The sequence below is a fragment of the Catharus ustulatus genome, chromosome 6 (genome assembly GCF_009819885.2).
Source record: "Catharus ustulatus isolate bCatUst1 chromosome 6, bCatUst1.pri.v2, whole genome shotgun sequence".
Taxonomy (NCBI): domain Eukaryota; kingdom Metazoa; phylum Chordata; class Aves; order Passeriformes; family Turdidae; genus Catharus; species Catharus ustulatus.
In genome coordinates, this window is record NC_046226.1 from 38073867 (window position 1) to 38213332 (window position 139466).

Genomic DNA, 139466 nt, shown 5'->3' on the forward strand with positions numbered 1-139466 from the left:
CAGGGTTCCCGGGGACCGGGGTGTTTGTCGAGCGCCCGCGGAACTGCACTCGCACCAGTCCCCGAGTTACCTGGAAGCTGCCTGGAGCTGTGTGAGCCGAAAGAGTTAAATAAAAGCCCCTCACTAATACTAGTGTATTCACTAATACCTCTGGATAGAACTGGCCTGTGTGGTTTAGGCAGAAGGTGTTTCTGGAGATTCTTATCCAGAAAGTCTATATTTGATGTTAAGTGAAATGATGGAACACATCTTGAAGAAAAAAAAATACCTAAAGAAACCCCGCTGAGCTCTGGACAACATGGGCGTGTGCAGGTTGGCTGAATAGTGTGGCAATGAGGAAGGCTGGGCCTCCCCTGCAGTCTAGAAAAATAATGTCAGGTTGACCAGGGTAAAGGCAGATCACATGTAATGGAAATTAATTTAAAATTTAAACAAAGGCTGGTGGTAAACAGCACCATAATGTAGCCCTGGGCTGAAATTTCTGTGTTGGAGGCCTTGGCCTCAAAAGGTGCTCAGTCATCGCAGCAATCTGCATTCCCCAGGCATTGTGGCATGGCTGAGAACGTGTGGCAGTATGGCTGGGGAGTCCATGAGGGATGTAGAAAGGGAAGTGTCTAATTAGACACAGATTTATACTTCTGCAAAATTGAACTTCATGTTGAATTGATACCCAATTGAGTGGTTCTCAGATCATTAAGAAGCTCAAAGATGCCTTTCCTTACACCTTAGATAAATATATTTGAGGAATCTGTATACAAAGGTTACAGATGTATTAGCTGGTACATAAGCTGAACTTTTGTTGGGCTTTTGCAATCTTAAAGCCAAGTTCAGAAGGGTTTGCGTGTCAATGGAGAAAGCACTGGTGGGTTTAGGACCTGTCTTTTTGGAATTTCTGGGCTGATTGAGGGATAGCTTCTTTGAAATTCCAGATGTAGGATCTGTTTTAGTTAATAGGCCAAACAGAGGAAACGTCACCCAAATAAAATTTAGTATTTGACATTAACTGCAATGATGTTGCAAACATATGAAAGGATAAAGAAGTAATGCCAAGGCAGTCAAAGATATTGGAGTTTTGGAATAATAAAAGATAACACATGGAGGGGAAGTAAGTCTTTGGTAATGTCTCTGGGGAAAAGACATTAGTCTTTTAGAAAACAGAGTAGTTTTGAAGGAAACCTGATGGTGTTTGTGAATATCACAGAAATGAGCCAACTGCATGTTACAGCTAAAAATAAATAAATTATTAAAAAAAAAAAGTGTTATTTTGGTCTCTAAGTGCCAAACATATCATTTATTGGAAAGAGGTAGATCTTATGACTGCTGTGGTGAAGAAGCTCCTATGCAAGTTAGATTGGGAAATCTTAACTTTAAAAATGTACATGTCATTTGAAGCAGACATGCCCAAATACACAAGAGAGGTTTTACAGAAAAATCCTTTTGTTTGTTGGCTGATTTTTTTCTTTTTTTTTTTTTTGAAAGCTAAGTATTGGGAAACTAAAGTTCATTAGAGACTGAGCAACCTTAAACAAGCAAGAAAAATAATTAACCTCCTCTTCCCCTCCTTTCCATTCTGAATAAAACCTTTAAAAAGGGAAGTGGAGAAAGAGCTGTCAATACCTGTTCTTCCAGGGATGTGTTTGCCCAGGGACCACACTGCTTTTCAACATTGTCTGTCTACCCAGAGGCTCCCACTCACTATCCCAGTTCTCTCCACTCTCTGCTCACACATCGTTCACTATGGGCCTCTTCCCTTCACTTGAAACCAACATCCAAGGTTTTCAGTTTTTCCATCCCCACCCATCCCATTAAGAGTGAAAAAATGGGCCTGGAAATCCAATAGGAGTTTTCTCACCGAGGAGCATGTTTAGGAAATAAAGGATTTAGAAAACTGAGCAGAAACAGGCACATCCTTTTATAAGAAAAAAATATGCAGGTTTTGAGTGGGCTGAGCTCGTGGGAGGAAGGAAGTGTGATACAAAGAGAAAGGGTGGTGCTTAATCTGGTCTATGCCTAAGGCTGGCATTTTATTGCCAAGCTCATTACCTGCTCTGTTTATTCCTGATGACTGTAGAAATCAAACCCCTATAAACAAATTTTGTTCTCCCATTAATAATATACATTTATAATTAATCAAAATGTAAAAATAATTACATTTAAACAACAGTAATTGCATTTAATAACCACCACCACCCTTATGTTTGAACTATGTTATTTAAATGCTTTAATCAATCATTCAAAGCCTGCAAAATGTCAGATTAAGATGCAACTTCCTGGGCACTGAGCGAGTCAGGATCACATGAAGAAAATAATGTGTGAATTTTTCAGGAAATCAGCATTACACACATGGGAACCAGATAAATATTGCTGAGATAATAGTGAAGCTGACATTTACTAGCTTTGCAGCATGGACTTTGCATTCCAAATAATGACCTTCTTATTTGAATACACGGAAAGGGTTCATTGACGATGGCTGCTTTCTAAGAGTTTCCCTTGGTTACATTGGAGCTGCTGCTATTGTGCATCCTTGTCACAATTTAAACTTGAACCTTCCCTTTATACCAGTCACCAGAGCTGCAAAGGTAGCAGTGTAATTGTACAGCAAGAAAGGTTCTTCTTTCCAAAGCCAGAGGCCAGGAATCAGGCACCGGGAATGGAGAGGTAAGGTTGGGAGGAAAGCCTGCCCAGGTTTTCTTAAATAATTCGACAAAGAAAAAAGGCAGGCAAAGCAGAAGACCTGCCCCTAGCTTTATTGCTGCTGTTGTTTCACAGATGTGATAAAGCCCCCCGAGAGCTCCTCGAGGACTCCAGACTGCTCCCCCTTGCAGCCTTCCTTCTATCAGCTCCCTGCACACTTGCAGGAGCCCGTGCTTCTGAGGCCGGCTTCTGCTCTCTCTTTTACAGAAGACTGCAAGGTGGCCAAGTCCTCTTCTTCACAGGGATCGTCCCAGCTTCTCTCCACGAGGGCCAGGGACAGTTGCGACCTCCGAATTCCCAAGCTGCTGCCTTCCCCAGGCCAGAGAAGGCAGGGCTGAAACCAGGCTGCGCTCGGCTCCCCAGTGGTTCTAGGGAGAGCCGGGAGTCCTGCGGCAGCACCCACCGGAGAGGAGCGGCTGGCGCCGGCGCGTCTCTGCTCCCGGCACGGTGTTATTGAACGCAGAACGCCCCTGGGAATGCAGCGGGGATGAGACGCTGGGACTTGGCTTTCTTGTTGTAGGCGAGTTCCTAACGGGCTCAAGGGACCTTTGGGATCTGGCCAAAGAGTCGCCGAAGGGAGCAGCCCCGACCATCCCGGCGGAGCTCTCCCAGCCTCGCTGTCTTTCCCAACTGCTTTGCGTGCCGCAGTTCTGGCTCCTCTGCTGCCACAAGCCTTGTCGAGCCCAGTCTTTCTTCCTCCCCTCCTTCTCCCTCTCTGAAGGGACCCCAGCCTAACAAGCCCTTTCCTGCCCGAGTGGTTCAAGCCCACCGTCCCGGGGCCGTGGGCTGCCCCTTCCTCACGGGGTCGGGCGGCACCGCACGGGAGGGGTTAAACCTTCCCGGGCCAGCCCCGAGCAAGGAGGCTGCGGCGCAGCTCCGGGCTCCGATCGCTATCGCAGCGCCACCGAGCCGAGTCCCGCAGGCAGATGGGGGCACAAACCTGCCCCGAATTCCGGGGGGCGGGGGCTGCCCTGCGCCCCAGGGTCCCCCGGGCGGGCGCGGTGCCTCCATCCCGCGGCCCAAGGCTCCTCCGGGACCGGGAACCCGAACGCTGATCGCTCGTCATCCACGCGAGCACGGAGCTGTCCTGAGCCCCGGCAGGAAGCTCCAGCTGCAAACCCCTGGCACACATCTGCCGGCAGCAGGGCCAAACAGCTGCGGCGCGGAGGCGCCCGATGCCAGCGCTCCTGGCTGAACTTCCCGGCAGCACCCGAGCCACTCCCTGGTTCCTAGAATTATTTCCTTTTAAACTGAAAGTGCTGGTGATTTCTCAGATATGTGAAGCCGGTAGTTCTCATGCTGCAACATCCTCATTTAAAGCAGTTTTGGGAGCCCCAAACGTTATTACAGATCTAACAGACAGACTCTACCCGTGCCCTGCAGCCTCTCCCGATGAAAGGAGACATGAAGCAGGCACAGCTCGTCTCTCCTGCAAGGGGCAGAGCTCTGGCCCTGCAACCCAGACTGCCACTGGCACACTGGGGCCAAGGCCTTGGACCTTCCCCAAGGCAGGAAGCCTACCCGGTGGGTAACAGGGAGGAAAGAAAAGGGAGAGTGGAGCAGAGGAAATGGAGGAGGCAGGCACTAGGTGCTGGGATACTGCTAGAGGAGGAGCAGTGGGGGTCACAGGTTTTCTGGGTGTGTTGGAAACTATGCTTACACCGTTGGAGACCATCTAGAGGCTCCCACACATTGGCAAAATTTTTGCCCTTCCCAAGAGGGTATCTGAGTGGTCAACAGCAGGTGAGAGGAGCCCAAGGTATCCACTGTCCACTTGAGCAGGAGGGCAACATCTCCCCTCCTCTGTCTCCTGGCCCCAGCAGCACTGCCCTGGCAGGACTAAGCAGCAGGGTGGACAGTTTTGCCATTCAAAGTAACTCTCTGCCCTAAGCACTTGTCTGCTACTCACATCCTACCTCTGAGCATGATGCAAAGGCAGGCATGCAATGCAGAGACCTGGCAGCAGAGCACCAGCTCTCAGAGTCTGGCCTGAGGCAAGGAAACTCTCTCAAAAAGCTACAGCTGCATCAGTGAGCGCTGCAGTCAGAGCATGTTCACAGACCAAAGCGGTTGGCATTAGCAGCCTGCGGGTTGTGCTGTACCCATTTGGGCAGGGATGGTTTCCTCAGTCCAGCTCCTCACCAGGTCTGGGCACTCGCAGCTCTTGGGCAGCCTCTGAGCAGCAGATGCATTCTCACAGCCTGTCTCCCAGCGTGGCCTCAGTCAAAACTCCCCCCTGCAATGTGAGGAGGGACTGTCAGGACCTTCACTATGAATGCAGCATCTTTATCTAAAGCAAGGACATGCTGAGATGTCCATTTCAGGCCAGTGTTTTCATGTTACGTATCTCATTGAAATGCTTGCAGAGAAGCTACTAAAATGGCACAAAAAGGCAATCATCAAATATTCAGTTTCTTCATAGATGCTGCTGATAAACAACATAACCACATCACAAAACTTGCACAAGCAGCCTGGGGCACAAACAAGCAACGAACTCTGTATGGTCTGAGAGTTGGCACTTCAGTGTTTCCGCATCCCTCCCAAGCCTGCTTCATAGGGCACCTCACCAAATCTGCGCCCAGAAATCTCATCAGGTTTTGCACGCTGAATGTCAATGCAAGCAAAAATTACTACTTTGGGGCCAAATTCTCATTTCAGTTGCTTTCTGTAGTTCTGCAGGAGTTAATAGGTATAACTGAGCAGAGTCAAAATCTGGCCAGGAAAATCTCCCAACTCTTAGACTGTATAGAACCAAAATACAGACTTTTCTCTCACTCAGCAATCTGCTAGTCCTTCTTGACAGCTGAATCATGATAAAAAAGCATTCAGAAACATAAGCAGGATTACTCTTCACTATTCACCAGCAAGAGGAAAGCACTGAGGTCGTCTCAAGAAATGTGCCTGCTGCCAAGGACCTTAGGGCAGTTCAGTGGCACGGTGGCAAAGATCCTGAATTGGGCAGCAAGGGGAAGGATCTGGCTGGTCATGCACAGCATCCTTGTGGGTGTGAGTGGTCGCAGGGATCAGGGGCTGCTGGTGGTGCTGGGGCTGCCCCAAGCCAGGCAGGATGGCTGTTCTCAATCCGAGTTGGGGCAGGGAAAGGAACAAGAGTATGCCTATAGGGAGGTATTGAAATTGCATTTGTGGGATGCAAAATAGGATTTCAGGGCTGAGCAGGCAGCAGGGAAAGCTGCAGAGGAAACAGAACCTGCTGGAAAAGTTTCCCCTATAGACCTGCAGATCATTAAATGACCTCAGCTTTCTGAAGGGCCTTCACGGGCATATTTCTTAGGATTGCAAACAATGCATGTGAGGGATTTTAAAAATCAGGCAAAGTCTGCTGTTACATGAGTCCCAAGAGGAGCTCCAATTTGTTCTGCAGGAGAGGAGACTGGCATTTCAGAGACACAAATGTCATGCTAGAGAATACAAAATATACCCAACTGGCACGTTATGCCACCTCTGCCCTCTCTGAGCTGCCCCAGCTCTCTCTGGAGCAGACAACATTGGCTCTCTGGCCAGTCCTCAGCAGCTGGTTATGGGGTGCAAAACTGAATCAATCCCCAAACTTCCTCAGGATTGCCCACTTCATGCTGCAGGCTTTTCTGTGCATGAGGGATTTCACCAAGGCCTGCCCTGTTTTTCTGGAATACTCCCTGCAAGCAAAAGCTCAAGTGGGACGAAACTGCAGTGACAGAAGCCATTGTCTGTGTGTTCATCTGCACTGAGGGAAAAGCATGTTGTGCCCTTTAACCACACCTGGTGAAAACAAGGTAGTGCCTTGCTTCCTTCTGTGCTAGCAGGTCCAGGAAGAGTTGTGGGAGAGACACAGATACACTTCATCCTGGTACTGTGTGGCAAGACCACAGAAAGCCTTGTCTTCTTTAAGATTTAATCCCCATTTGCACTAATGTTGTGCTAAGAACAGCTTTTTCTTTATTTGCCAAATTCAGTGTCAGTGATGCTCTGTGAGATGTTTACTGAGAAAATAAGTCCATTAATGTTTTCTCATTAAATTTGGAGCCTTCCTGGAACAAAGGAAAGTGCACATTTTCTACATTCACAGATTTCTGATAAACAGGCAAGCTGTAAAGCACGATGTTGAATTCCTGCCAGCCTTGTGACGGCATCATCCCCTGGACTTCCGTGAGCTGCTGCGCAGTGCCCCTGCTGTGGGATCAGCATCAGGGCTCAGCAGGGCTGCATAATGCTTCAGCAGCTGAATGGGCTCAAGGAAGAAAACCAACGTCATCCCAGCAGATCATCTTCACCCAGGAGAGGTCAGGGCATGGTATATAAGCAGGCTGGGTGCATTTCCAGGTTACGTTCCCTCAGTTGTGCTATTTTTATGCCAGAAATCAAGCCCTGATGATCTCAGTGCCTTTCTCACAGATTTACACCACTATCAGCAATGGGTGTTTCAGACCTACAGTGAAGGAGATCTCTGCAATGAGGTATGTTCCACTGAGACCACAATGGTTGAGTATGTGAGCATAAATCCCCCAAAAAAGTCCCTGTGGGCCAACTGTGTCTTTAGCTCCAGCACTGCAGCTCCCTACCCTACAGCCTGAGCTCAGAAGACTGGCAATATTTCATGGAGTATATTAAGAAAGAAAACAGAAATACTGAGCCATGCTAATTTCTGTCATAAATGAACAGGTTCAGCCCCTCTCATTTGGATCCTTGCCTGATGATGCCTGCAGAAAAACCCACTGGCTGGTAGGGCAGCAGCCCTGCTAAATTTCAGTGGTGACCCAGAGATACTTCATCAATAGGTGGAAAATATGGGAAAGATTTCACATAGTGAGCCTGGTCGTTGCCTCAGGTACAGCCCAGCGTATCAGCTTCAATGGAAGTGCATTGGCGTAATTGGGAGTGTTGGCAGACAAGCTGCAGTGAATCAGACAGGGGGGAGGGAGTGTGAGGAGTCACCGGCTGTTTGCTCTGCCAGAGATTTCCACCCCCTCAGCAGTGCTGGTGGAAGCATGTGCCTGTGCTTCATCCTTTTCTGTGCATCACCAGCTACATCTTCACTACCCTCAGCAGCACCAGCACTGCTGGCCCTGGCTGATCAGGTCCCCAGTTAGAGCAGAGAGGGAGCAAATAAATATTGGGGAGAGGGTCTTAAACTGCCTCAGCTGTCTGATGAGATGTTAAGCCTTGAAGTTCCGATTTGACACAGTTTTTTTTCCACTTTGCAGGGATTCTGACAACAGCTAAGTGTCTGCTTCTTTCTGGAATGCAGTTTGGGTGCCTTGCATAAGCCCCAAGTCTGCATCTTCCTTTGCCCTTGCACCCTGCAGCTGTGGTACAAGGTTCATGGTCACCAAAAGGCTGTTAAAGCCCAGTCCCCCCTCATATGCCCTGTCACATGCCTGCACAGTATTTCTGCTCCTCTTTCTCTTTGTGTAAGAAGAGAGATTCTGTAGACAAATAATACCAGGAAATGTATTAATTAGCTCTGAACTTTGCCTAATGTTGGAGAGGCATGCTGCTTTACATCATCCAGCAATGTGAACCTTGGGGTCTTTTAGCTTCTTTAAAGGTAATTTAATAAGAAGGAACAGTAAGAGTCAGCAGTGAGTGACCAAAGGGCTCTCTGCTCTGGCTAGCACCGTGTCACCCAAGCAAAAGTCGCTGTTGCAGAGGCATTCACTGGCAGAACAGAAGTAGAGAGACAGCAGCAGTCTCCCATGCAGCTCAGGTAATGACAGGGTAGCAGCCAGGATCATTGTCTTATATACTGACTAAGTAAGCAGAGATGTTCTGAATTTGCTGCAGTAGCTGCCATGTGCAGTGTACAGTCTGCTTCCCCACAGTGACCCTTTCTGTCAGCTCCCCCTTTCTGTCACCTCTATATGTCTATCACCATGCGCTGCAACCTCCTGTACTCCAGCTGGATCATTTATGCATGCAAGCCCTCTTTCCCTGTCCTGAGTTTGTGCTTCCTTACACCACATGCTGGAAAGAGCCAGCTCCTATACTCTTCTGGAAATTAGTCCAGTCCTATAAAATCTATACTGAACTGAGAAAAGCTTAAATCAACAAGTGCCATCTATTTCCTGGGGTCTCACATCTCTTTCAGTTCTATTTCAAGCCAGTGAAAAGAAACTGGAGGAAACAAAAGCTGTTTAGATACTTCCTGTGCTGCTGAAATACCTAATGTCAGTCCTACTGTCAAATATAACCAAAAGATGTTCCATTTCACCTAACTGCAGCTGGGAGTCACTTGGCTTGGCATGCCTCAAGCTGGAGGATCCATGGAGTAATTAGGAAGTGAGGAGTCAATCATCTTTGTTGTTGCTAGACCTCAGTGCAGTGATGTTGACAGTGAGGTCTGATTCATACTGACACTGAATTCCCCTTATATGACAGAAAATGCAATCAAAACCCATGTCCATCAGTCTTTTCTGTTCTTGGACTAAGTAATTGATTTCTAGCTCTGTTTCCCATGGTAACAAGGCTCTCTGATCACCAGCTGCACGTGTTGGCCCTAATAGCTTTTGAATCCACTGCTTTATTTCAGCCAAATAAGATGGCAAGATCGAGGTCTGAAGGATAATTAAGTTCCCACAAGTTTTCTGAAAAAAAGTCTGCATGTGGCAGACCGTATTACTTCCACATCAGTACCTTCACTGAAGATGGAAATTCAGTGAGTATTGGATGCCAGAGACTCCACCAAGGGAAAAGGTCTTGTAAGAACCTTAACTAGGGGCAAGCTTCACCTGGAGGCTGCAATCCCCTGTTGGATCCAAATCTACAGGAATCCAGTGTTTGTAGAACAACTTGCTATTTCAAGGGAGCACAGCAGGTGTGAAATAACAAATAGTATAAAATTAGGACTGTCTATGAGGGTTCCTCACAGAAATCCCTGGTAAAAAAATAAGAGGATTTGTAAAAGTTGGTGATTGTTGAGCATCAGGGGAGGATGAATACTGACATCAATGTATATAATGTAAATCAGGAAAATATCTATGCAAATATTTTTCACTGGTCAGTGAGACTCAGATTTTTACTCAGATTTAATTGCATTTCACTTCTAGGGAGTGTTTTCACAGAGTCAAGACTTCAACACTTCCCTCCAAACACAGGAGAAGGAAGGTGGCTGGTTCTGGGGCAGCTGTGCAGTAGCTCCAAGGTATATCTGCACTTGCTGCAAGCATCTGCTGAGCTGTTAGCCCTGAACACACAATTTCCCACATAGATGAGGTTCTGGATCAGGCTGGAGCATCCCCATATCTGCAGGCTGAGCTGCCAAAACAGCCCAGTCTGAGGCTCATCACTCAGCCCTGCCACTGGAGGTGGCAGGAGCATGTTTCCTCCTGCACTAACTACTCCCATACAACACAGGCAGTGCTGTGAGCTTCTGCTGTGCTCTTGCTAGGTGCTGTGGGGTCATGCTGCCTCACAACTTAGTTGGTAACTGCCCAGCATGGCTTGAGCCTCTGTTAAAAAGGAGACCCTGTCTCATCCTCAGGGAGATTGGATGAAGGAGTGTGGTCAGGCTTACCCGTATGGGACAGAATTTGCTTCAGCATAAACGTGCAGAGGGTCTGCATTGTTGTACTGGAGTGGTGGACAAAAAGGGTAGCTGTGGGAGAAACACTCTGTGTAATTAGGAAAGCAGTGTGCCAGGCTGGTGCCTAAATCAGAGCTGTTAGGCTGGAGCTTCGCTGGCGTCAGGATCACAGTGCTGTCTCCAAGCAGACACAGGGCCAGGCCAGCCCTGTACAGCCTCTTCACAATTTGAGAGCAAAACATTGCAGGACACCTGGGCTGGACCAGAGAGAGCACCTAATCCTTTACCAAAACACACAGCCAGCCCCCACCTCAGACAACTGTTAGGTCCCAGCTGAGGCAATGCCATCTCTGTTCTGGTATGTCATATATAAAATTTCACATTTCTGTTTTCTGACTCCCTCTTGACAGCTCATCCCATCTGCCCCCATTTTAAATTCTCCTTCCCTCCCTCTTTTTTCACTAGTTCTTCTTCTGGTGTTGCCTCTCCCACCCACAACACAGCTTCATTTGTACCTGGCCTGTCCAGGCTTTTATGCAAGAGGATTAAATTATCATTTGAAGCAGATCACTGGACATCACTGGGCACTGGAACCTTAAAATATTAACTAACTCAGCTGCTTCATGCTTTGGAAGTCGTTTTTCCTGCATTGCAGATGGGGGGGTGAGTGCTTGTGCCGTTTCCCATCTCTTCCTCTCTGTGTGAGCTGCAGGCAGAGGGCGTGCAGCGTGCTGCTTGCTTGCGAAGAATAAAAGCGTGAGGTACGCCTTTTCTTCTCTGCAAGTTGGAAATCCAGGGGCTCTTTTATGTCGGGCTTGGAACATTTGAGTCAGGAGCTGAATTTTACCCACCTCCTCCACACCTCTTTTGCACTGAGAGCACTGCCAGTAGTTGGAGAGGGGCACGGAGGAGCTGACGCAAAGGTCTTGCATTCCTGGGTAGGAAGCACCACGTCCCAGGAAGGGCTTTTTCCCAGGCTCCTGCAAGTGTTGGCCACAGTGCCTCTCTCCCATCAGATTTTTGCCTTCACAATCTCAAGGCTGGAGCAATGCAGAGTAACTGGCTCCTGGGCAGGTCAAGCATGTTCTCTGCCCCCAAGAAGCAGCTCAATCATGCTTGGTGAAGGAAGAAAGACGACTTTCAGCTGGGGCTGATGATGACCCCACACAGTTAGTGAGCATCATAACACATTCTGCCACAGTTAAGAGGCTGGGACTCAAACACAGTACAGGTTTTATTATTAAAAAATGCATAAAAACTAAAGACATGCTTCCCAGAGTTAGAGTCTATATGTACATCTGCGCTTCCTAGGCAGCTGCAGGGAGCATAACCTTCTGCCCTCACTGCAAGAGTGCACTGCACACTTTTTGTTACCCTTTGTTAGGTGTTATCTTCTCACCTGCATTTACAGCGTTCCAGCTACGAGAAAACCCTGTACTGCCTGGGGTGTAAGATGGTAGAATTTGTATCTGTGACTGAGAAACCATACTGAATTTCTGGAGACACCTGTAGGACATGTCTTTGAAGTAGGAAAGTTGACTGAAAGGACCCATGCTCAAGTCCCAGGCTGAAACTCCCCCTCCGTAGGAAGAGTTCTAAGGGCTGAAACTTGACCTGAATTTGTATTGAGACCCCGACCTTACAATAAGCAAATACTGGGTATCGAAGGGTGGAGTGTTCTGATACCAAGTCTGCAATCTCATTTCACTTTTTGGCCCCACCTTTGCCAACTCAGTAAATGCTGACATTTGTGGTATTAGTTTGAGGAAGTGCGATGTGGATTCCTAAGTAATACTGCCAGTTTTCAGCGCAGTGAAAATAAAAGAAATTAAGATCTAGCAAATATTTAGGATAAGTAGAGCAAGATGTAACTGCACTTCCTTGCTGGGAACCACTGCACAAAACGAATGCTGATTTACAGTAAAATATTAAATTATTAAAAACCACAAAAGCACTTGCAGTTACAGTGAGTCAGACATGCTGATTGGAAAACAAAACAAAACCCAAAGAGCAAAACCATTAATTTTGCCCTGTCTGGAAGGCTGCAGTGATATTACTCCATGTTTTATGTGACTTTTACAACATGCCAGAAAACCTCCTAAATAGGAAGGCCAGTGGTTCTCAAGCTTTTTCATCATGAGGCCTCTCTTCAGAAAGAGATCTTCCAGTTGATCCCTCTCCGCCAACACACACATCTTCCTGCAACTGATTTCACATGTCACTATAGCAGCTATAGTTCTTGGTTGTTTGAAGAAGACATAGGACTAATAAAGGGAACAATTGAAAGAATCCAACTTTGAAGCAAATGCTGAATCCCGCTCCTGCTGAAACTGAGCAAGTCTGTCATTGTGTGTCTCAGTCTTCTTCCTCTCCTGGAGGGCAGCACTTAGCATTAATTAGCACTGTTTCCCCATACTGCTGTTAAGTCCTCTCTACACTGCTTCCTTTCCATTCCTTTGAAGTTGGATTCTACCCTCACACAAGCCAGCTGCTCTCCCTCCCTTTGCATTTTAATGTCAGCTGCAAGTCTAGTCAGGCCTGAACTGGCATCAAACAGAAGAAAAAGAAAGACGTAAAAAAAGGCATGGGGAGAAGAGGAATGCTGGATTTTCATTTTTTTTTTTTTTCTTATTTCCTTGCTCACTAAAATGTCTGAAACTCTTAAAAGAGCCCTGGACTGAGGAAGCGGCAAAGTCACTGCATGAAATGAGCCAGGTGTTCAAATTCAGTGCTGGGTAGGAGCAGATCCGCTGATCAGTTTGAGAACCACTGAGGTAGGCAACAAGTCTAGGCAGTACTGCTGAGTGAACACGAGGGGAATTTTGCCCTCTTGTCCTGAATGACAATATAAATACCCACTAGAGTTTTCAGAGGTACCAGTCCCGAAGTCAAGCAGCCAGGATCGAAGACAACATCTACACAAGAGCAAGCACTGACTGAACAGAAGGTGTATTCAGCTCTGCTCCAGCATTCAGTGAGAAGCAGAGCACAGACTCTGACTGCCACCTTAGCTGTGACCTCCTTTCAGCAGGATGTGGTCAACCTGTAACCTTACTGCCTCCCCCCCAAATCCAAGGGGTTGTTGGGGTTGCAGTTTTTCCAAGTTATTTGCCACTGCAGCCCACACAGGTGGTGAAAGCTACAAAGCTGCCCAAGAGCCCTGGCCAGTGCTGTTCAAAGCCATTCCAGGTCTGGCATCAGAGCCCCAGGAGACACAGCACCATGCTGCACACATCCAGTCACAGGGAAGCAGAGTGTCACTGCTATGTACAGGCTAGCAACTTTTCTCTCCTTCTGTCTCTAGCTCATACAGAAGGCTTTTGTCCTCCCCTTCTTGTCCATCTGGATGCCTTTCACCCTCAGCATCATCTCCAAGGCACAAGGGGCTCATGATGTAGCGATAGTCACTTGTGACAGCAGCAGCTGCCCCAGCAACAGTCTCTTCAGCATCCATATTTCCAAAGGAGGTGTGCAGGGCAGGGTCACTTGCAGACACCTCTTTGTCCTTCCCAATGTTGACATAGAGAGGATCTTGACTGGAAGAGAGTGTGGACATCCTCCCACGAATCATTTCCAGCTGGGACCGGAGTACTCCAAAACTGGGGCGTAGCTTGGGCTCAGGATGCCAACATCTGCACATGAGATCATAGCTGCAAAACAGAGGGAGACAAGAGCACTCAGAAGTGGAGCAGCCATGCCCTGCACCTCTGAGTAGAGGCTCTGGGCAGTGAAGCTTAAAATACAGACACTTCCCCTAAAACCTGTCAGCTTTGGCCTTGCACAGGTGACACAGCATGGATGACCATTACGGGTCTAATTTCTTGTTTCTTCCCATTTTCAAGGATATTCTCCCTAAGGTCAAAAAAGTTATTTAGACTGTATCAAAACCCCAAAATCCCTGTAAAAGTATGCTGAATTTCTTGGTAAATCCCTTATTCTGCTGTCTCTAGGGAGCTAGAATAGGACTATGAGTGTGACATCTCCTAGACATAGCTTTTGAATTTATTCACAAAAAGCACCCTCACAACCTCTGCCACAGTGAAAGCCATCCCTCCAAATTCTAGTTCAAGAGCAGATAAATCAGAGGAAGAAAACAAAGATCAAACTTGTTCTTTCCAGAGTACTTTTTCTTTCATGCCATGTTAGCTCAGTGCTCCCCGAGTAATGGAAGCAGGCTGCTGTTGTTGCCTGACAGGTTGTCAACAGAACTGGAAAAAGGCACACTGGGTTTGTTTAGAGGGCTGTTAAAGAATGGACAGCAGCTTCAGTGCTGGAAGAAGGATGCTGAAATGGCCTTTCAACTGCAAAGGTAACATCCTGGCGCAGAAGACATGTTCAGGGCCATCACCAGATCCAGGTTCCGTGCTGCAGCCTTCCTCCCATGGTCAAACACCAGCCACCCCAGCTCCGGCTGCCCCAGGGCCAGCATGAGGAAACAACCACTGGCTCTGCTGGCCCGTGCTTGAGCAAGGGAAGAGGAGCTGTCCTGCTCCTCTGTTCAGTGTCTGCTGGCTGCCCTCCCGCCGGAGCGCTGCGCTGGAGCACAGCCAGAGCCATTGTCCCGCTCCTCTTTGTGCATCACCCACAGGCTGGCAGCTGCATTCCTATGCTGTCATTGTTGCCAGTTTTGCAGGGAACAGGAACAAAGCACAGTGCTGGCACTGAAAAATACTGCATACAAATGAACCACAGTTGAACTTGTAAATGGAAAAAAATCTGATATGGTCTTTACTGGGAAATAAAGAATTTCATGATGGGTTTTATTTTACTTTTTGTATTCCTTGCCATCGGAATTACAGGACTGTTTTTGATCTCACATTGCTTTTACAAAAAGCTTCTACGGTTCAGTTGTCTTAATCCTGATTTACATCCCTCATGAACAGTAGAAATAATTCTAAATGCTGCAGATAAAACAAACTTCTAATTCTGTGCAACCTTTGCTGTCAATCAGCATAATCCACTGGAAGGAAAGGTAGAGAAATACTGGGTGTACTGAATTAGCCCAAAAGTCCATTTGCCCCAGTACCCTGTGCCTGACAGAGTCCAGTAGCAACACTTGGGAAAGCATGTAAGTTGTGGGTGAGCATGTAGTGAGATCTTTCTGGTATATTCTCTCAGGTCTCAGTGACCTATAGCTCAAGGACCTCACAAAACAATACCTGTACCTTTTCAGTAGTTTTTGAATTTTGGATTTTTCTCCAGTGCCTATCTAGTAGGTTTTTGAGTTTCTTCTCTACTTTTCTGCACCCCTAACATCCTGCAGCCATAAGCTCCACAACTTGGAACTAAAGCTACTCAGAGCAGTCAAGATGCAGACTTGAAATTAATTTAAGCAGTGATATAACAAGGTTTTTCATTTTTACTCAGTAAAAGTTAAAATGAACTGCTGAGAAGATAAAAGTGTTCAGCTTTAGTAACATGAGTACAGATTATTCCCTATGCAGAAAAAAGCAAAAGGAGAAACCAACCACATGACAAAATTCATCATCAGAGCAGGAGAAAAGAGGTCTTAGACCACCAAAGTCAGTGCTCATAGTTTTATCTTGCTTTGGTCACAACACACACTAAATAGAGCCTTGCTTGGGTTTTTAGTGAAATTATTTCACCTTGTCCAGGCAAGGCAAGCTTTTACCCTGGGAAAAGTCATGGTGACAGTCCCTGGAGGATCCCAGCCCCATGTGAGGAGACCAGGAATCTCCAACCACCACCCATGGAAAACGGGCTCTTGAGCAAACATCTCCTGTGACCTGCTGGCCAAGAGTGATCCCTTGGCAGCAGGATTAAGGCAGCAGCACAGGCTGCAGCACATGGCTGCCTGCTGCCCTGAGGATTATCTAGGTCCTTCCTGTAAGCCTGAAAATGTCTGCAACCAGAATCTTCAAAATTGTCCTGGATTTGTTCCTAGATGTAATTTGAGGTGGGACACTGATCTACACAACTTTAGTTTGTCCCATCTGCTCTCTTCCCTTTCAGCCTGCTATTTCTTAGAGTAGTAGATCAAATTTTGAAAACTGGGCCAAGCTTTGAAAGAGACATGCAGGGCACTGGCTCTGTAATCCAGTTTCCTTGTAGTCTTGCTAGATTGCCTCTCTATTCAGCCTTCAGGGTGTGCCATGGAACTCATCCCTTTGCTCAGATGCTGACCTGAGAAGGCAGGGTTCAGTGATTCTGGAAACACAATCACAGCTTCCACAAAGCCAAGAACTGCTAATGTCGACACTGTTGAAACCATTGAGCCAAGTTAGCTGCTTGTGTAGTTACCACAGGTTCCTGGGAGCTCTGCCAGCAAAGAATATCTAGTAGCTAACCCAGGGGCTTTCTAGTGAATGGCTCTGTGTACTGGAAAGTGGAGAGATTCAGATCAGCATCCCAGCCAGCTGCCTCTGTTTCCTTCCAGCAAGCCAAATTTCTCAAATAATCATGTCAGCAGGGTGAGGAAGTACTCACACATCTTCCAGGCACTCCGGGGGCTGCTTCAGCCTGTTCCCACTGATGAGGTAGTTGTAGATTTCTGCATTCTCAATGCCAGCATAAGGGGTTTGCCCTCGGGTCACAATCTCCCACATGGTCACCCCAAACGCCCACTGGAAGAGAACAGCACACAGAACAAGTGAACAGACCGTTCCCTGCTCGCTGGGCTTGGTTTCAGCATGCTCAGACTGTGCTGGCTAATGTCATCTGAGCAGCAGCGATGCAAGGGCTGTCCAAACTCTAGCTACAAAACAGAAATGACCCACCAGATGCTGCTGATGCTGACACATCATCTTAGGAGACAGCTCAAGGCTCTGCCCAGCCCCATCCTGCAGTGGAGCAGGAGGAGATTTGGGAGCTATTCCTGCCTTCCACCTGCATCTTTCCTACTTACATTCTTTAAGGTATGTGGTTGTGGGAGCTCAAGACATCCCCCTGGCTTCCCTGGACGGCTCAAGACCCAGGCAGGGGGCTCAGGAACCTTGGCACAGTGCCCAGAAGCCCTGTGCCTTCGATTTCTCTCCCTGGGAAAAATTACCACTCTTACATAAAGAATTGCAAGTCACAAAAAATAAGTAGAGTGTAAGTTAGATTATTATAAAGTGAAAAAGTAGGTTTTTAAGATTGTTTATAATAAGGGTCTGGGGTCAAGATGGAGGAACTTGGGTGTGTTCTGTCCTTCTTTCTCTTTCTTCCTAGCATCCATCTTTTAGGTGATGTTAGCACTTTTAGATTGGTTTAGAGTAGAACTAGACTGTACAATATAAGTCATAGGTATTGGAAGAGAATTGTAAATAATGTTTATGTAGTTTTTAGTATAAAAGATAATGTCCACCCAGGGGCAGGCAGAGTGTGCCTGGGCTGACTAGCTGGAAGGACTGCGGCTAGTCAGGGAAAAAACTTTTTGATTAGATAAAATAAACCACCTCTGGAAACAACAGAAGACGTCTCCTGACTCTTTCTCCAGCGCTCGAGCTGGAACACAGAGACTCTAAAACATACACAAGTGGTCAGCTCAGGTTTGAGAGACACCACTGGCCACATGTGATATCAGTTTTTTGGTTCCCAGCCAGAAGTAGATTTTTGGGGCTCATGAATCAGTTTCTTCATTCATTTAACCAGATTCTGAGATTCTAGTAATGCATGGGCACAAGTGAAAGCAGAGTTTAGCCAATAAGCAGGGCAAGGAACAAACCACTTGTGGCTCACATTCATTTCTGTTCTACACTACAGAGCCATACTTGTACTTTGCAACTAAACTGCAAGGTTTGTGGGGTGCAAAATATTATTATTTTCATAAGCAAACCCCTGTCCAACGTCTGTTGTAAAGTGGCTGAACCAGTGACCACCAATCACTAAACACTGTCTACAGTGGATGCAGCAATGGCTGGGCAACACAGCAGCCACATTACTAAGGCACTCCTGGTTTTCCCTACAAGGACATGACAGATATAACTGGAAAGGCAAGTCCACAGGACTGAAGGACAAAACTAGTGTGAAAATAGATCAAAAGGCAGCAATGAAGAGGGAAGATGGTGACAGAAAACAAAAATCCCAAAAGAAAAATAAGTAACAATTACAGATGAATGGGTTTAGCCTTGCTCCCCAGGGGAAAAGTTATGGGGAGTGTCTAAGCACTGATGTATTCAAAGCTATGGAGTTCCACCAATGCCCTCTGCAGCACAGAGCACGTTTGCTGCACTTATACATAAGTATGTGGGTTACATGCATTTAAAATGTTACCTCCAAACTGTCAGGCAGAAGAGAAAGGAAAAAGAATAAGAGAGAAGAAACTGCATAAAGAGAGGAAAAGGAAGAAGAGGAGGGGAAAGATGAAGAAGAGGATGGGAAAAAACACTGAAAAATAAAGGAAAAAAAGAAGAAAAGGGTTGATGTCTTTTGCCATTAACCACTCTCATATATTTTTAGCCTTGAGTTCTGACAGCACCCAAAGCAGAGGTAGCACCATCCCTCAAACACAAGGTAAACTCCCTTTCCTATCACCAGGGCATTTCCCACCCTCAGTGGGATTCCTCCACTTGAGCAGGAACACAGGTGGTCCCCAATGCAGCAGAGCCAAGCTCACCACATCGCTGTGCGTTGTGTACAGATTGTCTGCCAGACTTTCCAGAGCAAGCCACTTCACTGGCAGCTTGGAGGCACAGCCCTGGCGGTAGTAGTCTCCACTGTAGATTTTCTTAGAAAGCCCAAAGTCTGCAACACTCACGTTCATGTTCTCATCCAACCTATGGGTTGAGGAAAGGAAAGCATTTATTGGATACCTCAGGCAAAAAAAAAAAAAAGTTCAGAGAACTGAGGTATATGGCTCACCAAGTATTACATATAAGGAGAATGATTTCATCTACTTGGTAACCAATGTGAAATAGCTTAGTGCTCTCAAACTAGTTCCTTCAGAATAACAGAGGACTAATTATGACTAAGGAAGTAAGGCAGTGGCTAGGCTCAGATGGTCTAGTCTCTTACACAAAGAAAACTCAGATACTTTCTGCTGTTTCCAAAATTATCAGAGGACACCTGCAATGCTTACTGCTATCACCAATGCTCACTGCTGCACTCCATACTGACAATCAAAAAAAATCATGGATTGCCTAGATTGCCTGTTTAAACTGCTTGAACTGCTAGATCTGCAGCACCTCCTCTTCAGGCCTGGTTAATGGTCTGAATTGCTCTGTCACCCACTTAAACCTATACATGTTGGCAGAGAGTCCAAGTGAAGGCCACAAACACTTCATGCTCCCGGGCCTCATAAAGAACTCACTGCTTTCCCCAGAAGATGTGCTGAAATAGGCATTCAGCTTCCTCTGGAGGATGTCTACGAAAACAGAAAATCAGTATGGGTTTCTCATAAATGCCAAAGCAGGCTAACCCATCATTTTTCATCAAAACTATCAGGCTCTTTGTTTGTACATCTGGACATTGAAATGCCTTTGGAAACCTGTGTCTCATTGTGGATTTTATTGGTTGTTGTGGTTTTGTTCAGAGGCAGAGTTCTGTTGTCACAATTGCTCCTTACTCCACTCTCAGGGAAGAAGCAGAGTGGAAAGGATGAAAAAAGGACTTTTCTTTCCTTCAAAGCAGTCAAAGTAGTTTGGCGTGAAGAACAGTGAAGTGGGATCATATGGTGTGTTCACCATGCAATTATTTTTAGAGGCATTCTCCACAAGCTTTCAAGGAAACTACAATTCTTGTATTGTGATAATCAAGTCCTCAAAATAGATACCAGAAATACAGACTTCATGATACAATGGAAGTTCTTTTCTCCTAACACAGCCAAACCCATTCCCTCCTGTTGGTTACTTTATATGGTGGAATAAATAGCCTGTGCTGACACACAGCCACTGGAGTGGCTAATTACAAACAGATATTGTGTAATCAACTCTGTGAAACTCTATGTGCAGACCAATGATGGAAAAGCTCCTTGTAAAAAGGGTCTGTTTGAAAGGTCAGTGGGACTTTAGGAGTTGCTCCCTGTTCCCAGCAGCACCACCACAAACTCCACCACAATGACCATGACTCCTCTGTGTCTGTTGTCACTTGAATGCAAAGGTCAGCACTCTTAGACAGGACTACTCACACTTCTGTCATGCAAAAGGTTTATCATCCCTCCCTCATCCACTCTGGTCTTTCTTTTCTCTAAAAACTCATGAATCACTTACATGCAGTTCCGAGCTGCAAGGTCCCTGTGTATGAAATTTTTTGAGCTCAAGTACTCCATCCCGCTGGCAATGTCAATCATGAACTTGAGGAGTGTCTGAACAGGCAAGTTCTGTAAGAAATAACAGTTTAGGTTCTGTTTCTGGAGGCTTTCAAGCACTTATGACAAAACTGCAAGGTTTGCTGCCACTTTACAAAGTAGGGATGGGGAATACAGGGAGAGGATGGGATGGGACAGAATGGGGGACCTGGTCCTCAACACGCATGCAATGAAATACTTTATGATCACATCTCCCAACTTCCTCTGGTATTAAAATCCAATCACCTGCCAGTGCCTTTGGGAAACCAATCCTGAGCTGCTCCAAAGACATTCTCTGAAAATCCCTACCCTCCCAGAAGGAATTCCACAGTAAGACAGACTTACAAATGGGTTTTCCCCAATCCGTGACATCAGCAGAAAAGCGTGGAGGTCTCCATGCTTCATGAAGGGCAGGATCACCATGGGAATGGGGAGACGGCCCTTGGGACGGCTTCGTAGACTGACTCCTGATGAGGACACACACAGCAAAGGGGTGTTAGCAAACAGATCATTCCCAGGGGGAATCTTACAGGCTGCTGTGCCTTCCTCTTACAGACCTGGAGGAAAATGTGCGGTTTTGGTGGGTAGATTCCATGCTCCAAGCTTCTATGACTTTATGCCAGGTAGTGTTAAGATGCCCCTAACTCTGTTTACTTCAGAGGCTGTACTAAGAGCCTCTTCCTGCAGGGCCAATTATAAATGTTCCTAGCATCACTCCAGACCAGACAGCCCCAACCCCAGGCTCTGAAGAGCAACCCCCACATTCTGGAAAATACCTGCATTCCAAAGTGTCTACCCACAAATGTCTTGTTTCTTACTCAGTATTTTGGAAAGGCACAATCTTCCTCCTATTTATAGTCTACCTGCCCACCTGTTCACATTTCACAGCAGTTTAGACACGGCTCAGCCAGCCAAAGTCTCCCTGATACATCTGCAAGAGCTAAAGAAGCAGCTTAAACAGGAGCTGGTTGTTCCTGATGTGTGAGGGCAGGTGTGGGGAGCATTACCCACACTCCAGCTCCCCGGGGCTTGGGAAGGAGCAGTGCTGGACTATGCAGGAGCCCAGGCAGCACAGAGGAGCACTGCTGGGGAGGGTGAGGCTGTGTGGGATAGTGCAGGAGCAGGAGGAGCTCTGTGGCACGAGCAGAGCCCTGTCTTACCAATGAGTTTGGTGACGTGAGGGTGGTCAAACTCCTTCATGCAGGCAGCCTCGCGCAGGAACTCCTCAATGTCAGTCGAGGTGAAGATGTCCGCTGGAAAAAGTGACTGTAAGTTTGCTTTCTTTGTAGGTGGCTCCAAGGGACTTTACAAATAATGACAGTTCTTTGTGGCACAGCACATCTTGTCAGACCTATAGCTAGATAAGCTGTTTTACAGCAAAGCAGAGCCCGACTCTGCTCTCTCCTGGGATGGGCAGCAGTAAGCACATACCAGGGACATCTGGTAACTTTGTTCTTGGCAGAGTAAAGAACCACTGGTTAGCAGCTCTTTTCTGAGTAGGAACTTTCCTTGGAAGCTGTGCAAACAGTGTGGGGGTTAAAGATGTAAGAATAAATTAGGTAAAAAACCTAAACTACAAATGTCAGAGAGAGGAGACATCACACAGCTTGGATCAATTTCAGCAGTGACACACATCAGCAAAATTTTGGAGCAAATTATTTCTCATTGCTGTGACTCCAGATTTATGGAAATACATCAGTATAATCAAGAAGTATCCCAGCTGACTACTGTCACCACTGCTGCTGCTGAATTTAGCAAGAGTCCTCCAGTCCTGCTGCAAGATCAGACTCAGACCTGTAGGGGAGTGTTCACATTATCTGCTTTAGGCAAGTAATTTCAATGTGATTCAGAAGACAAAAGGAGATTCCCTTTTTACAGTCAGTGAAGAAAGGAAGGTGCCTCTGGAGGCTGACAGATTGTTCCTAACTAAGTTAGATGCCCTAAGGGAGACATTCTGACTACACAAAAGCTTTCAAACTGATCAGAATTATTGTTGAAACTGGATAAAATGATACAACTTACACTGGAATGGTATGAAGTGTATTTAGTACAAGCTGTTATTCTGTGACAGCAAACTGAGTTCCAGAGATAAGTGAGTGTGACTACTTTCAGTCAGTCACAGTTAATTTTTGCCTTACAGGCAAAAGGGATCAAGTAATGTAGGTTAACATATAAACACACAGATATACACATTTCCTTTGATTTATACCTATCTCTTAATAGCTTTTCTTGTTGCAAACTTCTGCCTGTTAATTGCCCTTGTTGTGTACACTCACCAAATGACACATCAGAAGGGAGCAGGACTGCTCAGGCAAATGTGCTGAGATGAGTTAGCTTGTCACTGCATTCAGCCCAAACACTCTTCTGTTTATTCCAGGCTATCTGCTATCTGCAGGAATACTGTTCTTTCACTTCTGATTATTAGGGCAGAGCAGACCTATCTGTGCTGTCTGTGCTACAGTGGTTTTGGTTGCATTCACTACGTGCTACCTGCTCTAGAAGCAACTAGGTGGTATAGGTCCTTTCCTGAAGAGCTTCCACTGCAAAAACACTGATATCAAAAGAATGGGAGACAACATGGGCAGAGTGACTGGGTGGGAAGCTCAGACAGAAATAAAGAGCACCAGGGAATATTTGCTGAGAATAGGACAGACAACATTTAATCTTTCCAACCTCTCTTTTCTTAAGTAATTCAGGTATCCCTGCTCCCACATACCTTTCAGCATCTTCACTGCCACTTTCTGGAAAGAGCCATCATCCAGTTTCAGTAGTGCCTCTCGAACTGACCCAAACTCCCCTGTAAAATTATCAGAGTAGGCAGTCAGGGAACAGCTTCTTGTGAAGAAAGTATGATTCACAGCAGGTTCACTTCAGGGGTCACTGGCAAAGAAGCTGAGTACCCATAAGAAATGCTTCATTTTTCATTCTGCAGTTCCAGACAGCAGCTTTCAGCACATGTGTGTCTAGAAGAGATATCACTACAGTAGACAAAACTCACTGTGCTGACAGTCCAAAAGGCAAAGGAAAACAAGAAAGGAAAAAAGCAGTCCCTGACCAGACAGAAGGTGCAGAGATAGAGTTTAAGCTGGGCAGACATTTCTGGGGAAGCCATATCATGAGGTTCTGTCCAGAGAGGAGGCACTTTGAGGAGCAGCAAGCAGATGGTCTGGCTGAGGAAAATCTTGGTATTGACAGCCATCAGAGCTGGGTGAGAGTGCCAGGAGTCAACCACAGTCAGCCTTATCTCTCAAAACTCAGAGAATAACTTCTGTGAATCAGAGCTGACCAGAGGAAACACAGACTATCTACTTGTGTGTGTGTGTGTGATATGTTGATTCACAGAGGCAGTGCTTTGCCCTGGTGTGTGCTCTAAGGGAGTGAAGAGGAAATGCAAAAGGCCAAAACCTCTTCAAAATATTTCGCCTAAAGAGGCTTTATACCACAGCCTAACAGCCTCTTTGCATTAGATCTGGCTCTAGATTTGCTCTCCCTAATTTTGTAACTGCTTATCCCACACAAAAGGCATGTGAGGAACTCTGACACTTGAAAAGAAGGAAGCAAAATATGGCACTCAGGACACCCACCCCAGAAGCATTATCTTCCCACTAGCTTCTCACCAGCGTCCTTCACTACTCTATGCCACGTGCTTACTTCACAAAAACCACAAGCAGTGGATCTGACCACAAATCAGGAAAATGGGAAGGAACAAAGGCATTTCGTGCTGCTTCCATACTATGGAGCTGTTGCTCATGTGTAGAGCAGAGCCCAAGGTAATGCAGTTATGTCATAACATGTAACCTGGGGTTATGGCAGTGGGGCTGACAACACAGATCCTGCCAGCTGGCATCCCCACACCAAGCCATGCCCTGGGGCCCCTTGCAGCCAATTTCAGTTCACTCATCATGGGAACAGCCCAAAAGGGTTGAAGTAGGATCCCAGAAACTGGCCAAGAGCTAACACTCACAAACAGATGACACAGATGTTTAATTACTTAGCATTGTTAAGCCCTCTGAGACCATTTCTGCAGGAAGGTCATCTTCCTGCTCTGAAAGAAACACGTTTGTTCTAGGGGGGATGGAGTGGAAGAATGCTCCCTGTGGGAAAGGGTCAAAAAAACCTGCAGTAAAACTAGTCTTATAAAAATAAGGTGAAGTTCATTTGAATATTCCTTCATTTAAATCTCTGCATGAAATTCACACACCAGTGAATTAATACTACTTTGAAAAACTGAGTATAGACTGCAGTTCATGATTGTGTAGAACCATATTATAGGAATGGCTTAGCCAATATCCTCTTAGTTGTGCTAAACCTCTGAAATGTTTTATCCCAGCGGAAAAGATAGTTCCAGTTAAATTTCCATCTACAAGCTGGAGAGAAAACAGGCTGCCTGTAATTGCTTCTCCCTACTCAACAGTTAAGATAACACAGCGGGATTTTCAATGTAAAGCCTTGTTCAGTTTTGGTTCTTACCTTTGCCCAACATTCTTCCCAAGGTGAACTGCTGTTCCTGAATTAAGACATCTTTTAGTTTTGTCTTCAACTCATCACTGATCCCTACACTCTCCACTCGAAAAAAAAACAAAACAAAACAACAAAACAGATGAACCATCAAATAAGGGATATTTAAATATTCTGTCACAACACCAAGAGTCACCCCTTCTAATCTGCATCTCCAATCTGATTCCTGCACTGTAAGTAGGAAAACATGAAAAAAGCAGAATTCCCTTCCATATCCTTTAGCCTCACCACAGACAAGCAGCCAGTACCTTTCAACCATCAGAAAATGTACTTACAGTACTTAAAGGGAGAGGGCGTGATAATACCACCCTTAAACACTCCAAGAATAACAGGAATACAGAAATAATGTAAAGAATGCTGAGAAGATGAAATTCAATCTGAAGGGACACTGATAGACACTGGCATACAGCTTAATTTAAGTTGATGGAGCTGCATCATTTTAAAGACTGTCTGGAGGATCATCCTAACCCAGCTATGCAGTGCTGCCACAGAGAGCTGTGTCCTTCCTGAACCAGGAAACAGAAATGGATCACCTTAATGGATCATGTGGCTGTTCCTGGAGCTGAATCTCCTCTTTGATAAGTTACTAATTCCTGGCTTTCCAAGACTGATTAATTGGTTCATACTTGTAGCACAGCTCAGCATACTGAGTTTAAAAATTCCTGCTAATATTGTTCAGCCATATTTATCTCGCCACTGGACTATATTCCAGTCAAAGGAGTCCTTGTAGAGTGAAACTGGGGCAAGGGAGTGGTGAATTTATGTCTTGCATTAATATACACAATGACTGTAGTTGCAATTAGTAAGGGCTATGTAATTGGTATGGCAACAACCATTCTAGCCTTTCACCTCTGTAATTCCCAGTGTCTAAGCCTCATTGTAAACAAATCCCATGTTTTTGATCAAGAAACATCAGTTTCAGTGAAAACAGAGAGAGCATTGTTAGCGAATGAACACAGCTTCCCAGGCAAAATCACTCAGGTCATTTTACTTACATGTTGCTTCAATGAGCTCTGGGCCCTCCCTGTTGAAAGACCTGGCAGCTCTGAAATGGACTGCTGGATCCCCTCTGCCAACCACACTGCCAAAGGCATGGCTAGAAGGCAGAAAAGACACACAGGGCCATGATTACATGGGCCATTCACTTCCAAAAGGGTGTGTTGAACAGTTTGGATGATTTCTCATCCCTTGCCATATGAATACTGCAGGCTGTTTTGTTAAAGAGGGTGTATCTGGAGAGGAGGAACAATGGGTTTATGCTGCCTTGCTGATGCACCTACAGCCTTCCAAACCAGGGCAATCATTGCTCCCAAGTGCCTGGGAGAAGCTGCGGGTTGGGGCAGGTTGCAGGGGTCGTAGGAACAGAGATGCTGCTGTGACAGGGAGGCCTGGGAGACTGGAAAGAACAGGAACCTTGTTTGCAGGAGGGAGCAAACCCCAGCCCAGTGACAGAGGTGATGCAAAGGAAACTTTACTGGGGATCCAGAGGGTTCTGGGCAGTCAGGAAGTTACAATTAGCTGATAGACAGAAAATCAGCACAGGATAAAGGGCTCAGCCCATAGGAATACAGATATTTCGTCTGTAGATCTTTTCTCTTTGGATCTCTTAATCAGCAGTGCTAATAATTACCTTGCTAGAGTTTATATTTCTATAGTCTAATAAGGTCTGGCTATTAATGTGACTTTTTTCTACTGTATTTTTGGTGTTATTTTGAAGAAAAGGCAGACACCCCAAAGCTATGGAAAAAACTGAGCAACAAACTCCCCAAAAAATCCCAACAAAAAAAAAACAATCCAAAGAAATTGCCAGAAGTACTCCATCCACAATGCTTTTCTTGAAAAGTAATTGAGTCAGAAACCACAACAAAAGAGAAAGCAGAGATCTCTCTAACCAGCACAAGGAGAAACTCCCTTACCCAAAGCGAGTTTCCTTTCTTCTTTTTCGAAGGAGAATAAGAGCCAGGGCAACAGCAGTGACCAGAGCTGTGAGAATGCCCAATGCCACAGGCACCCAGGACGTCCCATAGGGAGGTTGTCTCTGGCCACCTAGATGATGGAGAGAACACCAGTCAGGAAATAGAAGACTGACAATGTTAAACAGAGCAATTTCTCCTTTTGCCTTTAAATGGGAAAGCCATGCTGCTGAACCTGGTGGATCTTTGTAATCGTGAGAAAAACCAGCTCTTTCTCACAGCAAAGGCAGAGCAGAAGCATCTAGTTATCAGAAACTATTGGTTTTGAGCCTTGAGAAAGTAACAGGTGCTGGACCAGATTTTACTATTTTACATGAGCTCATGATCTGGGGCACTTCAAATTGGAGCCTCAGGACAAAATGGTCGTTTAATGTGAGGATTCTGTGTGCAGGTTTCACCCTGTCCTTTTTTAGGCAGACATAAGAACCTTGACCAGGTAACACAGCACTACCTGAATGTCAGCCAGGCAACATTTTGAAAGAAACAAAGACAATTGCCTTATGGCAATCTGGTTTAAAATATTTACATTTTTCCTCTAACTCTTCCCACAAAGAGAAGCACCCTGAGGGACTTGGTATTAGCTGTAACTCCACGATGTTGTTTAGTTGGTCGCAGCTCCTCAATGTCTCTCCCCAAAGAAAAGGTGAATTTTGAAAAGTCCCCAGTGAGCAAAGAAATAAGTTAGTCAGCCTACAGGTTCCAAGGCTGAAATAATATTTACTCCCAGAATACATACACTTTTGACTACAAAATGTCTACAGAAGAAATGCAGATGCTGCCAATCTGAGCAAGTTGCCAGGCAAGGAAGATAAGCAGTACAGTTCTGAATAAAAAGAATATTATGTATGCCTGGCAAAAATATGATAAATTAATCCAGTTCCCTGAGAGATTTCTTCTCATTACTAAAGAATAAATGTGAATTCGAATGGGTTTATTAAAATCTAGGATAGCCCTCATATCTCCAAATTTTTAAAGAGAGAACAAGAAAAGGTAGCAGGTCCCTGAACAACTCCTTCATCTTCATGCTCACTTGCTCACCCTCAGCAGCTGACTGCCCTTTACCAGAAGGTGAGGAAGAATCATCTTTGATGATGTAAGTAATCCTGTTATAAGTCATGACAGCATAAATAAACCTGTTCTTAAAAGAGATGTTAGGTTAATGGGCTGGAATTTGGATGGATCTCTGCATAGATGCACATGAAAAAGAGTCACAAAATCCTTACTGATTGTAAGGATTAATCCTTAGAGTCCTGGCAGGCAAGAGGCTTCTGAGGCCTGATTAACAGCTACATTGAGGAGCCTTATCATCCAGGATTTTAAAGAAGTGATATTAGTCTAATAAATAGGTGGAGCTTAAGGACACAGAATTGTGGACAAAGGAGGAAGCAGACTAGCACTTCTCCACTTGAAGCAAATTATCAGATCCTTAGTACTTATTTTCCAGCATCTTATCTCCTTAGTGACTCACCGGTTTTTTTTTTACCACCCAGAAGGCTTTTTACGGGCTCTGGGCCTTATGATACTCCCTCTTGCTGCAATTTTCAACCCAGCCTTCAAGGCTGTTTATGAGGAGGGAGAGATCAGAAACAGAAGCTGTATGTAACTCCAATCCTCTCCATAATTCCCAAGCCAATCACTTGGGTTGTTTCTGCCTAACAATCAGGGTAGAAACAGCTAACAACACTGATATGAAAGGTTCTCTCTGATAGTGAACAATTAGGTTTCCTTACCCCTGTGGTGAGACAAACCTCTCCTGACTTATTTTGCTAGTCTCTGTTGACTGACTGCTCTGGTGAGAGAGCAGGGATTTAGGCCAAATTCTGGGGAGCCCCTCCAAAAGGAGCGTGGATGAGAACAAAACTAAACTAAATTATTCTCCCCGTTTCTAAATGCTGGGAATCAGGAGCCCATCCCACAGTTTATAGGAAATGTGTCAGAAACAAAAATGAACGCAGAAATTCACTGCTTCTCCTCCTCTGCCCCACACATTGTTGCTTCCCACTTGTGTCAGTGAGCTTGAGAGGAGGCTGCAGCCCACAAGTTGCCTCTCCTCTCTCAACTCTACTCTGTCTTTCCCCCATCACCTGCAACCCCTTTTTCAACCAGCATATGCCTTAAGACTGCACAAGGCAGAGAGAGGAGTATTATTAGAACAGTTAAAAAGAGTATTTAGGAACCCTTTGATGATGAGCCCTTCCATTTCACAGAAAGTTTATATTTCAGAGGTGTGCAAAGAACATAATCCAAGAGCCTTCTCCTGCCCGTAACAGCGAGGATCACAGATAGGAAAAGGCTATTAAACCACCCTGTTCCTTGCTCTTTAATGAATAAAAGAGGTTTCTACTGAGAAAGTTTCTGAAAATATTAAAACAATCTTTGTTAATAGCACACAAGATCTCTGCATAAGTAGGGTGGAGCTCCCACTAGCTTTGCTGTGATGACAAATTCGACTTAAAGTTTATAGGAGCTTAGTCATCCTCATTGCCGCACTGGGAGCTGGTCAGAAACCACCCCTGGCATTTCTCACATAAACCAGTGCCAGTTTGCTATTTTAGGAAAGGAAGCGACTTATGTTTTCTACCAGGCCTGAAACAAAACTGCAGTCTTTCTGCAGCTCTGCTGCTTAAGGCCTGTCAGTGTTTCCACAGTGAACTTTTACTTCCAGCCTGTTATGCTTGTGAAGAAATATATGTGCTTCCAGACAGCATTTGTCCAAAACCAAAGCACCACTCCTGATGCTATTTTTCTGAAGTGGTTTGTAAATAAAAACAATCAAGCAACAACATATCGTGCTTTCAGGATTATCCCATTCCAGCTCCCTGTAAAATGCAAACCCTCAACATTCCCTGGGGCTTCTTGCCAGTGATGGCCATTTTCCAAAGGGAACTCCTAGCTCTTTCAGATATTTTTGTCTGTATTTGGGTGGCACAGAAAATACCTGATTAACAAGTAGGAGGTAAAAAAATCGATGGAGCCAGTGACCAACCACAGTAGGTTCAGTTCTGAACCTTCACACCCCTTCAATCTCTTTTAAATAATTTGAGGGCTTTGATCCCACAGTGGTTGTGTCCTCACATTCAGTGCTGACTTTGCCCCAGGAACTGGGCTGCCAAAGGACCTGAGTAATGTGCATGCTAAAACCAGCATTAAATGCCCTACTGCAAGTAAGGATACAGCTCTCTACTGGTTGCTCTGTCCACGTCCCCCACCTCCTGCTTGCTCGGGAAATCCCCTCTAGAGTCCCCCTGCCATCCCTCAGTGTGGAGGGATCAGGAGGGCTCAATGTCCATGTGATTCCTCAGAGACATGTGCAGTGGGAAGATAGCAGCAGTAGGTGGGTCAGCATCAGAAATTGGAGACTGATAACTTGTCCTGCCACGGGTACTTGGAAACAAAACCTCAGGAGACTGTGGAATTTTTGTATGGTGACACCTCACTGACTTCTTATCACCAATCCTTATCTTTACTTAGAACATCTTCCTCTCAGCTCTGTTACAGTTTCCTTCAAAAGCAAGAGCATTCTCTCCCTTCTACCCATCTCCCCATATAACATCCTGCCCTGCTTCATAGCCTGCCTCCCGTGCCACTTGTATTACTGTGAAATGCAAGCAGCAAGCAAACCACCCCAGGCGAGCCCAACTGCCCTTCAGCACTAGGACTGCACTCCACATGTGCATGTTCTTTGCTCCCAACAAACCCTTCCACATGGTCCAGATTGCATGGTACAGTATCTGTACCATCATCTTCCTCTTCTACCAGTAGCTCAGCTTTTCCGTGGAGACAGCTCAGTTGGTTTAATATAAATACATTCAGTAAAACCATTATGAACCCCCGTCTGGCCACTAAAACTAGTCTGGAATGGCATAAAATTAACCAAAGAAGACAATCTGTTTTAGAGGAGTTTTCTGTCACATTTGCTCGTGTAAACCTGTGTAAACCTTCATTTGCATATTTTCTACTGTGTCTGCCCTGCTCTGCATTAAGCACAGCAAAACCCTATTCTAAGACACAGCAGAGGCCAGAAGCTGTTTTGTTTATACTGGCTCTTTAAAGATTATTGAATTTCTAGTCTCCTTGATGAAGTGTGCTGTTGTATAAGCCCACATGTCTCAGTAAGTAGTAAGCACTGAAAGAAAAAGACTCACTCATAAAAAACAGCAGATCCAATATTTCTGAGTTTTTTCCCAAAGTGAAGGAAGAAAACAGTGGACACTCACCCATGACCTCCTGAGCTTCAAGCAGGAAGAGATCACTCCAGGGCCCACACCCTGCAGAGTTCAGCACACACACCCTGATAATCAGGTCTTTGAGAGGATTCCACATGGTGAGATTGGCTTTTGTGTCCTGCACGATCATCTCCCCCTGAGTGCAAATGACAACAAACTGTGAGCTGTCTTACAAGGCATCTAATGTAAAACTTCACCTTCAAACCAGAACACTACCAAACTTGTACTTCACTGCCTTTGTAACAAGGGCTGGGAATTGTGACTTCTGGGTCCTTGCTCAGTTTTGCCTGAGATTTGGGCTGTTGTCATGGGTTTGTCTTCCCAAAAATTGCTAGTAGTTTCTCAAGGCATAAGGGAAATAGGAGGTTTAATAATTTCTTTCTTTGAGGTCCTCCCATGCACGTTGCTATAGAAATAAGGGGTTTTTCTGCTATTAAAAGATACACCTCCTTCTTGTGGCTCACTGTAAAGCATCTAGTGGTTTTAATCCAAGGGAGGAGTCTGTCTGTCTGTTTTAACTTGTTGACCAAATCCTAAATGGCTTCTGAATTTCAGTGCCAGTTTTCACTTAGCAAGGTCAACATATTTTCAGTAGTTTTATGGATCTTCACACAGTAAACCCATGAATATTTGGCTGCCACCACTGACACAGAGTAAATTCAATGAGAACTCAAAATACCATCACTCAAAGTCAATGACGCTGACCTAGTGTGAAATGGGTCGTACAAAATAGGAAATAAGTCTCTTTTCCCTCTAGCTGTCTATTATTACAGGCTTGCTCTTCATTAATAAGCACTAGGTAAACACCTATTAGGAAGCTAGAAACCATAAGAAATGCTGTGAACTTCAAAGGCTGATAGATACTTGGGAAAGGTCAATGCCAAAGAACAAATGAAAGGCCTTCTACCCTGTCAGGGTCCTTTCAACTCCCCAAGCATTGTAAATGAAGCTAAAGAATCCACAACCTTCTTTCTGTGATTTACAGCACAACTCATTCACGTGTTAAATACACCTTTGCTGCTAGGACTTGGAAAGCCCAGGTCCAGTCACAGGAGACAGAAAGGCCACATCCTGCTCTGTCTAAGCTGGACAGCCCTAGAAAGAGGCAGAGAGAGACTAAGAGGATTTACTCTATGTTGTCCATCTTGTACAATGAATGGCAGAGACCTGGTCTGTCTGTGATGAACATTCAAGTGAAGGAATTCTGAACATGCCAGGAAGGAGGAAATGGTCCTATATCTTGAAGTCAAATAGTGAGGCATTCCCTAAAGTCAGAATAGATCTATTTACACAAAAGCAATGTCAGTGATCTAATCCCCTGGTATGGATGAGGGACCTTAATGCCTAGAAAATCTAGTATGAATCTCCTAAAACTCCATGTTCAATGGCTCAGCACCTTCTTAATCTGTTACCTGAGTTACATTATCCTGAATCCACTCCAGTCTGTATCCCAACACATTTTCTTTCAGCACATCTGGAGCCACACCTTCCCACTCCAAAATTAGACCAGGATCTCTTTGAATGACATGGATATTTTGAGGGGTGCTGTTTGGAGCTGAAAGCACAGAACAGAACACAATCACTTGTGCAGGAAAACAAGGCACTATCCACACTGAAAATGGCAATTCCACCCTCTTTCCTGAGATCATCCAGAAGAGAGAGGGTGTAAGAGAAGAGAACAACTTCTGCAAGCCATCAGCACTCTGCTGTTTCAAGTAGAGAAGCCACCTCTCATTTCTCCCAAGATCCCAAGAATCCCCAGAGCTAATGGGATCAGCATGCAGAAGCCATGTGGCTGGAATAATTCCTGTATTATGCACATTACATTGCTGTTAAGTACATCTGAGTGCATATTTTTGTTTAGTTCTAGGAGACTCTCAGAGTGGACGAGCAATCTAACAGTGTAACATTTCCCGTACTGCAGAATCAGCGAGGAGTTAATGACATTTATAATCATCTCTTTTTCAGGTTCAGAACTGCTGTCCTGTTCTTTCTGCTGTTTCTTACCAAGCTCCAGGGTCTGGAAATAAACCCTGTCGGTGAAAGGGGAGCTGCCCATCTCATTGCTGCACTGCACACGGACGCTGTAGTTGGTGGAATGCTTCAGGCCTTGCACGGCGTAGGAAAAGGGTGGCACTGGGGTGACTTCAGTGGACACCTCCTGGCCATCTGGTGACTCAGCTACCTGTGCCAAGAGTGAAACAGAGATGACTCTTACCATAAACAACATGGCTAACGTGCACGTGGATAAGAATTCATTTAATTGTCAGTTTAGGAAAGTGCAAGAATAGATATAGCACCAGTGGTGCTTAAAATACTGAAAAGGGAGTTGTCAAACTAAGAATCATGAAGTGACCTCACTTGGGCAGTAAAAAATTTTCCACCAGATGAAAATCTGGTCCTATATTTTAAAAAATTTCCTTCCCTATGATACAATTTCTACAGTTGATTATTATTCCTTTAAAGAAAACTAAATGTGCTTGTCACTTTGAGTGGTAGCAGCTGGCTTCTGAGGCTTGTTTAAATCTGGGCAATGAAAACCAGAAGAACAACTTGCCTGTTGCTTACTGTCACCTTTTGCCAAATTCTTTTTTCCAGAAGTTTGTATATTTTCAATTTTGTAGTGGATGAGAGACATGTAGACACAGGTGGCTTGGTTCAACTAACCTGTTTCAAATTAAACTGAAAAGAAACTTCTTACCACTCCCGCTTCTTTTTTTTTATTTCCAAATCTAAGCTTCAAAGTAGTATGAATATTAATTTAAATCTGCTATCACTGTGTGCTTTTAATGCACATAGTCAATGTTCCTACTTTTGTACTAACAATAGCAGAAATCACTACATAGCTCCTAGGCTCAGACTTTCTCCTCAAGTGCATACAAAATAGCAAAGCAGAGAGTAAAAGCAATGTACTGACAAAAGTGAAAAAGTCACACGGACTTGATGTATTTTATATGGCAGCTTTCTTCCTTTCTCACTGCCTTTCTGCTCACTCTCACATACACTTTTGGCACACTGATTTATTTGGCTGGCAGAAAGGAAGAAGCTCAAGTTTCCTGAGTAGAAAAGCATATTGTTGTCATTATCACTGTCATCTACAGCATGGAAAAAACAAGACAACTTTTTTGTAAAACCCTGTCTGCTGGATGATGTGTTTCTGTTCAACACTCCCAAGGGCTGGTGCTTGTGCATCTGCCCCTTTCACACCCTGCAACCTGGCTTGTGTTAGCAGTCAGAAAACGCTGCCATTCCCTGCCCAATCCCCAGAAGCAATCTGCTTGTCTGAACAAAGTGCTCCTGGGGCACCCGCTGCAATGCCCGAGTGCCACAAAAACACAGCAAACTTCCAATCCCCCCTCCTCTTTCTGCGAGACTCCCAGCAGAAGTGATGCCATGAGGAGCCAGGAACATGTGCATTTTCACAGGGAAATGTAGGTCAATGCCTCACACAGAATCTCTCAATGTGGGAGTCAGAGGAAGCATGGTTTTCTGACAGCGCAGGGTCATTGCCAAGTTATCCCGCTCCTGGACTCAAACACAGGAACTCCGTCCTCCCCAAATAGAGCAGAAAAGGCTTAGAAAAGGGGTGAGAGACTGCTGAGTTGACAGAAACTGGGCTGCTCTGATTCAGCCTCTTCTCCACATGTCCCATCCCCCACCCCTGTCCCTGCCAAAAGTGAGAGGGAGAACTTAAACCCCAGAATGATTAGCATTGCAGCGTGCAAGCCAGAGAGAATAGGCTGTTCCAGCCTGAGATAACTGGCATTGTAAAACAGAGGAAGAAAACCATTTTCAACTGTGAACAAGAACAGAAGCAGCAACAAAACCCACAGACCAAGGCCAGCTGCATTCAGGAGTTCTTTCTGCCAGTAAGTTAAAACTAGATGATGATTTCCTTTACTTCTGAAATATAACAAACATCACAGCATGAAACCTCTGATTTCCCCCCCAAATAAAAAGAGGACTGCAAGTAAATTAGCTAGACTGCTTCCAGCATACCTTAAGTTTATAATCCTCCTCTGCATAGTTGGCAACACAGCATAGAAATTCCACTCCAGCTCATAAGACTGCTGTAATGAGGTAGGGAAAGCATAGGGGCCTGGCAAATAAACCCAAGGGGAATGTGCCTAGCTGTGTATGCACAGCCTGCTTTGGGTATCACCATTTATTTACTCACTGGGTTACCTGTTCTTTGATCTGATTCTACAGCTAAGTTTGCAGTGATAGAAACTGACTCTGCCTGAGGTTGGACACATAGCATTGTTCTCAGGAACTTCAAGAAGCAGACCAGTTTTTCAGAGATGTGAAGTGCTCTGCACCTAGCAAAGCTAAAGAACAGTATCAAGCTTGATTTTCTGGGAAGAATTGGTCTTTGACGATGGAAAACCAATCAAGATTTAGAGACAGGGCTTAAAATTGCTCTGAAACACACAAATAGGCCTGATCTTGTATCAGAAAGCCCAATCTGCCTCCTGCTTCCATCATTCCTACCTCTCCTGTACCACATCCTATACTTTGCAAGCTCCTCATCCCCTGGACTCATTTGCATGTCTGAATTCCTGCAGTTTTTCTGGCATCATACAGGGCTGATTTGGCATGGGACTCACAGCTACCTGCACTGAACACTATCATGGGCCCCTGCTCCTGCAGCCACAGCTGCTCCAGGGCATTTCCCACACAGTGCTGTGTGCTGCACTGCAATAACCTGTCACAGTGTCATAACCTTCAGTGTAATAAGCTGCCACAAAGCAACTGATGTGATATCCTGCTGGCCAGGAGAATGGGGCCAGCCTTTAACAGCTTCTGAGCATGAAGTTCATGACCTGCTCTTTGGCACCAATGAGTTGCCTCCTTTATATTTTTATGTTTTGGGGCTGTGAAATAAGAATTGAAATACAGCTAATAAGTTGGAATAGCAAATGATGGCCCAGGAAAAGTTGTGGCTCAGGAGAGTCCTATTATTCATGCAGGACAGAGACCCAGAGAGGCCATACCTGAAGAGTGCAAGAATGGAGAGCTGCACGGCCATCAAATCCTGGCACCCAGACCACGCTGGCATTGCTGCTGGTGACTTGGCTTACAGTTACATTGAGAGGCGGGAGAGGCATGGCTGGGAAGGAAACAAAGAGACCTTTCAGTGTAAACAGAACTGAGCAGGTATTCACGTGGAAATGGAAGAGGCTTGAGGCTAAAAATTATGCAATGAAATCACTAACAGAAATGTGGTAAAATACCACATCTTTAGAGAGTGTCCCTGACTTGCTGTGAATGAAACTATTATTTTATCATTGCACAAGCTATTGTCAGCCATTCTCACATTGCCCATTGAAGCACAGAGGCAGAGGTTGATCTCTTTGATAGCAATGCCTGTGTGTGATGTTTACACCTCTGCTACTCAGCTCTCTTCCCTGCAACCTCCATTGCAGTGCATGACTCAGCCCTGCACACAGTTGCCTGTGGACCCACACTGTGAACTAAATCAGGGCTTTAAAATCCCACCTCGGGTTCTCAGTCCAGCCTTTGACACCAGCTCTGCCAGCACCACTGAGGGTGGTTTGCTGTAGTGACCTGAATGCCCTGGAGCTGGATTTGCAGCAGACCTCTTTGTGCTGCCTCCAGGTGTCCATTGCAAACTCCCACTGAACCAGCCTGGGACAGAGCCTGGACTGAAAACTGCCTCCTCAGGCTTGGGATGAATAAACTCAGTTTTACAGAGGGGAAATTCAAGCCAAAGGGAGTGCCTGCCACACTGCCACACATGGCTGATATTACTCCACAAATTAAGGGCAGGGCCAGGAACAAAATCAGAATTCCAAGGAAGGACAGTTAATCAGATGCTTGTGCTTGGAGCTACCACAGCACAGCACCAAACTGCTTGGCTTCCTTTTAGGATCCTTGATATTTCCCTTTGACTTCTCCTTTACTCTCACTATAATTCCACATATAATTCCACATTCCTATCCTTCCAGTCACCATCTCTTTTTCACCTCTGAGTTTTCATTCAGGCACTTCACTCCTGACAAAATTAACAGCTTCATGAATACTGCTCTTCCCTGACCTTTGTCTCATTTCAAAAAATTGTATGCTGATGCTTGTGATAGTTTTTCTGCAGCACCTCAACAAATTGTACCCTCAGGAGCCCTCTTTCAGAAACCCATTCCCAGGACAAGGCTCTGCTTGATTAAATTTTCCATGTCTCCTGAGTTGTGTCCATTACAAAGCAGCAATAGAGAAGTAATTGCAAGCCAAGATTCTACAGCTGCATCTTCTACCATGCCAGAGCACCTTTGCATTTCACTGCACCAAGGACAACCTCAATAGTGCTGCCTTCAGCACATCTTGCAACAGAAATGCAGAGCCCAAACCCTCAGGTCTCTGCAAGGGCCTGGAGGAGGGGAATAGATGGTGACACAGATTAACCCTATAAAACCTTTGTTGTCTAGTTAACCAGTTACCGGGACCCAGGGCAGGGCCTGCCCCTGGATAAGAACAGGGTGTGTGGCTGGGGCAGCAGACCAAGGTCTGGGATGGAAGCTGGGCCATGAGCTCTTTGTTAGTTAACTTAAGACATTCCTGCATCTTTGTTTCATTCTCTTTTGATGTTTTGTGTTCAGGTCTGTAAGCTTTTCAAGGGGAAAAAGTCCTGCTTTGGGGTGAAAACATTGTCTGTAACTCAAGTTTTGCAAACACACTTGTGATTTTTGGGTTTAGCAATGTGTGCTTTTCAACACAGGATGGCAGGCCTGAAGGAGGTACGTGCAGTGCCACCAGTGGGAAGAAATAATTCAAGTGCTAACACACCCCGTGCGTCAAGGGGACATGGCTGAGGAGGGCAGCCTTGCTAGCACCTTCCCCTAACTCTGCCGGAAAGAGCCAGATGCATTTCCCACCTTCTCTTGGGAAAAAACTGTGGGCGGCTGTTTCCTGTTGTGCTCTGAAATGGGATACAACCCTAAAAGTGTTAGCTGCAGACATAAAGGAGAGAAAAGCCTGTCAGAAAACAGGACCTTGAGTGTTAACACAATGAGAGTTAACTTCCTCTGTGCTTAGAGAGTGGCGGAACAATGGGGCTTTGTAATGGCTGGGGACTGTGGGCTACAATAACAGTAATTTTCTGCTTGGAGAACACCCAGCACATTGTGGGCACTACAGAGAATAGATAATGAACAACAACGGGAGCAAATAGGAAGAAATGTTAACAGTTTGTCAATGTCCTAGCAAAAATATTTGCCTCTGGAAACACAGAAGAAACTAATTGTTTAATACATTTAGAAAGATTTAAGAGTCCTCATTAGCAGATGGGTTTGTGTAAGAGAGGAAGGCCCTGAACATGCATGTGCAGACAACTACTCCCAGGAGTAACTTCATTGAATTCTGCATGTTCATAGGATCAAGAACTAAATAAACATTATTTGGGCCTGCCCTATTTCTGCTGCGTAGGAGCTTTGCTTTAATTTTAACAGGGCTATACTACATCTTCAAAGCTTTTCAATTTAAAAAGCCTCATCACTTAGGTAAATTTATAACTACTTTTTTAGACATACCTTTGAGGTATTACAGACATAACTTTTATGATTACAGCATTGAACTTGCTATTCAAAACCTGAATTTTTGTCTCTAGGACATACCACAAGCTGGTGCAATGTTAGTTGAGTGACTGAAGCTTGCTGTTTCTCAGCTCTAGAACGTGTGTGTGTGATGGTAATATGTCCCTCCTAAAGAGGCTGTGTGGATTCATCAGCTGATGATCCCTGAGGAACTTTTCAGCTAAACATAAACATCTCATGCTGGGAAATGAAAGGATTCTGAGGTCTTTACCCCTTCATCTTATAAATGGTCAAAAAATTAATAATCTGTAGTAACATTAAAAACTTTAAAAGCTTGCTTATGCTAAATGTTTTTTTTAAATTACAGCTTGGCAAGATTTTATAAAGTGTAAGAGCTTTGTGAACTAAATTCTATTCCAGGTTAAAATATCCATAGAAGATATATTCTACAATAACTAACTCCTCTGTATAGACAAGCTTTTAAGGCAACAACTCCCAATGGTTTTAAATTAAGTTATAAATCTTACTAGTCCAATGTCCTGCATTCTTGGCATAGCAGTAACCACAATGTCCTGAACAAAAATACACTCCAAGAGCAGTAGAACTACAGCTGGATTTCGATCTGTCCTTTAATGAACATTAGCTACTACAGCTGTGAGTTCTGATACTGATACAGAGATAAAGGATTGCTTGTATTGTGCTGAGCAATAAGCTACCACTTGGAAAAAATTATTTTTGTGCCATGCCTCTCCTGGAACTGATGCTCATGTAATTAAAAGTGCATTAAAGCATGACTAAAAATTCAAATGCAGAAGCATCTCAACATGAACAAGAGGGGATGAGCTGATTGCTCTGATTATCCCTGTTTCAGTTACCTGGAGGAACAGAGGAAACGTCACATCAGCCTGCAGACTTCCAAATGGCAACTGGTCATGCACAAGCTAGGAATTATTTGTTTTCAATAAGCTTTTAAAGAGCAAGTAATTAAAAAAATAAAATTCATAGACCCAGTGTGGATGAGCAGACCTTCCTGGCCACCAGTGATCACCTTTCTTGACTTTTTTCAGCACCTAATGTGATGCTAATAATAGCAAGCAGAAGTAATGGCCTCTTCAGCTCTAACAAGACCCATCTATTCCCAAGAGGGAAAGATTTCCCTGCTACAAATTTCTATTGGCTTCATCTCTCACGAACAATCACCCCAGCTCTCTCCTTTTCAAGGAAAAGCCGTCATTTGACATCACATTTTCACTCCTCAATCAGATGTGGATTATTTTCAACAGCCTGGGATATGCCCTGCATAGGAAGTGGGAACTGCTGTTAGAACACAGAGCATTGTTTCGACTGCTGAGGGCTCCAGCCGGTGCTGGCAGCTTTGAGGCAGCTCCTCGCACTGAGCTACTTTCCCTCCCCAGAGAGCAAATCCCAGGCCCTTGCCCATCTCTTGCACCCAGTCTCTCACCTTTAATTTGAACAGTGGCAGTCCGAGACGAAGACAATCCCTTTACGTTGTGAGCTTCGCAGGAGAAAACTGTGCTTTGATTGATACCTGGAGATCAGCCAAGAAAAGGAAAGGAAACACAAACAGCTATATAATCCAGCTTCAACCTTCAGCAGAATTTCAATTATTGGTGACATCCAGCTCAAGTTGTACAGGCAGTTGGAGGGGTGAGCTGGGTGCAAATCAAAGGCATGCAGATTTCAGTGTAACTAATGTGCTAAACACACTTTTAATGGAGGGAGTGTGGCAATGTAGAAAAGTTTCCATGGAAGTGTCAGAAAGCACTGAAAAGGAAGGAAGAATCTGTCAGGACAGCAGCTCATAGTGCTCAGGTAGTAGAAGTCTGCTTCTCCTATTCTGGTGAGCATCTTTGGAGCAAGGACTGTGCTGAACTGTGAGCTCACACAAGCCCAATGCTTTGGGCCTCAGCCTGCACCTGAGCAACAAGCATCTTCTAACTGGGCTACAAGCCCAGGCAGACTTTTAAACAGATGCTGCCTATTTCTAGTCAATCCCTCACCTTGCATCAGACTTTTGAAGACACACAAAAGGAGTGGAAGTTAAATGCTACTGCATCAGCACTGAAACACTTTCCAGGGGTGATACAGGTAAGAATGTCCTCAGTGATCACCTGTCCATCCATCCCATGACATCATACTGATGTCTGGCTGCTCCAGGACACATACAGGTATTGCAAATGAATCAGAACTGAGGTAGATTTGCAAGGCTGCCTGGAGAATTGTGTCCAGAAACTGTAGTCACACAACTTGGCCCTCAGTTGCCTTAAAAGGCTCTGAGAAAAGTTAAAGATTGGCTGTGGGCATACAATCTAGGATGGAAAAACATTTCAGAGCTGCACAGAGCAGCTTGGACAGTGTCTCTGACCTTTGACTGATGTCCCAAGCCTGAGACTAACAGCACTGCAAAGAAGGTGAAATGGAAGAGAGGAGGGAGTGCTACTCCTGTCCCTGTGAGCCAGAGGAAGATGCTGCCAGGAGGCTGAAGGCCAGACAGCACAGCAGAGCAGCACCTGATGTGGCAGGACTGTCCCAAGACAGAACCTAACACAGCCCTGCCCTGAGGAAAATACAAAACACAGCACAAACCAGGAACTGCGTGTTCCCTAGCACCATGCCAGCACTGCTTTCCAAATACAATATTGCTGAACCTTCTAAATGCTTGCTTTCTAGCCAAGTACTTTGTTCCTATTTTCTTCAGAGCATGATACTTTCCTCAGCTAGCAATGCTTGCTTTCTTACCAGCTGCCTTTTTTCACATGCTTTGGTAATCCACCAGGCAGGTTGTGTCCTGCTATGTTTTAAGTTGCAAAGTCAAGATCTGCCCAAGGGACACCAAAAGTGCACCCAAAGAGGGTGTGCCCAAGGGGCATCCCAAACAATACTGGAAGTAAATAATGGTGCTGATGACACTTAATATATAAAATAGCAATTCATTTGGAGAATCACTAGGAGTAGATGTCTTTTTCAGACTTCCAAGCCAGTGCCCCCCAACAACAGATATTTTGTGAGGCACTGTGGGATAAGCTTAGTGGAGGAAGGGTGACTTATTTTTTTATTGTCTTTCCCCTCTTGACTATCCATCTTTCCAGTTTCCATTTCAACAGACAGATTATATCATAAGGGAGCAGTTTTCATTTTCAACTTAGAACAGCATTGGTGGCTACGTAAGAGAGGGAACAGATGATTAAAACTATCTCAAATCACAAATCATGTTTTGATTTGTGAATAAATAAGGTTCTACGGAAAGCCTGAATAGGATTGGATAGCTCAAAGGATGGCCAAAGACGTACAAAAACTCACCCTGGGTGTAACTGTATTAACACTGATAAAGAGCACCTGGAGACTACTCTTAGTTGTAAAACCTGTTCTTTCTAAATAACTAGTCAGGCTGCTGAGAATAATAAAACAGCAGCAAAGAGAAAACATAACACAAAGCTGTTGGACAACTAACTACAGTGAAGTTATTTTTAAGAGGTAATTACAAGAATAGCTGCAGTTAGTTCCAGGTGGAGATGCATCACCCTTTTCTGAAAGTGGTCTGAAGAGAGGCCCTAACACCTACTGGCTCCTGAGTTTTTCTGCTGACCCTGCTGTGGAAAGTTCTGCTCTGGGGCAAACCTTGGTCTTGAAGGGTATCAACCAGCCCATTTGAGCTCTGATACAATCACTCTTGAAGAGTCAAACAATTACATGAGGTAGTCAGATTTTAATGATAAGAGCATCCAGCAAGCCTGCAAGAACAGAGATGGGGGTGGGTAAGAGAGGGGAAAGCAGTGTGACAGGGCTGTGCACAGAAGGAGGGGATGGCATCTGCTACATGGGAATGCTTGGAGAGTTCCAAGAGAAACAGCACCAACAGTCACTTCATATAACCATGAACACCCTCCATGAGGTGGAACAAGAGGCACCCAATGCATCTTCTATTCAGCAGCATCTTTAACAAGAGTGCCAGTCCCAGCCAAGCTCTGTAAGAGCCTGTGTGCCTCAAGCCAGCAGAAAACACACTGAGCAAACATCACCCCTCGAGATAATCTCTGGATGTGATCATGACCACCCAACCCTTAATAAAGAGGCACCCAATGTACAGGGCATGATCAGAAGAGAGCTCTTCTCCTCTTCTGATGCTCCAAGCGATCCCCTGCAGTGGCAGCAGCCTTACCTGACACGTTTAAGATGGAGGGGGAGACATCTGGAAGCCCCACTCTAGAGTCTCCCATCCACCAGACAATTGTCACTGGTTCAGGGGGACCAACAGCAGCACAGGCCATGTGAAAAGGGGCATTAGGGGACACAGACACATCCTCAGGTTCCACAGTGAAGTAGGGCACACCTGGAAAAGCAACAGACAATAACTGGAGCAGCTGCCTCTTTCATTTCCACTAATACCAGTGGCCAACGCTGGACATCCATCTGTCCTGCTGCTAGGCCGAATCCGACGCCCTCTAAGCCCTTCACAAAAACCAAGGGTCAGATGTGCTGGATCACCTCAGGGCACCGATGCCTTAATTCTACGATTGGAAGTCAGAGAGAAAGAGCGCTTGCTTCGCACAGTGCCTTTGAAAAACCACTTTCAATTCAAGACTCCCCTATGAAACAGCTTTTAGTGGTAGTATTTTCTCAATTTTCCAGCTGGAGAGACTGGAGTTTAAAGAGGCAACAGTCAATAACTTTAGTAGCGGCAGACACCACTTTAAAAGGCAGCTAATCCAGCTGCAGATACTTCTTGCCATGCATTAAAAACTGAAGCTTGAGAAAGTGTTGAACTACCGGCTTTAACAAACCCATGAATGAGGAAAGAATCCCTGCGGTGAGAGGCTGGGAGCATTTACAATGCTCTCTCTGGAGCTTAATTGAATGGAGATGCCTTCCAGCACACTCTGACACCACGACAACCGGGCTGCCTTGGAGTCAGGAGTAATTTGTTTCAGAGCTGAAGGCTATCCACGGACACAGCTCTCAGTAATTACCTGTTCCCCACCATGGAAAGACTCCTGGTTAGTACAGCAGGTATCAGATTAGGCCCATGGGGAGCAAAATGCAGCTGCAATACTGCTACCTACCTTAGGTCATCTCTAAGTGGCAATAGCTGAGCGTAACTCGACACATCAAGACATGTGGTTCCTCTTACGGGCAATGCCAAAACTCTCGTGGTTTCAGTTCTCCAAACCACTGGCACGGATTTCACCAGCCATCAGCAGCAGTGCTGACCATGCAGGACAGCCAGCAGGCACTTCTGGTGGTTGGTGGAAGAGCTGAAGGCCCAGAGGAACATTCAGCTCCCTTTTACACAGAAATCTTTGTGTGTCAAACACTGCTGCTACCAACAGCACTTACCCCAACCAAAATCAGGTATTCTCAGCTGGAAAAAAGTGTGTTCTGGAAGCTGCTTATCTGCTGCCTCACAGAAACAAAGCAACTGAGAACACTGTGCTGAAATTACACTGTCTGTCTCTGGCCACAGACGACAGGCCCAAGCACCTCCACCAGCAGGCAATTAATACAGGTGCCTAAATAGGCATTTAGAAGTCTAACACTCGACATTTCCCCCAAGCTACAGCCAAAAGTGCTTTCCTCAGTCTTTCAACTGACTGTCCAGTCACTGTGTCTTTCAGGTAGCAGTTCCTTTGTGCCTCCTTTGCTTCCTTCCCGTAGAGTAGTAAGCAAATGAGCAGACTAAACCCATGTCTCTTGAGGAATGACAGTGCCTATCTGTGCAAAGGCTAATGTTCAGGACAGGTGTACCCATCGTCATGGCATATTGCTTGGTTTTGGCTGACATATCTTACTTCATTTTTTTATTGCATTCATACATAAACAATAAAAATGAGTAAGCTTTTGAGATACCAGCTGTGACACCTCTGCCTGCTTTGCCCTCCTTCTCCAAGGAAGATTAGAAGGGAAAAAAATCACCATTTCTCTACCTGTGAGCAGGATCCCTGCCTCCTGTCCATTTGTCATGACACCCAAGGTAAACTTTCAGGAAGATCCTGCCCAGCTCGGCAGGTTTTCTGACTTTGGGAGCAGCTAAACAGAGCAGACAAGACCACAATTAAAAACTTTCATAGTTGAGGGAGTGCAGCTGACTCATCCAGCTGAGGAACTCGCACTGCCCCCGTCCGTATGTTACCTGCACAGCTCGCTGCCAGTGACACATTTAGCCTCCCAGGTGGGGGAACAAGAGATGAGTGTCAGCACATCCCTTTCACAGATGCCCCATGGAGGCACTGAGCAGCCAGCAGTCAGGAAATGAGCAGCAAAACAAGGAAATTATCCCACCTATTCCCCCTTCCAAGCCAGCATCCAACCTTTAAGGCTGATTTTCATGTACAGAGCTCAGTTTTGAGACAATGTTGATTCCGTGGAATGTGTCCACACGGGTGTGGCTTGGTCTCTGACTGCAGCCACAATGGGGGCTAGCAGCCCCAGGAACAGCCTCATAGTCAGAGGTGTAATTTCAGATGGAAAGTTCTGTAAGAAACACAATCCTTTTTTTTAACACTCCACAGTGTGCCTCTGAGATCACCTCCCCAGGCATCAAACACTATCATGTTCTCAGTAAGGCCAGAGACGAGTTTCTAAACCAGGAAACAGGTTCAAAACAGTTTTGGCTTTGTAAATTCTAAGTGTTTCATAAGATCAAACATTTTTATTACAAAGACAGTCAAATACCATTGCTAGAAAATGTGGCAGATACAGACAACCTAAGCAGATATTATACAGCACAGAAATCCAGTCAAGCTCACTTCAAGTTAGATCACCAATAGTCCACATTTGTTTGTGTGCCACTCCGAAGCGTGTCAGCACCTACTGAAGGCTGCAAATCACCAGAGTAAAGATCCTGTCTCAGTCAGATGACAGTTGTTTTGGATTGAGCAACCACTGCTACCCAAAGCTGGCACGTCCAGGGAAGAAATACAGAGATAACAGCGAAGGTGGGTCTGATAGGCTTCTGCATTCCCAGATGTTTTCTTACGCTAAGAGCTGACACATTTTTAAAACTCCACCCCTTATCACTACCTGTTAATTTTTAATTTTATCCATCAACTCCCTTTACACATGTCTATATGCCCAACTCCAGTTCAACTACCTTCTGCCGTACCTGTTTTTCTCATAAAGGCAACTGGTTACATTTTTTTCACTTCTGCTGTAAGCTTTGGCCTTCATTCTCAACACATTCCACCTTACGTAACTGCAGCTGGTTTTTTGCGACTTTGATACTTTTTGCCTGTGCAATCCAGAAGGGCAGCATGTTTTTTTCAGACAGCTTAGCATGCTGAGCTACCCAATCACTCCTAATGCACCCACTATGCAAATGCAGCCACCTCTGGAGCAGGCCATTGTAATTGGATAGAAACAGAAACTCTGCACAAGAGAGTGTTTTACACTGTAAACAACACACTCCAACAGAAACAACACCTGAGAATTTAGGTGGACAAAAGCCTGGGATTTATGGAAGGCAGAATGTGCTGCTCTTCTTGTGAGAGCTGCTATGAATATTTCCATGCTCTGAGTCAGTGAGACCTTTGCTGTAAAACAACCAGACCACATCATCTCCTACGACACCCTCCCTGCTCCCCAATGTTTAGGACTGCCAATTCAGCTCTGGCCCAAAATGTTACCAAATACATCCAAAAAACTACTTCTTGCTGCAAATGCACTGTTCCTGTCCACTTCTTCACCAAATATTAAGCCATCCTACGACTATCAGATTCTGAGGATCTAACAGAATCATGGCTCAAGGGAAATGAAACTAGAGAAAATAAGAAGCCACCGATCCACACTGCCTTGGGTGACTTTTGGGCAGCCATGTAGAAGCCATTCTTATCAGACAACTCAGGACAGAAAAGTGGCACACAGAGCAGCCACAGCTATGAAGTGCTGATGTACAGCACTTCTCACACAAGTCACCACTGGGTTAAAACTGTACCTTGCCCACAAAGACCTGTTTGGCTGACACACAGAAACAAACTGTGACCCTGCTTAGAGAAGTGGGTTGAATCAGATGAGCCCCACGGATCCCTCTCAACCTGAACTATTCACCATTCTACAAATTATTTAGAGATGACCGCAATGATGCTTTTAAAAGCTGGGAAGAAATGTGCTTGCATGAAAAGATCTTGTTTCCTAACATGCCAAAATAAAACCAGAAGGCAATGAACTGACAGCTCTGCTCTTTGAAGCAGTTCTCCTAGTTCTTACTCCTGCTCTGTAGTGATTTCCCTGCAGTCAGCAGCAACGGTTCAGAGCCAAGAAGCCTGTCACTGGAGCAATCTGCTCTCACCGCTTCGACCTAGAGCATATTGGTGGGTCAGCTCTGAAAGGAAACCAGCACTACTACTCCTCCTTACCTTCCACTATGAGCCACACTTGTTGTGATTCTTCCTTCTTCCCCCCGTTCTCAACCTGGCACCAGTACTTCCCAGAATCTGTCCGCTCGACGGATTTCAAGCTGAAAAAAGTCAAAAGCCATATCGATATTTTATGTGGATAAAGCATGTTTTTGCCCCAAAGGACCCTCCAGTGTTTGGCAAACCAGATGCATGGAAAACACCCACTGAGACACAGCCAGCTCTGGGGAGGAGATCAACAGCCAGCCAGCACAAAGCACATGGCAAAACAGCAGAGATGGGAGGCTCCTCTCTAAAGTGGGTGGAGAGAGTCCTTGCAGAGCAGACAGTCTTCCTCCAAAACATCCTCGCAGAAAAACAGTCATCTGTGTCCTCTGAGGATAGGAAGGGGTCATCTCCATCCTGAATAATAACTCTAGCTAGCCTTCAAGTGTGACAGCTGGGCACACAACATCTGAGCTAGCAGGCGACTCCGCACTGCAAACCTCCAGCGACTGCTTTGCCTCAGGTGACAGCACTGGCAACAGCCTCACACAGGAGCAGATGGGTCAGAAAAGTGTCCCCCTCGCCTCCACTGCACTCGGCGCCACTCTGATCCCAAGAGTGGCTTGTTCTGCAGAACTCCTTGGGCCTCCCAGTCTGTGATTCTGAGAGGTTAAGCTGGTGCGTGGTGAGCAAGGGCAGAATTTGGTCTCAAGGCAGCAAGGTCGCAGCCACCCATGGCAGCAGCGTGACTGAGAGCCCGTCAGTGCACCGGCACATGTGCAGCCATGCGTCTGCTGCCATGCAGGGACCCTGCGCAGAGCTGGTGCCCACCTTTCTAACGCTAGCAGTCCTCCTGGAGAAGGGGAAGGATGTCTCAGGAAGGAAGACAGAAAGGGGACAGTGTTTGCCGAAATGCACAAAATGGACCCACTAGGGTCCGATTTTCAGAGCTGGACCTTCAAATGGCATCAGCTGTCCTGCCCATGTTCTGAAACACAGTGATCACAGCAGAGAGTCACACGTGGGTGGTAGAAATGATCTCTTTAGGAGAAGTAAGGAAAAAGGAGAGAAAGATTCAGATACATCCAGATTAAGCACCAACTTATCTCTGGTGCTGCAGAGAGTTCCCAGCAGAGTAAAACAAGAGGCAAGAAAGGAGATCAGAATGAGATTGTAAAGGACAGAGTTAACTAGTAGAACTGGGGGGAAGTAAACAGTATCATTTCAAGACAACTTGTTTCCACAACATAATGTTATGCAATAGTTTTGTGCACAGATGTTTTTTCCTACCAAAATGTTTCTTACACACAAGCTTTGACACAAAGACTCTTAGCTGGTGGAATTGGAGACTCTGTGCAATGTCAATCCAAGAAATGTGACAGGAGATGAAGCCAGAGCTCAGGGAAGAGTGATTCTCAGTCAGTCAACAATTTTGAGCTCTCATGGTGTTGGTATGTTTGCCTGTACAAGCTCTTTTACTGTGTAAAAAGACAGAGCAGAATCTTGGGTCTTGCTTATCTCAGTATTTCCAGAGCTAGCTGACACCCCTCTTCTGCTGAAATAAAGGTAAAGAGATCTGCTTTGCACAAGATTTTTATGTCTCTGAACGGGGCAGGACTGATATCACAGAGTGTAAATGTATTAGGAATAAATTAGGATTCATTGCAAAATGAATCAGGGATGGTTCAGAGGACAAACACTCCTCCCCAAAGAAAGGAAGGGGATATAGTCCTGGGAGCCTCATTTCAATCAACAATCCTCACCCTTTAGGCAGAGTGACAGCTCAAGAGAGAGAGTAAGAGAACAGGATGAGTACAACAGAGAAAACCTATTTATACTGCTGCATGGCAGAACAAGATGAACAAACAAAGCAAGACCATCCTTTCACCTTGAAGTCACGTCTCAAGCATCACAAGCATTAGCAAAAAGCACCTGTCCCCACAGTAGTCAGAAAACCAATATGGTTCTAGTGGATAAAATCTCAGCGCTCAGTGGCTTCAGTTCTGCTCTCAGTTATGTCCTTGCCACACAGTGAACTGCAGACCTATGGACTCTGCCCCACTGAGGGCACTGCAGTTGCAGAGATATAGCTGACAGCAGAAAACTGTGCAATAGTTTCCATGATATTCTTCCTTCTCTGCATCTGTTGTACCTGAGGAAGCCGATCCAGTGTTCTTCATCTACTGGAATGTACACCTGGTCTACGCTTTGCACCACTGCTCCGTCCTTGATCCACAACATCTCGGGATCTTCCATTCCCTCGAGGCTGCAATTTAGTTTCACGGGTTGACCCTGGGACACCTTTAATTTGATTGGAGGTCCTGTAAATTTCATACCTAAAAAAAAAATACTACTCCGCCCCACCCCCAGAAGAAGGGGGGTTGGAGTACAGCAAATTACTCTAGGTTGGTGGTCTGGAATTACATATCCTACCAGCACACACTGCTGAGGAGCATGTTAGTCTCAGCACTGCTCTACTATGTCTGCTAAGCAAAGGCAAATGCAAGCACTGAAAGCACAATTGCTGGAGAAAAGTGGTGGTTCAGTGTGTACATGGGGATTTTTTCAACTCGTGTAACAGCAGGGTAATGTTCTGCAGAGCAGTGCCCAAGCACAGACACACAGAAACGCCGGGAGCTTCGCCGTGTCAGTGATCCAGCAGTGCTAACTGCATCCATTCAACACGCTACCACACCTCCCTCTTTTCCCCAGGCCTGGATTTAAACTACGGTGTTCTTGTGCTGCTAAGAAATCATCACGCTTGCTACATTGTATGCATTTGTAAAGCGCTTGGATATGAGAAAGAATCAATTATGTCTTGTTATTCAGCATACACTGTTCTCCTGCGTTACAGAAAGCGTCTCTACAATTTGCAAAACCCATGAAAGCAAAGCCTATTCCACAGCATACCTCACTGAGAACTGTTTAGAGAACAGATATTTCTGTCGCGTGATGTGGGTGTGTGCTGAACGAGCCGCCTGGAGCACCCTTCAGCCCAGCCAAGGGACCACACTGTCCCCAGAGCTACACCATCGCCACCCCAAAGCACCAGGGCCAGAGCTGGTGAAGCTGCTCAGGTTCATGTTGACACAGAAGTGATCAGAATTTGGCCCGGAGCACTGGTACGTGTGTGGGTGGACCGGGAGTGTTTCCCTCAAGCAGAAGCGAATGTATGGAATTTGTTACCATGAGAAGACACGGAAGCCAACTATCTAAGTGCATTTAAGAAAGACAGGCATATAAAGGAGGAATCAGAAGATCAAAGGAGACCGTGGGAAAGCAGGAAGGTAGAAAATAAATGTAAAGTTAGTTTTGTTAGGGAGAGTGGCTATTTCCTATGCAGTGGCACAGGACTGACAGACCAGAACAGCTCTAGCCTAGTCCAGTATTACGCGCTGGCAGTGGACTCCACATCCTTCAGAAAACAATTACTCCATCACTCTTGCCTGGCCATGTATCACAGAACATTACAACTTCACCCAGTTCACTGCTCGGTCAGCTTCTCACAGGATGCCTTGCTAGCCCACAGAGCCAGTCAGAAAGCGCTGCTTAGCGAGCAACCCTGTTGCTCTCAAACTCCCTTATAGCCTTTTCAGTGATCCAACACAGATTTCGGATGTGCCACTTCCCTTCTTGCTAAAATGCCACCCTCCCACAGCCATGAGGGCACCACCACAGGGCAGAGGAGCAGCAGAGGAACTCACAGCGCGGTTGTAACAGCTGGGAGGAGGGGAACCAGCGCTGTGGGACCAGCCGGCGCTCTGCCACCAGCAGCCTGTACCCAGATGAGTACCAGTGGTCTAGGAGAAAACCCAGAACACAGGCAGAAGGTCTTTACTCCTTTCCTTAATGAGATTCCCCAGCTGGTTTCCCGACACACAGTCTTTTGCCTTTTTGTCTGCTATTACTCATTCAGCAAATTCATGGAGAGCACTGCAAAACGGGCAAGCTGGTCATTTGAGTTTAGTTGCTACAGCTTATTTGCTGGGCTAAGGATTTGATTACCTTGGGTGAGGATGATCTAACCTCACATTACTTAGCTCAGATGTAACACCAACGACATATCCCAGTGCATGCCAGAAAGCATCCTCCCTTTCACCACTCACAGTACTGAAATACAACATGAAAGCTTCACAGCAGCTCTCTCTGTTTCAGGAAACTGATACAGTCAGGCTGCTACACGCGCACAAATTGACAGACATTTTCATTACAGGTGCCTTCATGGAAAAAAATCAAACTATCCAGCATCCTTCAGACTGCCCTGCTGAAAGAGTTAGCCACATATTGAACCAGGAAATATTGTTAGAGATCCTTTATGGTTTTCAGTTAGCAGAGAAATCGATGTAGGAAATTAACATAGAGCACAAGTGTTCAGAGTTGTACATATTGTCCAAGTATAATCCCTCCATCAATTTCAACCGAAATGAAGAATCACAGATCAGGTATTTTTAATTACTTCATAGGTCAAAAATGCAGTTTTGGCTGCAGCATGTCTTCCTTCAGGTATCAGGAAGAATCACATAGGAGGCAAATAGGGGTTTTAATTTCCACCTATTCCTCGTTTTACTCTCCCACTCACTATTTCTCATCTGACAACATTCTTGACTGTGCAAGAAGTAATTTCATCCAAATAGGTTCTGCCAAGCCTACCTGTAAGAGCTGCAGATTGTGAAATGCATAGATAGGAAATAGAACTGTATTAAATTTCTTATCAAGCAGTTGTTTGAATCGACAGCAAGTGAACACACTAGTTGTCAAAACAGTCAAACACCTGTTTGTTTTTTAAACCTGCTACCTCTGAATATTCTAGTTCCTAGGAACAGAATATATTTTTTGTGATGGGAGTGGAGAGAGAGGAAGACGTCTGCTCATGCATGCCAAGGTAAAGGCTTCTTGCTCCTCAGGACACTGATCTAGCGATCCAGCGTGTGCCACAGCCTGCCCAGCTCCGTGTCACTGCACGCACCTCGCTCCACGCACAGCGCGGAGCCCAAACTCCCGCTGAAGTCGGGAGCAGGTTGCCCGGGGCGCCGAGACGCTCCGGCAGCCTTTCCCTGCCGACTGGGGGGTGAAACTCCGGAAAAGGAGTTCATGAGGGAAAAAAACAGCAAAAGCCACTCAGGAATGCGTTAGCGCCCGGCTTTCCTCGGCGACGGCCCGCGCTAGGCACATACCAGGGCAATGCCTCCGCAAACACCGGAGGATTACTCGCTGCTCTACTGGCGGGCGGGCGAGGCTCGCACAGCCCGGGCTCCCGGTCGGCTCCCGCGCGCCACGTCGCTGGCCCCACGAACGCGGCGGAGCCGGGAGGGGCAAAAAGCGCCGGCCCCGACCTCCACCTGTGGCTGCCCGAGGCCCCGCGGCCGCCGAACCGGGCGGACCAGGCGCCCCGGCGCCGCGCCCGGCCGCTCCTGACCGGCGACCCTCAGCGGGCTGCGGACACTCGCAGAGGTGGCGGGGCGGGAGCTGCCCGCGGGCAGACCCGGCCCGGCGGCAGGAGCCGTGCCCGCAGTCCCTCCCGCCGCACCGGGGTCTCGGGGGGCAGCGCCCCGCCGCCACCGGGCTGCCAGCCCCGCTCACCTGCCACGGCAGCGACGTCCCGGAGTGCCGCAGCCCAGAGTCCCAGCACAAGGAGCCGCGGGATCGCCATGCTCCGCTTCAGCTCCATCGCTCCCGCATCACCATCCTCCCGCTCTGCTGCCGGCGCCGCGGGGGGCTCCCACCGCCTGTGCGGGCGGCGGCGACAGCGGCTGGGGCAGTGCCGCGTCGCCGCCCGACACCGGGCTCGGCCGGGAGGCTACGGGGACACTCAAACTTCTGGCTCCGGCCGGGGCGAGCCTCGGGAGAACCTGCTGCGGGGCGACGGCGCGGCTCGGTGGGGTCGGGTCGGGTCCGCTCCGGTCCGCTCGCCGCCGCCGGGCGATCTCCCCCTGCCGGCTTGGCCGCCGCGACGCCACTCTGCGGGTCGGTCCGTCCGTCCGTCCGTCCGTCCCTGCCCAGCCGCCACCGCCTCCTTCAGGAAATGGCGCTCTCGGGCGGTCACCGCGCGCTGTGCTCCCCCTCTGACATCACGTCATGAATATGCATGAGCCGGGCGCCCACCGCCCCCGAAGCGGCGAATCACCGCGCCCGCCGCCCCCGCTCCCCCGCCTCGGGACGGGACCGGGGCTCCGAGCCCCCGGGAGGGCGGGACGGGACGGGACGGGACGGACGGCACGGGGCGGGACGGGGCGGGGTGGGAGCGGCAGCCGCAGAGGTCGAGGTGTGTGGAGGCGGCGCCCCTGGAGGGCTGCTCCGCCGGGCGGCCTGGTTTCCAGAGCGCCGGGAGCACCAGGAGCAGTGACCCACATCCGCGGGAGCTGCCGGTTACCCCCCGCCACCTACATGTGGCCCCTCCGGAGCCTCGGCGCACGATGCAGCCCCCCGGGGGACGAGGACTTGGGGCTACCACCGGGACTCAGCCCCCCCAAGCCGAGGCTCTGCCGGGATGAGCTGATGCACACAGCACCCCAGCCCCAGCTCCCTCGGCCGGCCCTCTCCAGCTCCTTGCCTCGGCCACACTCCGCACCGTTCGGCCCCCGACTCCGGGGTGCCGGTCACCCCATCCCGGCGGCTGAGCTGTGGAGGAGCACTGGCAAGGTGAGGAGATCCACCCGTGCCCTTCAAGCAAGATCAGCTCGGCCTTGACCATTTTTCCGCTAGTGGAAAAGTAGGGAGAGAGCTTAGGAGGGAGATCTCTGCTGCCACAGGGTTAGTAGAACGGCGTGGAAAAAGTCACTTGCAAACAGTTTTTTTAAAAATCTGGCGCTGCCTTTTCGTAGGAGTTACGGTGAGAATCTGGGTTGAAAGGTGCCATAAGGAGCAATATCCTTACAACACGATGCAGCTCTTAGCTCTGCACAGCCATCAGCGTGCAGCACTTGCCCAGCAGCTCCTGCAACACTCTGGAAGCCTGGCTAAAAGGAGGAGTGCAGGGAAACTGCATTATCCCCAGTAGGGGGAAGGAGAAACTGAGGCACAACGACCTCATACAATTCCATTCCCACCTCTAATCTTCACCTTCCCCCCACCAAGTCATTTGCATTTCTGATAGGAATTCCTAGGGAACTGGAGCAATGTCAAGAAGATTTCATTACTGGAATGGAAATGTCACTCCCTCCCCAGTGCCTCCTGCTGCAATGAGGTAGCTGGGAGGGGACACTGACAAAGCCATCCATTTGAGTGCTCCTAGGAAGTCTAGTTGCACTTGCCAGGATCACTAGAAATTTGCCAGGATCACTACAGCTCTTGGGCTGAGAGGTTCTGTGCTGGTGCCTGCTAAAAGCTTCACACACACTTACTGTCGTTCCGCCTCTCCCCCATGTATCCATCCAGCTACATGGTGTGCTTATGCACTTAAGGCAATAGCACCCTCCAGAAGGTAGTTTCTTTTGCAGATTTTACTTGTCTCATGAGAAAAAAAAATATGGCCATTAGAATGACATGTTTCTATTGTGTTTTCCTTCTAAGGATTTCTTCCAGCCCTACAATTACAGAGGCTTACACTACACTGGTCCCATGGGCTCAGGAAGTGCTCCAGTTGTTGTAGCATGGCACAGGCAAGATTCTGGGTTGGTGTAAGAGAATAAAGCTTTGCTGGAAGCTATAGACCAAGGGGGATTTTCCCCATCAAGAAATTCAGCAGTTCTGAGAAGGGCTTTGTGTTAACAGTGATAGGCAGGAAGAGCCATATGAAAACTGGACTGAAATTCTGCACGCACTGCCAGTTGAAGTGCAAACTGCACTGGGAAAACTTACAGAGGAGTGCAGTATCACCATGCAGAAAGCAAAGGAACTTGTGAATCTTAAATGTTTGGCTCTATTCTTCAGGCTGTAACATCAGTGACAGTGCTCACTGTTCACACACACAGGACACAGCTGTTGGCTCTCTGGATCACATTCTTTCCTTACTTCTGCTGCAATAGTGTGTTGCCACATCTCACCAGACATGCTGGGAAGTGTAGGTATATTCCAGAAAATGCCTCAAGAGCTATGCAACAATCCAGAGGTGAATGCCCAGTGCTGGGAGACTTCTGAAGATGACAGAAAAAGAGAAGTAAGGACAAAAGGGAGGGAGAGGAAAGAGAGAAGGCAGAAGGAAGAGATGTATTTGCTGGACCTCCTCACCTTCCTCTATTGTTTAGCCTCTTCTAACTACTGAGACCTAACAGGACATCTGCAGCAGGTCATCCCAGTGAGAAAGCACCCCAAACCCCCAATTTCCACATGAGAAGCCACAGCCTTACAAGTTCAACAAAAGCTGCTGGCACATGCCACTGCTCCACTGTCAAAGCAGTCAGTCTGCAACTGGACTGAAAATCCCTGTGTATTGTACAAGGTGTTTTCTGTAGAGCTGCCCAGTTTGCACTGGAATTCAAGAACTTGTCCACTCCATCCTCCAAGTTGGGATTTGAAAAGCAACATTAACCCTTCCATTGCTAGAGGGTAGACCCCCTCATCCTGCACTGGGAAGCCATGGCAATGGCAAGAAAAAGGTTGAAATAGCTATTCAATGGTTGCAGAAGTACAGGAGTAGCTCTGCTCTACAGTGTAGGAGACCCAGGATGGCTATTAAGGTGCTTCCTGAATGAAGATCTGTTGAAGCCAGCATATTTAGACCCAGACTAAAACAAGAACTGCTCCCACCTTTTTGGTTATCACCAGAGGCTACAGCAAGTGACAGGAGGAAGCTCCATGTGTGTGAGGGCTTTTGCAGCTAGGGATGGATTCTCCAATTAATGCCCCCAAAGCTGGGCCAGAATACAGGGACTGAGGAAGCACAAACCCTGAGGACTTTCCAAAACTTGCCAAGGACAAGCCTGAGAGCTGCTGGATAATACCGTGGCTTTTCAGGTCACTGAAAAGGACTAAACTGAGAATAAACTGTCTCCATTCTCTGCCCAACCCATCATAATGGATTGTTCATGTCAGACAATAATAGTGTTTAACATGGCCACTTCTGAGGACCCAAATATAGCTCTCCATCTTGGCATACACGTGGGACCAAACTGGCCATCCCAAGATCTTGGGTATGGTATTTAAAGCCACGTGTGGCTGCAGCAACAACAGCAGCTCAGAAGAAGGCTGAAACCCATCCTGCCTGTGTCTGGGCTAAGCTTACGATAACTGAGTTATACTGCTCATCTGGGAATTCTCTTAGCTACAGCTGAACTCTGTTCTCTTTTAATTTGTATTATTCTACCATCTCTTCCCTTCTCCTTTCTTGTCTTCCTCTCAACTACCTTCTTCGGTAAGTGACTGTGTTGAAATATTCCAGTCTCTCTGTTTCAGCCTCCTCCAGCTCTTACATCTTTTGTATGTGCTGGTTTTAACTTTCTGTGTGAATAAAGAGAAGGACAGGGAACTCTATTGAAGACTTGCATTTGCTTTGTCTTCAGAATGCAAGGATATCAGGTATGAGTCTGAGCTTTGAGTTCAGGCCTGATCTTTCCTAGTTCCCAAAATCTCCCAGCTCTGTCTGGGTGTGGCAGGTGGCATGGTGTAGACGAGGGAGACTAGGAATGGGTCACTGTATGGTGGATCTAAATTTGGATTTTTCTCTAAGTTTCAAGGTTATCCAGTTTGGCCCCAGCTCAATCATAATCATCACCCCAAGCCCAAACATTGTTCCTCCACATGTCAGGGATGGTTATTTTTTTTAGAGGTGATAAACTAACACATCATATGTGTTATCTGTCTTTTGTGATAAATGCCAAGCTGTCAGAATGAAAATGTCACATAAATGACACATGAAGTATTTACATTAAAAAAGATCAACTCATAAGAATTTTAAAAACCTTTCTGATGGTGCCATAATTTGCAGCAGGTTAGCCAGGTATTGCCAATGTTTCCATTTCTGAGTTTAAATAAATGCAGCACATCAAAACAGAGTCAAACAAAACCAAAATGTATTTAACATGGTGCAACAGTCAATGCCATAAGAAAACACCATATAAGTATGCAGAGTTACATATAATCTACGCATATCAATATGACTTTACAAATTTCATATTACATGTTGATACACACAAAATGGTCTTGGGAGGAAGCACTTGTTGCCAGCCCCGCTGGGGGCTCAGTTTGTTACCTACTGAAGGTAAGGCAGGGTGAGACAACACTGGTTTTGAAAGTGACCGTATGTATTGCGATTGTATTGCATTCTCCTGTGAGTCAGAGTGGTAATAATCTCCACCAGCCACGTGACAAAAGGCTATGGAGCTTGCTCAGGGTACAACCATCCCTTGTGGGATGGAGGGAGGTTTGGCAGGTGCGAGGTCCCTGCTGGGTCCTCAGTGGCCACAAGGTTCTTGGAGCAGCCCCTGGCCCTCAGAGGGGGCAGAGCTCCAGCCCAGAGTGCAGTGGCGTGCTCTGTCAGGACCAGACATCTTCTGGATTTGGAGAGGCTGGCACTGATTCTGGAAGGTGCCACACCTGCTCCAGGGGAACACTTGCAGGAAGAGCCTGGAGCCCCAGCTGGAGTGGCCAGTGGGGCTGGCTCTCAGCTGTGCTCCCTGCCTGGGGCTGGGGTGGCACCACTTCTCGTCTGGGAAGGTGAAGTGGGCTACAGACCAAAAGCTCTCCTCAGGGCACACGGAAAGCTGCAAGGTAATGTAGGCAGTCCTACAACTGCTGTAATAGACACTGTGGGTGGAAGAACTTCCTAACAGCTCCAGACTCTCTGTGGGAGGGTTAATACCATATTTACCTTTCCCTCTCCAGCCCCTCTCCCCTCGTCAAGCCTGTGCTGCTGCAGTCAAGTTGAGGGAATGAAACAACCACAAACCAGGCCTACTGTCCTAAAAATAGTGGCATTAACAGGGCACTAATCTACATTATGGCTCTCAACGATTGCTATCAGGGGTGGAGCTGGGCAAGGTAAACTACAGCTGGAAATGCAGCAGCGTCTCTGCTGCAGACCAGGCAGGGCAGCGTGAGCAAAGGGCATTTCGCTGTATGGGTGTATATCACTGCTCCTGAAAGAAAGTCCTCAGCACTTCTCAGGGGCTTCATTTGTGGCTGTGTGAGCAGTCAGTGACATTTGTGCCATGAATACCGTATTTCTGCCCAATGGAAGATAATTACACCCTGAAAGACATCCTCACTGGCAAAACCCCAGAAAAACTGGAAAGCAGAAGTGAGAGAACTGAAAAAAAGGAAGATGAGGGTGAAGTGAGAGAAGAAGAACATGAACAAAGGAGAGAATGAATGACAGAAGAAGAGGAAAAAAGGATTGGGGAAAATAAAATTTTTAAAAAAGCACCTAGTTTGGGGTTTGCAGGAGGTGACTCAGCGCCTGCAGATCTGAATTCTCCTTCTGACTTGACTCTGACTGGCTGTGTGCCTTGCTCTATCTGAGGTTCTTACCTTGCAAAGCATCCAGGAGGGCAAATGTACTGGCAAAGCACAAGCATTTAAAATCCTCCAGCAGCCACAACAATCAAATGTTGTGACTGAAATGTTAAAAAAAGAATGAGGGTGGGATGGGAGGAGAGGCAGGGAATCAAGGAGCAGAGGAAGGGTGAGGAGTGAAAGAGTTAGAGGAATGGGAAAAGAAAGACATGGGAGACCAGGTGGAAGGGGAGAAAATCTTGCAAATGAGGTTGGGTGCTGCTCAGAGTCTCTGTGTCCTCTTGCAATGGCAGGGGGAAGAGCTGAAATTGGTCCAGCTGACCTGCTGCAGTCAGGTCACCCCATCCCGGCGCCTGCAGGCTCCCCACTGGTGCCACCTCTGCAATCCCTGTCCCAGAGCAGAGGAGCCCAGTACCCATGGAGGCCTGTCACAGAGAGGTTTCTAGGCAGGAGGAACGCCTGATGTAGAAATGCCGCCTGTCCTGCCCCTCTGGCCTGTGCACGATCAGGACAGGGAAGAAGCGGGCATCGTGGTAGGTTGGGGGGTTCTCGTTGACAGCCAGCTGGCTGGAGTAGGAGCAGCACTGCTCATCCTGGCAGCCCCGGTCTGCGATGCTGCTGCTGCGGCTCCTCCAGAGGCCTGTCCTGTGGGAGCCGTGGACGCGGCAGAGGGAGAAGCGGCTGGTGTTGAGGGAGAGGCGGGAGTTGCCGCTGCAGCTGTGGAAAGCGTGGCGTGAGAAGATGGAGGAGGTGCTGGAGGCACGGTTGCAGCGCTCGCAGCCGTGGGCCGTGTCGCCGTACCGACACACCGTGTAGCTGTTGTAGGCTGGGGAGCTGGCCAGGTCCATGAGCATGGCCTCCGAGTAGCTGGGGATCAGCTGCCGGTTGGTGCAGATGTGCCACTCCAGCTCGGTGCTGTCCTGCGTGGCATCCCGGGGCATGCGGTACCGGTACAAGGGCTCCTCGGCCGCCGTGGGTGCCCTGTACTCCAGCCCCAGCAGCTTCTCCACGTGGTAATGGACGTAAGCAGTCCGATACTCTATGAGCACCCTGAGCGGCCATGAGATCATCAGGATAGCTGCCACCCAGAAAGCATAATGGGACACGTACCACGGGAGGTGATCTGGGTCTCCATAGGCCATCATGAGCTCCTTAAAATCCACGTTTTTGAGCTGCATGCCTTCCCTCACCTCCATGTAGTCATCTAGCCCCTCGATCTCCGTGAAGAAATGAGCTCTCTGAGTCAAGTAAGAGTTCTCAGACTCAATGTTGGCAAAGCTGAAGCACTTGGTGAACCTCAGCTTGGTGGCTGTATAGCTCTCCAAACCCAGGAGCTCCTTGGAGATGTCCTTGTATCCACAGTGAGAGTAGTCAAACTCGGCTTCAGCCACGTGTGTGTTGACCCGCTCGTGGTACACCTGTGTGGTGGTGTAGGCATCGCCGTTGCGGTAGCGGGTCACCTGCCGGGTTCGCCGTACGAAGTGGTAGCTGATGGCCTTCCACCAGATGCACGGGGTGGCTTGCTGCATGCGGCTGATGCACTCATACACACTGTCCACGTCTGCCTTGTACTGCAGCTCCCTCTTGACGTGGCAGTGCCAGCACTCCACCAGGTACACCACATAGAGCATGGAGAGGAAGGCCAGTGGGATATAAACATAGCCATCCGAGCATGGGCTGTCGTGGTAGATCATAGACTTGCCCTTGAAGGAGCTATCGAAGCTGAGCTTGGTGACTCTGGCCAGCTGACACCAGGCCACTGCACCCAGGCAGCCATACATGAGGATGGAGAGGAGGAGGCATTTCCAGTGGGACTCTCGGCACATGCAAGCGCTCAGGGACTGTTTCACGGGGCGTTGCTTCAATCACACCGCCGTGCAAGGGGAGAGAAAGACAAAGAGAGAGCGAGGAACCCGTCAGTCACGCTGCTTTGCACACCACACACACTGGCTGCTGCCATCAAGGCTGTGTCTGGCTTTTCTCTTGACTGCCTGAGAACTGGGACACCACCCTACTTAATATAAATGTCAATATAAACAGAAACACCCTGCCAGGGACAGAGGGCTCTGGACAAAGCTTTTTCCTTGCTTCCTTCTGGCTCTGGGGAGGGAAGTTGTTTGTGCAGCAGTCACTTGCTGTGCCCACACCCTGGTCAGATGGGCACCTCTGCAGGGAGCAAGATAGGAGGTCCCCATCTCCTTCTCCCTGCCTGCTGCCAGCATCATTTAGAGACCCTATCTTCAGAGGTCGAGAGTGCTGAGCAGGTGAACAGCCAAAAGTGTGGGGCTGTGGAATTGCCCCTTTGCTTTGTGAGTGCCCCACGCTTAAGTTGCATATGCTGCTGTTGGGGAGGCTCAGGAGCAGTGTCTGTCGCAGAGCTGTGGCCCCACAGGTTGTGCCAGCACAGGAGGACCAGCACTTCACGCAGCTCAAGCTGCTGCCTGACTCAGAGCTGACTCACATCCAACCCTGAAACCTACCAAATGATCGACACCATTTTCTTGGAGATGAGCCATCAGGAAAATGACTAGATTCGAGCACATTTAGTAGAAAAAATTGTCAAGATTACAGCACGATGCAGCATTGCTTCAGGCTGGTTACACCAGCTCTGACCTAAAATGCTTGAAAGCTTCAGTGTTGAAGCTAAGGGTGTATGTGTGAATATTTAAAACAGCACACCCCCCTCTTTCAAGTCAAAAGTCTTGTTGGGAGCAGAGTTAGGTTCACACTCTTTACTCCCACTTCGTCCCCTGAGAGGGCACAATTGCAGTCCTTACTCCAGCCCTGCTGCAGTGAATCAGCTGCATTGTCATGCAATGTCCAGCTATAAAGAAAAATGCCAAGTGGAGCCAAGCACCTAGTGGAAACAGAGTTGTGGCCCTGCAAAGAGCAGCGGCAGCATGAGTTACACCACTGACTGGCAGCTGTCTGTCTGTAGAGAGTGCTTGAAGAAAGATCCCCACCGCCCTAGTAGGTAATGAGGAGGGCTGTTTGCATCCCCTTTGTTACTGCCATCCTCTGCCTCTCCTAACTGAGGAAATGACAGTGAGAAAGCAGATGCACACTGATACTCATGCATCATCATGCCCTCTGCCGAGCCTGATTTCATGCAAAAATAGCACGATGTTACTCCTTCTCCCAAGGGCCCACCTCTAATGCATCAAACTGCTCTGGAGATGCCAACAGATGCTACGTTCAGGAAATGTCTTCTCCTTCTCCACAGATAAATTTCTCCCCCAGTAAAGCTTATCTTGGACCTGCAGTGGTTAGGATTCAGTAAGTGATCTTGAACCAGCAAGGAATTTAAGAAGCAGCATCTTGCAACTCAGGAAATAATGCGTGGCACCACTGGAAAGAGGAGTTTGCGGCTTCTCAGGAAGATGGAAGCTTGGCATCTAACTTTGCAGGGTTGTAGTGTCAGATTTAATATTGCTTTGTTGTTTTTTTTTTTTTCCTGAGACAGAGAATCACTTCTAAGTAACCATAGAGGGCTTTACGACTTGCTGTGAACACTGCAAAACTAGATTTCATGGGGTTTGGTTTTGATTTCATAGCTCTTAATATGGCACTGTGTAAATGCAGACTAATTTTACTGATTTTAAGAAGTTACACCAGTATACACTTGCAGGGACTTAGGGAAGAATCTGGCTCTTGATTCTTCCTGATGCATCCAGAAGGAATCTGTAAAAAAATTTATATTCTTATCCCAAAACTTCTGTACATGTGTCAGAATAAAGTATAATTATTATGGGCTGTGTTCTGGCTTCTGTATTCTCTTTACAGCAGCTAAAACACATGTATAGAAGCTAAGTGGATCATAAAGTACAGGGTACATAACTTCAGTAGGTAGGGCAGTGAAAAAAACTCAGTATAGTTAAGAACAAGGCTGTTTTTCTCAGCCCTTTGCATGAAACTTAGAGGAAAGCCACAAGGTGGCTTCAGGCAGTCCCTATATCAGCTAAAAATTAACTAGAGAAGTTTTGGGAGTGAATCCCCTGCATGCAGTCTATGTGCAGTCATGTAGAGTTAAGTCTCTTGAAACTCTCATCAGATGCCCAGTGCTCAGTCTCAGTGGGGTTACTGCCCCAGTGTACACCAGGTCAGAGCTCCAGGCTCTCCTGACTCATGGGAAACCCACTGGAAATTACTGACTTTTATTTTTTGTCTCTTCTTGACATGAAACTTGAGTTTTTAACTTCTGTAGTAATGCAAAAATATAAACTGCAATGAAGAATTGCAAATCCATTTTTTTTCCACCCCTGGAAATTTTCAGAGGTAAAGAAAACTTTAAATATTAACATCTCTACTCCAGGCCCTGAGACTGTGCAGAAGGAATAGCAGGACAATATCCCAACGCATGAATTTTTGCTCTCATTCAGGCTTCTGCAGGTACCTCTCATTTAAAATTGCTTATGGTTCACACAGGGAACAGTGCCAGTGGACCCTCCAAAAATTCCCAGCAGTCAGTTTTAATGTGAGTGCTTTAGTTGTCCATGCAGCTCCAGGAACTCCATTTTTTTCTACGACTTGTTGGAAGCCCTGTCAGCCAGGTGACAAAGCTGTCCCATGCCAATTAGGGCACTATTTGCCAAAGGCAAACTGCAATCCCACCTTCCCTTTATCTCACTTGCTTTGACTAACAATTTCTTTGTGGTCCAACCTACAACCCACAGGCTGGCTTCTGCCCAAGGCATGGTTCAACCAGCCCTGCTGCTTAGAGCTGTCAGAGGCCATATCAGAGTGGGCAAATGCCTCCTAATGTGCTTATCTCCATGAAATGCCTTCTTTCCTTGGGGGATGAGATAGCTCTGGTTCCACCAGTCCTAGAGCAGTACCCAGCTGGGTAAGCACTAGCTCAGAGATTTGCAGGTCCAAGATGATTTCTGTGTGCATCCTCTGGAGGCACTTCAAAAATGGTCTTCAACCCACTGCACTGAAAGGGGCGGATCGACCCAAGACAGATTTTCTCCACTGTTCTCACAGCAGCCTGCAAAAAAGGCATCTTCTCCTCCCTTTGCACTAATGAAGACATGCAGCCATAGAGCCCACTGCCACATCTGATTCACACACCTACCAGTCCAGTTCAGCAGGGCCTTCATGTTCAAAACCCAAAAAAACCCACAAGTTCTTTCACCTGGCTTTTCACCGTTCTTTCACCGTGTCACTCCTACTGTTGTTCCTAAGCAAAGCCCAGTCTCTGCAGGTCCTCAGTTATAAAAGGATCTCCCTTTCAGGGTCTACCTCCACAGTCGTCCTGCCTGTTTCAAGTTCTGACCATGTTAATCTGGCCTATAACCCCCTATTTCTCCATCTCTTTGCTGAATTAATGATCTAACACAATTATACTATTAGAAACACTATCAGAATGTTTGTAAGAAAGACATGAACTAGAACAAAACTACAATAAAGGTATCAGACATTCAAAAATCTAATAAGGAAATTATCTTTTAATCTCTCTCTGCATAACAAATTCATTAATATGTTAAACCAGTGGCTCCCAGACTTTATTAATTAACATACCACCTTCTTACAAGAATTATGTTTGTGGTACTGTGTGGAATTTTCTCCTTTCCGTGCATGGTGTTTCGGACTGAAACAGGGCAAGCTTGTATTTCTGGATGAGTACAATAAATGTTTAAGGAAACTAATAATTTCCATGATAACTTGGGCTAGCCAGCGAACAGGAGTTGCACTCTTTGAGGAATGCTGTGGCATCTGTGTTGTTTTGATGTGGAATAAAAGCATAACCCCTGGAAAATCTTAATAGAGAAACATAATTGAGGAAAGCAAAGACAGAGAGCCTGACAGAAAGCCAGAGCCAAACAGAGACTAAAATAGATGGAGGTTCAATTGCCAGGCACTTTGCACGCTAGCCTAAAGGGTTTGGCTCTCTGACCTAAACCAAGAGAGATGTCCTCCCTCTCCTGCTTGTGGGGGGCTTTGCTTTAGGCTTTGCATCCAGCACTGACCTGAGAAACATCCTGACAGGTTAAAGGGGGCACGAGTTGCCCAGAGAAGTTGTGGATGCCCTATCATTGGAAGTGTTCAAGGCCAGGTTGGACAGGCTTTGAGCAACCTGGTCTAGTGCAAAATGTCCCTGCCCATAGAAGAGGGCTGGAATGACAGGAGCTCTGAAGATCCAACACAAACTGTTCTGTGATTCTACAACCATGTATTGTGAAGAGGAATGGATTTGTCAAACCAAATGTTTCACCCAAAATGTCCCAACCTGCTCTGACAACACTACAAATAGTAAAAATCTCCTGTTATGAATGGAATGCCATGAAGCAGCAAAGCTGAGCTGTCAGTTTCACTGTTTATTAATTTCAAGTTGTGTTAAATACACATGCTGTTAATAACATCTTGCTAGTCTCTGGCATGCTGCTGAACTGCTTTCAGAGACCTCCCTTCTCATTGCACCTGACTGGATTGGAAATTCCTGGTAACTCTTACCGAAACTATCCACAATCACATGCCAAAATTCACTTAACTCTTCCACACTTTAAAACAGTTACAAATTTTTTTTTGCAAATTCTTTAGTAGATCTCAGCATGAATGAGGAAAATGCCAGGAGTGAGAGGTGGGATGAGTGCAGAGGGCTGTGGGTGTCTGTGTTGTGAACCTTGTGGAGAGTGACAATGGTTAGGGATAGCCTGCCCTGAGCTGTCCCTGGCCCCAGGCAGTCAGTCAGCCCCTCCAGCACTGCCCTGCATTTGATTTTTTGGGCCCATCATTTCTAGAAAGCTCAGACAGAGCAAAGGACCTGAGTACCACTCAGTCAGCTCCATGTGGTTTGTTTGCTGCCTGGTGGTGTGGAGCACTCTGAGACACTAAAATGATAGATGCTATTTAATTTGTGCCACAGTTGCTGGAAAATAGTCTGGACATCCCTAACTGCTGATGGAGAACTGGAATTTCAACTGACACCTATAGGAGACAGGAGTTTCCAGGTTGGCAACATTTCAATTATTTCTCCTTTAAGAAACTCAGCTTGCAAATGATAAAACATCCAGGCAGTGGCTGAAAGGGCAATTGGCTTCAAAGGCACTCTCTGATGGCAGATGCCCAAGATCAAAAGCACGTTTGCAAGGGCTGAGGTGGAGCCTCCTTTGCACAGGCATACTCACCCAGCTCCTCCTGGCTCAAGGGCAGGCAGGTCAGGTTCTGGCTGCAACAACCATAATTAAAACCATTCAAATGTGCTCTGTGTTGTAGGAGTGTGCAGATTTGGGCTGTTAATCTTGCCCACTGTAAAGGGGTGGAGAGAGAGTCGAGGGGGTGTGCACGTTCTGTGCTTAACATCTGGAGCTGAGCGTGCTCTGGTGGCAGGAGCAAAGGCCTGGTGGTCAGGATTTTGGCTCTCTGGCCCATCCCCTGACTCCTCACAAGTGACCAGACTTAGGACACTGGTAGGTAAGTTGTACCTGGTAACCATCCTAAGTGAGCCTGAAAGTGACTGCACTGGGGGTGGCCAAGAATGAAAAATTACTTTCCCTCTAGCCCTGACTTTTCCTTATAAGGCATAACAAAATGTAACACTCATACTAAAGAACGAGAACAACACATTTCTGGATAAGCAACTTGTGCTTATGACTCTAGATCCCCTTTCTCTTGTGGGTACATAGAACAAATTCCTCAAGGCAGAAGCCAAGGTGGTCTGGTATTCCTGTTCTTCTAAAGGAGCTCCCCACTTAGCAGGAGGAGGAAGGAGCACACTCAGAGAAGCCCAGACTGATTCCACCAGCCCAGGTTTTTGAATGCCTAACCTGAAACTCTGGAGTCTCTGTTCTGCCAGTGTGGGCTCGCTGCTTTTGCTGGCCTCTGGATACAAGCATGCCTGAGAGCAGGACTCACCCACCAGCTATCCACTAGTGGTAGGGATTCTTACCAGAGAATAAACAATCAGACAGTTCTTCAATCCTTACAGGTAGTCACAGAAATTTCTCCTACCAACTTTGCATGGTTATGCTGGGTCAAGAAGGTTCAGTTTATATTACAACCCTATTTAGATTTGTACCTTAAGACTGGGAGACGCTATGCCCTCTCCTCATAGCTCCTGTGTCCCACAGGCAATGCAATTTCACTCTGCCATCCTATGGACAGCCCAGAAACCAGTGGCTGGTAAAAGCTTAACTTCCATAAATACACTGTTTTAACTGATAGCCTAAAAGAAATTATCAACCTGCAATTCCTTTTGAAATTTGTTCTGGTGATGCATTCTGTCTCACTTCAGCCCCCATTCATGGCAGTGAGGATCTCCAAGTGATGAAAGACTTCTTTTACATGATTGCCTTCTCACTCAAACGAGATGTCTCCATTCTAATTATGACATCTCTCAGCCTTCTTTTTGACAATTTAAAGAGCCAAAGTCTTCAAGTCCTTCACTTCACCACTCTAGCTCTTTCTGGTGCTCTGGTCTCTCTTCATCACCTTGAGATTCTTCCTAAGTCTGTACCTTGCAAGTAAATACAGGACTTCACCACTTATTTCACTGGCATCATACCAAGAAATAAGATCACCTTCCACTCCCACTCATTCCCCCTTTTTACTGTCTTTAAGGGTTGCATTAAGAGATTTCTGCCCAGCAACATCCCAGGAGTTCATGTTCAACCTCTCACTCACTTGGCTCCCAGGTGTTTTTTGAGTCACTCTTTCTCAAGACCACTGAAAGCTTGGCTGCACTCTCCACCATGAAATGCATAACTTCAGGTTTGGCTTTGGACTGAGTAACTAAATTATCAAGTGAAGGAGATCCCTAAGGAGAATTGTGCTCATCTCATCATTACAGACCTTCCTGCTAATGTTTGTGCCAACTGTAAATGTTACCAGCAGTGATTTTATGCCTAATTCCAGTGAACAGTGTCAAATCTGGTAATTATTCCTGCAGAACTCGGCCAGTCTAATAGCTAAATACCCTATTAACTTATACAAGACAACTGTTTTCACAAAGCTAAGTGCCAATCACAAAAACAAGGCTGTAAGCATTATGTGGACACTGAGGTGCTCCTCACATTTCCAGTGTTCACTGCCAAGAATAATTCCATAAGCAGTTCTGCATACAACACTCAGAGAAAATCTCCCAAAGCTTCAGCAGAGCACATTATCACCTAGCTTGCTATGAATGACCTTCATCAGCAGCTGTATTTTACTCCAGAAGTTGCTGTGTAGCAGTGTGGGCTTGAAGCATCTCTGGCTCCAGCTGCCTCAGTAGTGCTCATGGCATGCAAATGGCCACGGTGACACTGAAAAAACTCTTGTTTTGTCCCCTGCCAATTTTGACCAGAACAATAAATTTGAACTGAAAGTTCCCAAACTGACACCAATAGAAGGGGAAAAAGCCTCTGATGTCTAAAGGAAATACGCCAAATTATTTTGGAGTCACATTCTTTAAACATTTGATCTATAATTTTGCCTTATCCTTGCTATTTCTCCATATATATCTATTTGACAAAATTACTTTTTTCTCTTCAGTCAGACTTTATTCTTCAGTCTCCTTGAAAGCTCCAGCACGAGCTGTATAAGCAGAAAATATGCTGCCACAGCATGAATTTCTTCTGCTTGTTTTGTGGACAGTTTGGGGCCCTGGACTGTCTGTACCTGGTTCACAGACGGGTACCTGTGTTCCCCAATTTCAAAAGCATAAAAATTCTCCTTTGGGGAAATCATGTCAAAAGCATTTCCTGTCCTTTTAAATCCCACATGTGTTTGTCCTTGATGGCTGACCTTAAGAGCTGCAAATCTGCTGAAGGAAAATGCTATCATGTCTAAAATGAAGGAACAAGAGAAAACAGAGGGTAGTAAAGACGTGGTCTGAATGGAATTAGAGAAATGAAGGGGAAACATGGAAGGTGGGAAGAAGTGCAAGAGGGAAAAGAATAATCTGAACATGCTCCAAATGCCAGTGCCACTGAGGCAGGGGGAGGGTGCTGGCAGGCGAGGATAGAGACCAGTCAGCCTGGGCAGGGGCAGGAGGGAATCCTGTCCAGAGAAGGGACCTGGGTGAAGATTAATGAAGGCAGCACTGAGCATCAAAGCATCCTTGAGCCGGTGGTTACCCCAGCCCATCCATGGCCTGGAAGGCAGACACTCCTGAATGGCTGCTTTCTCGCTGCTGGGGACTTCTCCAAACATTTTTCTATGCCCTTCTCTCCTCCCCACAGCCTGGGGGGTAGAATAAGACTCATGTAAGCAAAGAGTTGATCTTGTATTTCTTTCCCCTCTTATTTAGCAAGAATAACATTCCTGTCTATGGGGAAAAAGGAACGGGGAAACACTGATAGAAGACAGCAAAAAAAAAAAGTGATAAAATCAGATAAGAAAGAAGAAAAAATGGTGGATAAATTAACACCGATCACAAATGAATTTGCCCCTGTGGATTTATGCTTGTGATTAATATATCCCAATGAGATACTTGAGAGGGAAAGAGCAATCAATAACCACAAGTCATACATTTTGGCAGGTAGTGACCAGAGTCTGAATGAAAGCAGAATTTTGTCTCTAACTATGACAGACTCCTCAATCTTGGTCAAGATGGGGCAGGGGAGAATGTTCCACCTCCTGGTGGCAGACTATGACACAGAGAGAACCACTGAGTCCTTGCTAGACAAGCCCTAGGCTCTGCTGTTAATCAGAACTGAGGAGCGCAGGACCAGACCCTGGTTCTGTGAAGGGCTTCACCTCTTCCACAGTGAACAGGGATGATGCAAGAACAAGGAGATTTCTATCCACTGTCCCCAAGCAGCCACAACAGAGGTAGGTGGAGCTATCATCTTCCAGCTCCTTAGGTGATCCTGGTGAAAGACCAGCCTAAGAAGTCTGAGGTGAGCAGAGAGATGACAATTGCAGAAGTTCAACCTCTCACTGCTTTTCAGGGCTAAAAGAACCCCCAGGTCAGATGCTCATTAGTACAGGAAGAAGGAGCCTGACAGGCTGTGCTAACCCAGACATTGGTGCAGTGGTGGGTAGAAGAGCTCCTCCACCATGTGACCCAATCTGGGCACAGCATGGGGTATCAGTAATAAGGCCTGGTAAGGAGAAAGGGAGATATTACAACAGCCTTCTCATCAATCCCCTCCTGAGGAGCCTGAAACAACATGCCTCCTGCCATCCGTCTTGAATGGCAAGAAGCCCATTACCCCTAGCTCCTGCTGAGACAGCAGCAAGCAAAGGGAAATACAAGGAAGAGAAGGCAACCAAAAAAAGGCCATTTTGCATCAAAGATAATCTCCCTTCAGTCCCTGAACACATAGCAGATCGGTTGCTGCACACCTATTTGCTCGTCTGCCAGGAAACTCCTGTGAGAATAAAAAGGCGGGGGCCATGATGTCAATGTACAGCAGAAATGCTGTTTCTAGGTTTGAAAATAAGAACCTGCATCATGCATTCCACGTGTTTGTAGCGTCACTGGCTCAGGCGTTGGCAACTGCCCTCCTGTGGTGAGCAGGAATCGTCTGGTTTCTCATGGCTTAAATCCCTGTGGAGACATAATCTCCTCCTTCCATCAACGGAGCTGTCAGGGGGAGCACCTCAGGGCAGGCAGGTGCACAGAATGGTAGCATTAAATCCTTTCTGCAGCACAGCTTATTGCAGGACAAGTCAGAACTATGAAAAGACACAAATCTTGCTGATCCACCTGAATTTCAGATGCTAGGATGCCCCTGAAATACCATACAAAGACAGTCTGTTATTTCACACTAATCATCCTCATGAATTCAAGCCAGCATCTGAAGAGGAGGAAAGCAGAGGTCAGGACAGAAGGAGCCTACAGTATTCTAAAATGTCAGACTCAGGATTAGGTCCCACAGGATACTTCTGAGTACTTCAAGCAGAAATAAAGGAAATCCCAGAAATAAAAAACATTTGAATCCCTGCCAACATATATGCTGCTCAGTTCAGTGGGATGGGAAAGCTACTTGGTACAATACAAGGGTGCATATGTGACTGTCATGAAGAATTTGGCCCTAAACACATCCATAAGTGATGCTTCCTCATGCCGCTCCAAGGAAAACTGTGCAGTTGCATCTTCGGTGCCTAGGAATCCTAGCAACAAAATGGTCACGACTTACAAAATAGAAATTAGGGCTATTTTTGTGGCAGCTTTTTACAAGATCACCAAAATGCTGCACAAACAAAATTACTGCTTTCCCCCCATAAATTGCTGATGTTGCTGCCACTGGCTTTGACTCCGTACCAATAAAAAGAGCATATTTGGAGGCAGAGGATTTTTCCCAGTAATGCCAATGTTGGGTATGAGTTCATCAGAAAAGGAAAGATGGGATTCAAGCTGCCTCAGAGCAAGAAAGTAACTCCAAGAACAGTTTTTTTTTTTCCGCACTTTAAGAACCCATCATACTGAGCTCATATTACCTACTCCCCCGCCTTGAATATTGGTGTTTTCCAGTAGACACAGGGTAAACTTTACAGGTATAACTAAATAGCTTACCTCAACACTTATCAGTTAACTGATAAAGCATCACACAACCACAGGAAAGCTCCTGGAATGCAGCTCCCAGCCACTGTAGGATTAGTAAGGCCAAGTGAATGACATGAGCCCTAGCTGGCTGTATCACTTGGTATTTTGCAACCTGCCTCATGCCTAGGCAGCCACTTGACCCCCAGCACAGCCAGCCACAGTGCACAGAGGTACCTGGGCAGGTGCTCTTGCCCCTGCTCCCACACTGCAGGGACATCCTAAAAAGAGCATCCATCCACCTGTTTGTCCTGTGGCTGCAGAGTGGTGCAGTGTGCTCCAGTCTGTGAGAGCCAGACCCAGCTCCCTGCACCCTTGGCATGCTGCTGGCAGCACAGAAGTACCACAGCCCCTGGGGATCAGCCAGGTGCAGCGTGCTGACTGCTGCACTGGGATCCACTTGGCTTTGCTGATTTAAAGGGCAAATTGACACCAGCCAAAGGAAAACAGAAAGGATAGTGGGACTAGCTCCCACTGCTTCAGTCCTTGAGGGATGGGGACAGCAGGGAAGAGAGAAGAGGAGAGCAGTTATCTGCCAGCCTCTGTACGTGACAAAGTCTCATCTGGGTTCAGCAAGAATCCTGCAATGCTTGCTTTGCTCCCACCTTTACTCAGGAGATGCAGCTCCCCAGGGGTGAGAGAGGAGCGAGCAGGGAGAGGAGGCTGGCTGTGCTCCAGCAGGTGTGTGTTCTCCTGTGCTGTGCACACCATCAGCTGCACCAGGGCATCTTACTGCCACACTCCAGTGGTATATAGAAACGTGTTCCTTCCCACTCCCAGGTTCCTAGGGTTGCTAGTGCTCTCCTTATCCTTGAGGAGCCTGTGCCTTAGTGTTTTCACCACTGCCACAGGTCTTGTGTCCTGCCCAACTTTCCCTCAGTATGGGGAAGTGAGGGACTGATCTGAAGCCAATCTGGACAACAGCTACAGACCAGTTTCCCTGAGGGAAAAAGCAGAGAGCCAGTAAAGACATCCTGTGAGGAGGAAGCCAGAGAGGTGTTAGTTCCACACCAGTTCTCTAGTTTGCAGCTTAGTCATTGAATGCCTCTGTTTGGAGACTTCATAAATGAGAAAAATAGTCAATTATTATGAATCCCTTTTAATCTTTGCTCAGTTTAAAGGAAAGGAACACCTTGAGGTTTAAATGAAGGATATAGAAACAGCTCTCAAGTCCTCAGGAGAAATATGATCCAGGACGGATCCAAGGTCCAGTGGAGTCTGGTGAAAAAAGGTTTGCCCAGAAACATAGCATTTTATTTTTATTCTCACTTATTTGCAGTTCCATCCTTTTATCTAGCTAAACCAGAACAACATAGCTCTGTGATTTGAACTGTCAACTTCCAGCCTTCCCATGAGTGACTTCCCAGCCAGAGCCCTTCAGCCACACCTCAGCAGAGGCAATGCCAGCCCCACAGTGCGGGGCAGCTGCAGCTCAGGCTGTTGCCAAGCCAGGTCCTTCATGCTGCTGAGCTGAGCATCCCTCAGCTGCTCAGGCCACTACTCAGGCTTCAGCTGCTCTGTCAGATTTGGGGAGTGTGTTTCCCCATCCCTGCACCCTGCTGAACAGAGCTGTGACCTCAGCGCTGTCAGGTTTTTATAATGGCGCTCTAGTTAAGATATGGGAGAACCCCAGCAGCTAACGCTTCCCTGGGAGAAACAAGTTTTCATTATAAATATAATTTTTCTCCCCTCTCTGTGACACATTTTGCAGCAGTATGTGACAGCACAGCAGGTTAAAACTTCACTGAAAATGCATTTAAAAACCTAATGGTTAAAAGGGATCCTGAGAGCCAGGACGCCTGGCTTTTATTTCTTGCCCTGACTTTGACCCATGGCATTCTGTCAGCACACCTTCTTACACCTCCTGAAGACACTGAAAAAATAGCACTTACAAAGTGATTTCACATGAACATTGCAGCAGCACGCTCTGGGAAGGTACATCATCTGCATGTGAGCTGTTGCACCCTGCCACTCTGAGTACCAGCGGATGGGGAGCAGAGGATTTAGCTCCTTGCCCTGGCCTGCTGGCAGGCAGTGTCCTGCAGAGAACCTGGAACACCTCAGGCCTGAAGACAGACGATCAACCCCACCCTTTCAACACATGGCCTCACTACACTCCTCTTCCACCAGGTACTGGCACTTCTGCCTGGCCACCTCACCTCTAGGAAGTCATGAGGGAGCTGTTCTCTTTATTTTTGGTGTTTAGAGGGATCCTAATGCTGGCAGGACTCTACTGGCAGATGCTACCACCCCAGCTTTCATGGTGCTCTGTGCTCCCTCTGCCCATTGCAGGGTGGGGCAGATGGCACAGCTTGTGCCTGTGGGCGTGTTGTACTCCACTATTCTCGGGCCAGCTCCTAAGGGCAACCAACCACACGAGTATAAAGAAGGCCTCCAGACATAAATCCACCACCATAAATCAGTGCTCTCCCAAAGCTATGGTCTGAAGAAGTCTCTGACTGATCCCACTCTCTTTCCTGATAAGGTCACATTACTTAGACTCCTCATGGCCATTCACCTCAATTTCCTACCCTTGGTTTCCTTGCCAGGAGCAGGACCCTTCATGACCTGCTCTTTGCCCTTTGCTATCAGTTCCTACCTTGCCAGGCCCTGTTCTCAGCAGCTGGTGGCTGTTTCCAGCCCTTCCCTGAGGCCAAGTAGTACCAACCTTTCCTGAACAAGGTTTCTGGTGGCTGAATGTTGAACTGGGATGTGCAACACCTCAGCTGTATAGGTGGCATGTGTGAGTTGGGATTCTCTGTGCATTATTCACCTGATGTAAAACCATGGAGGCCAAAAGTTCACAAACTTCAGGGGGTGTGAGCCCCCTCATCTTCTCCCAGAGGCATGTGTGACACCTTGAGAGAGGCTGCCAGCTACTGCTTCACAACCTTAACTCCACGCTGGGAAGGCTGCCAGCCTCCTGTGCCACGCGCAGCCAGGCTCTTCCATCCTTCCCACTCGTCATCTGTCCCGCCTCTCTCAGGCACTTGTGTTCCTTGTTTTTACTGCAGGGGAGGTGTGCTATGGGCAGAGCAGCCAGCACTCAGGGAGGAGCTGGCATGGGTGCCTGTCAAGGCAGCCTCAATCCCTGTCCCCCTTTGCTGCTGGCAGAGGGTGGAGCTGCTGTCCAGCTCCACTGCAGCAGCATCCTCACTCTAACGCGTGGCTGGCTCCCCTGCAGAGTGCTGCCGAAATGGAGCTGCCCCGTTAGAGTTTTGGGCAGTTAACAGAGCTCTTACAGCAACTGTGACCTCGAAAAGTTTCACTATGTGCTATTTTTAACTTTACAGGTCTAAAACTCTGAGGAGCACAATGAATGATTGGAGTCTGAAAGTGAACTATATTTTCCATAATTAGAATTTAAAAACTAATTAACTACTTAGCAATACTTTATCCAAAAAGTAGAACTTGTGAGAACTCAGACACAGCCTTGTCTGCTGTGTCACAATAGTGTCACTGTATCAACTGAAGGGCCTTACAGTGCTGGTGATAGCTCAGCAGTCACTACTTTTGGTGTCAATTCATGACAATGCGTCAGGACACATGGAGAAACAAGCCCTACTCACTGTGGATTATTTGGGGATATTTTACTCCTTTCACTCTCTGTTTCCACAAAGTCCTTGGTCACTGGCAATGATCTGAGCTGTTTTCTTCTTCCAAGGTGTAGAAACAGAGGAAAGGAAGTAAAGTGTTGCATTCCCAGGGAGAAGATACTTCCTACCTCCCTCTTGCAAAGGCTCGCACTGATTGCAAAGCACGTTTGGTATCCACACTTCCCTTTTTGAGGGAGATCATCCTCTGGGGTCTCTGAAGTGGGAAAGGGAGAAGAAGGAGAGTATTTGGGGCTTCCAGAAAGTGTGCAGACCCACTGCTTTTTGTCCAGTATGTCCACCTGAAAGCACAGCATTAGAAACCAAGTCTGAAGGGAACCTACCACCAAGTCACCTGGTCTGTCCCTTTCCCATGAAGTGACATCTACACATTTAACAGCTATTTGCCTAAATTGTCCTTTGAACCTTGCAGTAGTAGAACTCCACAGTTGCTCCAGTCCAGTGCTTCACTAAGAAAATTCCCCTGCTGGAGGGACTGGAAAAGTCAGCCTGAAGGAGCAATTCACTTCCTTCTCAGCCACGGTGGCAGGGAGCAGAAGACTCTGCCTGCAGTGGCCCACAAAACTGGAGACCAGGCTGCCCTTCAGAGCTCAGACACATCCATTAGATATTTCCTATCTGTTTTTTTAAAACTCTTGACAGTTTCTCATGTGAAGTGCAGAGAAGACAGCCGACTCCAGGGCACCAAGAACAGACATGTGACCAGAAGATAAAGTAGCACAACAAAAAGAACAAAAGCAGAAAAAGATGCAATGGATTTCCTTATGACAGAATCTGCAATGCAAATACTGCCTGAAACTGCAGGATCATGAAAAATACTGCCACTTCTGATGGGCTTTTTCCTTTGTTTCTAAGAGGGAAATAATTTGAAACAAGGAATGAGGAGCACTCTGGTTTATATCTGCTGAATAGATCAAGGGCAGGAGGGGAAGAAAGGGGCCTGTCCTATTTGACCTTCATTCAAGAGGGGGAATACCATGCACTTTGCCTTGAAAAGGTAACTGTTTGGTCAAACATACTCACTTGGGATGGTGACAGCCTTCCACCAGGCTAACCAGCACTTATCATGCAGGAGATTAGCTGAGCAGGTTTTTGCATGAGGTTTGGAAGAGCTGAGGAGAAGGAAAAGAATGTCGCTAAGAATCACATCTTACTAATTTCCTACCCTTCTCTGGGCAATGTCTGTTGTGTGAGTGCCCTGGGCAGCTTTTGAAGGGAGAGGTTACAAGGAAATAGCCCCCAAATAGGAGATTGGTATCCAGTGGTGTCTCAGCAGCTTTTGATCGACCTCTCATCCACCTCGGTACAACTCAGCTCATAGATGGGGTCAATTTAAAGCTAAGTGGTCTGTTAGTAAGGGCTTTACTCCTGGTATTTTGAATGCCATAAAATAAGCCTTGACAAATAAAATAAATGTTGGGGGAAAAGGATAAAAGGCTGGATAACTAAATGGACTCAATGCCCCAAGCAGTGGGTGTCTCTCCAGGGGCACACTGAAGAGGAAAGGTCTCAGCCCTTTTGACCCAACAGCCTGTAAGGCTGTAGCCAGCAAACAAGCAGTATGTACGGCTCCTTAACTAATAACAGCTCTTTGGCATTGTTGTGACTACAAGTAGCACTTTACAAATTAGCCCCTGTTGTGTTTTGCAGTGGCAACAAGAGGTAAATGAGGCAGTTTTAAGTGGCCCCTCTTTCCTGTAAAACTTCCATCAGAAAGCCAATGACTGTGGGTTTCAGGAATATTGACCCATGAGGTTTTCCCTTTTATTTAAATAGCTTAACTGATTACATTATGTCATACCCAATTTAAGTTTTTAAATATGGAAGAGAAGATAAAAACAGGCATGGGCAACTGCTGTTTAACTTTGCCAGTACAGACAAGACAAACACATATTTCAAAATGTCAAGTGGCTGCTGCTTTCAGCTTTCTTCAGTGATTACTTGGCATTGGAAGCAAAAAATGATGTTTCTACTCACCAGCTTAGTTTTCCTGAAAAAAGCTCTCCCAATTTCCAACTAAATTTTAAAGATTTTAATATTTAAGACCATTTCCCAAATGAATTATAAATTGGCAGAAATTAAGAAAAGTCACTATCAACTCTTCGGTGTAGGTACAGGCTGTCAGAGTAACAAGAAAAGCCCTGGTTACTGCTTAACCAGGGCAGTACAGGTTCTGCTATTTCAGAGAGGAAAGCAAAGGCAGTTATTGCTGAAGATTGATCTCCAGAGAATCAATCTTCAGCAATAACTGCTGAAACATTTGGAAAAATGAATCCTTTGCCCTGAAAGATCTTGATTCCTCTTCACAAGAGTTGGTGGAATGGTAGAATCCTACAGTAATAACACAAGCACATCTGTTCCAGATCATTCAGCTCAAGCAATTAATGTTTAATTAGAAAAAACCCAAACCAGAACACCATCAGGTAATCTGAGGGCTTGCTCTGACATTCAGCAAAGTCAGCAGGAAACCTGCATGGTCCTTGGCAGAAGAGGACAAAGGCCGAGGCAGGTAACTGAACTGCTGCTCTCCTTCCTGCTCTGCAGCTGAACCTTCGCTTGTCCTTCTTACAAAAATAAAAACGTAGACTTCAGACACATTCTCTGTTACTAGCTCAGACTTGTATTGATTTAATACCCAATAAAGGCAATTCTCAGTCATTGTTACCATTTAGGTCCATCCATTTGACCTAAGTGAAATCCATAGGCTTAAGTGAAATCCACAAGGCTTAACAGAGGAGTCCATGAAATGCCCATTTAGTACCAATACAGGGCATTTACATGCAACTGCAGGCCCAGGTGCAAAAAGACTGTTTGCATGGTGATGGGGAAGGCATGAGGGAAGACCAACATTGTACGACTGCAGTGCTAAGATATCACAGACGTTTGAGATACAGACTCAAATGTGCAAATGTTTGTGTTAGAACAGAAGAAAAACTGAGAACAGGATGAATGAAGGGAGATACAGACAGTGCTTAGCAGAGAGATCAAGCGCTTTCCTTCTACAAATGGCTCAGATGTTTTTATGGCAGACTTAGTACATTGGAAAGCCTTCAGTAGCTCCTGGTCCTAGACCAAATAAATTTAAAAATCCCTTCGAGCACTGAATATCTATTGATCATCTGCAGGGCTGTAATTACATTGGTGTGTTCCACTGCTGGAACACCAGCTGTATCCTGGATCCAGCCACAGCTCTTCACAGTGAACTGTGTCGCAGGTGTTTAAAAAGCAATCAAACAGGAGAAAACCCTGATTTTCACCCATGGATGATAGTTTTTTCAACCCGAGCCGCAAAGCCAATTTTCAATTATAGGCAGTTTAAAAACTGCTGTTTGGTTTGCAGCTAAGTATCCATCCCGCAGTTTCACATTGGCTTTGTTGAGGCTACTGGATTTTGACTACAGGATTACATGACTGTTGATGAGCCATGGGACCTGTTAACAAAAGCTTTAAGCAGACTAACTGCACATAGCAATGTTCAAGGGCTGCTTTCACTTCTGTTTTCAATTTCTCTAAGCCTATTTCAAAGCTGCCCTCTGCATTCCCAGGAGCATGTACATTCATTTTTAACTCTATATTTAAGAAAGTTCACTTCCACGAACTGCACATGGATTATATGACGTAAATGGCAGACCTGTCAAAACTGTTGGAAGCAAAGGCTGCATTAGGTTTAGAAGAAAATCCCAGGTATTTCTAAAACAGGACAGCTTGCTGTCCCAACTGTGCAGAATAGCACACACACATTGTCACCTACTGTCACACAGCCCTGCAGTTCTGTCTGGCCAATACCTTGTGGCTCAGGATTCCGTGTCAACACTCAGACACATCCATTATTCTCTCTCTGTGATGTGCAAGGCCACAGCAAGTGCTTCACAGATGATCTGAAGAAACATATTATGCTATATTTTCTCCAGTGTTTTCTGGTGCAGATTAGACAACAGGAGTGCCTAGGCCCCGAGGAAAAGGAGAAGCATGACCTCTTCCTTTGCCCCCAAACACCTGAAAGCCACAGAGCCCCCGACTGCAAGCCCGTTCTCATGCTCCGTGCGCGCCTCCGGCCACCTCCACCAGTGCCTCGCAGAGCTGCATTCTCCTTGACCATTTCACAAGTCCCAGGGCAGAGAGAGGCTCTCCCAGGCCAAACCCCAAGGGGCTCGTTTGGCCAAACTTCCACTGGGCAGGCCCCCTTTCGCCCCCGCTGCACCGTTCGGGCGCAGAGCCGCTGCCCAGCCGCCGCCCCGAGCCCGGCAGCCGGCGCAGGGCTGGGGTCCGTCGGCAAAGCCCCGCGAGCGGCGGCCGCGGGTCCCGCCGGCGGCCCCGGCACTGCAGGGCGCGGCGGGGCAGCAGCGCAGCGCACCGCGGCTGCAGGTACCGGGCGGGCTGGAGCTGTTCCTCGGTTCTCCCCGCAAACACCCCCGGCCGGGGCACCCTCCTCCGCCGCGGCTCCCCACGCCCCAGCGCCCTGCACCCCGTCCCCGCGGCGGGGCTGCCTTTGCCCCTCCGGTGTCCCCGGCCCGGCCCGGGGCGGACGCCCCCGCCGCCGCTCACCTCCTCCCGCTCGGCGGCGGCGGGCCCCGGCGCGGGGGTGCTGCCCGGGCCGCTCTCAGCAGCCGCCTCGGCTTCCCCCTCCGAGGACATCCTTGGCCATCACCGGCAGTTGCGGCGGCGGCGGGGGCTGCGGGACCCCGAGACGGCGGAGCCCCCGCGGACCGCGCCCCGCGCCGCGGCCGGGGCTGGGGCGAGCCGCCCCTCGCCCTGCCGGGTGCTCCCGACTCCCTCCACCATCCCAGGCAGGCGGGCAGGGAGGGAGGGAAGGAGGCGGCGGAGGGGAGGAGAGAAAGACGAGGCGGAGTGGCGGGGGGGTGCCCCGGCCGCTCCCGGCCCCCCCAGATGGACAGGCGACTGCCCGGCGGCTGCCGGTGCGCCTCTGCGGGCGTCTGGGAGCTGCCGGGTGCGCCCCCTTCCCGGGGTACGACCTCGCAACCCCTACCCTTCTGGGGTGCCCTCTCTCGTCTTCTTCTCAGGGTGAGCCTCGCTCCCCATCCCGGCTGCCCCCCCGCCCCCGGCCACCCCCTCTCAGCGCATCTTCACGCCCCCGCCGCCCGCAGCTCAGCCTCGGCCACTTCCCCCATTTCCCCCAGCGCCCGGACTTCGCCCGGGCTGGCGGCGGGACGTGGCCCGGTAGCAGCAGCAGAAGGGGCAGGAGGAGGACGAGGAGGATGAGGGGGAGGAAGGCTGCTCCGCGGAAGCGCTCCCCCACGGAGCAGCCCGACGATGCCCCATTCCCTTCCTTGGTCGCTGGACCTGCGCACCGGGAACAGAGGGCAGCGCCGTCGGGACAGAGTAGTGGGGCTGCCCCGCACCCCGGCCCTGCTGCCCTCCTTCACCTCATTCTCGGAAGAATAGCTGGCAATGGATATGGAGGCACCCAGCTGCTCCTGCCCCTTCCTACTCTCTTTGCGGCCTGAGCCTTTCCTCTGCTTTCATCTGCCTTCTGCACAGGCTGTCCCCCACTGCCTCCTGCAAACTCCCTGCTCTGTCAGTATTTCTTCCTCCTGCTTGCATCCTGTGCTCAGTGCATCCAGTCATGATTGGCTCTCCTGCTGATCGGGACTGGTTTATTGCACCATCTTACCTTGGCATGTTTGCTTCATGTTTCATTACACTCTTGTGAGGCTCATCTCATTTGATCCATTTCTCTCTCTGTGCCTTAGAGCAGCATATATTTCAAATCCTTCATAAAAATCTTACAAACAGGCAAATGAACACTCTTGAAGCATCAACCTTCACCTTAATATTTGTACTTCAACTCCTGTCACAACATGCTTGGTGCTTTTTCAGGCATGCTGCTCTGGAAAATGCCAGTCCAGGTTCAAGGCACTCACTCTGCATAAGAGATTGTTTAGAAAGACTGTAGAGCAGAGAATGGTGCTTGGTATGTGAATGCATAAAGCAAAATACCCCAAAACTGTGAATTTTCTAAAAGTATTGGGCTCAGCTAAATCTGAATTTTAGCATAATCCTTGCATTGGAGAAGTCTTGGCTGATGCCACGTTGAGAAACCTACCCATTCTTGGGGATGCAAGATGTCCATGAGAAACAATTAACAAACTGCCTTTACCTCACGTGTCTCTGGCTTACACCACAGTGCAGCGACTGCCACTGTAGCTACAGATACCTGTGCCTGGTCCTCCCCTGATGACATCTCCTCCTGGCAGAAATGGCACTTGTTTGGCTGCATCCAGTATATACATCCAAAGTAGTCTGGCTTTTACTTCTCTCAGACCTGGAGAGGAGCTGTGAGATGCACAGTGGAAGAGACTAAAATGCAGGTTTGTAAACCCCATGAGAATGCATGTTTAAAATACTCACTTCCCTTTCTGTAAGTGGTACAATGGGAAATCTCTGTAGGATAAGATAGTCAGCAGATTGGCAGGGAGTGGGTCACATCTAGGACACAGAAAGGAGCCCAAAAGAATGCATAAGGAGATCTATAGAGCAAGTGAGATATTAAAAATGTTCTTTATTGTCAGCTCATACCTGTTTGTCTAGGTGGTTTTAGTGACCCTTAAATATGCTACAGAATGGGTGCTGGGGCATGATGAGGTGCTGTGGTTAGAAGGGAAATGTGCCAAGCCAGAAAACTGTGCACTGAGAGATTAGGAATGAACTTTATATTTGTGCCAAATTTCTACTTGTAAAGTCTGTTAAAAAGCCCTAATGAAAGGCAACATCAAGGGAGATAGAAAAAAATGGGTTTTAGTGTATCACAAGGCAGCATGAAGAAGCATTCCCATTAAGTAAGGAAAAAGGTGGACAATTTTCAGAAGATGGGGCCCCCAGTTGTACAGACAGCAGGGTGTGGCTGTGCACCAGAAAGGTGTCAGCTTGGCAAGCCACACAGCCCAGGAGTAAGAGCATCATATTCAAAAGCTGAGTCAGACAAGGCCAGAAAAAAAGACCTGGCAGAGCTCAGCCTGTCAGATTTGTCTGCCATCCCAGTCCAAATGGTTGCTTTTATTTATTAAATACATCTAATACCCACTGGACTTCGGTGCTGTCTGAACAGCTTCATGAATTTATTTTTGTTTCCACAGCCACTCTGTTTTTGATGTTGAATAAACTGTGATTTATTTCATCTAAACCAATCCTGACTGTTGTTTGGCTACAGCTGCCAGCAGTCCCAAGGACTGGCTAATTGGCCCTTCCTCCTTTAAGAGATGAAGCTGTCTCTGAGGATATGTAGCCCCCAGTTGAATTCAGGCTTTCAATCTGGAAGGCGCATGTATATACATCTTCCGACCTGCCATACCATCAGAATTCTGCTGGTACCTGAAGCCAAAACATGGGAAAAAAGCCTAGAGATGAAAGAGATCTGGAGAAGGGAAAATGAAGGTTACTATCCCTGAGATTTAAGCTTTGGAAATGTCATCTCTCACCGGGTGCCTTTGTTTCCACCTCTGTAGCTCCAGATTCAAGGTATCAATCTCTGCTATCAAGGTCACCCTCACAAACTGAAGGATCAGGGCAAAAAAGTAAGCTTGAATTCCAGAGACTACTGCAAAATCTATGCAGAGAAGCTAATTTTTAAATTTCAGAATTGCAGGGGATCAGTGTCACTGCTATGAGATGCCTGCAGGGGCTATTTTTGTTCTTTAGAAGCTTTATACCCTATTCTGACACAGATTAATTATGAATATTTATGTATATACCACCAAAAACGTGATAAGCAGTTTGTGGTCTGGCTTGCAAAATATGTATATCATATTGCAAAAATCAACTCTCTCTTCTGGGCTTTGTGCCTGTTCACTCAATCTTTCTAAACAGCCAGCAAGGAACAGAGACAACATGCATGTGTAGCCTTGCTGCCTCTATTCAGAGCAAGAAGACAGTGGTGCAATCAGGAACTGCAGTTTGTGTCAGTTTAAGATCAGCACCCTGTCATTCAGAGCATGCCACTGCAAAAATGTTGATAATCCTTTCTCTGAGCTCAGCTGGGCCATTGCACTGACTTAGCAGACTGAATTTTGCTCTGCTGTTTAGTGAGACATGGCATTTGTGCTAAATTTGCAGAGATCTGGTACCATTTTTAAGATATATCTGGAAACTGGGTGTCTGTCTTTAAGATGAGACAACTATGAAGATCCTGAGCATTTCTGGCCATCAAAACTTGCAGAATACTTTACTGAAAGAGAAAAACTAAGCCTTCTGTTCTGGGGAGACTCCTACCCAGAAAATTGCAGTATGAAGGCTTCAAATTACATCTGCGCTGCTCCAAAACCAGCATAAATTAATATATGTTGTTAAGGAACTGCCACATACTGCCCCAAATCTGACAGTAATGCAAAGACTATTTCCAATACAGATGGTTTGTTAGTTCCCTTATGCAAATAGGCATATTGGAAGAGAGGAGCTATTGCTAAATATAAAGTAAGTCTTACCGTCCTATGACTTGTATGCCCTGCTAATGAACTATTAAACAATCTGTAAATACCATGATCTCAATAGGCTTTCAATATTAAAAAAAAATAGTGTATTCCTAGTTAATAATAAATAATTAATAATAATTAATAATAATTAATAATAAATTCTGCATTTTTAAAATTACAAAATCAAGCATCTATTGCAGTTACAAGTGTCATATCACTGTATCTATTTATGAGTCTGTGTAATCCAAAACATGTCTATTATCTTTTGCTAAACCTGTAAAGAGAGAGCACTATGTTGTTTCAATATTAACGCTTAATGAGATATTTGTGAATCAAATTGTGGATACAGCAAAAGAGAATCTGTCTGGACCATTCACAAAATGAGCTTTGATATCCTTTTAGTAAGTAAAAAGCTGAAGGGAGACATCAATAATTTATTAGCACTTGGATTACATCCTCCAGTGCTTGTAGTTCGCTGCCTTCTTGAAGGAAAAGAGGACAAAGGCGATACTGGCTCTTAAGCTGCAAAGTCTCTGCATGCTCTGATCTGCTGGTGCTGACAAAGGATGCTGTATATTGAGGGGCATTTTGACAATGACTGTGATGATCACAGCTCCGAGGATCACAGTGGGATGAGCCACTAGCCCATTGTCATGTGATGCCTTTCCAATTCCCAGCACGAAGTGAGCTGTGTGGTATTGGTGCCACCCTGGCACAGGGGCACCCCTGCTGTAAACAGCAGGCTTGGTGTTCTGAGGGGGCTGAGTTTTAACAGCCCATCTACACTTCAAGCTTTTTGCTTCCCTCCTGTTCTCTCAGATGTCTGTGCCCTGTCTCCTGCCATCTCGTTCCTGGTGGCAGTGATGCCTATGCTCAATCTTTAGATTTAGTAATGTAACTGCCACATTGCACAGATATGCCAGAATTTGCACTGACATTCGCTCTTTCTTTTCAGAATGAAATGTTCTCTCCTCTCATCTATTTCTCTGGCTTGTGTCTTTCAAATTTGGCATGTGTCTCCTATTTCTCTCTTTCCCTTATCTTACTCCTTCCGAGGTGCTCTTTCCAATATTTGAACAATCACTACCCCTCTCAACTTGTTTCCTAGATTTTTCAACCTCTAAGTCCTGAGAAATCTTTCCTAGTTCTTTCCCTATCACCAAGAGTTTAATCTTCCCTCACAGCATTGTCTTGAGTTGCTCCCAAGAAGCACTTAGGAGTAAGCAAAGGCTGTTCCTCTGCTGCATTGAAGCAGAATCCAACATCTCTTTTCTTCTTCTTCATCAGCCTCCACTGATGGAACAGATACTCTCAATCCCAGATAGGACAGGAAGGGCCATGGGCAATCTGAGGGATCTAAATGTGCCTCTGCCCTTCTCTTTGCACAAGGGTGTTGTTTCCTGCAGGAATTGACATTTCCTGTTCCAGGTGTGCTGAACAGACCTGCACAAAACTGGACATAGTCTGAGAAACAGGCAGCAGCAAAAGGTCATGTCTATGATAGTCCACCAGTATCCTCTGGGGCTGGTGCTCATGTCATTCCAAGCCTGAGCTGATGCACCCTGCTATTCAGTGGGACTTGGTAGCTCAGCCTAATGCTAGCCAGGTTCTCTTCACAAAATGTTTTGGACAAAATGAGGACAAAACTCTTTTTACAAATACTGTAAAGACATCTCAATATTAATGGAGTGCTATGGACAGTCATGAGAAATTTGAACTCCCAGATTTTTCCTCCACAGCACTGTGGGGCTTTGTAAGTCAAAGGGAATACCAATGAAAGAATCTGTTTCAATATTTTGTTATCTTTTATAAGAAAGAGAGGTTCTCAGGCACAGCAGCTGACCAGAGGAGGAATCCTAGGCTAGCAAATCACCAACAGCTCCAAGCACCAAAATATTGCATTTGTGGCTGGAAGATGAGGAAATACCTTTCATTCTTATCAGGAAATACGTAACTATCATGGGGCTTGGTCAACTTCTTTCCCAAGTTGAATTCAGAAGCTCAAATCCACCCATTAGCCTCCACAGCTCATGACTTCTGATGCAAAACAGCCATCTGGTCAGTGTCGTTCCAGATCCAAGTCCATAATTTGGAAAATTTCCAACATTTTCCCATGGGGAGAAAGCTGGGCAGTTGCTGCTGCTGTACGTCTCTAGAAGGCAGTCTGCCAGCACTCAGGGCTGCTGTCCTGTGCCAAATAGACTTTTAAAAAGCATGGCTGTCAGTGACAAACCATAATGGAAAGGTGCAACACAGGCACCTGAGCAATCAATGCTCCCACATGGTGACACTGAGCAAGCACTGCAGTGATCTCTGCCATTTCTCCTGTAACTGTGCTGAACAAGAAAAGGGCTTTTAAATATCACTGTTGCTAATGGTATGGTACTACTTGCCACTAACAGGAGGGGCATTCTCTGCCAGTGAGCTTTACTTGGGTCACTGTCATCTTCTTTGCTCCTGATTTAGGCATCTCTCTGTCATAAGAGATTACAACAGCTATAAATATCTTTGAAAATAAATTTAAAAAAAACTAACCCACAACACTGAAGAGGACTTGTTGTCAGGCAAAAAATAAGCATAAGAAAGTACTCTAGAAAGATGCCTACATGTCAGTCTGGTAGAAAAGTGTGTACAGGTGAAGCTTTCTGCTGACTTCACTTCCATCACCAAACACCACCAGCGAGAGAACAGTCCTGTCCTGCTGCCATGCATATACCAAACCTCACAAGCACTGAGCCTCTGGAAATACAGGGTGCAAGCCCCTATCCTGTAGAAGACTGACAAAGTAATTTCTTCTATTTATATGGTAGCAAAAGAATTTTAAAGTGATGAAGCACTATGTATCAGAACCACCTCAAGGCATTAGATATTTCATGTGATAACAACATAGTTCTGGTAGCTTCCTTAGAATACCTCTCTTCCAGGTGTCTCTTCCACTTTGCTGAGCTGTCCTTTTGTTTCTCATTAGGCTGCTTGTCACCCTAACAGAAAGCTGGGTGAAGCAGCGTGTTGCCATGTGAGAAGCAGAAATATATGCCACTGGCATGCTCCTCTGGGAATCCACAGCTTTTCACATCACTCCTAAGGAAATGGGAAACCTGCTCTGGCCTAATAAAGATCCATGGAAAAGTACTTAAGAAGACAAGGCACAGCTACCCATCACAGCCCTTTACATTTCCAAAGATGAAGGTGAAAACCCGACTCTGTGTGACTGCAGTTAGCTTTGCCAGATCACTTAAATAATCAGGACATTGTGATCATCACTGTTAAAAACTCTTGGCAGAGGTAGCTGCATTAGCACAGCTATTTAGAGTTGAGTACTTCAGGCTTGGTTCCACTGGCAGTAGGAACTGCTGCTGTGCAGGCATCTACATCGAATATTCACAGTCATTGTAGGCTTTGGGCTGGAAGGGCCTTTAAAGATTACCTAGTTCCACCTGCCCTGCCATGGGCAGGGACACCTTTCACAAGAGGTTGCTCAAAGCCTCATCCAACCTGGCCGTGAATACTTCCAGGGATGGGATATCCACACCTTCTCTGGGCAACCAGTTCCAGTGCCTCACCACTCTCATAGTGAATAATTTTTTCATACTATCTAATCTAAACATACCTCCTGTCAGTTTAAATCCATTTCACCTTGTCCTATTGTTACCTGCCCTCATAAAAGTCCCTCCTTGAAGCAAGAGCATTGCAGAAGCCATGCTTTCTGTTCCCAAGGTGTGAGAGTTGAAGCCTGGGAGAGATGAGTTTCCCCTGCCATTCCTTTCAGTACATATGCTGATTAGTACAGATGGATTTTGGGTAAAGCATGTACACATCACTCTCATCCTGTTGAGGTGTAAAGGTTTTCCTCATGGTATAACAGTAAATAACCTGAAAAGAAGAAAGGAACAAATTCTAATGCCAATAAAACAGCCAGCTCTTCAGGAGATTTGCCATGGAGGATAATCACGTGAGCATATCCAGTGTTTTAAACTGTCTCAAATTGCTTGAAATCTCAGGCTTAGGCACTTTGACAGGCTTCCTTTAAAGTCTGTGACAGTGGATTTGAATGCATTGACTACGTCACTCAGATTTTGTCAGATACATCCCACAGCAGCAGCCAAGGGAGACACTGTCCTCAGCCCAGAGAAGCTGGATTTCAGAAATGTTTTCCTCATTGACAGCAGAGGCAGAGGGCATTGTCAGGCAGGGTCAGCTCAAGACACCATTTTCATTTAAGCCTTCTGTGAAGCAGATGACCAATGACAATGCATTCACCACCTGTGCAAATATGGATTTTTACCTGTAATACACTTCAGAGGCAATGTCTGAGTTACCTGACTTGAGAAATACATTTGCTTGACTGCCCATTCCAATTTCCACAGGAGTCTGTTCTCTGGAGTCCCAGATGTACAGTGACCCGCTTTTAACTGGTTTTTATTTGGATATTGTAACAAGGAGAGGAAAACCCAGTATGATAGGGATACAATATATAGACTGAGCAAGAAGTATCTGAATTTGCTGAAGAGGTGTGTTATTTCAGGATATTTTCATCTAGTCTGATAAAAATGGCATTTCTATAGAAACAACTGATAAAAAAACAACAAAGAGGAAATCCCACGCTAACTATCAAAAGACAACATAATGTTCGGCAGATGCATTACTAGTGATGAGTAAATACTCTGCTGTTTTTGGTTTTCAAAATACACAATCCTTTACTCTCACATGGTTAAATCACTTCACATTGAGCATGGGTGTGTAGATTTTATTGGTGAAAAAGCAGAGACTTGATTTTAAATATCCCTGCTTCACCTAGACCCAGGGATGCCCTTTACTTAGTGAAGTGTTGCTGTCATGGAATGCCAGGGTTCCACCCCAAAAGTACATCAGCTTTAAAAAAAGCTAACAAAAGTAAGATTTTTATCTTGGACTGATCCCTTAGGATAATTTGTTTTCCATTCACCAGCAGACCTGTGTGCTGCTCACCATGCTCATCTCCAGCTGCTCTGTTCTCAACTTCAGTTTCTGTCTTCTCAGCAGAGTAATTACCTGCTTCCATGGTCACCTGCTCTTTAAACAACTCATCTTAATATTTATCATTCTGCAACATAGATTATACTGCTACATTTGCAGATTTACCTTTCTAATCCCACCAAGGCCATTGCCATATTGTTTTTGTAGTTCTGATCCCTTCCTGTTATAATCCAAAGAGAAAGCATTCAGCTGTAGGCACTCTGCTTCTCTGCTTTGGAAGACCAAAATCATGCTGTAGAAAGTCATGTGAAGCTGACTTGTGGCAAGCTAGAAGAAGGGGATGAGAGAGATTTTCAGTGCATGTGAGAAGACTGACAATCTTTTAAAATCTCATAAAGTATCTCCATTGAATGAGGACTATTTGAGTTTACCACCACAGACTCCAAGACTGCTGGAAATTTCATTGCTAGAATTGCTTAGCAAATCCATGCAAGCATGTTGGTACTTATAATTTTATAGGATAAACATGAAGACACACAAGCATGATTTATTGAGAGAGCATAAGCTATATATAGTACCCTTAACTGTATTATTAAAACTGAAGGTAAATAATTGATGGAATGAAGGAAAGATACATACAGCTCTGGCAGTGTTGATGGGAAGCATTCCTGCCTTGCAGTAATTAAAACTGAATATATTCTGAGTACATTTTTATGTCTTTATGGCAAAAAATAGTATTTCCTCATTTCACCTGGACTCTAGGAAACACTGTGTGTGGCCACAGAAGCTGTGCAGCCAGTGTGAGAGGAGTCAGGGAGGGAAAATGCTCATGGCTGTTTTGAATCAGCACCATAAGCAGTTGTCAGACAGTCTAAGCAGTGCCAACACTTCACCCAAACATGTTCCACAGCCTCCCTGCCTTACTGTGCAGGTGGGAGAAGTGAACTGTGCACATGGGGTGCATGGGAAACCATTCCCAAGTTCAGCTCCAGGAAAGCGTTGAAGTGAGAGAGAGAAGTCTTCTACTTGCAGCACTGCACGTGCCCCACCCTTTTGTAAAAGCAGTGGTGCTCTGATGCCTCGCCTGAAGATGAGTAGTGCAAAAACGAAAACCTTGGTTTCTCATTTTCCTTCAATGAGGCACAATCTGTCGATTTCAACAGATTTTGGAGAAGCCCCACCTACCTGACCTTTACTGCCCAGAAGCCATGATCACAAAAGGCAACAAGGTGCACATTAAACTCCTCACTTCAATCAGCCAGACTTGTGGTAGCAACAGAATCCTGGAGCCATCAGGATGGTGGGTGGCACCACAGAAAAAGGATGAGAAAAGAGCTGCTGCTCTTGAAGTTTAACTGCAAGAAACCTGCACAATTATTTCAAAGTATTTCTTGCATCCCAAACCAGCATAAATTGGAAACAACAATATTAAGTGGCAGATGGTGGTGGTAGGGTAGCAGCTATTTTCAGTGAAATGGAGAATTTGACACTCCATTTCTTGTCAGGCACTGCTATTCCTGAAGTAAGTTTGACTTTAATATGATTTCTTTTGCTTCAGGGAGTGCAAAGCAGAGCTCCACCAGCTGATGAACTACAGTCTGGCAGGGCAACTCTGGAGAAGCACTCCAAACACTCTCGAGGTTTCCTTCTGCAAATCTCTAAATGTAATTAAGAGAAGATCTATTTATTCCTCCTTCTAGAAGCATCTATAAGCACACCAGAGTAACAGGAGTAACTGTTCAAACACCTCTGCCAGAATCATATGTCTGATCATAAGGTTAGCATCACAGTCATTCCTGGTTATGTAAGACACCTAATGGGGCATCTTCAAATGGATTCCTACTTCAAGGAGTGCTCAATGACCTAAAATAGTGCAGGTGTCAACTTTACCATGTCAGGAACATGGCTGCTCATCAGAAGACATAAAGGTGAGAGAGACGTTTGCTTCCCAGTGTTTAAAACATTGAAATTTTCATTCCAATTCTTCATGAGTTAATCACAGTCCTGTTTCCCTGACAGTATAGTTAAGAGTGAGTGGCTGCTGATGGGATGAAGGATTATCTTTGTTTCCATAGATGTAAGTGCTTTCAATGACCATAACGGGTAAAACTTGGTTCTGATTGTAATTTTGCTTTACTATCACAGCTTTCTGAAGGGATAAAAACCCCCAGTGCTTCATTTCCTATGGCCATCAGAGACCTTGCAGTGAGTCCTTCCCAAGCAGTGATCCCACCTGCTCCAGCCCAAGACCCAGTGAGGATCTGTGCCTGTTCTCATGCTCAGAGAATTCATTTCCCAAGAAAAAAGGCTGAAAGTTGACGAAGCATTAAAATCAATAAACAACATTAAAATCAGAGCTCGTGCAAATCCCGACAGCTCTCCCATAGTTTCTAATAAAGCTTGACACGTATTACAAACAAGCAATCAGTCATAAATAATAAATTACAGCCACTTTCACAGAGCTTTATGCATCTGCTGTCCCCAAACACCTCCGGTCTCGGGCACGGCCACGCCTCCGGTAATGCCAAGGCACAGCTCCTGCGCTGACAGAAATGCATTTCTGTGTGCAGCCCTGGCTGCGGGATGCATGGCCGGTGTTGGGACCCAGGGAGACCGCCCGGGGAAGCTGCCTCGGGCCGCACGAGCGCAGGGCGAACCCACAGCCGCGGCTCGGCGGCGGGATGTCCCTGCAGGAGCCCCGGGCCGGGCGGGAGCAGCGGGCAGCCATAAGCACGGGGCCGGGAAGCAGGGCCGTGATGAGCGCGTCAAAAGCCGGAATGAAGGCTCAACGCTGTGAGGGGAGCTCCCGCGGCAGCGCGGGCCGGCCCGGCGGGCGGAAGTGACGGCGGCGCGGCGGAAGCACCGCCCGCGCGGGCGGAGGGGCCGGAGCGGCGCGGTGCCGGCGCAGGTGAGTGGCGGCCCGGGCTGCCCTGAGCAGCGGCCCAGCGGGGCAGCGTTGGCCTCAAAGCTTAAACGCTGCTGCTCGAAGGCATTTGGGAGAGCATTGTGAAGCTCCGTTTCTCTGTAAAGTAAACGCCATTCGCTGTGACACACTGGTGCTGCACTGGTGCTTAGGGCCCCTCACTGTCATAACTGAGCTTCCTGCCCAGGCTCACACTTGGACTAAAGTTGGTTGATTCAGAAGTGGATCTTGGCCCTCGAAGCAATTTGTGGCTTTACTGCCTTCTGTTCTCGTGTTTTCTTTTAGTCTGACTGTGATCTCTCGTCCCAGCCACGCCTGTAAAACTTCCTGCAGAGATGGTGGGTTTTTCAGACAGCGACCACGGCAGGTCCAGACCATGACAGGAAAATCTTTTGTGAGGGTTTTAATATAGACAGGGTGTACAACAGCAGATGATAGTGTGGGCACATACCAGTTGATATGGTGTGCAGTGTAGAAGTGCTCGGGGACCTTGGAGAGCATTTCTCATCCCTTACCTGTGTTCCTAGGACATTATCTCAGTGTGTGGCTTATGCTGGCTGGTGGTCCCTCTGGGCAAACAGATGGTGTTTGGCGAGCTTTTAAGTAGCCAGTTGCAAGGCTGGAGGTAAGCAAGGCTGCAGGGTGCTGAGGTTAGTGCTGATCCTCAGGAGTTTGTTAATTGTCCTGCATGTTTTGTCTGAGCTCTGGTGGGCAGGAATGGCGGCTCCTGACGGCCAAGGGGGTGTTGCTAATGTGCTACAATGGCTTCCAGGGGAGACAGGAAAAGGTACATTGAGAGGAAAGCAAAGGGTTTTCCCTACATTCATTCTGTCTGCAGGTCCCAGGTGTACTGAAGCAAAGGCTTTGAGGAAAGGGTTCCTGGAAGAAGATCCAAGCTGATTAACAATGGCTGTTTAGTTGTCCTCTTGTGCTGACAGTTTTCCAGAGAAACAAGGGCAGTTTGAAGATGTGCTGTACTTCTTGATTACGTGTTTTGGTAGGGAGAGACTTGGACAAGTTAATGTAGAGTTCTGTGTGGAGGAGGCTTCTTGCAGAGAGCTAAGCAGCAGCCTTTGCTTCCAACAGTGTGTTTTGTGCCTGTTAAAGCAGGCATCCTCCTCTTTCGGGCTTTGAAGCCTGTGATGATAGGGCAGAGAAGACTTGGTTTGGGATGCATGTTGCACTCCTTATGGATATCAAAGAGGGTCTGAGCAAGTGAAGTCTGGCTGTGGGAGCCCTGTTGTGGCAGCAAGCTCCATAAATAAACAGCAAGTAGGTGTGTGCTTATGCTAGGAGTACACACACAAAAAAAGGAGCTGTCTGTGGAGGTTTCATTTTTTACTGTGCAGTTGCGAGGAGAGTGAGCTGGAAGGGGATGTTTCTGCTTTCTCAGCATCAGTCAGAGCTGCAGTGAGATCCCAGGTGTACTTCCCTGATAGTAGCCAGGTACCCTAGCAGGGAGCTCCTTCATGCCTTCCTGCCTTTGGTTGATGGTTTTACACCAAGCTCTTGCATAAAACCAATAAACAAATGTAAAACATCTTGGCCCCCTTTTTTCTCTTAGAACCAAGAGCATCCCACTTATCCAGCCTTGGTAGAGAATGAGATTCCTGAAAACACTATAAATATTCCAAGTGTAGGTCATAAATTCTACAGGCAGTAAATATTGTGTCTGAGCATCTTTCTCACAACGTTTCTCCCCACATATTTCACAATCAATTCTGGTAATAGTATAAGTGAAACCATGGCTTCAGAGCAGTGGCTGTGCCTGCACAATGGTTGAACTCTGTTTTTGTCTGAGATTGGGGCAGAGATTTACTTCCACGCTTTGCATTTTCTCATATATTCTACCTATCCCTATGGTAGATAACTGTAGTTTTAAAATTCCAAGTCTGCTTTCCTTTTCAACTTCTCAATAAATCATGCCTGAGTCTTTCTGGGTTTTTAAAAGTGGAAGAAATCAAATATGCACAAACTATTTCAACATACTGAGGGTGGGAGGGTGCCAAGTCTGCAGCATTAGTGCTGATCAGTGACTGAAATAAGCATGAAATGTATTTGCAAACAGTTTACTTTCTGCCTATGAGAAATGGATTGCTGGTCTGAGGCTCTGGGAATCAGAGGTGGGGAGTTATATCACCAATATTTTCTTGTCTGATAAATGGGAGGTGGAGTAGGTGCCTTCCTGGTGTCATGAGTTGTCATGTGCACAGAGGTAGAAGTCTGTGTAAATCCCACCCTTGTGTTTCAACCCCAAACTGGCATGGAGAGCAAATGAAGATGCTTGGAAATAGCATGGCTTCTGCCAATAATGGGCCAGGGAAAGAGAACTAAAGCAGGAGGTCCCCATCAGGAAGAAAGACATTTTTCACTTGGGACATCTGTGTGAGAAGGAGAGCAAACAGAGTCAGGATGTGCATTGTCCAAATCTATGCGGACAGTCTTTTGCATCCTCCAGGGATGTTAATGCAGGGATCTGGAGAATAAAGCATGCTCTGTAGTGGTGCTTGTAGAGGGAGTTAAAGCAGATTAATACATTTGGAATATATTGGTGGGCAGCCCCAATTCCACAATAGTAGGACAAACCCAAACAGAGATAATTACTCACCCTAAAAATTTAGGTTTTCAGATTTTAGCAGAAAAGGTGCATCCCCCATCTTCTGAAGTAAAGCTTCTGAGAGTATGGTGGAAGGGAGGAACTATGTGTGTTCACCCCAAAACCTTGGCTTCCCTTGAGCAAATTGAAATTCCTGGATATAAGAAGGAGCTACAGTGTGCCCTTGCCTTGCTGGTAATTTGGAGAAAACACATGCTGGCTTTCTCCATCATAGCCTGCCCTCATAATGATTTAACACACCAGATGTCCACCTGTGACTGGACCCCTGTCCATGCAGAATTCTTAAAATTGTTAATATTTAAGGCTAGGTTATATCAGGTTTTAAGACCAATGCACCCAACAGTCCACTTCATATCGAATGGGGCTTTGCAGTTTATGTTTGATCAATGCATATGTGGCAATGGGGACCTAAGGGTCCAACTTGCCCTGTCAGGGTTTATTTGCACAGCTCTAAAAACTTTATTCAGTTTGGTAGAAGTGCCTCCATGGGTAGTCTAGCTCTACAGGGAGCTGAAAAAGTCATATGGCAAGAACCAATTATTCTAGTGGGACCTTTCAAGGTCTTCTAATCCGTACTGGCCAGAACCCCACCTGGTGTGGGGATTGCGGAGGGAGAAGCAGTAAGAAGACACTATGAACAGTTACATCATCGCTGCCATATGCCTGAGACAGAGGAGGGAGCACCCAGAGTGCTCCCTTCTATAAAACCCACCCCTCAAGTTGAGCCCCACCTGAAAAGTGTGTGGTTCACTGAAGCTTCCTCCAAAGGAGAGGGAAATACTGAGCAAGTTCCTGCATGTTGGTTCAGGGGACAGAATTGTGACAAGAGGAGAAGAAAGTGCTCGGATGGGAGAATTGCTAGCCATGTGCAGGGTAATTATTAGAGGCTGACACTAAAGAACCAATGTTTATACAAACCCCTATGCTGTTTTTAAGGGATGCGCCCATTGGCTCCCATTTTGTGAACAAAACCAGTGGGAAGTCTATTGAGTTGCCAATATGGCAGTGAGAGAAATGGGAAGGCATCCTGAACTTGTTAAGCAAAAGTGTTTCTTGGTGGGATGGAATCCTGCCCACCAGAAGAGGGATAATCTGGCTCACCTGTTGAATAATCAGGTAGATTCATTGACCCATGTGGCAGATATGGCAGTAAGGCAGAAGAAAAATGGAACCATCTGCTAGAGTGGTTACCTGTCAAGGGAGACTGTTCAGGAATTTAAGGATCTTTTTAAGGGAGCTGGTAAGAGAGGGTGACCTGTCACTTGGGGACTGTGTAACACTGTCATCTCAGTCTGTGGCCAGTGTTGTATAGCGCTAGAGAAACAACCCCCCTTGTAGGAGGCATCCCTTCGCTGATGACATGGAAAAGGCCTCTGGGAGACCTGGCAGCTCTATATAGGGCCTTTCCTGAAGTCAGGGTGGAAGTAATGTCAGAACTCACTCAAGCTAAGGCAGTAGGGCACAGCACTGTGAAGGGACTGAAGCTGTGGTTTAATTATCTGCATGGCCCCAATCCCTCCAATCCAACAGTAGTCACTTTACTGCAGGAGTGGTTCAGAGTGGGATGAAGGAATTTGGTGGATTTTTCACTCCATACTACCTCCAGACAAATGAGGTTGTTGAATGCACCAATGGACTTGAAGAGGAACCTGAAACCTCCTGAACCTGAATGGGCAAGAGGGTGTCACGTGGAGTATATAGAGACAGTAGCTGCTGGGGAGTTAATGGGTGCCCATAACTCCCAGGCTTTTGTCTTCAATCCCCACCCATGCTCCCTGGAACAGAAGAATCCTCTTCATTGCCTAGGACAACTGGTTTTGGCAGAATTACCAAGAGTGGGATTGGTACCTCTGACCTTAAAAAAGCCACTTAACTTGTGTGCCAGGTGGTGGATTGTTCCCTCCTTTTAATCATGTTTTGTTTTTATGCATGTATATGTTTTACAGATTATCTGAAATGCACTGCTGGACCTATGCTTTCAACTGTTGAGTGGACGGATCATTTTCTGTATTTTTTAGTTTGTTTTTTCTAAGCCTATTTTGCCTTTTTAATAGAAAAAAAATGGTGTGGGAAAAGTTTTTACTCTTATGTTATGGATGTATGATTTTATCTCAAGCGACTGAGAATCAGAGTACTGAACCAAATTTAGCTTGGGAGTTGATACAAGGATTTATGCATATTTGGAATCATACAAATCAAGGAATATGTATTAACCTCCCCAACTCTGAATCAGAGGGGTTTAGATTTATGATGATTTGGTTAAATTTTTCGGAAATATTAACGAGAGAACTGGATAATCTTAAAAAAACAGGAGGAAATGCTACCTGGGGAATGGTTGCGTCCCATTTCCTAGACCAGAAGGAAGGACAACAACGGGATGCAAATGGGACATGGGTAGAATACAAGAACGCCTTTTACCAGCTCCCACGTGACTCTACCTGGAGCCATTTATGGAATCAGACATGCTACCAGTCATTAGACACCAACCCTTCTGAGACATTGCAAAATGTCACTTCTATCCCTTGCACCATGGTGCCATGGTGGGATTCTCCTGCTGAGGGTGGGTTTTTTGAACATGAGTACAATTTACATTGGGATGCAGGATGGTGTATACAAATCCCTGATAACCCAGGAACTGTGTACCAAGTTAACCGAACAAATTACGAGTGGGCCTGGTCTCTGAAACAAATCTTTGACCCTGTCTCTACCCTACAATGGGCTTCCAGAGCCCCCACTGGGAAAATAGTAGAATGGGAAGTGGAGAAATCAGACTGTAAGGACCATCAGACCATACTACCTAATGGAGAGAGCATCTGCTGGAAAGTGAGGAACCATAGAAGCATTGCCCAAAATAAATCAGACACCTCCTTTCTGAATTGTTCCCGTGTATTAGATTGTACCACAGGAGCAGGTGAGCCTATAGAAACCTGGTACATCTCGGAGCTGAGAACTTTTATTCGGGACATGTGTACCTGTTGGGATTATCCCAACTATGGCTATCTAAACCAAGACACCCGATGCAATGGGTCTTATGAAAATTCGGAGACAGCGCTATCCTGTGGCATTCCCATTACACATGGCCCTGACCGAAGCAGGGTCTGGAATTCAAGTAGTGAAGCACAGGAAGTTCCCCAAGGTGATCTGTATCAGTGTTCACAAGCCAAATACCCAGCTCCACGGGGAACAGTATGGGCATGTTCAGATGGGAAAATGTATTCCCACTTGAACATGTATGATATGGCTGGACTGCAGTGTACTATTGGGTTTCCTACCATGTGTCCATCTAAAACGTTCAATTATACACTTTATCGTAACAACAAAGCGCGGAGAGAAATCCACAATCCAACAGATGCAAAAGGGTGGGTTCAAGTCCCTGACTATTATACCTGGGGACAAAATGTTGCTTTAGACTTAGAATCATTTTTTGTATCCAGTGGAGTTGTCCAACAGCACAAGTATATCTTGGAGAACTTAACTAGGCAAGTCCATGTGTTAAGCAACTGGACTGGACATTCGCTCGGAGAACCGAATGTGGAGGCCCAGCAGGCATCGAAAAAGGCTTTGCAGGACCGATTGGCCCTAGATATGTTGTTGTTGAAAGAGAATGGAGTGTGTGGGATGCTAAACCTAGCGGATGGAGAATGCTGTGTCACTGTCCATAACGCCACTACCACCATAGAGGAGGCTCGTCAGAAGATGAAGGAGATTGCTGACCAAACAGGAGAACTGTTTCAAGCAATGCAACCGAAGGACTAGTTTGATGGACTGAGCCTGGATTGTGGATCTCATGTACTAAAGTGCCTTGGATTTATGGGATGGGGAAAGTGGCTTGTGTGCGTTGCCCTTAGATACTGTGTGGATTTCTCGGGTTTGATGGTAGGTCAAAAAGTCATGTCAAACTGTGATGAGTTCATCATGGTTATAGAGGAAATGGATAGAGTTTCTAGCACTGTATAATTTCATACCATTCATGTCATGGCCAGAGCATGGTTGGATCAGGTGGAAGTCAGGGGCTGGAAGTGGAAGGGTGGCGGCCATTTTTTGCTATGCTCGGAGCTGTGGCTTTTCTGGTTTGGTGCTCAAAGACAGCACCAGTGAGCCCAAGAGCTGTGAGCTCTTTCTGAGAGAAAGAAAGGAGAGAAAGCAGCAGCATAGCAGAGCCCAACTGAGCCATGTGGAGCCCAGGCCGCAGCTGCTGTGACCGCAGGAGCCACTGGAGCTGCTGCTGGAACCACCAAGCTCTCCAGTCCCACTCCCGCAAAGTCAGGCCCAGGAGGAGGTTCCTCTGACCTGCTTCAGAGACCTGTCAGGTCCCACAAAGTTTTGCCTTGTCCCTGTTCTTCCATTGGTTTTGGTCTGAGTGGGGAAAGTTCAATTGCAAGCCTTTCCAACATTCTGCTTTTGTTTTCCCATATATACCATGCTGCCCAGCGCCGGGCTAGTCATCATTTTGCCTTTGCCTTGGTAAACCACACTGGGTGTGGTCTTTGAGAAATGTTTTTGTTTGTTTCGTGGTGAATACCCTTTTGTGGGTAAAAAACTCTCTCTTTTGTACACTCTTTTTATTAATGTTGTTATTGTTATTGCAATTTTTCAGTAAACTGTGATTCCAATTTATAAGTGTTCTAGTGTTTCCTCCACTACTGGAAGGGGCAGGGGAAAGGGAGCAGCTCTTGTGGGTTTTAAAACAGCACAGAGGTATAAGAAAGGGATGAAATAGTTTGTTGGGACTTGTGAAAAGAATGGTGACATCATAAAATAAAATTTTAAAAAAACTTCATTAAAAATCTCATAAAATAGTTCTCATTGAGTGAGGAATATTTGAGTTTACCACCAAAGACTCCAAGACATGCACTGCTGGAAATTTCATTGCTAGAATTGCTTAGCAAATCCATGCAAGCATGTTGGTACTTATAATTTTATAGGATAAACATGAAGACACACAAGCATGATTTATTGAGAGAGCATAAGCTATATATAGTACCCTTAACTGTATTATTAAAACTGAAGGTAAATAATTGATGGAATGAAGGAAAGATACATACAGCTCTGGCAGTGTTGATGGGAAGCATTCCTGCCTTGCAGTAATTAAAACTGAATATATTCTGAGTACATTTTTATGTCTTTATGGCAAAAAAATAGTATTTCCTCATTTCACCTGAACTCTAGGAGAGACTGTGTGTGGCCACAGAAGCTGTGCAGCCAGTGTGAGAGGAGTCAGGGAGGGAAAATGCTCATGGCTGTTTTGAATCAGCACCATAAGCAGTTGTCAGACAGTCTAAGCAGTGCCAACACTTCACCCAAACATGTTCCACAGCCTCCCTGCCTTACTGTGCAGGTGGGAGAAGTGAACTGTGCACATGGGGTGCATGGGAAACCATTCCCAAGTTCAGCTCCAGGAAAGCGTTGAAGTGAGAGAGAGAAGTCTTCTACTTGCAGCACTGCACGTGCCCCACCCTTTTGTAAAAGCAGTGGTGCTCTGATGCCTCGCCTGAAGATGAACAGAAATCTAGAGATTTAAGTGCTTTCAGTGGTCATAATAGATAAAATTTGTTTCTGCCTGTAATTTTTCAGTAGCATTTCAGCTTTCTAAAGGTATTAAAAAAAAACCCCAAACAGTGAAAAAGTGCTTAGTTTTTACAGCATCAGGGCACTTCTGGTGGGTCCTTCCCAAACAGTGAGCCCACCTCGTCCAGTCCAAGCCCCAGTGAGAATCTGTGCCTGTTCTCATGCTCAGAGAATTCTTTTCCCAGGTCTGTCATCTTTATTCAGGTCACCAGTGTCTGTTGGTATCTCAAGGGAGGGTGTGAGAGGATGGAGCCAGGCTCTTCCTGATGGTGCCACGAAATAGGACGAATAAAAAAGGGGCAGAAACTGATGCACAGGAAGTTCTACCTGCGCATGAAGGAGAACTTCTTTACTGTACCTGTGACCGAGCACTGAAACAGGCTGTCCAGAGAGGTTGTCGAGTCACCCTCACTGGAGATATTCAAGAACCTGGATGCAGTCTTGTGCCCGGTGCTCTAGGATGACCCTGTTAGATCAGGGAGGTTGGACCACAACTGTGGTCTCTTCCGAACTGACTCGTTCTGTAAAAAGGCTGAAAGATGACCAAGCACTAAAATCAATAGCCAACATTAAAATCAGAGCTCGTGAAATTCCGAGAGCTCTCCCATAGTTTCTAATAAAGCTTGGCACGTATTACAAACAAGCAATCAGTCATAAATAATAAATTACAGCCACGTTCACAGCGCTTTATGCATCTGCTGTCCCCAAACACCTCCGGTCTCGGGCACGGCCACGCCTCCGGTAATGCCAAGGCACAGCTCCCGCGCTGACAGAAATGCATTTCTGTGTGCAGCCCTGGCTGCGGGATGCACAGCCGGTGTTGGGACCCAGGCAGACCGCCCGGGGAAGCTGCCCCGGGCCGCACAAGCGCACGGAACAGGCGGGGCCGTGGCTCCGGGGGCCCCGGGCCGGGCGGAAGTGGCAGCGGCCGGGCGGAAGCGCCGCCGGGGAGGGCGGAAGCGCCGGCGGGAGCGGCGGAGCGGCGCAGGTGAGTGGCGGCCGAGCTGTGGCGGCAGCGGGGCCTCTCCTGCCCGCGGGAACCCCGGGGCGGCGGCGGGGCTGGCCCGGTCTGGCCTTGCTCGGTGCAGCCGGCAGGGACCCAGCACTTCACCTTTGCTCTGGTGTAAAGAGAACGCAGCTACGGGCGCCGCGCGGCCCCCAGTGCAGAGGCCATGCCCGTCGTGCAGGGAGATGCTGCCGGATCTGTGCCGCTCTGTGCCTCCCTCGCTCCCCCCATCAGAGGGGCCTTGCCAGGCCGAGTCTCCGTCGCCTGTTTAAGACTTGATTCAGAGTAGTTTGTGAAAGTCCTCCATGAGGACTGTGAACTCGGTGGGAACGCTGGGACGCATCAGCTCTTCAGTGTGTTAATAGCAGCTTCTTGTTTTGCATTTTATTTTGCGCTCTTCTGGTTCCTATTTATTGCAGAGACAAGCTGGGACAGCAGCGTTTCTGTTGTCAAAGTGCTGTGTGCATGCACGTGGTGTGTGTTCGATAGGCAGAATCACAGTCACTGAGTCTTTAGTGATCAGCATGAGATGTGGAGCCTCTTTGAGGAACATTTCTTGCAACTGTTGACTCTTGTGGCTTTTTCATCTGGGAGGAGTGTCTTTTCAATGTCTGCCTCCTGTGTATCAAGTAAAAGTGTCAAGAAGACTGTTGGCCATTACAGCATGGAGTGCAGAAAGCATTTTTGTGACAGAGCAGAGAATGCACATCACGATTTTGCAAAGTAGCCAATGATCCTGAGAGTGAGGCTTTCGTTGCATTTGATCTCAAGTGGGGAAATTGTACTTTTCCACTGGCTGCTGGGCTGCCCGGAAGAGACGGAGATTGGACTCTCTGCTTCTCCTTTTAAATTCTTACCACAACCAACAAAAGAAAGAGGTTAATTTGAGGCACTAATTGTGACAGCAGGATCTTGTATTCCTCTTTTGCCCAAATCTGATAACTTTATCAAAATAATGCAGTTGTAGACTTGAGAATGGGTAAAAAGTTATCCTGCTTGTTTTGTCTGAGCTCTGGTGGGCAGGAATGACGACTCCTGACGGCGAAGGGGGTGTTGCTAATGTGCTACAATGGCTTCCAGGGGAGGCAGGAGAAGGTGCCCTGAGAGGAAAGCAAAGTGTTTTCCGTACATTCATTCTGTCTGCAGGTCCCAGGTGTACTGAAGCAAAGGCTTTGAGGAAAGGGTTCCTGGAAGAAGATCCAAGCTGATTAACAATGGCTGCTTAGTTGTCCTCTTGTGCTGACAGTTTCCCAGAGAAACAAGGGCAGTTTGAAGATGTGCTGTACTTCTTGATTACGTGTTTTGGTAGGGAGAGACTTGGACAAGTTAATGTAGAGTTCTGTGTGGAGGAGGCTTCTTGCAGAGAGCTAAGCAGCAGCCTTTGCTTCCAACAGTGTGTTTTGTGCCTGTTAAAGCAGGCATCCTCCTCTTTTGGGCTTTGAAGCCTGTGATGACAGGGCAGGGAAGACTTGGTTTGGGATGCATGTTGCACTCCTTATGGATATCAAAGAGGGTCTGAGCAAGTGAAGTCTGGCTGTGGGAGCCCTGTTGTGGCAGCAAGCTCCATAAATAGCAAGTAGGTGTGTGCTTATGCTAGGAGTACAATGAAATGTATTTGGAAACAGTTTACTGTAAGAAATGGATTGCTGGTCCCAGGCTCTGGGAATCAGAGATGGGGAGCCAAATCACCAGTATTTTCCCACCTGGTAGATGGGAGGTGGAGTAGGTGCCTTCTGGCATCATGAGTTGTCATGTGCACAGAGGTAGACGTTTGTGTAAATCCCACCCTTGTGTTTCAGCCCCAATCTGGCATGGAGAGCAAATGAAGATGCTTGGAAATAGCATGGCTTCTGCCAATAAGGGGCCAGTGAAAGAGAACTAAAGCAGGAGGTCCCCATCAGGAAGAAAGACATTTTTCACTTGGGACATCTGTGTGAGAAGGAGAGCAAACAGAGTCAGGACGTGCATTGTCCAAATCTGTGTGGACAGTCTTCTGTATCCTGCCAGGGATGTTAATGCTGGGATCTGGAGAAAATGATGTGCAGGAGGGGGAGGTTTTTGTCAAACTGTGCCTTAGAGATTCATGGTTGGCACTAATAACTGAGCAGGTCAAATCTGTTGTCTTGGACAAGATGTTACTCTGACTTTGCAGATCCCAGGCTATGTTGTTGGCATTCTGACAGTGATGTGCTTTCTGTCTGGCTTTTTGCTGGCTGGATGTCATTCTGCTCCTAGCTGGTTGACAGACCTTGTGCAGACTTGTTGAATTTTGTTCAGCATTGAAGAACAGTGTTCCGTTCATGTGGGATTCCCATTTAAGTGTTTGGGTGATTCTGGAGCAGGGGATCTGTAGTATGTACAGAAACATAAGAGTGGGACAAAAATGAGTAGTTTTCCCATGCTGTCCCTATCCTATCTCTAGGAAATCCAGTTCTGTTTCCAGTTTTCCATGTGTTCAAGTCCTATGTGAAAAGCACGTGTGGCTGGGCTGCAAGAGCAAGAAGGCAGGATGTTGTCGAGACCAAAGCCTGGGGAGTCCGAGGCAGACCTGCTGCATTTTCAGAACCAGTTCCTGGCAGCCGGAGCTTCACCTGCAGTGAAGATTGTGAAGAAAGCAGACAAGAGGAAAGGGAAGGAGGGGAGCACAGATGCTGAGACACCCTCTCTACAGGACAGCAAAGATGTAGTCATGTTGGATGGTAAATTCATTTGTTTCTTTGAATTTTTAAGATTCTCTGTCTCTCAACCCAGTGTTGCTTTTCTGTTGCATTTGTGCCCTCCTTGAAGTATTATTTATGCCTTAGCTTTGGAAATTGGCTTGTCCAATGTTACTAGCATCCAGTAGAACCACCTTTGGTCCCTTAGTCCGCATTTATCAATTGTCTGTGGTACCTTGCCAGCAAGAGGTGTTTTGTGTAATTTGTGCTGTTTGGACACTCGCTGCTTATTTTGCCAGCTATGCAGAACCAGTGTCTTTGAGATTTACCTCTCCTAGCAGCTCCAGTTTTCAGCCAGCAGATCTGGCTTGCTTTTGTTTTCTCCATCAATAGTAGCTGTAACACTTTTGTCATGTGCTTGATCTCAGAAGCACAAGGTGCATTTTTAAAAGCAGCACTATAAATCTTCCAGTACTTTGTTCCAGGTAGAGGAAATATGTTCTTTTAAAGCTGATGGAAAGGAGTTTGTTCGTGATCATGCAAATCCCTTACATTTGACAGTTTGCAGCAGAAATGTGCTTTTTTACGCCTCAACACAACCTGCAAGGACTATACTTGTTTCTGTACAACTTTACTTCTTCCCTTAGTAGTTGCAGTCAGTACCCTTTCCTGCTTATGGAGCTCTTTGGAAAGACCTTGTGCCAATGCATAAATAGAATCTTCAAGCATGTTTCTCTCCACTACACACTTCAGGTTAGAGATGGAGGACTCTTAATTGTCTTATTGATTCCTTATCTTAATAAAAGGTGCTGTTAGGAGGCCTTGGTCTGGTACCTATTGCACAGTGGTTATACAGCAATAACTTGACTGCTTTTTTTTTCTTCTTATTGCTTCCCCTGCTCAGGTTTCCCTGATACTCTCCCAGCTCTTACTCCAGCTCCTCCAAAGAAGTCCAAGATCAAAAGTGCTAGTGTCCACTTTGAGGATGAAGATCCAGAGGAAAGATTGGAAAGTCATGATCGACACATTACAGCAGTCTTCAGCAAAATTATTGTAAGTCTGTTTTTTGTGTGATGATCTAGTGTTTGTTTATTTGAATGCTGTGAACTGAGCAGGGATGAAGGGCTCTGTGACTGCTTTTTATTTTTACAGTGTAGTGAAGCAGCACTGTAGACCAGTGTCCTGGAGCACCTTGAAAGTAAAAAGCTCTTTGGGTGTATTTTTGCTCTCAGTTAAATATAGATTCAGATCGGCCTTCCAGCCCTGACTGCTGGCAGATCACACTGATTGGATGCAGTGTGGATTTGGGTGAGTTTCTGGACTCTGCTGGGGATGTTCTCCTTGCTTTTCACTAGCCTAAGTTTTCCTTTATCTGATTCTTTGAGTGATATGTGGAGTTTGGCAGCCCAGTCTTTTGGAAAATAGCCTCACTTTGTCTCTAAATAAACACAAGGTATTCTGAGCCTGATGATGATGTGAGCTGCAGCGCTGACAGATTTTGAGCCTGCTCTCAGTTAAATGATACAAACATGTCTGGCTGTTGCAACGGTTTTACAAGGTTTGAATTTTTTCTTCAGGAACGAGACACAAGTGCAGTAGCAGTGACCATGCCAGTGCCCACAGGAGACCCATTTCCAAGGGCATTTCACCGCTCTGAGATAAAAAGTGAGGTAAGATTAGGAGCAGATGTTTTATGCTACCTTCACTGACAAGCTTCTTACTGAAGTTGCACCTGATTTCTCTTGGCATAACATTTGAGTATGGTTGCTCCGGTTATCTTTTGCAGCTTTTTTTATTTTGATTTAATTTTTTCCTGAAGCTGTAAAACTGGAAGCTGTGGTTGCTGTTATCAGTCGTTGCTGTAGTAGCAAGGACTGCTAGCTGAGTGGGAGTCAGATGCTGGAAATTGATATGTGATTGACAGCTGTGGTTGCTTTGAGGAGGGAGCTTATTTTGAAGGACACTTTTTTGAAAGGCAAGAGTAATACTTTTTAAACTACCAGTTTTGTTTATCTGATGCAGAAGTGCACAGAGCAGCTACCAAATGTTCAGACTACCTTTTAAGCTTCCTCTCTGGACTGGGGACATGCAAGAGATTTTTTGCTTAGTCTCCCTTGGATTTCCTGTGCATCCCCTGTGCAAGGCTGTTCAGAGCCATGCCTTTCCATTGCCCTAGGCAAGCAACACAGTAATTTAGCCAGGATTATTTTAGCACTACTTGCCCGCTTCTTACTGTGTAAATCTCTTCACCCTGCTGCTTACTAATCACCTTTTAAGAAGCCTGTTCCAAGCATGTGGTGAGCACAGTGAAGGAAAGCCCCATTTATACTCAGAAATCCAAGGTATTCAGCTATGCAGAGCTTCCAAACAGCAAGAAAACTGGAACTATTGTGTTTGGTGACATTTTAGGTGTATTTTCCTTGCTTGAATATAGTTAATCATCTTCCTTCTCTAGGTGCCAAAAACATCCATGTCTTTGTCTCTCTGTCATAGCAGTAAATTGTGTGTTAAAAGAGTCACGCATGCACAGAAAAGGGCAGGTGACTGCCAGCAGCCTCCCTGTAGCATATCCCAAAGTCTGATCTGAGAGTGTCTTTAGGATCAGATCCATGCATTTGTTAGTGGTGGATGTGCAGGGAGACTCTGGAGTGAAAAGTGGACGCATGGCTTTCCCGTTTGCAGGTGCAGCTGGGATCTGGAAGAAAAAGCATCTTTGCACAGAAGATGGCAGCGAAAAGAGCTGCTGAAAAGGCAGCAGCGGCTCCCTCTGCTGCTGAGTGTGTGCAAGTAAGATCAGCTGCTCCGGATGCCTTGGATCCTGTGGGGTCCACGGGGGAGGCACCTCTCCCCAGCAGCAGGGGTGGTAAGTGCAGAATGTTCTGCTTATCCAACTGACCGTATTTACATAGCCTCAGTAACCATAACATCCGCGCACTGTATTTTAAATTAGTTTGTCCTCAGTTTAGAAATCTCAAGGTTTGTGTTGGGGCAATGATTCGAAATGGTCTGAGATGCAAACTAAAAGTTCTAAGGAGAAAATTCTGAGATGCATTCTAAAAATTGTGTTAGCTTTCTCACTGGTTTCATTTTTGTTTCACACAGGGAAGTAGATTTATTTTTCAAGGTTCTTGTCCTCCTTTTCCTTTCTGTTTGTTACAGGTAAAGCTTTTCTTGTTTCATCACCGATTTCCACAATTTTAGGAAGATGGAGGTTCTGTGTTGAGAGTGCTTGAGACCACTGTGATGTGGGTTCTCACTCCTACTGAAATGTTTGAAAGCTCAGTTTTCCGTCACCAGATCTGCTGCCATGAGACGCTGGCTTTGCTCTGTAAGGAATGCTGTGAGGCAGTGCTGATGAGTCAGTGCCACCTCCAGCAGTTACTTGCTGTCTGACAGCAACGTGACAAGGAAATATGAAGCCAGTTCAGCTGTTACCAGCATCTCCATGATTTTTTAAATTTATGTTGTCTGGTCCATTTTACTTGGGACCACTCTGTGTCTGGGTTTTACCCTGACACCCTCTTTTTTACATTGAAATAGAGGTCAGATGTCATTTGAAGATTATCACCATTTGGCTAAGGTTTATGTCAGCCCTGCCCCCTGTCAGAGAATTGGTAAGAGGACTGTCAGGACTGCTGTGCTGTGTGTGCACAAATCCACCATCCAGGTCACTATACTATGCTCACTGTGTGTCCTGTTACAACTGGACATGTATATAATTGTGTCTGAAAAAGCCAACAGGGAAATAGAGCGGCCTTATAGCTGTCATCCTCTTGAATATGAATGCTTCTAAAATGTCATAGCATGACAGAGAGATTACAAAATGGCTTGGCCTCTTCTACCAGATTGTTGTGGCAGGATCACTATAAGCAAGAGAAGAGGGGGAGCTTAATTCCTCGTAGTAACAATGTGTTTGTCCGTTGTAATCCTTAGTTTAATTGCTGGTTGTGGGAAGCTTACTGAAACTTTTGCCAGGTCCCCCATCTTATCTCTTTCTACTGGATATGCAAAACAGCTGTGGAAATGGCATCACATCTTCCTGGTGTTATGCTGAGAGTCATTGCTGCTGTTTGGACAGGGATTTGATACTTTCAGGGCTGGCTGGTTTAGGGGTGTAGGGATGGTCCAAGTCAATATATGGAGGATATGAATAAAACATAAGCAGTAAAGTTGCAAGGTCGGGTCCTTGTATAGTGGGAGGTGGTGGGTCTCACACTGACCAAAGGAGCATGTTACCTGGTGCTATGGTGAAATTGAATGAACATTTAAAATGAATTTACATCAGGTGATAAAGGGGGCTCCATTTTGTTCAGAGTAGGAAGAATGGCCCTTGTAATTTCTAATGTGTTTAACCCTTGAAGGTAAATACAAGACGTTGTTAGAAGCAAACATGCCTGTGTTGAGAATTGATCTTGTATCACTCTGGAAGCTGGTTTACTAAATCTAATTTTCTGTCTTACTCAGCAGATATTTACTAGATCATAGTTCAGCTGACATATGAATATGGGTTCAGGCATTCTTGGGCAGAGAAAGAATCTAGTATTCACTAGCTTGGAAGTGAATGCATCTGATGCATCACTTGTGAATTATGCTCCAGTTTACCTTTTTGTGCTGTTGCTTTGCATTAAAGAAATGTAATTCCTTTCCCCTGCCATCCCTCCTCAAGCTCCCAAAGAAACAAGCTGGAAATGATGTCAGCATGTTTATTGTGACATGGGATGAAAGCACAAATGTTTTAGTTTTGTTGGAAACTAAAGTGTACTTCTTTTTACTCCTATTCTAACTTCACTACCAAGGTAAAAAAAAAAACAAAAAGAGAAATTATGCACTTCTGTTAGTGACAGAATTGAGATTTATTCATGATGCTGTAGACACAGATCACTAACTGCTTTCTGTGCTGCTTCTTATAGACAAAGATGGTGACTTTTTAACCTCTCAGCGTCCTTGTCTCATAACGGGAGAGGGTCTTGGAAGTCAAAAGAGTGAGGAGGAAGCTCAAGCTATTCACAGAGAGAACTTGGAGAAGCTGCAGTCCATGTCTGAGGAAGAGATCCTGCAGGAGCAGGCGAGGCTTCTGGCTCAGCTGGGTATGTGCTTCCCAGGGTCAGCTCTAGAGTTGAGGCAATTTATTGAATGTGTAGATGTCCTTAAGTCTTAGCCGATTCATGGGTCAATGATGGGAACTTGGAATTCCTGCTCATTCCGTATGTGGATAATCTTGCTTCTATGTCATGTCAGTAGCTTATGAGTAAGAACTAAGTGTGAAAAAAATTCAAGTGTTTCTTTTTCAGTGAGGGTTGGTTTGGCTTAAGTCTTTCTCGTCACCCCTCTGCTGTGGGTTAGGATGATTCGTGCACTTTATTGCCTTGCACTCCAAATACATGGTTGCACATAAAGGTCCTAAAATGTAATTCTCTGAAGCTGATAAGAAAGCAGTGTCATAGCAGTGCTGAGATGAGAGAGAACCCTTGGTCTTGGGCCAGAACTGTCAGTACCTGGATAGGGAGAACATATGGGCATGTGGGAGATTTCAGTTCAAACCTATACTTGTAAAGCAGAAAAACTTGCAGTTAACCTTGACTTTTTGAAAAGGTGTTTTAATGATCAGGCTGTTGGGTACAGGCATATTTTGGCAGGGGTCTGGTCTCTGGTTTGGAGCCCTGTCTACACTGTGGTCTGGAAATGCCTGTCCCTGGTAGCTAATGACAAGGTAGAGGAGAACACTGAATGTGGTATATTTGATAAGACTTCTGTGATCTGGGGCACTGCAACACTTGTTGGCATTGGTTTAATGAATTTGTATGCTCAGGAAGAGCAGATGTACAGATGTAGGTGGCAGACAAGAATTTTTTAAATTCTCATGATTTCAGGTCCTCTAGCATCAAATTTAGATGTGAGCACTATTTTAGATGTATAAATCTCTTGTGGGTTCAGCTTAAAGATCATATTAATTATCTTAACTTCATTGCAAGCAACATGTAAAACTGGAAAGGTGGCAAAGGAACTACACAAAATAACTGCAACCAGATTATTTAGGTACATCCTTCATTCAGAGACCTGGGTATTTTATTTGGCTTTACCGCATATAACAATAACACGTATATGAAAGTTACCCTGATTATGTACTTCTTGTATGCTTCTTGTAAGTGATTTGTGATCTTTGCTCCTTGTCCCCACCACTCCATTGTTTGGGATATTAGAGAAGTGAATACTTATGGCATGTATTTTAAGTATTTTCGAACAATATTTGCTGAAGCAATGTATCTTATTTATATATGTTGTAGATTACAATTGTAGATATTTTAGTCTTTTGAGTCTTTAAAGAAATTGGGAGTAATCTTGGAATTCTGAGAATATCTGTGGGTAGAGAATTACATGATGAAGCAACTCCTAAACTAAGTTGCTGACTTACAGATGGATTTAGGAACTGGACATGCACAGAGCTGTGAATTAAGTAGGCTTTTTCTCCATACTTGCGAGTGTGAATGATTTGTGTGTGTTAAATGCTGTCCAGTCCCTGAATTAACTTCTTAGTTATGAAGCAGATGATACTCTGTGGTGTGAAATATGAGAATGGGTACACAGTTCTGTGCTGGGCAGTTGGTACTGTGCTGATTTTGTTCATGGAGACTCTGGACAGAAGTAGGCTTGGTTTCTGAAATACTATGCACAGATTGACATCAGTAACTTTTTTGTCACTGTGTGGAATGATGAAGTAATGATTACAGTCTTTCCTTGCTGTGTACAGTGAAGTGTAAGAAAGTGAGAGCTCTGCTTGCATTCAGAAAAAGTAGGATTGCTTCACTCAGACTGAGCTGAGTGCCTGTCCTTCACCAAGGACAGTTTAAACTGCATCATTGAGGAGAACATGCAGCAGTCATGAGAATGGGAGAGATGTTTCAGAGACGTGGGAGTCATTTTTGAGATGACCTATCTCAGGAACAGAGCATTTCTCAATTGCTTGTCCTTTGTCCTCCAAAGAATAAATAACCACTGTAGGTGTTATCTTCTACTTTATGTGTCTGTGACACTGCTTGTTGGAGTATTTCTGTACCTTGTTGAGGCACAATGCACAATCTCTCACTGTTCACCTCTGGCATAAGATCCCAACACCATTGTCTAGAGAAGAGTGTTCAGAGACAGTGCACTCCATCCAAAATGATGTGGGATATCTCGAGCAATTCTGAAAGTAAAATGATGATCTTAGAGCCATATGAACATAAACTGTTCTTCAATACACATCTACCTCCCAAATGTTTCTCTTCAAAGCATGAAGAGAATAGTTGTGTCTTTTTTCTGGATGTTGTCAGACCATAATTGGAATGGGGAGTCAGTTCAGAACTAACAAAGGTCGCCTTGTAACATAATATCTGAGCTATGACTTGCAGTTCCACTGAAATTCAATAAAGTTCAGGTAATTCTTTTTGTGGTGTGTGTCCTGTGTATTCCTCTAGTGTTCAGATTGATGCCACTGAGTGTTCCACAGGCAGGAACGCAGAGCAGAATTCTCTCCACAGTAAATAGTCTTGTTTAGATGTCCCATTCGAGTGGCAGTGAGGGGGAAAGAAGCAATTATCTTTATTCGTTCATAAGCTGGGAAAATTGAATGTTTGTGGTTGCTTTACCCTGAAAGGCATTTGTCAGTTCTTTCTCTGGTGTCTCCTCACCAGTCACTTACACCTACCTTATGTGCCTAAGAGGTCATAAAGCAGTGGCATGCCTCAGTTTGAAGAGAAGTGACAGCTGGTAAGAGAAAGAGGACATGTAGAAAAGACTGAAACATAAATAGCAGGAACTATAGGCATATGAAGTATTTTGAGACTTTCTGTCACATCTCTGTCTGTCTCTTTGTCAATACTTGCAGATCCCAGTTTAGTTGCTTTCTTGAAATCACAACGTGGTAACAATGAAGGCCAGAAAAAGGAATTAAAAATGGAACCAAACAGACCGGAGGAGTTTGTGGAATCTCTGCCTGTGGCTCAGCATGGTGTAAGATCATCTCTTTCCATGCAGGAGTCAGGTCTGGAAGAACCTGTAAGGAAGGAAGAAAATATGAAGGTAGAAATCATGGGTAAGAAACAAAGTGCATATTGTTAATTTTCTGAACAGAAATGTCAGATTTGTGCGGTGTTTGCATCAATCTACATTGGATTGTTGTGCTGCTTTGTAGTGATCCAAATCTGAATTTTATCAGAATATTTAAAAAAGATGTATTTTGGGTTCGAAAAAGTACATCTCTAGATGGGGTCCACAGATTGGAAAGGTGGTGCTCTAATGGAAGCGACCTGTTCCTTGAGAGCCCTTGCCTTTTGAAATTTGTTCTAAGGCTTCTGAAGGGAAAATATGTATTAAACTATGCATCATTGCTCTTCTGTTAAGTCATGTGAACAAGGAAACAGAAGAGTGTAGCAGTGAGATTCAGCTGGTACCTGAATAATTTCTTTTAACTGGTACTGGTTGAGGACAAGAGTGTTGGGTAGGTAAGGGTTAACAGTTTATTCACTGGATAGCACAGAGATGACAGTCCCTCTTACCAGAGAAATTGCTCATATAGAGCATGTATGTGTAAGCATGACACTGCTCCTGATGACCCCACTCTGTGTCCTGTGTCTCAGAAGCCACCCAGTGATTTTCACAGGATAGTTATTTTCTTTTGATAGTTATTTGCTTTGGGTGGAGGGGGAAATATTAAGCTATAGAATGTCCTGCTTTTTGTGGAGTGCTACAGAGCTATTGCCTCTTATGACAGAACCCTTTGATGCTCAATATATGCCTGTATGAGGAGAAAGCTGCTTTATTTCCAGTAGCTAGAGCAGCCCCATACATTCTCATGGCAGAGGGAGGAAGAGTTTTCCCTTTAGGCTTCTGCATTTATTGTTGCTTTCCTCGGTGCATTTTTTCTTTAGCAATTTCTTTTTCTCTGTTGTGATTTTTAAGCTCCGGTTGTCATTTTCCCCACACTTTTGTTCCTAACATACTTGTCCCACAATTTCTTGTCAATTTATGTCTTTCTCCATCTCTTGATCCTCTCTTCTAATGCATCCTTTGTGTTTTTGTGTAACTTGCAGACTGATTAAAGAAGTCTCTGAATCACTTTGGGATTTCAGCTTGATGTTTGCAAGAGATAACAAGCATTTGCCATTTTCTTACTGGGTGGGATGAATCTGTCAGTGTGTATGTGTGTGTACATGTGCAGGAGAGGTAAAGCTTCTTTTTGAGGAAGACGCTTCTCTGCACAGTCCTTTTGCAGTTTTCCCCCAAGTTTTCCTTTTCCACAAATCCATCTTAATCAAAGGGACTATTTTTAGTTCTTTTTAGTCCCAGAACAACTGAGTGCACAAGTAGTACCAGGTCAAGTGAGATCTTTTTGTCTCCTGGGAGCAATAGAAGCATGTTGTTCAGCCTGTAATGGTAATAATAGTAATGCTTTTGGGAATAGCTCAGTGTTTAAAATATTGTGTGCTGACATCTTTTGCCTCCTATAGAAGACAGCACAGAAAAAAAGAGATTTCCCAAGATATTTGAAACAACAAAAAAAGGGTGAGCTGAAACACAGTTAAAAAAGTAAGGGAAGCTTTTCCAGTACCTCAGTTTATTCCTGCAACATCTTGACCAACAGGAAATGTAAAAATTAATTTGACATTAGCTCTTATTGTTGGAATTTTAGCATCTGTTTATACTCAGAAGTAAATGTATCATGAATAGCCATTGAATTTCTGATGATGACACAAAGCAAAAAAACTGCTCAAAAGTCAAACCTGCCTCTCTAATGACCTAAAAGGCTACTGTTTATTAAAAACAAGATGGTGAAACCTTTATCCAGCAACTTGTAACCTTATCAGATGGAAAAGTTAATTCTGTCACTGAGAGAAAATGGGAAGCAAAGCAAAAAGTGAAGGGGTTGAGTGGTGGCCTTTAATGTAACACAAGTCTGAAAAAGTTCAGTGCAAATGTTGCATTCACACTGCCAACTTATGCTTCTGTAAAGGGATTTCTCAGTAACAGTCTGCTGATGGCTTGAAATATATAACCATCTTCTCTTGTTGACAAGATCATTGTACTAAGGGTTGCTAGTAACGTGCATAATCTTATTCACAGAATGATTAGCTCAACCCTGTCAATTTAGTGATTAATAGAGAAAACATTGTGTTAAATTACAAATGTCGATATATTTTGTTTTTCTGCTGGTTTTATTTCCTCTCATGTTGCATCTACCACCCACGAACATTCCACTTTCGTACATTTCAGATGCTTTTTCCTTTGCTTCAATTAAAATGCATACTGAGCCTTTGGCTGAAATTCTGTGGAACAGCTTTCTGGCTGAGCAAGATAACCCTGTGCTTGGTTCCTTGCCTGATTCAATCCTGCATTGATCATCAGTGTGAAGCTTCATTCTGGAGAGGCTGAGTGCCCTTCTTGAAAGTTTATTTGCTAATTGGAAGGAAGTAAAAGGTTAGGTTTCAGGCCAGTTATCAGCAGGAAAAGATCTGAAGAAAGAAGAGCGTCTCAGCGGGACTCGTTCCTTGCAAGAGAAGAGCAGAGTACTAGGATTAATAGCTGCAATGCAGAGGAGTTCTGAGCTGCTCCAGCAGGAGTGATGCCAATGCTTTCCATGCCCTTAGACTACCTGTTACTGTCTGTACATGTGCTTTCTTTTGAGCTAGCAAAGACTTCTTAGCTCATCTCTTCTCATTCTGGTTTGGGGTAGTACCCTAGTAGTAGCCTTACCTTTCCTGGTTATATCTCTCTGGTCTCTTCACTTGTGAGATTCTTCCACATGCTGATCTGTCTCTTTTTCCTAGGGCAACTCTTGTGATGTCAGGCACAAATGTCTTATTTCTCAAATTCTTGTAGTCAAAGCTCTTTATAAAGTTAAATTAGTAATTTCTTCCTTTAGTACTTACACCTTTGAAATTCCTGTTCAACTGTCCAGTTTCCCCACTGCAAAGGTGTGCAAATTTTCAGCTGTTTTGATCTTTTCTTCCCAAGCTGATCTCCTCAAGCCTTTAGGGAGGGATACTGAAAAGCAGCATCACAAATGCAACCAAAGCACAAATATTGTGCTGCCTATAGTGTATCTAGGCTAAAATCTTACTGGGTTCCAATAATTTGCTGGGACTCTGCATTAATAATTTTCCGTTTCATGTCCCCCCTGCCTAACATTCTCTTCCTTGATGATATTAGTTTGCTTTCTCAAAAGTAGGGCTGATATTATCGTTTCTGTGCTGGTTCTGGTAATTTTACGTTACTTGTGTCCTGACTTCTGTTCAACTTCTCCTAAATTAGTCTTGTCTGAATTTCATTACAGTGCTGTTTACTTCCTCTTCTTGCTCTCATGAAAGATGAAAATAGCTTTAAACCTTTGATGTTTATGCATCAGACAACAGTCAGTATGAAAATTGTTTTCTTTTTATTTTACATAATCTTATATTTGATACAGTCTTTAAGCTGACTAGCTTGGCAAAGAAGGAATAGTATTTCCTTCATCTCTGTCTTGGAAGGTAAGACTGACGTTTCTTTCTCCCCACACACAGATGATGATCTGCCTGTGAAGCCCAGGAAGGAGTGGATTCACATGGACAACGTAGAGTTTGAGAAACTAGAATGGATGAAAGATTTGCCCTCACCTCGGCAGAAGAAAACCAAAAAGGTTTGAAAGCAGAAACTGATACTTTTCATGTTTGTGTCTGGATCATGCTTCTTAGCAGTAACAGTTTTGAAGGCTTCAAAAATGAGTCCTCTGGCTACTCAGTCTGTGGGATTTCATCAGGTTGAATGATTCCCCGTTTTCTTTCACAGGATGGGATGGTACAGTCTGTAGCACTCAAGAGACGTAGGAAGTGAGAGTCTAGCCATTGTAATCTGGGATGAAACAGGTGTAAAACTGAGGAAAAAAGAAAGATAAGAGTATTTTTTTTAAAGAATTTGAGGCCTGAGGAGGTTTTTGAGCTGTCATCTTCCAGCACGTGATGTAAAAAGTGTTATTTTAAGAGATGAATTGAGTGGACAGCAATAGAAATAATAGTTTTCTCTCTCCACCCTTTTGCTGTAGGGAATGCAAGCTCGATTCAGTTTGAAAGGAGAATTGATTCCTGCAGATGCTGACTTGCCAACACATCTAGGCTTGCACCACCATGGAGAAGAGGCAGAGGTAGGTGGGTGTATTATAATAGAAAAGGTACACACATTTCCATTTCCTGTGTTCGATTTCGTAGATTCCTTTTGTATCACGCTTTTTAGTGACAAAAAATCTCTTTAAAAAGTGCAGTAATTTTTCTTTAGAAACAAACTCCTGAAGACAAGATGTGTCTGCATGCATGAACTGCATTACTTCCAGAAAACTGTTGATGCTTTTTCTGTTTAATGCTATTGAAGTTCTCTGGTGTTGGAAAAAGGTGCACATACTTCCTTTGCTTAAGAAATTCTATTTTCTCCTGTGGCATCTAAGATTAGAATCTCTTCTGCAATTACCACAAAGTGGCAAGCAACATTGACCTACAATTTATTTTCTGTTACACTGTTTGTTAACAGGTAAATCTTATTTTAAGGGACCTGTTTTTAGCTGTAGCTGAGGGTGTTTTATGGTTTCTTTATTTTCTCCTTGCCGTTTAGAGAGCTGGTTATTCTCTGCAAGAGCTCTTTCATCTGTCTCGCAGCCAAGTTACACAACAGAGGACCCTGGCTCTACAGGTCTTAGGTCGTATTGTCCAAAGGGTAAGTCACTTTAAGGAATTTCTCCCCATAATTCAAGTTTCTGATAGATCAGGGCCCGGAATCTCTGGTACTACTTGTTTGTTTTCTGCAGTTCAGTGAAGATGAGCAAAGTCACCAGCAGGGCATTCTGTTCCGGTGAGGATCTTTACTGTTAGATAAACTAAATGTTGGGATATAACAGAGATGCAGGTTTCTTTGGATGGTTCCAGAGTGTTCTTTCAACAGGTTGTTTCAAGTGCTGTTCAGTGGCAGTGGTGCAATTTCAGTTTTCTTGTTAATTTGGATGAAAGTTAATTTTTTTTAATGTTACTTTTGTGACAAACCTATTCTTGGCATTGACCCTTTCACTCCTGTTGTCTGAGCCAGCTTCATGATGTGCATTTTCTGTAGGAGGTGAGAAAGAGCCAAGCCTACTCACAGAGCAATGTGCCTAGAGGAAAAAGCAAAATGAATACTTCTGTGCACATTTCCACCTAACTTTTGGGGGAAGTGCTAACATTCCCCCTAATGGCACTGGAACAGAGAAGAAGAAACATGGTGGTTTTGGGAAGGGTGATAGGGCAGAATAGGATGAAGTCAAAAGATGAGTGGAGACTTTAGAAAGAAGGGTTTCTTACACAAACAAACTGTAGTTGTGTTCTTCTGTAGAATGAATGAAGGATAAAATAAAGGAAAAATAACCTCCACACAGTTTAGCAGCTTTACAGTAGAAGTGGAAAGAGACAAAGAGGCAAAATGTTGAGATGTGACAGCTCAGAGATGTATCCAGCTGAGATAAGACAGCCTTAACCCTGGCTCTGTCTGGCATTTTGCAGGCCAGAGCTGGAGAGTTTGCTTCCTCACTGAAGGGCAGCGTTCTGCGTCTGCTGCTTGATGCTGGCTTTCTCTTCTTGCTGCGCTTCTCGCTGGATGATGCAGTGGAAAATGTCATGGCAGCATCTGTTGGTGCTCTCCAGGCTCTGCTGGTGTCACTTGATGATGAGGTAAGATAATCATTGACAGCCTGGGTTTGATTCCGTGCTGAGCTGCTTACAGGGATCGGAATGAGAAGACATGGTAAGTAGCTTGAACAAAGGTTTCCTGGATGTGTTAGCTTAGTGGTGAATAGAATGTAATTGCTGTGCTTTGAGACAAACAATGGAGTGTGTTATCCCAGTTTGAGAGATTCAGGTATCTTTTTTTTCCTCCATTTTGAATTAGCTCTTCCCTATAATTAAATTCGGTGCGTGCTACTGAGTTTTCTCTTCTTTTGATATCTTTGTAATCTAGATCAGACCACTACTTATATAATTTATTTTTTAATATACCCTCTTATGTTGTCTTCTTATTTCGTGGTTTTTCTGCTTCTTAACAGATTAAATATTCTCTGTACTTTCCCTTATACCTCATAATAATGCTGTGTTCTTTTTCTCTAACTGTCTATTTTCTACTGTTCCCATGTGTAACACTGATACATACCTAATTTTTCCTGTTCATGTGTTTATTTTCTCATTGATGCTTTTCCCCTGTTAGAAGGTTGAGACTTCTTTTAGATTTTCAGGGCTACTAGACAGTCAGATTAAGATGTACTCCTGGTTGGACAGATGCAGTCTGTTATAGGCAGAGCATGCTGTAGACTGTGTTACAATTCCTTCCTTGAGAGCTGCTTTTCAGTTTGACTGCAAAGGGGCTGGTGATAGAAGAGATGGGGTGGAAGTCCTCTGCAACTTCTACCAGGCCTGTAGAGCTATCCCTAGTGGGAGGCAAGAGAAATGAAGGAGAAGCTTTCTCCACATTTTGCTACTTTTCTGTCTATGAGCCTAATGGAGTTCTACTAGATGAGTCCTGCCCACCCATTGTAGGTAATTAGTATTATGAATCAGCTTCTTAATGTACTTTTTCTCTCTTCTGGTGTAACTCTGGTTTGTAAGTGTCTGCAGTGCTCTGATTTTGCAGATCAAAGCTTATGATGTGATGTCTTGTGTAAGCAGGGATTGCTGACTCTTGCTGCCAGAAGCAGCACTGTGAATGCTGTGTCAGTATATTTTTAACTTAGAGAGTCCTTCCTAGAGTCTCGTGTTGCTGAATTTCAAAAGGTCTCTGAGAAAGGGACAGGTTTGGAAGCTTGGCCTTCTGCTCCAGGGTTTGTCAGACAAGTAGGATTTATCTGCACTGTAAACACAGAAGATCAGCACGTGTAAAAATCATGCTGTCTGAAGGTTTTGTTCATCCTTCAGTGGCTATGGGAAGGAAGCAACTTTCTTTTTGTTTCGTTTGATGACCCAGATAGCTCATGCTAATGCTTTTCCTTCTCTTGGTGGAAGGAAGACTGTAGTCCCAAACTCTGTATTCCAGATGGACTCATGGCTTCATCCCCTCAAGTCAGGCCTCTTCTGACCATCACTCACCATCTTTAGTTCATATTGCATTGGGGGTTTTTTAATGTCTGATAATAGCTTGTGCTTCCTTGGTACTTGGCAGTTGAAGTCTACCACTACTTTTCTGACTAATGTGGTGTTTGTTTCTGATTGTGGGTGCAGGAAATGGAAAATTATAGTAACTATTGAGCAGAGCTAGCATTTGATTTGGCTTTCATATTCTAAAACATTTTGGGAGAAGTAGGTCTGTTATGGGAGCAATTCCCTCAATGAAAAATTGAAACTATTGCCGTACTTGGGCTATTACCCTAGAAGTTGAGAGTACCTAATGCTCATCAGCTGTGAACAAAAAAAAGAGATTTCGTATTTGCTTAATTTGAGGGATGTTCAAACAAAGTGAAGCAAACACGAACAAATAGACCAAGCAGTCTTTATTTTATCATATCAATTTTTGCATGATATTTCTGTGTTATATGTGACCTAAGTTCCACACTAAGAAACCAATAAATACCAATTTTCTGTTTAACGCCTAGAGCCTCGGTGGTTTTATTTATTTATTTACTTACTTACTTATAATTCTATTTTTTTTCCAGCTAAACTAAGTTTCTGTTAGCTGGGGAGTGAATTTAATTCACATAACAGTAACTATTTTTAATGGTTTTTCAAGTCTGTGTGTGTCAGGCCAAAATAATTTCCCTGAAAAAGCATTGAATTCTACTTGTATATATTTAGAATAGCTTTTATTGTCTTCACATCTTCTTGGGATTATGGAGAAATAAATGAAGCATTCCATATTCAAGAGGATTCCTGAAAAGTTTTTGTCTTTTTGTCTTTCTTTATGAGAATTTTATCCTATGTGTTTTAACGCTCCTTATAGAAATATCTTGATTGGACTTTCTCATGGTACCAAGGGATGGCTGCATTCCCCTTCGTCCCTAACAATGAAGAGGAAGAAGAGGAGGAAGAGGAAGAATTAAATGGAACAGCGAAATCTCAAGATAAAAAATTAAAGGATGACAATAAGCCAGATCCAGATGTGGCCCGATATGATGTTGTAAAGGTAAGCACAGAGTTAGACCCAGAATCTTTTCAGAAAAAAGGCTCAGCACAGTGCTGTGTGTGCTATTGAAACATCCACCCTCCTCTGGATGCTGGACAAGAACATTCTCAACAAGAATTAGAACTCTTTCCTGACTGTTGGTTGTTGTATTTCTGTCATATATTACCAGGAGGATAATTTTATTGGTCTCTAAAAGTGTTGAGACTTGACTTGTGTGATTTCAGTATCATTAATATCTGTTAACTTTCTCTAGGGAATACAACAGTAAACACACTGATGACCTGATTAAACTTCCTGAAAGACTACAAACAGACAAGACTTTCAGGCTCACTTACTGGAATTAAAAATAAAACAGTTCCAACCATTATTAAAATGTCTATATGCACTTTTTCAAAGTTAAACAAGAATATTACAGTTAGATAGTTCAGAACTAGCAGATTTGTACAGTGGTACTCTTTTTATTTGACATCAGGTGGCTATTTACCATTTCCCCAAATGTCATGTTTGCATTTTTCAGATTAAGATTTTTACAGCATTCAGAATGAATTCCTCCCACATTTTAAACCTAATTCTGTATTTTTGATATGAGATCTAAAAATAGCAAACTCAGCCTTGGTGGAGCCAATGCACCCCTCTTGCCTGCTGTAATTATTGAAACTGTGATCACATCACTTAATCCTTGAGCTTGTGTTTGAACAGCACTTGGTTTAAAAGCATCATTTGGTGAATAAATGACTGTACTTGTGCATTCATGATTTCAGATGTGTTCTGCTAGGTGTGTGCACTGTTTAAAAGACGTAACGAAAGAGTGGTACATAGATAGGAAATCAATTTGTGATTCTGTAAAACTGTGTCATGGTTCAGTGTAATTCAGCTTCTTCTGAGTGGCCTGAACTCAGAAAGTATTTGGGATAAAATTCCCCTCTGTTCCCATTGCTGTGCAGTTCCGTTTCATACTTGCTTATTGGCTGTTACAACCCAATTCCAACTGTTCCACACAGTTGGAAAAGGAATATTTAAACTAGTTGCTGAACTTGGTTAGGCCTAGAGCTACAGCTTGCTTGGCTGCAAATTTTTGAAAGTATGATCTCAGTAGTATGAATTCAGGTATTATGGATTTGCCTTTTCCCAGAACCAGGAATGCATCACACTGTTACGTAAACTGATGATTTGTTTCCTGGCACCACCACTGATCATAAAAAACACATCATCCCTATGCATCTCTTTTCTTACTGCAAAATAGGAATTTGTGTCTGTTCTCTGTTTCTGTCAACTTTCTCTGACATGACAGGTACTCTCAGACAGAGTACTGCGTTAGCTGGAGGTGGTGTCTAGCCAAAATTATTCAAGGACCATAAGAACCTTCTTCACCAACAGTCTTTTATAGGGAAGGTTATTTCCCTGGCACTTAAAGTTTTATACTCTGGAAAACACAAGTATCCAAAACACCACCAGTGGTCTGATTCAGAACTAAAGTTGTTTCTGCTCTGTTCAGATAACCCTTGCTCATTTGCCAGCGTACTTGCAAATACACAGAACCTTATTTACTTCATGACTGCTAATTTTAAAACGGTCTGTGAAGAAGATGTAATCTCCTTTTGGCTTCCAGCAATTGAAGTACAGAGAGCACTTGTCTAGACCCCAACAGCTTTTTAAGGTTTTTTTTAACACCTTTCAGGGACTTCTGAAGACAAAGATCCAGCACCGGCTGAGGTACATCCTAGAGGTAGTGCGGCCTGTTCCAACAGTAGTCCTGGATATACTGCACATCCTCACTCATATGGCAAGGCATTCCTCTGAAGCATGCAACCAGGTAAATCTCCCATTGTATGAGAGCTTGGGAATGATAGAGAAAGATATGGAAAAGGGAAGAAATGTCTAATGAAATTATGGCAAGGAGATCAGACAAACTCATCTGTTTTGCATGTCTTCTGCATGACTGCATCTATAGAAATAATAAAGAGTTATTTGTGCTCCCTGCTATTTCTCTGCAGCTGCTTGACTGTCCTCGATTGATTGAGACCATTGTGAGGGAATTTCTCCCTACTCAGTGGGATCCCAAAGTGGCTGAACCAGGGTTTTTACTTACCAGTCTCCACGGAGTTGCTTGTGCCAGTGCTATGAAGTTCATCAGGGTGTTGGCATCTGGAGGCCGAAATGCAACAGCCAGGCTGGTGAGTGGTTCCTGGAAGAACTTTTCTGATTGCAAAGGCCTTTGTTCTCTATGCCTTCCTTCCTAAATAAAGAAAGGTAACTGGAGGTGACTGTGAGCTGAAGCTGAAGAATCCAGGATGAGGAAGGTGCACTAGTGTGTTTTGAAGGAATTGTTGAGAGCATCATAATAATGATGCTTCTCCTGTGTAATGGTAGATGAGCTTTCTCCAGCTTTACTCTGCTTTTTAGTGGTTTGTGTCCTGCACTCATGTGAAAGTCACAGAGCCCAGCAGGGTGATTCTGACCTCGAACAGGTGTTTAGAGCATGCATTGATGTGTGATGCTCTGTACACACCCATGTGTCAGGAATAGGCAGCATAAGTCTCTATAAATCACAGAAATAATCACTCTCCTTGTGTTTTACAACCCTGGTTGAACTTTTCTGCCATTAATTTGCCTTAATAACTCTGTGATAATTCATCAGTGTTTTCAACTCTTAACTTCTGGACAGGTTTTCCACTTCAGAGATAATTGCTTTGCCTTGTATAGGTTGTCATGCTGGTGCTATAAATACATGAAATCTACCAAGAGCAGCACCCATTACAGTGCAGAGAGCACTTCTTAGGCTTTTTCGTTCGCTGTTAACAGCACCTAACAAATTGCTACCCAGGAAATTGCTTCTGTCAACAGAACACCAGTCTGTACTGTAAAATACAGAGAATAATGATGGATAGTGGGATATTTAATGACTGTAAGTGGTACTAGGAACATAGCACAGTAAAATTCAGATATTTTTCTACTTCAGACTTTGTGTACTCCAGGTATTTCAAGGCATGCAAAAATTGTTTAGAAGGTTCCTGACACTCAGGCTTTGCTACTGTTACACTCTCATATATTCTGTTACATGCACTTAAACGTGGGAGTGGAAGATAATAAAAAACTAAATCAAAACCGTCAATGTAGGAATTTATTTTAGCTAACAACAAAGTTCTTCCATGTTCCTCCTGGAAGTAAATTTGGCTTTGTCCTCTGTTCTGTAGGAGAGGTGTCAGAATTTATAGTTTTGACTCATCAGCTCCTTTGCTTTCTTGCTGGTGTGCATTGATTTCCCTACAAGATGTCTCTAAAGCATTTGAAATTTAAATTACCTATAATATGTCCTTGTGCTGTGAAAAAGACATTGTTGCCTCATTTGTTTAGACAGAGCACATAGAAGCTTTTGTGTGTGTGGGAGAAGGAAAGAGAAGCTCTTTTTTATAGTTAAGTAAAAATACCCAGATGTAGGGGAGGATAAAAATTATTTCTAGAGAACTGCAAATGAGTCATGTCATGCTTAATTCAATACCAAAATAACCTCAGAACATTTACAAGGCATCAAAATTCTATAACGTTATGAAAGTAATAGGCAGGAGGTACCCTTTGCATAAAATAAACACTGAAATATAGAAAGACTTAGATTGTAGAACCTCTGAAGCCCATCTTGTGTGACCTCCCCTAAAGAATGTCAGCATCAGTTCAGTTCACAGTGTATCTTTACATGTAAACTTGACTAAGAGAGTTGTATTTATGACTATTTAAAGAGGGATAATTGTATATATTTAAAAAAACCAGTTAGATTCTGCAGAGAACATCCAAAACAGGAGTGTGTGTGGGGCAGACAAACCTTAATCAGAAATTATTTGAGTGTAGTTGGTTTGTGTTAGGGATGGATTAGGTACCCCTAGGCATCCCTTCCTTCTCTCTTAATAGCCACTGACCATTTAGTGATCCTTTGTAGTCTGCTCCTTAAGATTGCACAAAATAGAAACAGATTTGAGCAGTGCAGGAAGAGTTCAGAACGAGCTGAATTGAAATCTGCGGCTCTGTGTGTTTGTCAGAGCAATGAGGTAATGATGCATGCAGCTGATGCCCCTTCTCCCTTTGTCTTTTTTGTTCTTCATCCTTTTCTTTTTCCTTGGTTTGATTCACAGCTTAACACATTTGAGATGAAGAGTCGGTTAAGTCGCTTTATCGCTGAAGACCCTCAGGATGTGCCTCTGGCGAGGGAGGAAGCCCTGAGGCTGAGCACTGAAGCCTTCCGGCTGTGGGCTGTGGCTGCTGGCTACGGGCAGGCCTGCGACCTCTACAGGTACAGCTCAGGGCAGGAGAGATGGGCATGGAGGGCACAACGGAGCAGTGGGCATCCTGTTCCAAAGGGGTGGGTAGAGGGCTCTCCAGGCTCGGTCTCTAGTCCCTTCAGGTTGTCTTGCCTCACTTTCTCTGACCTCCTGCAGTAAAACTCACTTTTTAAAAGTATTCATGCTGTGTATTGCATTTTTCTGGTTGTTCACTTTCTCCTGTGTTTGAGCACTGTTTTATTGTTTCTCCTTTACAGTGGGAGACCACTGCAGTTTTTTAGGACTGCATCTTTTTCCCCTTGAAGGGATGAATAATCTGTGCTTGTATCAAAACTTGTGGTTTGCAGTGCACCCAGGACTGAATCTGCTTGACTTAGGGGCAGTCTGTGGGCCGCAGTCACCAGACTGAGTGGGGCAGACTGGTGCAGACAAACTGCACGAGGCTTCAGCTTCCAGGTCAGGACAAGTTCTTGTGCTTGACTCCAAGGTCTGCACCTGGTGTACGTCTCACCTACCTCAAGCATTAAATCTGTAATTGCATTGAATTGGAAGAAGAGAGATGGCTATGGAGTTGCTCTGAACTGGAGCAAAAGGGAAGCCAGTATTGAGTTTCAGAGGAGAGAGTCTCATCCATAACAGCATTTTATGTTCTTTGGCACAACCTGATACATGATTAAATAAGAGTAAAAACTGTGTATACTATTTTAGCACTGTAAATAATGTTGAGGAAAGAAACAGCAGATTCCTTAAAGTTGCAGGATTATAAGTGGGGCTGAGAATCTGAGAACTACTCCCCAGCAAGAATAAAATCAAAGTACAGTAATTTCACGACTATAAGGCGCACCCTTTTGACTAAAATTTTCCCCTGAACCCGGAAGTGCACCTTATAGTCCGGTGCGCCTTATCTGATGTGCAAAGTTCGGAAATTTGCAAACCCGGAAGTGAGAGCTGCAAGCCGCGGGGCGAGCCGGCAGGGCCGCGGCTGCTGGGTGGAGGCAGGGCCACGAGGCTGCAGCTGCCGGGTGGAGGCGGGGCCGAAGGGCCGGGACTGCCGGGTGCCCACGGGGCCAGGAGTGCCGGCTGCCTGCGGGGCCGGGGCTGTTGACTGGAGGCGGGGCCGCGGGACCGGGGCCGCTGGGTGGAGGCGAGGCTGGGGCTGCTGGGTGCCTTCGGGACCGGGGCTTCCGGGTGCCTGCGGGGCCGCGGGACTGGGGCCGCTGGGTGTCCGTGGGAGCGGGGCTTCCAGGTGCCTGCAGGACTGAGGCTACTGGGTGCCTGCCTGACCGGGGCTGCTGGGTGCCCGCGGGGCCGCGGGACCGGGGCTTCCAGGTGCCTGGAGGACCGGGACTGCTGGGTGCCCGCGGGGCCATGGGACCGGGGCTGCTGGGTGCCCGTGGGAGCGGGGCTTCCAGGTGCCTGTGGGGCCGCGGGACCGAGGCTGCTGGGTGCCTGCAGGACTGGGGCTACTGGGTGCCCGCGGGGCCGCGGGACCGGGGCTTCCAGGTGCCGGCAGCACCGGGGCTGCTGCGTGGAGGCAAGGCTGGGGCTTCCGGGTGCCCGCGGGACCGGGGCTGCTGGGTACCTGCAGGACTCGGGCCGCTGGATGCCTGCGGGGCTGCGAGGCCGGGGCTCCTGGCTGGAGGCGGGGTCGGGGCTGCTGGGTGCCCGTGGGGCCATGGGACCGGGGCTGCTGGGTGCCTGCCCGACAGGGGCTGCTGGGTGCCCGCGGGGCCGCACACCAGGGCTGCTGGCTGCCCGCGGGGCTGCGGGACAGGGGCTTCCAGGTGCCTGTGGGACCGGGGCTGCTGGGTGCCCGCGGGGCTGCGGGACCGGGGCTTCCAGGTGCCTGCGGGGCCACGGGACAGGGGCTGCTGGGTGGAGGCAAGGCCGGGGCTTCCTGGTGCCCGCGGGACTGGGGCTGCTGGGTGCCTGCGGGGCTGCGAGGCCGGGGCTCCTGGCTGGAGGCGAGGTCGGGCTTGCCGGGTGGAGGCGGGGCCACGGTGCCGCGGCAGCCGGATGGAGGCGGGGCCTCGTCCAGCAAACACGCGGGGGGAGCTGGGGGCGGAGCCTCACTGCAAAAAAAAAAAGTGCACCCTATAGTCCGGTGCGCCTTATCTGATCTACAAAGTTGCGAATTTTGCCGACTCCTGGGGGTGCGCCTTATAGTCCGGTGCGCCTTATGGTCGTGAAATTACTGTAGTTTTTTCAAGAGTTAGTCAGAGTGCTTGGAGGCAGAGTGTTAGGTAGGTCCCATTCAGATGAATTTGGAATAGCAGTAGCCTTCGTTTATTATCTTTTTTCTATGTCAGTTTATTTTTGTTATTGTGGTGATGGTTCTCATAATCACATTTTACAATCTTTATAAATAAGTGAATTGAGAGTGTAAAGAAGATAAAGCCAGATTCTTCCAATGGAAAGTGAAGAGCCGATAGGCCCAAATGGAAATACAGGAAATTCCAATTAAGTGTTTTTAGTGTAACGGTGATCAAACACTGAGGCAATGCTGCACAGCAAGAGACTGAACTCTCCGTTCTTGAAGATATTAAAAGTCTGACTGGACATATCCCTGTGAAATCTTGCTCTTACTGGCCTGTCTTGAACAGGGCGTTGAAACACAAATAATCTCCAGAGACCCTTTCCAAGCATATCTATTCTGTAATTCATACTACAGCGATCTCTACCCTGTGCTGGTGAGGATACTGCAGTCCCTGCCCGAGTTGCTTGGTGGGAAGAGCCCTGTGGTTGAGTTGGCTGTGCAGCGAGCTGCAGCAGTGGTTACTGTGTTGACGCATGTGACACAAACAGCAGGATACACAGCAGAGCTGCAGGCCAGGTTGAGCAGGTAGGTTCTCTAAGTAACCATTCTGTGCATCTCAGTAGTTGGCATCCCATCTTCCCATTCTTTGGTTCGGAGACCTGGCTGTGACCATTTTTTCCCCTCTCATTTTTGGTTGTTTACTGTCTCCCATGTGAGCCCCTGCATGGTGACACAAGATCAGAAGTAGCGTCTGGTCTGACAGCTACATGCCTGCTAGCATGGCCAGAGGCAGGAGTCAAAATCTACTTTAACCTAGGGGGCATGAAGGGCACTGTTAGCCAAATGCCCTGCTGAAAGCTGCTTTGAACTTCTCTTGGGAGTAAAGAAAGTAAATGTCTTGAGGTTTGAAGGAAAGAACCTCTCTGCAGAAACCAAGATGAGTCAGGGTTAAGAGGTAGTTGGTTTTGATAGACATCAAAGCAGTAGGATTTGCTGCAGACACACTTACTTTTTCTGTTGGAAAGCAAGAAACTCTTTAACTAAAGCCGAGTACTGAGATAACATTTCTGGTAAAGTTAGAGCATAGCTCAGGGGCAGAATAGTGCAGGAGAAGAAACTTCAGCTTTTTAAAGTACATTCTACATTGATCCTTTCTGCCTAAATTATTTGGTCTGAGTTGTGGGACTATGCAAAGACTTTCCCCCTAGTTATGCTGTTGGATATAACTTTCTAGACCACATCTTTCTATTAAAATTGATGATTTAGAGAGACAGTTGTTTGATATTTATTTTCTATCCTGTGTCATTCTTCCATTGTGTTTCAGCAGTAACTCAGAAGACGGTGAACCAATTCCACCTCCTCCAGTGGCATGGAGTCAAGTGTCAGGCTTACAGCCCTTCCTTGAGACAAGTCTGAAGAAAATCTTTCAGCAGATATCCCAGTCAGAAACTTGGCAAACTCTCCAGCCTCTGACCACAACCTGCGTGATCTTCTTGGGAGTTTATTACAGTGCTTACAGCCAACAGGTAAGGCCTGACAATACAGGCTGTCTTCTCATCTCACTAGCATCAGCTTGTGTATTACCTCTGAAAACTGGAACTTACTGGCAGTACTTAAAAAGACAGTTATTAAGGCATCTAGCTGAGCACTGATTTTGTTACCACAGCTCATATCTAGGCTGCATGACATTCAGGGTCACTTAAGTCTGCTAACCCTATATGTTAGCAATGCCAAATATGTGTCTTCCTTTTTTGTCCTTTCATCCTTTGGGATCAGAGACTCAATCAAGGTATGTGTTAGTGCTGTTACTGTTCTGATTTACTGCAGAGCTCCAAAGCATGAAACAAATACAACATAATTTTATTTGGCAGTCATGTTTCATAGTGGGATAAATCAAGTCATGCATTTTTACATTTGCTTTGGTATGAAGGCTTGCATGTGAACATCTACACTGCAGTCATCTGGGTGGAAGATTGAGCATTAAGGGTCATGCTGTATGAACTTTGGATAGGAAATAATCAAGATAGATTTATTTGTTGCCCCACTGACATTCAAGGTCAAATTCTGTAGTTGCAGTGTGTGGTCATCTTTTAAAGGGAGTTTTCTGAAGGTGACATGTCTGTGTGATGCTGTTGAAGAATGTCTTATGCTTTAGCTGCCTTAAAGATTCATGTTCTAAAGATAAATGCAATTTTCCTCTTTACTGCCCAACTGACATGTCTGAGTTCCAACTTGGGAGAGCTGTGTTGAAGGTGTGGGGGTAATTTAATGGCTGTAGTTATTCACACTTGTGCAACTCTTCTGAAACTTGCCAAAAGCAACTGAGTTTATTAGTTATAGTTGGGGTGGAAACTGCCAGGATCTCTCGAAGATGTCCACGGGGCCCCAAAGGTTGGAATACCTTTCACAGGCTGTGAATATGTCCTGAGCATTAGAGAACCAGGACAGCCAAAACGTTAATGTTCCTTTTTAACCTTTACAGATACCCAGAAGAGTGACTGAGGAAACAATTCATTAGTCCTTGAATTGTGCTGGATTTTTGAAATTCCACTTAAAAAGAACTTCAGTCTGTAGTTAGCTGATGAAAAAAAATTGTACATAGCATGTTTGAATAGATTAATGCAAAAAAAATCAACTTGTATAGTAATTTGATTAGTGTATACTGGGACCTTCTTGGAATATTTTTGTTAGACTATTAAAAACAAAGATTAACATCTTCACAAAGGTTTTACTCATTTCTGGAGGCAGATTTCACCTGGGGGTAAATCAGATTTATGTAATGGAAATGAGTATTTCAGAATCCAAAGGAGCATTCTAATGAAGATAAAAAGTGTTAAAATTCGCCAGCATGTTCCTTCAACCTGGAATATTGCTTACTAGGGTCAGAAGAATTTGGATAATTCTCTAAAAGCCACAGTTCCTGCTCTGTGCAGTGTTCATCCTCAGTCATGCTTTGATGGGTAGGTCAATCACACTTTATGCGGCTGAGTTTTTTGTTTTGTTTTGTTTCTTTGGAGACCCTCATGGTGCCACTTGGGTAGTTCTGATCACCTTTGGTCTGATCATCTTCAATTTAAATAAAAACAAGCAGATGGTAGGGGAAGGGGGGTCTAGCCAAATTTGCATTTTGGGAATCTTGATTCCAAGGATCCCGTATCTTGTTTCCAGCCAATTAAGAATCTCTGTGATGCGCTTTAATACTGGAATGTGAGAACACCTTGAGGTGCCAGTTCTCAGCTTCCACACTATGAGCAGTGAGGCCAGCTCTAACCTAGAGCAGTACCTCTATGTAGGTGATGGGGTCTGGCAAAAAGATAATAAACACAGAGGAAGTAAATAAATAAATAAAGTAAATAAATGTCTTTTTGCTGTCACTGGATACTGTGATCATTCACTCCCTTCCTGTCATTCTCCATGTCTTCTACAGCCATCAGTCAATCCAGTTGACTGCTTAGAGGAACTGGAACATTTGACATCAGAGATGCTGCAGCCCCTTCTCAGCCAGCCAGCCATAGATAGCATGTGGGACTTGCTCAGGTAAAACCATTCCACTGCTAAGATGCTGTTGTCAGAAGCTAAGGGAGCCCCATTTCTATACTGTACTGTGTGTCAGCTCTCCTCCCCTCTCCTCCATCTCACCTCTTTTCCCTGTGCAATATGCACCAGGTATGGGAATTGGAGTGCGGTAGGGCTGTGTTTACACCTTGCTTTGTCCTCTCCCCCCTCACAGAAAAGGCATGATGGCTGCAGAGGTTTGCTGCTCCTCCTTTTCTGCTGGTACTGCTGCATCTCTGCTTTGCCATGTAGCTGGGTTTTTCATATCAATTTCAGACTATTTTAGCCACTCTTCATTGATTCTTCTTTGGTTTCACTGGTCTAAAAAAAATAGCACTAGTAGCATTAGTTAAGTCCCTCTTACATGATGAGGTGAGTGTGTTCATGTACCATTTGTGTGCTCTGTGTGGTGCTGCTTATATAAAATAATTTGACTATGTTCACATATTTAAGCTCCTGCAGAGCTTCACTAGGGCTTTGAAAACCCCTGCAGAAAAGTGCAAGAACAGATACCAAACTGTTCTTCCAGACATTTGGATAACATAAGCTCTAGCTCTAGGAACAGTTAAGCACTGCAGACATTCTGTCTTTCTGCTGTAGAGGGAGCCTCCTTACTAGGCTGTGATTAATCTTTTGGAGGGGGGAATCCAGAAGGCCTGACTTGCAGTCAGAGAGGCATCCATCCACCTCTGAACACATCTGATATAAAGGGCACTTGAAACTTTTGTTTTCAAGTGGTATTTGAATGGTCACCAAACAGTTTGGCCCATGTTCTTTCATGACTGAAACTGAGACCTGAAGCTCTTGGCATCAAAGCTTCCAACACAAGAGCACTCATTAGACCCTTTTCTGTCTGTCCTTGTGTCTGAAGACAATGAATTTGGTCAGGCTATAAAAGCTCATCTGCAAGAATTCTCACTGTTCTTAACACTGGCTGGTAAAAACCAGAGTCAGCCCTAATATTTTTACAGTTTTGTCTAAACTTTCTGGGGAGTTTATGTCCAGGAGTTTAGGGTACTTGGTGAGCCCCTCATGTGTTTATGCATCTCCTACATTTAATATCAGTAGTAGAAAGAGCAATGCTTTTAAGCAATTAGTTTTCTGCCATAGAGTAATGATGTGGATCTTGACAAGGTTTGCCCTATTACCCCATTACCATTGAGCAGCTTGCTTGTGGTCAGTCTTCTTTGTGGTGGTCTTACCTATACAAACATGATGTATCTGCTTTGTGCCCCACAAGCACTGCTGGTGTGGGAATTTGTACTTTCACCTGCAGAGTGGTCTGCACAGTCATGTTCATGTACATTAAAGCTATGTTCTTTCTGAATACAATTTAAAAATATGCATTTCATTAGTACGTAAAGGGCAGCATTTTTGCAATGTCAATTTTAGATATAATCTGACTTTTTTAGTTTTGCCTACAAGTTTATTATCGAAATGTCTTGAGTGGGTGGGCAGCCTTATTAGCCTGGTGTGCGTATGTATGTGGGGAACAGTGCATTTTTTAATTCAAAGGTCCAACTCTTTCAAGTATTTGACATCACAGATGCGTCACTGCATCAGTATTTCTGCTCATCATGACCAATTTAGCTGTTGGTTCCTGACAGCTCTCTGGCATTAGCTTGTATGGCAGTAGTGCTTGGTGTACCAGCTGAGACACTGGCTTTTCACTTTCACTCTCTTCAGGGCTTCCATTTTATTGCAATGTGTGGTACAGTTCATATACATAGCAACATTTCAACAAGATAATTCCTCAGCACTGTGAATGCTTTTGACCTAACCCCTCTCTTTATTTGTTCACACAGGCCATGTTCTGCTTTGTGCAACCCTCTGTCCTGTTCCCCAGCACCAGAATCTGTGGGCAGCATTGCATCTCTGAGTTGCACTGGAGGCAAACCTCCTTTGAGCCTGGTTGGCTCCAAGTCACCTTTCCCCTTCCTCACTGCCCTCCTATTTCTCATCAATAACATCACTCACATTCACAAGGGCCTGACCAGCAAGGTGAGAATAAACTTTTTCGCTGTAAAATCTTAGGTGAATGATGATATACTTGTGAGGGAGGTTAGTATTTGTATCTTCTCAGGCATAAAAGAGATGTTAGAAGGACTATTAAAAGCAAATTGTTGTACATTTTTATTTTAAAAATATTAAAGTATTATAGAGAGAAAGCCCGACTTTCAGAACAAGTGGGATGAGGATCAGAAAAATATCCTGTCTTTGAATTCCAATATTCAGATGACACCAAGAAGCTGGAATTACAGAGCAGGTGCTTAAAGGATGGATTTATTAAAAATGTAGTGAAGAGTTGAATAACTGTTGTTTGGCTAAGCAAAGGGTCAATGGAGGAAAAGCATGGTTGAAGTCTATAACAAAAAAAATAGGGTAATATTAAAGAAGAGAATGAGTGTTACAGTGCTCATTCAAGACGGCCCTTGGTACTTTGGTTTTGTTCTGAATTTTTAGAATGAGTGAGTCATGGAAGATTGTAGACTCTAAAGAGCAAATGTCTGAACCCTAGAAAGATGGAATACCTAGCATAAGCATTCTCAAGGCCCTCCGGTGTCACTTTGTGTTGAATTAGCTGATTGGCTGCTAAAGAAATATCTGGCCAGATGAGGAAAAAATATTTTAAGCCACTGGCCAGATTTCTGCCTTACAGGACACTACAAAAAATGTAGGCAGGGACTGTTGGTTATTTGTGATGGGGATGATCATGATGGGTGCAGATGAACCCTGAGGAAGAAAAGCAGATATTTATAAGGCTATTCTTAAATGGCTTTTGGAGTAGCCAACAGGAATTCTCATGTGAAAGAAGGTAAGGGGTGGGTCTTGGAGAGGGCTGTGTTTTGCTTTCCTCCAAACACAAACTGTCTTAATATTTGTCTCCGCTTGTGATTCCTTTATAGTACAGCTCTGTGCTGGGCTTCAAAGGCTTGAAGGATTATCTGCATCAAAGTTGGCAGACTGGCCCTCCCTCTGTGACTCCCTCATCTGCGTGGATCCTACGCCATGAATATCACCTGCAGTACTTTGTGTTGGCGTTGGCTCGGAGAATGGTATTGTTATTAGTCCTTCCATTTCTTTCCCCCAAGGAACTGACTTCACTGCCAGCTGGTCTTCATGTCCCTGTTCTTTCTTGTTATCTGACTTAGGTCTGGCAACTCTTCTGCTGACTTTTACGACCCATTAGCAAGTAACATCTTTCCAGTTAATGATGTGGGAATTTTTTTCCAAAATACTTCAGATGGAAAAATTCTATTTTTGCTTTTCTTTGGGATAGAGTAAGAACAGTTTTCAACTGTGTTGCTAGAAAACATCTGACTATCTAAGGCAGTCAGGGGAAGCAGAAATATCTCTTGGTATGAATGCTGACAGCTCTTGCGGTTTGCCTCAGTCTTTCACTTCGCAGCGAGATCTGTGTCTTGTTTGACCCTCCTGTCCTTGATGATTGTCTTGTTGACAAATGATAGAGTGCTTTTATCTGTTGTTTTGTTTCCTGTACAGGCAGGCACTTGTCCGGATTACACCCAGCATGCCTCACTCCATCACTGTGTTGCCATGGCATTGCTAAGCCGTCTGTTGCCAGGGAGTGAGCATCTGGCTCATGAGGTCCTACTGGATCTTGCCTTTAATCCAGAGTTTCTTCCGTAAGCTTTGCGGTTTTTTCCTTTCTCTAGTCTGGTCTTTGGGAAAACATGGGGAAAATGGAAAAAACACACGGGTACTGCAATTTTGTCATGATTTTTGGCCTTTAACCGGGCCTGTAGTTAAATTTTACTTACTCATTGGCATATTCTCCTGCCGTGGAGCCTTCTAATCAGGCACGCAAACTGGTTGTGTATTTTTCTCTGATGTACCGCTGCTGAGACATGTAACCATTTTCTTCCGATTTCCTCTGTGACAAGGCTTGTGTGGTTCCTGATAGAACTGATCCTCCCTAAGGCCTAGCATCTTCCATCCTGAGAGCAGGGAGTCTAGAAAATAAATGAGAATTTGACATAGCCTGAAAAGTTCAGTGAATCTTCCTCAAACCCTTATTAATCAAGTTTGCTGATTTGACAAATGCCATGTCTTCCACTTTACACTGGAAGAAATCATGAGCATCTCAAATATGAATCCTCTCATATCTGGGCAAGAAGATGGTAGCAGTTTATCTTGTTCATCTCAATCTGTTTGAAATTAGCCATGGTGTATCCCTGTAGGAGGTTGAACCAAGGTGCTGTAAGGATGTACTGTGTTTTTTCAGAAAGAAGGAAGATTTGTTAGTGGATTTGTTTGTGCGGTGGCATTTTGTTTTATTTGTTGGGTCAACAAAATGGTGAGTCTTTGGTCTGAGATTGTGTCGTATGGATTTGACAAACATCCTCCACATGCACAGTTTCTGTCAGTCCATATGGCTCCCCTGACTTTGCCACTGCCAGCTGCAAAGCTTCTCTTTTGAGAATTGTCTTACTGGTTTGTGTGGGCCTTATCTGATATGCAGTATTTTATCTCAGCACTCTCATGTCTGTGTTGTAAGTAGGCTGCCTCTTTGGTCCAGGGGTTTCAGGCTCCCCACTAGACTGGCATTGTGTGGAGGGTTTTTATGGCACAGCCTCAGTGTTGCTGACTCCAAATGTGGTTCTGTGAATTCCCTCTAAATACCAAAGCAGCTGATGCTTTACAGGCCCTCTGTATTAGAATAGCTCAATGATGTAGAAAGTGTTGGGTGCTCTGCATATACTACTCTTCCTGTTCCAGGAAGACTGTAGAGATGAATTTATGTGATGTGTTTGTTTGGCATTTCAGGTTTTTGTTTGTTTGTTTCATAAACTGTTTTTTGTCTTTACCTTACAGTGAAGGGAAAGCTGGTGGGCCCGAAGCAGCTGACTTCTCTGATATTCTGCATCTGGGCACCAGTGCCAAACTGGCACAGCCTGGCTCTGCAGCAGCATTTCTTCCAAAGGTTACTCGTGGTGCCCTGCTGAGAGAATCGTACCAGAATCTGCCTTCCATTCGTTCCTGCTACCTCTCTCACTTTGTCCACTTGCAGCCCACCCTTATGCGTTCTCAGGCATCCTACCAAGGGAGGAATTACCTCGTCCAGTCAATGCTGCTTCCTGAGGTCAGAGGGCCCATCCTGCCTTCAGACTGGCCATTCTTTCCGCTTATCAGCCTCTACAACAAAGTGACTAATGCAGAGACACGTGGGGCTATACTGAACTCTCTCCCACTTGATTTCATCAACACTGTGACCTGGAACCTGCAGTGGGTCTTGTTGCTGGAAACCTGGCGTTCTAAAATCCTTCAGAGCATCCCAACTGCTGCCAAACTTGCACGGCTTATGTGTGTCTTCCTCACTGGCAGTGACCTCTTTCTAGAAGCACCAATCCATCGCTACACAGCTGCCCTTCTCTCTGTGTATTGCCAACCCAAGATACTGGACTCCCTGAACTTGGATGCTCCTCTCCCTGGTTTGGCATCTTTCCACGATCTCTACATAAGTCTCCTGGAGCAATTTGAGGGTGTCTCCTTTGGAGATCCACTCTTTGGAGTCTTTGTTCTTCTACCTCTGCAGAAGCGTTTCAGTGTTCATCTGCGTCTCTCCGTTTTTGGGGAGCACACAAATACCCTGCGGGCGCTGGGAGTGCCATTACAGCAGGTAATCCTGGCTTATGGTAATTGCCTGTCACTCTATATTTCTGGCTTACTGGGCTCTTGTCTGTGATTCTCCAGCCTTGATTTGTGTGTATATGTGGAGGGCAGGAACTGTGAAATTGCTCAGTCTTCACTGGAAACTGTCCCAAACCTTGTTTGGTTTAGCCATTGAGAACCTTCTAATTTACAGGTTGTATGTATGAAGGGCTGTCCACACCCTGTGTTCTGCTAGCAATATATGTTGCCTTAGATAATTGTTTTCACATCTTGGTGAGAACTTTTTCCTTGCCCATGCATAGACAAATAGTCATTTTCCCTCTCAACCATCTTTCCACATACAGTTATGCTGGAGTTGTGCTCTGCTGAGTAACAGCAAGAAAATTTGGTCTGCCAAGTGTAAGACTGCGTTTTCTTTGAGCGAGCAGAGCACAAGAGATAGAATTTAGCAGTCCTGCCAAAATTACTCTGTCTTCTTACTTTATAAGTGCTCATCTTATCTGTGCCAAAAATTAGCTGCAGTGATAGGACCAGTAAAATATCTCTCCATAAAGCTGAAGAGGTCTTGACAACACTTGGTCAGGGTGGGCCATAGCAGCTCTGCTGCAAATGGGGGTCATGCCACTGGGGTACATTGGTTATAGGAGGGCATGCACAAGAAAGGGCACTCTGGAAGTCATGAACTTCCTCTCACTACTTAGACCCTGACAAAAATGATAATGTTGTGTCTGGATGGGTTTGTTGCAGTTTCCTGTGCCTCTTGAGCGCTACACTTCCCCTCCTGAGGATAACCTGAACCTCCTGCGACTCTACTTCCGAACACTGGTCACTGGTGCACTGCGCCACACCTGGTGCCCTGTTCTGTATGTGGTGGCTGTGGCTCACGTGAACAGTTTTATTTTCTCCCAAGAAAGCACAACACAGGTGGGTAATGGATAGCAGAGCTTCAGGGCTGCAGTCTTTGGGTTTTGCATCTGCTCTCCCTGTAAGTCCAGCATGCCTTGCAATGAATCACTGACCCTTGGGACTTGAAAACAAAGATAGTAAGTAAATGTGTTGAGAGCTGGTCAGCTGTTTGAGAATCCACATACAGGGCAGCAGCTTTTGTTCATTATACCCTAATTATATCCACTTGCATTAATGTTACTGTCCTCCCTAAATCTTTGAGTGTTACTGTCCTCCCTAAATCTTTGAGGTCGGCAATTATGTGTTCTGTGGGGTTGGGGGTGCAATAAGCAGAAAGAACAAGGGAGGTGATCAGACAGAAAGATAAATTTGGTCTCTGCCTTAGAAATCTTAAGGTGCAAGGTACTCTTTTATTTGACTTTGTTTAAGTAACCAAGCAGAAGCCCTCCTATGGCCTTGAGGCCTCTGTCAGTGAATAGGTGTGCTAGCAGCACTTCACCTCTGATCTGCAATTCTACCTGAAAGTTGAGAAGTCAGCTGAGATTCAGATCAGGGAAAGGAGCAGAGAGGCAGGATTTAAGTGATGAGACATCTCAAGCACTTCCTGCTGGAACAAGCTGCTCATTGTTAGAATGAAAAAATCATCCTGGAGTGCTGTAGGCCCCTAGGCAAAGGTATTACTGCACTGTATTGAGGAAAGTATGTTTTTTGTTCCCAGGAGATAGATGCTGCTCGGAAAAGCATGCTGCGGAAGACGTGGCTGTTGGTGGATGAGGTAGGATTTATAAGATTCAGCTTGTGCCTCTGAGAATTAAGTTTTCCATGCATGGTACTCTTACAGACTTGTATTTGGCTTTTCAATTTCGTGTTTAATTACCTTGCTAATTTGAGAATGAGAGGAGATTAGCAGTAAGATTTTGGCCTGCAATATCTGTAAATACGCTTAACCAGTTCTTGTAGTAATTGACCTCAAAACACTGAGCCTATTGGAACCTAGAGGAATTTCCTGTACTGTATTTCCATGCCTGTTGTACAAGCAGCATTGTATCTGGATAGCTAGAGATGTTAGAGGAATGATTGTAGCACAATTATGAATAGGTGGCCAGCAGCGATCTGTCTTAACTCTTAGTTGGGTACTTCCCCTGAAAAGAAGAGGACAGATATGTAAGGTTTCTCTTTTTTTCAAGGAGCTTGTCAAAGTCTGTCCTTTGTGGGACAGAGCTGTGTCATTTGGCCCTCTGTGATTTGTGTCCAGGGTAAATTATTAGATCACACTCAAAAATCCACTTGGGTTTCTGGCAAGAAGTTATTGTGAGGGGCTATTGAGGAGACAGTGGAGTTGTGTTTAGAAGAGAAATTCTCATGCAAAAAGAAGTGAATTTTATTGGAAGAAACTTGCCTTTTATAGCTCTTCTATTGAGGATGATGTAACTAAATATCTTGGGCATGATGGAATTGTACTATTTGCAATTTGCTGTGTTGTGTTGGAGATGGTGGAAAAAATTAGATACCTTTCTGTTTCTTTTTTCAGAACTTGAAAAAGCACCTGCTGTACTACAAACTGCTGAATGCAGAGAGTCCTTTGGGATTTGACCTTTATGAGCAGCTCCCTCCCATGCGACTGAAGTACCTGCAGATAGTGACACAGAAAGAAATTACAGAAGATGCATCAGCAGTAGACTCATAGCAAAGGGCTTGTAAAAGAGCAGGGCCAAAGTGAAGAATGGAAAAGCTCAGTTTATACTTCACTGATGAAACTACCTTCAGTTCAGATGGTTTTAGTATCTTACCTGGAGAGTCTTGGCATCTTTGACTAGTGAAGCACTAGTAGAATGCTCCCAGCCCTGCAGAACAACATACATGCTGTCATGTATGAGTGTGGCCTCTCTGTGATGGATGTGGAGCATTTTCCTCCATTCTCCTTCAAGTTGTTCTGCTTCTTCCCAGAGGAGGTGAGGATGTGTCTGAAAGCACTGGACTGTTGAATAAATTGAAGGAACTGGAAAAGCTGTTTTGTACAGTCAAGCTGGAAACCGAGTTCTCAGGATAATGTCTGTTTTCTCCAGATCCTTCCATTGCTTTTTTGTACCTTGGATTTTGAATGGTCCTTTCCTCAGACTATACCCTGCATACAGAATGACAGTGTGACAGGGAGGAATCTGATCCTGAGAGCTTTTTTTTTCGCATACATATACAAGCAGTTTCTCTAAGATAGTGTTTTGTGCATACACTAATTGTGTCAGACCTCTAAGAAATATGAGTTCCTAGTGCAGTGTACAAACACTGAATATCCTCCCTTGGCTGTCTTTTGGATGGTCTCTAAACTGCTTTCTTTTCTCCCTTAATTTGGTTACATGTATAACAAGATCAAAAATAATTTCTTTGCAGGCCAGAATGCTTGGCAGTAACAACCCCTCATTAGAGAAAGAAATTAAAAAAAGGTATCTGCTTGTTAGTTAGAATATGTATTGGTTGCTCTCTGAGGAGAATGCAATTTAAATTTTGAAATGGAGTTTCCTAGCTCAACCCTAATTTTAAAAATGTCTAATTTGATCCCACTTCTACATCCAAATTCTGAATTGCAGCCTCAGACACAAGGCTGCAAATATAGAGCCCTAAAGGCTCATCACAAGTGCCACATCAAGTCCAGAATTTACTCTAGGTATATGATCTCACTTGGTGTTCCTCTTTATATTTTTGTGTGGTCACTCTGACAGGCTTTTGTTTAGAGAACTTGACTTTTATGAACAAAACTTCTAAAAGGGATTTCTAATGTTTTGTGGTTATGAATAAATTCCTCTGGAAGGTGCAGGGTGATGCCTGGTCCCAAGAGCTCAGCCCCTGTCTTCACCTATCAAAGAGGCTGAGCTAGATTCCCTCTGAAGAAACCATGCCTGTAATTAACTTCGCTCCAGTGCATGTCCCAACAGGAGTGTGAATCACTGTTAATAGGCCCACTTGTCATGACTGAAATTGTTCCTACAAGAAGCAAATTCCAACTTAATAGAATCAAAGAATCATTGAGTTTGGAAAAAGTCCTTGTGTCCAACCATAGTGCAGTATCTTTCTTTCACCTGACATTCAAGTGTTGCTGCCCCCTCAAATGCCTGCATAATCACAAGGACTTAGGGCATTTGTGACTGATACAGTCTTTGTATTGGCAGTTTTCTAAGTGTACCAGTCCCCTTCCTTGGGTTGCCAGGTTTTTTTGCTTCCCTTTTAATCTGTGGTTTCTATCTGCAGCAGATCAATGTCATGTGAAATAACAAAAACACAGTGGTCTAACAAGAGTTTTTAATTCTTGTTAATTATTTTATAAGTATTTGATGTGATTAAAAGTTTAATCAAAGTCATTCAAGTTTAAATCTGCCCAGATGGTGAGAGCCCAGCAGTGGATGGGGAAATTTAAGGACTCCTAGCTGCCCATTTAAGAGCAGCCTTCATCAAGGACTTTACCTTTTGCTTTTCAGACTTTCAGTTATAAAATCTTTTCCAGTCCTTTATGGGTTCCAAAGTCGAGTTTTGTAATGTGTAGAGCATGTAAATAAATATTTTGATAGCTCTGCAGGAGCTTTTTTTAACTGAGAATACTTTGTTTGGGTCTTTCTTGAATTTGGATAGCAATTCTGTTTGCAGTTTATCAATATATTGGGACAGCTGCTGCCTTAAAGAATGTTACTAAACTCTGGAGCTCTATAAGAAAGCACCTCAAGCCAAAAATGACATCCTGCTTGTATTGTGGGTTGGTAACACAGGGTACCAAATGCTGTGTGTACTTGGGGAAGGTGCAGGGTGGTATGATGTGATTTGACACATACCCCAGGCAGGAAGACTGTCCATAGATGGTATTTGAAATTATGATGCAAGTATCAGCAGTGGAGAGAAGGAAAATAATGGATCCCAAATAGTTCTGCGAGCCACAGACATAATCAGAAAATTCCAAGGATGATGCATATGAGCTGTAAGCTTTCAAAAGGTTGACTGTCACTTGAGATGGTACATTAATTTTTTAAGGCTTTTGGCAGTCTTGTA

The 139466-nt window shown here is 45.4% G+C and overlaps 4 protein-coding genes and 1 long non-coding RNA gene across 8 annotated transcripts; 2 read left to right on the forward strand and 3 right to left on the reverse strand.

Moving 5' to 3' along the window:
* Window positions 1–11429: 11429 nt before the first annotated feature.
* Window positions 11430–53105, reverse strand: TYRO3 (TYRO3 protein tyrosine kinase). Of its 2 annotated transcripts, XM_033062417.2 has the most exons (19): window positions 52637–53105; window positions 49209–49392; window positions 47072–47172; window positions 42883–43053; window positions 40165–40251; window positions 36150–36265; window positions 33163–33340; window positions 32568–32710; window positions 31147–31291; window positions 26873–27002; window positions 25952–26052; window positions 24909–25004; window positions 23155–23235; window positions 21599–21691; window positions 20784–20905; window positions 20362–20471; window positions 18771–18930; window positions 16661–16797; window positions 11430–13863 (listed from the first exon to the last, which is right to left on the reverse strand). In XM_033062417.2, the coding sequence occupies exons 1-19, from the start codon at window positions 52722–52724 to the stop codon at window positions 13488–13490; spliced, it is 2619 nt and encodes an 872-aa protein (XP_032918308.1). In that variant the 5' UTR covers window positions 52725–53105; the 3' UTR covers window positions 11430–13487. The 2 variants fall into 2 exon arrangements, with proteins under 2 accessions (XP_032918308.1, XP_032918309.1); XM_033062418.2 differs by lacking the exons at window positions 47072–47172; window positions 49209–49392 and having other exon boundaries at window positions 52637–53102.
* Window positions 53106–56986: 3881 nt separating this feature from the next.
* LOC116997546 (transmembrane protein 151B-like) lies at window positions 56987–79177 on the reverse strand. 3 transcript variants are annotated; one of them, XM_033062427.1, is made up of 4 exons: window positions 79073–79146; window positions 75551–75639; window positions 61595–61701; window positions 56987–60303 (listed from the first exon to the last, which is right to left on the reverse strand). In XM_033062427.1, the coding sequence occupies exon 4, from the start codon at window positions 60268–60270 to the stop codon at window positions 58873–58875; it is 1398 nt and encodes a 465-aa protein (XP_032918318.1). In that variant the 5' UTR covers window positions 60271–60303; window positions 61595–61701; window positions 75551–75639; window positions 79073–79146; the 3' UTR covers window positions 56987–58872. The 3 variants fall into 3 exon arrangements, with proteins under 3 accessions (XP_032918318.1, XP_032918317.1, XP_032918316.1); XM_033062426.1 differs by lacking the exon at window positions 61595–61701; XM_033062425.1 differs by lacking the exons at window positions 61595–61701; window positions 75551–75639 and having other exon boundaries at window positions 79073–79177.
* Window positions 79178–86501: 7324 nt separating this feature from the next.
* Window positions 86502–90056, reverse strand: LOC116997547. The gene is made up of 3 exons (XR_004418199.2): window positions 89095–90056; window positions 88075–88236; window positions 86502–86826 (listed from the first exon to the last, which is right to left on the reverse strand). It is a non-coding gene; the product is annotated as an uncharacterized LOC116997547 (long non-coding RNA).
* Window positions 90057–90761: 705 nt separating this feature from the next.
* Window positions 90762–98066, forward strand: ERV3-1 (endogenous retrovirus group 3 member 1, envelope). Its single transcript, XM_033063599.1, has 2 exons — window positions 90762–90817; window positions 95396–98066. The coding sequence occupies exon 2, from the start codon at window positions 95511–95513 to the stop codon at window positions 97203–97205; it is 1695 nt and encodes a 564-aa protein (XP_032919490.1). The 5' UTR covers window positions 90762–90817; window positions 95396–95510; the 3' UTR covers window positions 97206–98066.
* Window positions 98067–99951: 1885 nt separating this feature from the next.
* RPAP1 (RNA polymerase II associated protein 1) lies at window positions 99952–139022 on the forward strand. The gene is made up of 25 exons (XM_033062605.1): window positions 99952–100005; window positions 102446–102722; window positions 103585–103733; window positions 104258–104350; window positions 105363–105543; window positions 107591–107767; window positions 110545–110751; window positions 114215–114330; window positions 114733–114831; window positions 115293–115394; window positions 116210–116377; window positions 118629–118811; window positions 120490–120624; window positions 120806–120985; window positions 122936–123093; window positions 125754–125924; window positions 126664–126865; window positions 128767–128876; window positions 130700–130895; window positions 131801–131950; window positions 132399–132541; window positions 133731–134535; window positions 135276–135452; window positions 136153–136209; window positions 136966–139022. Exons 2-25 carry the CDS (start codon window positions 102533–102535, stop codon window positions 137119–137121), a joined length of 4305 nt encoding a protein of 1434 aa, XP_032918496.1. The 5' UTR covers window positions 99952–100005; window positions 102446–102532; the 3' UTR covers window positions 137122–139022.
* The last annotated feature ends 444 nt before the right edge of the window (window positions 139023–139466 follow it).

Coding starts and splice junctions, on each gene's coding strand:
- TYRO3 (XM_033062417.2), bottom strand. CDS start 52,724: ATGGAGCTGAAGCGGAGCATGGCGATCCCGCGGCTCCTTGTGCTGGGA. Junction 20,906..21,598: donor TCACGTCACCAAACTCATTG/GTAAGACAGGGC, acceptor TGTCCTCATCAG/GAGTCAGTCTACGAAGCCGT. Junction 18,931..20,361: donor CTTGCAGCTCGGAACTGCAT/GTAAGTGATTCA, acceptor CTCAACCCATAG/GTTGGATGAGAACATGAACG.
- RPAP1 (XM_033062605.1), top strand. CDS start 102,533: ATGTTGTCGAGACCAAAGCCTGGGGAGTCCGAGGCAGACCTGCTGCAT. Junction 105,544..107,590: donor TCTCCCCAGCAGCAGGGGTG/GTAAGTGCAGAA, acceptor TGCTTCTTATAG/ACAAAGATGGTGACTTTTTA. Junction 123,094..125,753: donor CAGGCCTGCGACCTCTACAG/GTACAGCTCAGG, acceptor TTCATACTACAG/CGATCTCTACCCTGTGCTGG.
- ERV3-1 (XM_033063599.1), top strand. CDS start 95,511: ATGGTGTGGGAAAAGTTTTTACTCTTATGTTATGGATGTATGATTTTA.
- LOC116997546 (XM_033062425.1), bottom strand. CDS start 79,162: ATGTCCTCGGAGGGGGAAGCCGAGGCGGCTGCTGAGAGCGGCCCGGGC. Junction 60,304..79,072: donor CCGCCGCCGAGCGGGAGGAG/GTGAGCGGCGGC, acceptor GTGTGATTGAAG/CAACGCCCCGTGAAACAGTC.